This window comes from Garra rufa, chromosome 6 (genome assembly GCF_049309525.1).
Source record: "Garra rufa chromosome 6, GarRuf1.0, whole genome shotgun sequence".
NCBI classification, from domain to species: domain Eukaryota; kingdom Metazoa; phylum Chordata; class Actinopteri; order Cypriniformes; family Cyprinidae; genus Garra; species Garra rufa.
In genome coordinates, this window is record NC_133366.1 from 3,386,418 (window position 1) to 3,530,596 (window position 144,179).

At 41.4% G+C, this 144,179-nt stretch overlaps 3 protein-coding genes across 4 annotated transcripts in view; all 3 read left to right on the forward strand.

The window, feature by feature from the left end:
* LOC141336086 (uncharacterized) overlaps positions 1 to 12,631 on the forward strand; it is a 123,521-nt gene extending 110,890 nt beyond the window's left edge. Inside the window, exon 11 of the mRNA XM_073841590.1 lies at positions 12,063 to 12,631. Within this exon, the coding sequence (XP_073697691.1) occupies positions 12,063 to 12,631 (569 nt within the window). The remainder of the gene's footprint in view (positions 1 to 12,062) is intronic.
* Positions 12,632 to 48,099: 35,468 nt separating this feature from the next.
* On the forward strand, positions 48,100 to 99,218 carry LOC141336102 (protein NLRC3-like). Of its 2 annotated transcripts, XM_073841613.1 has the most exons (9): positions 48,100 to 48,163; positions 49,802 to 49,851; positions 55,051 to 56,873; positions 78,492 to 78,665; positions 78,771 to 78,944; positions 83,428 to 83,601; positions 83,692 to 83,865; positions 83,947 to 83,993; positions 98,680 to 99,218. In XM_073841613.1, the coding sequence occupies exons 1-9, from the start codon at positions 48,115 to 48,117 to the stop codon at positions 99,216 to 99,218; spliced, it is 3,204 nt and encodes a 1,067-aa protein (XP_073697714.1). In that variant the 5' UTR covers positions 48,100 to 48,114. The 2 variants fall into 2 exon arrangements, with proteins under 2 accessions (XP_073697714.1, XP_073697715.1); XM_073841614.1 differs by lacking the exon at positions 49,802 to 49,851 and having other exon boundaries at positions 48,100 to 48,182; positions 55,044 to 56,873.
* A 26,488-nt stretch (positions 99,219 to 125,706) lies between these two features.
* LOC141336134 (protein NLRC3-like) lies at positions 125,707 to 129,424 on the forward strand. Its single transcript, XM_073841661.1, has 2 exons — positions 125,707 to 125,780; positions 127,558 to 129,424. Exons 1-2 carry the CDS (start codon positions 125,713 to 125,715, stop codon positions 129,422 to 129,424), a joined length of 1,935 nt encoding a protein of 644 aa, XP_073697762.1. The 5' UTR covers positions 125,707 to 125,712.
* Positions 129,425 to 144,179: the final 14,755 nt, after the last annotated feature.

Here is a 144,179-nt window from a genome sequence, read left to right on the forward strand (position 1 = left end):
GATGAGTGTTTATCCTCCCCTCTTTGTGATGACGATCAAAATGCAAAGTTTAGCGAGTTGTCTTTACAAGAGAAACAGTTGTGTATTGATGCGGAAAAACTTTGTGCTGAACGTGATGTTTGTGCTTTAAAAGAGAAAGAGTTGGAGAATGACTTTGAAATAAAGAAATTACAACAGCAATTAGAATTCCGTAAAATTGAGTTACAATTTGAAAAGGAAAGAGAGGAGAGAGAGTTTCAGCTGCGGAAACTTGAGCTAGAGCTTAAGGTAAAAACTGATCAAACTCCTGTTCAGGTGTCGTCTGTCGAATCTGTGCTCACTGCGCCTGTGTTTGATGTTTATAGAAACATTAGACTTGTTCCTCCGTTTTTGGAGAAGGAGTAGAGAAGTATTTCCAACATTTTGAACGTGTTGCAGAGTCTTTGAAATGGCCAAAAGAATTTTGGACTTTATTATTACAATGCGTGTTGGTAGGGAGAGCACAGGAGGTGTATTCTGCGTTGACGACTGAGCAAAGTGCCGACTATGAGATCGTGAAATCTGCTATTTTGCATGCTTATGAATTGGCACCTGAGGCATATCGCCAAAAGTTTAGGACTCATATTAAGTCTGAGAAGTGCACTTATCTTGAGTTTGCTAGAGAGAAAGAAAATATGTTTGATCGTTGGTGTTCCTCTTTAAAAATTACCACCAAGGAACAGCTTAGAGAGCTCATTCTTTTAGAGGAGTTTAAAAGTTGTGTTCCAAATGCTGTTGCTATGTATCTTAATGAACATAAGGTGACTAAATTGTCTGATGCTGCTCTAATGGCAGATGAATTTGTTCTTACTCATCAAGCAACAGTTCATTCGAATGAATTGAGCAGGTCAAAGTTAAGTGTTTCAGGTAAAAATAAAAAGATGGTTGCACGTCAGAATACTGTGTCAACATCTGCTGATAATGCTTCATTCACACGTATTAAAGGAGAAATGGTTTGCTTCTATTGTAAGAAACCAGGACATAAAATTTCAGACTGTGTTGTTCTTAAAAAGAAAGACAAAGCTGTTAAACCTGTTGGTTTAATTTCTACATCAAGAGTGAATTTAAGTCCTGACAAGCAGATTGGGCAGAACAACATCATTGAGATGGAGAATGTTAAAAATTGTGTTGACTTTGAGCCATTTCTCACTGATGGGACTGTTTCTTTGCCTGACTGTGATGAAACCGTGCCTGTTCGTATTCTTAGAGATACTGGGGCGGGGCAGTCATTTTTGTTGGAGGGACTTTTGCCTTTGTCTGAACATACTGCCACTGGATCTCATGTGCTGGTTAGAGGTCTTGAAATGGGCTACATGGAAGTTCCTTTACACCACATTCACCTTAATTCCAAACTTGTGTCAGGTGACGTGGTAGTAGGAATTCGTGCTGTGCTTCCAATTCCCGGTGTCACTTTTATACTTGGCAATGACTTAGCTGGAGTTAATGTCTGGGAGAAGCCGGATGGTGGAGTTCCACCTATAGTTGCTCCCATTGTAGAGGAATTGATTAGATCTTATGATTGTCCTAACTTATTTCCAGCTTGTGCAATAACTCGAGCGATGGCCAAGAGAAGGGGGTCAGATGAAATGGATGTACTAAGCGATACTTTCATTTCATCTGTGAATTTTCAGTCAGAATGTGATACTGTGTGCCCTGTAGCAGAAGATGAGATCTCTGTGAATGACCAGATTGACAAATCTGCTTCCTTATCTGAAAGTCCATTTGTTTGTGATGACTATGTTAACACTTGTTCTTTGTCTCCACTTTATAGTGTGACTCGAGCTGAATTGATCAAAGCACAGCATGCCGACAAAGCTCTTCAAGAATTGTACTCTTTAGCTGCAGATGGAGGAGGAAACAAAACTTTGTCTTCCTTCTACTATCTTCAAGATGGATTGCTTTGTAGACAGCAACTTATGAGTTCTGACTCTTCATTTGGTCCTAGGATGCAAATTGTAGTTCCTGTAGTGTTTCGTCAGGCTGTTTTACATCTAGCACACCAGGGCCTTGCTGGTCATATGGGGGTACGTAAGACGTATGATAGAATTCTAAGGAAATTTTATTGGCCTAGAATTAAGAAAGATGTGATTAACTATGTACGATCTTGCCACGTTTGTCAAATGACAGGAAAACCGAATCAAAAGGTTCCACTGGCTCCTTTACAACCTATTGCTGTAGTTACCACTCCGTTTGAACACTTGATTGTCGATTGTGTTGGTCCTTTACCACGATCTAAGACTGGGCATGCTTTCTTGCTTACTGTAATGTCTCAGTCTACACGATACCCTGCAGCTTATCCGCTGAGATCAATTACCTCCAAATCCATTTTAAAGGCTTTAACGAGTTTTATGGCTGTTTTTGGCATTCCCAAGACCATTCAGTCTGATCAGGGCTCAAATTTCATGTCCCGACAATTCTCAAAAGTCATGCAGCAACTCAAGGTTAAACACAACGTCTCAAGTGCTTATCATCCTCAAAGCCAAGGTGGATTGGAGAGATTCCATCAAACTCTTAAGTCACTTTTGAGGTTGTATTGTGTTGAACTTGACTGTGACTGGGAGGATGGACTTCCTTGGATGCTGTTAGCTATTCGTGAGGTTGTGCAGGAGAGCACAGGTTTCAGTCCTAATGAATTGGTATTCGGACACACTGTTAGAGGCCCTATTGCTGTCTTGGCGGATGAATGGAAAACATCTGATCCACCTGAGAATGTCTTAGACTACGTGAGTAGTTTTCGTTACCGACTCTATGAAGCCAGAGCTATTACTCTACGAAAATTGGGTAAGTCTCAGGAAAAGATGCAGAGGCTGTTTGATCGCAAAGTTCAGTCCAGAAGTTTCCAGGTAGGCGATCAAGTGCTTGCTTTATTACCTGTTTTAAGTAGTCCATTCCAGGCTAGGTTTACTGGACCTTATACAATAGCGAAGTGTTATCCTAATAACAACTACCTTTTAAACACACCTGATCGCCGAAAGAAAGTACAGGTTTGTCATGTTAATTTATTGAAGTCTTACATAACTCCTGTACTGTCTTTGCCTGTTAACGTTGTGACTAGTGACATGGTAGATCCAAGTGTTTCAGAAACATCTGTGGAGATGGCTGATGTTCTGGACAAGAATGGTCCATCTCGTGGTATAGTGGAAGGGCGTCTTAATAACTCTGAGTTTCTTGCTAATTTAGCTTCTCATTTGTCTCATTTGGGTGAGCTTGAGATGGCTGATATAATTAATTTGGTAAGTTCATTCCCCTCTCTCTTTTCTGATGTTCCTACCCGAACTCATGTCATAGAACATGACATTGATGTTGGTATGGCTCAACCTGTAAAACAACATCCATATCGAGTAAATCCAATAAAACGGAAGTTGCTTCAGAAAGAGGTGGATTATTTACTTACTCATAATTTAGCAGAACCAAGTTTCAGTCCTTGGAGCTCTCCTTGCATTTTAGTGAGTAAACCTGACAATTCTTATCGATTTTGTACGGATTACAGGAAGCTTAACTCTCTTACAAAACCTGATTATTTTCCTCTACCCAGAATTGATGACTGTGTAGATCGAGTGGGTTCTGCACAGTTTGTCAGCAAATTTGATCTCCTGAAAGGCTATTGGCAAGTGCCTTTAACATCTCGTGCTAAAGAACTATCCGCTTTTATTACACCTGATAGTTTTCTTCAGTATACCGTTATGCCTTTCGGAGTTAGAAACGCTCCCGCTACATTTCAGCGATTAGTGAATCGAGTGTTGTCTGGGTTAACCGGATGTGAAGCTTACCTGGATGATATTGTTTTATACAATTCATCTTGGTCTGAACATCTTGCACAAATTGGCGAACTTTTCAAGCGGTTAGTGAAGGCAAACTTAACTGTAAATCTTGCCAAGTGCGAGTTTGGCAAGGCTACAGTGACGTATTTAGGGAAGGTGGTTGGCGGAGGGTGCGTAAAACCCATCGACGCAAAAGTTGAAGCAATCTGTAAATTTTCCATTCCCACTACTCGACGCGAGTTACGACGCTTCCTTGGGATGGTGGGCTACTATAGAGCTTTCTGTCAAAACTTTGCAGACGTAGTTGCCCCTCTAACTGATTTATTGAGTCCAAAGAGGCCTTTTGAGTGGTCACAGCAGTGTCAATGTGCTTTTGATAATGCTAAATCGCTTTTAGCCAATGCTCCTGTGTTAACTGCACCAAATTTTGAGAGACCTTTCTTACTTGCAGTTGATGCTAGCGCTTATGGCGCTGGCGCTGTTCTTCTACAAGAAGACGTTAAGGGAATTGAACATCCGGTCAGTTACTTTTCAAAAAAATTTAATTGTCACCAGAAAGCATACTCTACAATCGAAAAAGAGGCTTTAGCCCTGGTTTTAGCTATCCAACATTTTGAAGTTTATCTGAGTTCAGTCTGTGGTCCTATCGTTGTTTATACAGACCACAATCCTTTGACTTTTTTGGAGCGAATGCGTGGTAAGAATCAACGAATCATGAGGTGGAGCCTTATTTTACAGCCCTTCCACCTACAAATTAAACACATTCGTGGCAAAGACAACTTAGTCGCTGATGCTCTTTCACGGCTGTAAGACATCCCAGAAGAGTTGGGAATATCATCTTTACCCACTCTCCTTTTGTTTTCTAGTTTTTCTTTTTTTTCCTTTCTCTTTTCCCTAGTTTTTTTTTTACTCTCCCTCTTATCTCTCTAGCTTTCTCTTTTCTGATATCCTAGGGCCCAGGAGTCCGAGAGTGAAGTGGCATGCGATTTATGGAGATGAGTATTAATGTTGTTGTAAATTGTTATTATATTTAAATGGTGGTTTTGTTAGTGTATGTTTTTGTTTTGTCGGTTCTTTAGGTAACCTCCTTTTGGAGTGGGAGGTGTGACGACTCTGAGTTTTCTTGAGAACCTAATGGGCGGAGTGTGGCAGTTCCCGATTGGCCCTTTCCTACGTTAATTGTTAATTGAAAGCATATATAAGAGTGTGTGCGTTAAGTGGAGGGGGCGCTCTGTGGGAGAGAGTGGCCGGTTTTTGTTAATTCTCTAACATTTGTTTTCTTTCTCTTGCATTTCTTATAACATGTAGTTTTGTTGTGTGTATCTAATTATTTTCGTTACTATCCCTAGACGTGTTTATTATTATTATTCACTGTTGTATTAGTTATAATCAATAAATCTATATTGATTATATTTTGTTGTTGCATCCCTCTTTTATGTTGCGACTTCAAACGAGCGGGTCGTAACAGGCTCATTCTGAGTTAATAAGTTGAGTGTTACCGTTTTGAAATCCATTCAGCCGTTCTCCTGTTCTGGCGATATCACTTTTAGCATAGCTTAGCATATATCATTGAATCCTATGTGACCAATAGCATTGTGTTCAAAAATGACAAACGAGTTTCGGTATTGAGATTCGGTATCTTATCGGCCTAGAAAATCACAGTTTTACATTTTCCGCCGGTCTTAGTACACGATATAACTACAGAAGAGTCAAGTTTTAAATAGTACAAATATCAAAACTCGTTGGTGATTTTTGAACACGATGCTATTGGTCTCATAGGATTCAATGATCTATGCTAAGCTATGCTAAAAGTGAAATCGCCAGAACAGGAGAACGGCTGAATGGATTTTTTAAAATGGTAAAACTCAACTTATTAACTCGGGGGGAGATGGAGAATGAGCCTATTTCCAAAAAAAGTGGAGTGTTCCTTTAAACACATGTTGGCCTTCTGAAAAGTGTGTTAATGTACTATATTATGTCCTCAGTACTTGGTTGGGCCTCCTTTTGCACTAATTCCAGCATCAAGGCGGCGTGGCATGGAGGCGATCAGCCTTGGACACAGTTGAGGTGTTATGGTAGCCCAAGTTCAGCTCGTCTGCATTTCTGGGTCTCTGTTCCTTCATCTTCCTTTTAACAATACCCCATAGATTTCAGGCCAGTTTTCCGGCCAATCAAGTACAGTTATTCCATGGCTGGTAGTTTAGGCTTTGTGGGCAGGTGCCAAATCCTGCTGGAAAATAAAATCATCATCTCCAAAAAGCTTGTCGGCAGCAGGAACATGAAGTGCTCTAACATTCCTGGTAGACAGCTGCGTTGACTGTGGACTTGATAAAAGACAATGGACCCGCACCAGCAGATGACCCAAACCATCACTGACTTTGTAAAATACACACTGGACTTTAAGCAGCTTGACGTTTGCGCCTCTTCGGTCTTCCTCCAGACTCTGGGACCTTGATTTCCAAATGAAATGCAAAATTTGTTTCCATCTGAAAGCAGGACTTGGGACCACTGGGCAACACACCAGTACTTTTTCTCCTTAGCCCAGCACAGACGCTTCTGATGTTGTTTTTGGTTCAGGAGTGGCTTGACGCATGTAATTCTCCAGCTGTAGCTGCTGTCATGCAGACATCTGTATGTGGTGGTCCTTGATGCACTGACACCAGCCTCAGTCCACTCCTTATGAAGCTCCCCAGATTTCTTGCTTGACAATCATCTCAAGGCTACGGTCATCCCTGTCACTTGTGCACCTTTTCCGGCCACCTTTTTCCCTTCCTCTTAACACTCTGTTAGTATACTTCAATACTGCACTCTGTGAGCATCCAGCTTCTTTTGCAATTGCCTTTTGAGACTTTTCCTCCTTATGGAGGCTGTCAGTGATGGTCTTCTGCACAACCATCAAGACAGCAGTCTTCCTCATGATTCTGCGTTGATTATCTGACTAAATTGGGGCACAGGGAGCCTACAATGTTGAACTTTGTCATGATATTCTAATTTTGTGAAATACTGAATTTGTTTTTGTTTTTTATCTTTAATCCAAAACCATTAAAACTGAAACAAATAAAGGCTTGAAATATTTCACTTTGTGTGTAGTTAACTAATATAACATAAGTTTCACTTTTTTAAACAAATTATTGAAATAAATGGACTTTCCCTCGATATTCACATTTTTTGGCACATACATACAGGTTACTGTTCACACAGATGTCTCAGTAGTTGTTGGGGTCCAGTTTGTTCTTGTAAATGAAGGGAAAGGGAATTATGAAGGGAAAACAAAATCCAAACTCACATGGCCCTGTGTGAAAAAGTGTTTGCACCTAAACCTAATAACTGGTTGGTTCACCCTTAGCAGCAACAACTGCAATCAAGCGTTTGTGATAACTTGCAGTGAGTCTGTTACAGCCCTGTGCAGGAATGTTGGCTCACTCATCTTGGCAGAATTGTTGTAATTCTGCCACATTAAAGGGTTTTCCAGCTTTAACCGCCTTTTTAAGGTCATGCCACAGCATCTCAATAGGATTCAGCTCAGGACTTTGACTAGGACACTCCAAAGTCTTCATTTTGATTTTCTTCAGCCATTCAGAGGTGGATTTGCTGGTGTGTTTTTCCTGAAACACAAACCCAGGTTGGCTTCAGCTTGAGGTCACCAACAGATGGCCGGACATTGTCCTTCAGGATTTTTTGGTAGACAGCAGAATTCATGGTTTCATTTATCACAGCAAGTCTTCCAGGTCCAGAAGCAGCAGAACAGCCCCAGACCATCATCACACTACCACCAACATATTTTACTGTTGGCAGGTCTGGACTGGGACCAAAAAACGGCCCTGGCATTTTTGGCCATAGCGGCCCACCATGATTATTTAAATTATGATTATTTCTCCTGCAGCTTCTCTGCACCTCCCTTGCTCTTTTCTGGTTTATCCATTGTTATAGACGGACCCATCTCAAACTCCGGTCGAACTCTAAATAGCAGATTTTGTCAAGGGGAGATGAGGGCTGACCAGGAGGGACACAGGACGTGGCCTGAGATTTTATTGGACTAGCTGAATGTCCTTTAAGACAGTCAACCAATGGGCTGCGATTCATGTCTCATATACTCTACCGTTGCGGTAATAAATAAATTGGCCTAATAAACTTAAAAAAAATATTAATTATGACTGACAGCCCCAGCCCAAAAATGTGCGTCGGCCCGGCGGGCATTGCCCGGTATGCCCTATGGTCAGTCCAGGCATGACTGTTGGTGTGATGTTCTTTTTCTGCAATCCTGTGTTACATTTATGCCAGTTGTAATGGGACACACACCTTCCAAATAGTTTAACTTTTGTCTCATCAGTCCACAGAGTATTTTCCCAGAAGTCTTGGGGATCATCAAGATGTGTTCTTTTTGCTCAGCAGCGGTTTTGGTCTTGAACTCTGCCATCCAGGCCATTTTAGCCCAGTCTCTTTCTTATGGTGGAATCATGAACACTGACCTTAACTGAGTCAAGAGAGGCCTGCGGTTCTTTAGATGTTGTTGTGGGGTCTTTTGTGATCTCTTATATGAGTCGCTGGGCTCTTGGGGTAATTTGGGTCGGCCGGCCGCTCCTGGGAAGGTTTACCACTGATACATGTTTTCTCCATTTGTGGATAATGGCTCTCACTGTGGTTCGCTGGAGTCCCAAAGCTTTAGAAATGGCTTTATAACCTTGTCCAGACTGATAGATCTCAGTTACTTTTTCTCATTTGTTCCTGAATTTATTTGGATCTCAACATGATGTGTAGCTTTTGTGGATCTTTCGGTCTACTTCACTTTGTCAGGCAGGTCCTATTTAAGTGATTCTTGATTGCGAACAGGAGTGGCAGTAGTAGAGAAACTGAACTCAGGTGTGATAAACCACAGTTTTGATTTTGTTTTCCCTTCATAAGAAAGAAAACTTAATTCAAAAACTGCATGTTGTGTTTACTTGTGTTATCTTTGATTATTTGTTTGATTATCTGAAACATTAAAGTGATAAACATGCAAAAAAAAAAAAATCAGGAAGGGGGCCAACACTTTTTCACACTGTTTTCCACTGTATGTGGTTATACACACACACACACACACACACACACACACACACACACACACACACACACACACACACACACACACACACACACACACACACACACGTTGGGTTTACATGTTTTATGGGGACATTCCATAGGCGTAATGGTTTTTATACTGTACAAACCGTACTTTCTATCGCCCTACACCTACCCTACACATAGCCCTCACAGGAGATTGTGCTCACTTTTACTTCATCAAAAAAAACTCATTGTGCATGATTTATAAGCCTGTTTCCTCATGGGGACCTGAGAAATGTCCCCACAAGGTCAAAATCTACTGGTTTTCCTATCCTTGTGGGGACATTTGGTCCCCATAACATGATGAATACCAGGTACACACACACACACACACACACACACACACGTGTATCATTCCTGGTTTTTTTTATATATTCACCAAACTTAGGTGTGATTTCTTTCAAGTCTGTCTATGTGTTTTGAGTGTGTGCTTATTTATCTTTTTTTCTTGCAAAAAAATGAGTATATACAGTAAACATAAATTTTTTGTAACTACATGCACTGGACACTGGGTTCTCCATTTTTTTTATGTAGTGTCTAATGAATGATCTGTAGTGCGTATAGTATTGACTAATGTGTGTATGATTTGAAAGCTTTGTTAGATTTTGAGAACAGGGGAAAGGGATTTGATGCGATTGTTTGATTTTGCCAGAAGAGTCAGGGGTTCTGTCAATTTAGTTTGAACATTTGGATTTGTGTTTCAGGTTTTGAGAAAATGAGTGATGGTTTAAAAAAATGTTTTTTAGCAATTCAGAAAAACTGTAAAATCCAGTTTATTCCTGTGATCTCAAAGTTGAAGTTTATTTTTTTAATTTATCAGTCATATGATCTTTCAGAAATCATTCTAATATTCTGATTTGCTGCTCAAAAACATTTATTATTATTATTATTATTATTATTATTATTATTATTATTATTATGTTGAAAACTGCTAAGTAGAATTTTTCAGGTTTCTTTGATAAAAAGACAGTTCAGAAGAACAGCATTTATCTGAAATAGAAATCTTGTGTAAAATGTCTTTATCATCACTTTTGATCGATTTAAATCATCTTTGCTATATATATATATATAATTTCTTTCCCTGTTTCAGATAAATGCTGATATTTATATATTTCAGTTCATCAAAGAAAACTGAAAAAGTTTTAAATATTTATAATAATAATAAATGTTTCTTGAACGGTATATTAGAATGATTTCTGAAGGATCATGTGACACTGAAGACTGGAGTAATGATGCTGTACATTTAGATTATTTTATATAATACAGTATAATACATTTTAAAATATATTAGACTAGAAAGCAGTATCAGTTTTTTCAACTGCTTACACACATTTTTAAAACTTTGCCTCTTTTTTTCAAAACTACACACAAATCCAAAAATTGCACACACAAAATGAAAAGTGCCTCACATCTCTTGCAAAATGAAGCACAGCATTCAAAATATCACAAACATTTGTTTTACGTTGCAAACACCTTTGCCATAATATGATATTTTTGGATATATCATATACACACAGTTATTCAAAACCTAAAACTTTTTTTTTTTTCATGAGTTCCTATGTACATTTCTCTACAAGATTAAAAGTAATTGGCAGAGAGATGTTGAAAAATCAAGAAAATTGATATAAATAAAAAAAAAGCAAATGTTGATAAATCAAAATAGTAGGGATGGGACAAAAAATCGATTCACCTAACTATCGCGATTTTTTTTATTTACGATTTTAAAATCGATTTTTTTACACCAGAATCGATATTAATTCATATTAAATACATTGCTTTATTTGAACACTTACTTATAAACGTGGACGAAAGTTAGGTCTTTTATTTCAGCAGAGGGCGATGTGTTGTATCGGTTACATGATGTCACATCTCTTACCAGCAAACACAGCAAGAGATATACAGCCTGCACCATCACTAGGGGTGCAACGGATCGAAGATGATCCGTGATCCGTACATACCAGCCCCCACGGTTCGGCACACATGTGATTCGCGGATTAACTGTTACATTTATAACCATCATAGAGTAAAGGTTTATAATTTGCACGTTTTCTTTTATTTAGCTTCTGATTGGTCGTTTTTAACCATTGCATCAAAAGAGAAGACGCGCGCTGTTTTTTTTTTTGTTGTTGTTGTTGTTGTTTTACCGCTGCCTCACATACCAGAAGCGAGCACGCGCACAGAGAGAGAGAGAGAGGCGCGATTCACACAGATTGAGCCCTTAACTTCTATTTGAACGGAAACGTACATACAAAGTAATGTCTAAATACCCGTTTTGGTATTCTGGTAAACACAGTCGGTCATGTCTTCAGTGAACTGAAACAGCTGAGAAAGAGACGAAGAGACGCGTGCCAGTATCAGTATTAGGTGCGTGCATTTGGCCTTAAAGAGACAGCATCCTATAAAAACCTGCAGTGAGAAGCACTAGTTATTTTACAATTAAATATTCAGTTTGTTATAAACTGAAATAAAACAAGAAAAATGCTAAAATGTTTTTTTTATTGTGTATATATTGTGTACTATTCACATTTTTCCACATGGTCTAGAGAGAAAGAAACAAAATCGCAACACATTACAAAATCGAATCGCAATACTTGTAGAATCGGAATTCTTAAAAAATCGCAAGACATATAGTATCAGCACCCAAGTATCGGAATCGTATCGAATCGGGAGGTAGGTGTATCGTCCCATCCCTACAAAATAGCAAGATTAAACTATTTTCTTTTTACTGTAAGCATTTGTGGTTGTGAATACAGTATTACACAGTACCAAAGAAAATTAATACACAGATTTTTATTGTTTAAGTTTTTATGTCTCTTTTGCTCCCAAAATTGCTGAAATTCTGAATAAACGACTCTGATTGGCCGTTGTGTTCACACTCTCAACAAACACGTCTTTGATTGGCTCCAATGATCAACGCTGCAGAAACACACTGTAAATAGAAAGTGTTGATGTTGTTCACAGTCACACAAACACACACAAGATCATCTGAAAACCAAAGCGAGCCGCTGCTGCAGAAACCTGCTATCGTTATGCTTTAACATTTAAACCAGCTTTCTCTATATTACTGAACACATCTGTGAATAGTGAGGACATTCTGGACAAATCTACTCAAAGCTGTAAACACACACAGACATCTTCACTGTTGTGCTGTTCTTGATGTTTCTCTCTTCTTGTGTTCAGATGCCTGTGATCTCACTCTGGATCCAAACACAGCAAACACTCGACTCGTTCTGTCTGATGGGAACAGGAAGATCACATGTGTGAAAGATTGTCAGCCGTATCCTGATCATCCAGACAGATTTGATGATGTTCAGCAGGTTCTGTGTGTTGAGAGTCTGACTGGACGCTGTTACTGGGAGACTGAATGGAGCGGAGATGATGCTATTATGTCAGTGTCATATAAAGGAATCAGCAGGAAAGGAGGAGAGAGTGAAGACTTTGTGGAAGGAGGGAAAGACTGTCGGTTTGGATCCAATGACAAATCCTGGAGTCTGTTCTGCTCTGATCGTAATCTCACTGTCCGTCACAATGATAACAGCACTTATTTACCTGCAGATCGTTCATCCTCTAAGAGAGTAGGAGTGTATGTGGACGTGTCGGCCGGCGTTCTGTCCTTCTACAGTGTCTCTGACACACACACACTCACACACATACACACATTATACACCACATTCACTGAACCACTATATGCTGGATTTGAGGTTTTTTCTGATGGTTCCTCAGTGTCTCTGTGTGATATTAAACAATAGAGAGACTGTATGTAATTCCTCTTTCTGATGTTCACATTCACACAAAGCCATCATATCTCACATTGTTGTGTTTGTATTCATTAATTTATAATAAATTTTTTATTGTCAGCTAGAAGTTATAAATCAAGGTTAAACACACAAATTGTTCCAAATCTTTAACAAAGAGATACATTTTAAAGTTTATATTGTAAACTGATCATCAGAATTAATAAAAGTACATTTGTGACTCATTTAATGATGAAATTATTCATGAATCTCCGATATGAACTGATGACAGTGTGAATAATCATGAATGTGATTGAGATCAGAATGAAACAGAGGCTGAATTGATTCAGAATGAATGGCTGCGTTCGAAACCGCATACTCAATGAGTAGGTACTTAATTTCAAAAAGTACTTACTTAACGAGCGCTAAAAGAGTACATACTCTACAGCCAAATCTCGTTGAGTATGAATGTGATCTGCACGTCTTCCGCCATGTGGACGTTATCATGTGACCAACGACGTTATAACAAGTGCAACGAAATTTGTTCTTTTTGTGGTCATGTTGAAGAAACAGCTGTTCTTTTATTGTGACTGTAGTATAACAGATACGCTTTGGGTTCATTTAGGTTTTTGTATTTTTTCATTCTTAAAGAAATAATTTTTGTCAGGAAAACCCAAATTCTTTATTTATTGAATAAGTTATTTCTTTTGTTTTGTATTCAAAATTGTTTATCCACACGCAAAGCTAGCTTAAATTCTTGTTGAATTTCTCTTTTCATCCCTGAGGCTTATCAATAACAAAAACAAATCCAATTTTTGATAAACGATGATGTGAATATTTTGATTACTCAGAGATATTTAATCATATTTCCCCGTGTATATAATTGCATACTATGATGTAAGCAAGCCTAATAGTTATGTTTTTAGTTTTTCTCATTATGATTGCTCATTGTTAAAGATAAATACCATCTTACCCTGAGCCTGTAATTTTAGGTTAGGTAGTATTAGTAATAAAATGAAAATAAGCACAACAGGTGCTCAAACACCTCATAGCATCAGTAACACAACAACCCTACCTAGTACATCTTCCTCCGTGTTTGCAATATCTGCACAAAGGAGACGTGGATCAGCTGCTTGAAGATCTTGTGTTTGGAGGTGTTTTTTGAGGATTTTACACTCAAAAAATGTAAGTATTACTACTTAGAAATTAAGATTACTTCAGAATGCACTGATCAATAATAATGATAAATGCTGACCTATAATTAATTATATTTTTTAGTAAAACAAGCATGTTTTTTTTTAATCAAGTAATTAATTAATGCATATGTTAATGAAACTTATATTTTATTTACTGATAACAACATGGATATATGAGTAAAATAATAAAGTAACCATGAACATAAATAAAGACACATGGAACAAAGCTTTATTCAGACATATTGGTATTTTAGTCTTTCTTTAGATGCTCTCGCTGGCTCTTTGGTCTCTGAGGATGAAGAGACCACAGCAACATCTGGTCCAGATGAGACAAAGGGCAGGTGGAGTGATGGAGCGTCTCATCGATGACACTTGACCATTTCCAGGATGCTGCAGTGGATTTCTCTTTTCTCGATGCACACACCAGTCTGCAGACATTTCAGATCATACAAAGATGCACAAATATAATACCAAAGTTGTCATTTTAACAGCACAATTTCATTAGATCTCTGTATTAGAAGTAACAAAATTACCTAACTTTATATTAAGTTTCAGATTTTACTTTTTTCCCCTCAAATGCTGCTGTCACCTTTCCTTTCAGGTCCTGCTCCACTGCAAAATATCTGCAACAAAGGCACAGAAATCTAGAATCAGAAAAGTGCTTAAAGTTTTTTTTATTATTAATAAACTGCAACTTAAGGTTTAAATAGATGTCTGTAGTGTACTCACTCAAAGCCTTTGATGGCAGCACTGCTTCATCAATCACTCTTCACCAGACAAGCATACTTGTCTCATCTGTCCCTGTAACATCCAGACAAGATTCAGTTCCCTCTGATTCGTGTGCTCAATACTACATTTATGAGCTAGCTGTTGTGTTCATTGGCTTTTTATCCAATACAAATGCTCCTGAATTTATCAACAGTACTATTAGACAAATGAAATAGATAACTCATGTTTACTTGTTTACTAACTATATGTTTATTTACATTACATTAATCTAAAGCAGTGTTGACAACAGTGAACTCTACATAAACTCACATAACGTCCATCACTCGTTTAGATGTCTGTTTGGTGTTGTCATTTAATTCTCTCAGAACATGTTCCTGACAGTTGTTAAACATTTAGTAATCATCTTTAAGATGTACTGTATATGGTCGCTATACGTATTAAAACGTGTTTTACAGCGAAATCACAAATATACTTTAACGTTACACGTATTGACACATTATGCAAATCAGCAGTTTACGATACAGTAGCTCAACAAATACGATTCTCAGACAGAGAACTGTATTTTGGTTTGTAATACTCACATTTGTAAACACTCTCGTTGCAGTTCCCAATCACGTTCGATGATGACGTTTTGGCCTCCTGTGGCCTCCTGGGATTGAAAAGTGTGCATCACCCTGGTGAAAAAAACAGCTAAAACCAGCCTAGGCTGGTTGGCTGGTTTTAGCTGGTCAACCAGCCTGGTTTTAGCTGGTCATAGCTGGAAGGCAGGCTGGTTTTAGAGGGGTTTTGGCCAATTTTCCAGCCTGGCCATGCTGGTCAGGCTGGTCTTAGCTGGTCAGGCTGGGAAACCACCAGCTAAAACCAGCCTGACCAGCCTGGCCAGGCTGGGAGACCAGCCTGAACCAGCTACTTCAAGCTTAAACCAGCTAAGACCAGCCAACCAGCCTAGGCTGGTATTAGCTGGATTTTTCAGCAGGGCAGATGAACACTTCAGAATCTGGGCTGAAGCAGTAGGACATCCGGGGATTTCTCGCCTACTCTTTCATGAATACTGAGGTTTTGAACGTACTTCTTTCTTCACGTACTCTTTTTTCCTACTATATAGTAGGTAAGTAGGCATATTCGAACGCACTTTAAGTAGACGTTCGTCCGAATCTCGCGAGAATTAGTGCACTCGCCTACTAATTCTCGCCTACTCTTTTATGAATACTGAACATTCAAACATACTTTTTTGCTCGCCTACTGCTTTTTGCCTACTATATAGTATGGAAGTATGCGGTTTCGAACGCAGCCAATCTGTCTTCTGATCGTCTGCTTTAGTTTTGTGTCTGCTCTGATTTAACACTCAGTTCTCTAAATGAATTGTGTCCAAACACTCACAGTATCACTAGTCTAGTCTTCTGACATCTTATAGGAGACTCTTAGGCCCAATCCCAATTCTATTTTCTACCCCTTCCCCTTGTCCCTTGAAACAAAGTGTAAAGGGGAAGGGCTAAAATATTTCCCCTAAGGAATGGGACACCACTACAACACTGTTATACGTCATCATATGTTGTCGCTAGTTCCTAATGTTACGTCAGAGGACATGCGCAGATGTTTATCACTCATTCCAAGATGTCAAAATGTTGTCATGTTTCAAAAAGTACGCACCGTTCATTCACATGTGGCCGTAAGCAAAACAAACAACGCATTATCACATGCGCCGCAAACTGCTAATCAGTGTAGTGGTGCCTGGAGAAGTATATATGCTTCATTTGTGAATATCGTTTTCAACTTTCTATTTGAACGCGTTCGTTTTCTGGATCCTTGGACTAAAATGTTTACAGGGGTTCACTGGTTTAAGAAATTTCTGATCGTAAAAATCTGCTTCTTTTTATTTGTAAGGTATCGTTTTTATTATTATGTACTGATTTAAATTACTGGTGCGGTAGATATAGCGGGCGCAGGTGCAGATTAGGCGCAATCATCAAATACATTTCAAAGCAAGCCGGCTCCACGGTCCTGACTGCATCATCACTGCCTTTATTGGGTGTTTTTAGCGAATATTTACATTTATTCACATGACTGGATGTGGTGGACTGCCATGATTTTGGCGAATGCAGGACACTACTGAATAATGCGCATCAGAGGGGATTTAAAAAGTGGAAGTGTGTATACACCGTATACGTTACCTGCGTACACCATCCACTACACCACCGTTGCAAATTGCCGTGCCACTGGTCTTTTATGTTTCTAACATGCAGTCAAGTGTATATCACATAAAAATATATTTTGTAATATCAGTGCTATCTGCTTGCAAACTTTAGCGATTTTTTTGCAAACGTTTATTTACAAAACAACACCATAAACACAAACACAAGATTGAAGGTAATATACATAAAAAGAAACGTCGTCAAAATCCTTATTAAAGGCAAAAATTACTTATATTTACGAGTCTGCTTGCTCGAGTGAGCAGCCATGTTGGAAATTTCTCTTAGCCCTTCGTTTGAAGTGAGGTCCTGAAAAATCTTCGTTTGGAGGGCTATCTGGCCCTTCCCCTTACCCCTACCCCTACCCCTCCAACCAAAAGAGAAATGAGACACCCCTACCCCTTCACATGAACGCGCCAAACGGAGGGGTAGGGCTAAGTGTAGGGGTAAGGGGTAGAATTGGGATTGAGCCTAAGTCTTCAATGTTAGGGCTTGTTTGGCTGTAATTACTGAGTTATAACAGCCAGACAATCCAAGAGCAAAAGTCATCAGGTGGCATTGACAGTGCTTGACATGATCATCATATAGTGACTTGAGTATTTGACATAAGATTTCCTTACGGACTACAAGAAACTGTGAACAAAAGAGCAATCAGTTTTGGCATAATCAGACAGATGATGAAAAAAAGTTTATTTTAATTTAGACACACAGACATGAAGAATCAGCGTGAGAATCACAACAACGGTGACCATCAAAAAGCGTGTTGTAGCCAATCAGAACTCATCCATGACTCCCATCATGCATTGCGGCATGAATAAATGATGAGAGTTCAGAGTTGATCTGGGGTACGTTTCCCGTACAACGACATAACTCGCTGGTTAACCTCCATAGTACGATGTGATGTTTCATTAACAAATTTCAGGAGGAGCTCGCGCAGATAATTAACACGGCCAATTCATCATCAGCAATCACTCCCTATCCAATCACTCTCCCTATCCAATTACTACAGTTCCTTTAAATATCCAAGCAGTCCTACCTTCAGCTATCTCTGATTCCAGCATGGCACTCCCAATCGCCGCAACATGTCCGAGATTCACTCGTCCTCTGAGGACTATTCCTCAGATACAGACAAACCTGCAGCTCATCCAGTTTACATCCAGGTCGCCGCTCAGGCCACCAGAGCTCCGCAGGATCCACCAATCTAGCCCGCGGCTGCATCACGGGGCCGCAGGCCCTCACGCACCGCCGCTGCTCGCACTCCGAGCAGTGTTGTTTTCGTCAACGATGACGAAATCATTTCGTTGACGCCACTTTTTCATGACGATAACGAAACGATGACGGGATAAAAATGGCTCGTTGATGACTAAAACATGACGAGACGTGCGTGAGTTTTCGTTGATGAGACGGGTGGTCCGTCAGACGTTTAAAATGCATGACATTTCTGCTTATTGTGCATGCCAATCAAAACCTTAAACGTACCTGCCGCTATGGCAAGCCGTTTTAGCATTCCATCCCTGTTTGTCTTTTATGTTTTAAAACATTCCTTATTGCAATTATTGGTGAAAATAGTCGATCCGGAAGCTCACATTGTGTTGAACTAGATCTGCTATTTTCAGAACTTACAAGTGACACTACCCAATAGCAAAACTTACCGACCTACATTAATTTGTTAGAAAACTTTTTTCCCCTTTTTAGACTAAAACCTTTTGGCTTTCGTCGACTAAAATTGGACTAAAACTAATAAGCATTTTGGTCCATAAGACTAAATCTAAGATGGTTGTCAAAAAACAACACTGCTCCGAGACGCCAGCTTACGCCGTCTCCACCATCTTCCAGACGTCGGGCATCTTCCCCAGCGTCTTCTTACGCTTCAGCCTTCTCCTGCGCCCCAGCCAAGGGAAAACGGACCATAGCCGAGCTCTGCAAGGGCCTCAGGCAGAGCGCGCTCGGGTCGCAGAGCCCCCTACTCCACGTCAGGACGCAGCAGAAGGCCGTCACCGAGCTTGGGCCACGCCCCGGACACCGCAGTCTCCAGCCACGCCCATCCCGCTCGATCCTCGAAGCGGGAGCTCGCTGCTCATGCTGTCAGAGAGCCGGCCATCGCCTCCACAAGCCGCCGCAGCAGCACAAGCTCGCCCACTCCAGCGGCCGATTCCCGTCCGCAACCCTTGCCTCTCCCTTCTCTCCCCTTCTCATGGCCCGCAGCACCGCCTTCCGCTCATAGCACGAGCATTTCCCCCGCTCATGCCACAAGCACCGGCGCTCCCCATTCCCCCTCTCTTCCCTTCTGTTTCCTCCGCCCCAGGAGATGTCCCCAGCGCAAGCATGCCTCTATCCTCGCAGGCTCAGACGCACGCCATTCCCCCTCTCTTTTCCCCCTTCTTTTCCGTCCCAGGAGACGGCCGCAGCTCAGGTTTACCGCCACTACCGGTCCCGGTAGCCACTTTCCCTCCTCCTCAGGCCCGTCCTCCCTTCTCATTGACCTCAGCCACACCCCTTCCAGCCCCGCCAAACGCTTTAGCACAGGAACCTCCCCCAGTTTCCAACTCCATCAGGACCCAGATACTAGCTGGTCTCACACATGGATTCCACCCTGGCGTCCTAAGCCTCCCCTCCCAAAACCTCATCTACCCAAATCTCCACTCCGCTCTCCCCGAACCCGAAATAGTGGACGGCCTAATCAGAAAGAAATAGACTCAAATTTCATGATAGGCCCCTTTTCTGTCCCTCCCTTTAGCATCTATCGAGTCAGCCCCATTGGCGTCGCCACCAAAAATTCTCAAGCAAAAAACGCCTCATTATTGATCTTTCATCTCCGCATAATTCCCCATTCCCTAGCATTAACAGCCTCATTCCATTCAAAGAGTTTTCTCTTCACTACCACGACATCGACCAAGCCACTACCTTGATTAAAAAGGCAGGTCGAGGCGCTTGGTTGGCCAAAGTCGACATTACTTCCGCTTTCAAAGTTATGCCCATCCACCCAGATTTCTGGCACTTATTTGGCATTCGCTGGAAAAACGAATTCTATTTCGCCGTACGCCTCACATTCGGTTGCAAAAGCAGTCCAAAAAATCTTCGACACGCTGTCGGAGGCAATTTGCTGGATCCTCTCCAACAATTACAATTTACCCTATCTGATCCATCTTTTAGACGATTTCCTAATCATCTCACCCCCAGATTCCGTCCCAGCCGCACACCTCTTGACAACCCAAAAGCTTTTCTCAGAGCTCGGGATTCCCCTCGCTCAAGACAAAACCGAGGGTCCTAGCACTTCCATCGAATTTTTTGGGCATCAATTTAGATTCCCAAAAAATTCCTGGCTTCCCTGCCCAAAGAAAAGATTGACAGAACAATTCTAGTAGCTTCCACTCTGCTAACAAATTCTAGCTGTACAAAACGCGAGCTGCTATCCATTCTGGGTCATCTAAATTTCGCGATGCGCATCATCCCACAAGGCCGGCCCTTCATCTCCCATCTCCTCTCCCTCTCCTCCTCCGCCCACGCCCTCGAGGAACGCATTTCCATAACTGATTCTTGCCGCAACGAGCTCAGCTTATGGATTTCCTTCCTTAAACAGTGGAACGGCTTATCGTTCTTTTACAGCAATTTGGTTTCTTCCCCAATCGATATCGAATTATATACCGACGCCGCCCCTTCCGTCGGCTTTGGAGGTTTTCTCCGGGGCCACTGGTTCGCTTCTACCTGGCCCCCTGAGTTGGCAGATTTGCCTCAGCAGCTATCATCCTCAGCAATGTTTGAGCTCTACCCGTTAGTGGCCGCAGCTTTCCTATGGGGCAAAGAGTGGTCCGCCACCAGCATCGTCGTCCACTGCGACAACGAAGCTACCGTGCACTGCATTAACAAAGGCCGTTCCCACTCCCCCGCACTCATGCCTTTGCTCAGACGTTTGATTTGGATTTCAGCTTGTGACCAATTTATCATAACTGCAAAACACATCCCCGGGTCAAAGAACCAAATCGCTGACTCTCTCTCTCGTTTTGCTTTTCAGAAATTCAGATTGCTGGCTCCAGAAGCGGACCCGCTCCCAACCCCAGTCCCTCCTTATTCAGAACTGATATTCCCATAAACCACCCCCTAAGGCCTCTTCTCGAAGCATCCATCGACTCCATTCTCCAAGCAGTCTCCCCCAGGACTCTCCAATCCTACCTTACAGCGTGGAAATGCTTTAAAACTTTCCACGCTGCCTATAGCTTACCTTTCCCCGATTTTTCCCTGCTCACTGTCACCTCATTTATCTCCCATCTCAACTCCAATAAAAACCTCAAAGCCAGTTCCATTAAAGGATACCTAAGCGGAGTCCAATTTTTCCACAAACTGGTATTCGGCTCACCTTCACCCCATATTTCCAATTCCCAGACATCCCTCCTCATCAAAGGCATACAAAAAAACCCAGCCCAGCCGCCCAGACCCTAGACAACCCATCACCCTTAAGATTCTGACCAAATGCATATCCACGCTCCGTAAAGGTTACCATTCTATCCATACCGCCCGCACATTAGACGCAATGTTTATTCTGGCCTTTTTCGGTTTCCTGAGATGCTCTGAGCTCGCCATTACATCTGGCTTCAACCCAGCCATCCACCCCACCATCTCCGATCTAGCAGTTCTAGACGGTGAAACCATCTCTTACTTCATTAAACAAAGTAAGACAGACCAAACTAAGAAAGGCCATTTCATTTATATTTTCAACCTTCAATCACCCCTCCAACCCTTCCAAACCCTCCTAGCCTTCCTTCAGCTCAGGAAATCCCAATCCAGACTCCCCTCCGACCCTCTCTTTACAGACGACTCCAACCGCCCCGCCACACGCTTTTGGTTCCAAAAGCACCTTAAATCCATCTTGCTCCTCTCCGGCACTCCAGCGGACAATTTCTCCAGCCATTCATTCCGCATAGGCGCAGCAACCACAGCCGCTCAAAAAAGGCCTCTCCCAACAGCAGATCCAAGCGCTCGGCCGGTGGACATCGGAAGCTTTCAAAAGCTATATCCGATCAGACCGCGCTTTCATCAAAGAAACCCACCAAACCCTAATCGGCCAACCCGTTCTACCGCCAGCCCACCCCCGTCCACGCCATCTCTAGCCGCTTCAACCACCCCCTCTGCGTCCCTTTTCCTTGGGACATCCTGCCTTCGTTAAAACCCCAGCTTATTCCCCTACGCGCAGCAACGCGCGCCCCCGCTGGAGCCCCCCTTATGCACAGCAGTGCTTGCCCCGCTTTTCCCGTCACGCTCAACATCGCATGGCTCCTGTTCAAGCCCCCGCTTTTCCCCTATACGCGCAGCAATGCACGCCCCCGCTGGAGCCCCCCTTACGCACAGCAGTGCTCGACCCGCTTTTCCCGTCACGCTCAACATCGCATGGCTCCTGTTCAAGCCCCCGCTTATCCCCCTATACGAGCAGCAATGCACGCCCCTGCTGGAGCCCCCCTTACGCACAGCAGTGCTCGCCCCGCTTTTCCCGTCACATGCAACATCGCATGGCTCCTGTTCAAGCCCCCGCTTATCCCCTATACGCTGGAGCCTCCCTTACGCACAGCAGTGCTCGCCCCGCTTTTCCCATCACGCTCAACATCGCATGGCTCCTGTTCAAGCCCCCGCTTATCCCCTATACGCTGGAGCCTCCCTTACGCACAGCAGTGCTCGCCCCGCTTTTCCCATCACGCTCAACATCGCATGGCTCCTGTTCAAGCCCCCGCTTATCCCCTATACACGCAGCAATGCGCGCCCCCGCTGGAGCCCCCCTTACGCACAGCAGTGCTCGCCCCGCTTTTCCCGTCACGCTCAACATCGCATGGCTCCTGTTCAAGCCCCCGCTTATCCCCTATACGCGCAGCAATGCGCGCCCCCGCTGGAGCCCCTCTTACGCACGGCAGTGCTCGCCCCGCTCTTCCTCTCATGCTCAACATCGCTAGGCTCCTGTTCAAGCCCCCGCTTATCCCCTACACGCGCAGCAATGCAAAGCCCCGCCGCAGCCCCCCGCTTATTCCCCTCATGCATAGCAGTGCTCGCCCCGCTTTTTCTCTCACGCCCTGCAACGCATGGCTCTTGTTGAAGCCCCCGCTTATTTTCTATACACGCAGCAATGCAAAGCCCCGCTACAGCCACCGCTTTTTTTTCCCATGCAACAGCAATGCCCGCTCCCTCAAGAGCACCATTCATAATTTCCATCCGCCTCAAGTTTCACTCCCGCAAAACGCTTTCTTCTCTAGCAATGCCCGCAGAAGCTCCTCCCACACTTTGTCTACTTCCAAACGTCCAGCATCCCTTCAGCCAAGTTAAGCTTTTTGGGGGGTCATCTGGCTGCTGTTCTGCAGTTATTTTGCACTTTGGGGGAGCGCTATTGGGTTCGGGCCAAATGCCGAGCTCGGACCCCTCTCCCTGGGCAGGGGGAGTGCCCCGGGCTCGGGAATGACTACCGAGCTCGGAGCCCTCTCCCGGACAGCATGCCAAACACGCTTAACTTTTACGCTGTTTATTACATGCAAAAGCGAACTAGTGAAGCATCGTTGTGGAAACGAACTAGCAAGTCACAAGTGTTTCCCGAACACGGTCGCATCTCCGTCGTTTGAACCACATTAGTTCAACAACTTAGGGCCGTTGTTAATGACGTCACCGAGTAATAACTTCTGCTATTTAACTGATTAGGGTCTCTCAAAAATGCAGCTGTATTGAACATGGCACCTATGACTAATTTACTATTTTCGTTCCCTGTCATTTCGCTTTATTTGATGTTTGATTCATTGCGCGTTCTCTCTTACGTCATACTCCGGGGTTCCCTCAGGCATTTGTGCACATGCGCACTATTCATAAACAACGCTTAAAAATGACGCACAACAATACATAGAGTAAAACGCGTTTATTTTTAGATAAAATTGAGGATATAGATTGTACTGCGTGTTAGCTTGCAAACTGTGACCAAGAACATAATTTATTAAGCCCAGATGTGTTACTAAGAAGCAACGATGCTTCTAACCACAGGTCGAGAGCTGTAGTTCCAACCAAGTAAGTTTGTGATGATGTTTGCGAATGTTCGTTTGAACTATGGTGTTGGGAAACACCCAATCGTTGAACTATGATGATAACGACGGAACTTGCGACCATAGTTGGCTAACGATGCTTTTGGGGAACGCACCCCTGTTTATCTGAATATGCTGTTTGTCACCATTGTTGAGATTCATGGGCTGGTTCTTGATGTCAATGTGTGCCGACAAGGAATACTTTTATTTATTTTTTTAACAGGTTGTAAAAAAAATCTTTCCAAAATGTATAAGAAGCACTGGATCTTCTGTGGATTGTCAAGGCTATTACAACAAACAAAAAAGTGATTCACAACAAACAATGAACATTTTAAAACATAATCATCACCTGATGACATGAGCTAATGTCTGGCTGTTTTAACTCAAATACAGCAGCCAAAAAAAAATCAAATATTAAAGATTTAAGGGTCAAGAGCCCAACTAATGCAAACACTGACCACTATAATGGTTGCTTAAAACTTTTGGTTTTCTCCTTTGGTGATCTGGGGATTTTGCTGTGTGGGTTTAATCAGGGTTGGAGCTAAACTCTGTAGCGCATTGGACCTCCAGGGTAAGATTTGAGGAACCCTGGTGTACAGTATTAGTTTCATACATTAAAAACCCACAAACATACCTTTTCTGTCTGAAGGATGGTTGTTCCTGAGGCGATTCCTGAGGTGATTCAAAATGGCCGCGAAGGTAGCGCTTGGCTCGTCGAGTAGGGGGAGTGGCTTACTCTCTTAACTGTCACTTGATTGGATAAAATCAGTAACCCAGTGTTGGGTTACACAAAAACAACCCAACACTGAGCAAAACAACCCAACTAAATGACCCAACAGGCTTAACCCAGCAGTTGGGTTAAAAAAACAACCCAACATTTTTTAGAGTGTAATGATGGTGAATGAGATCATCTCTGACTATTTTGGTTGCACTTTGCACTTTTGTGTGAATTGAGTACTGGAATTGACACTAAGAACTGTTGTAAGTATCAGTTAATTAAAAAATAAAATACAAATAAATATCTTTTTAAATTAGAAAATTAAAATGTTATCCCAACAATAAAAAATTATTAGTGTTACATATTGGAAGAAGATAGAACCAAATCATCAGTGTGTAGAATATTTTATTTTGAAAAACGAGTACATTTAAATTAAACTACGAATGTACTTTTTCTGTAATTATTTGACCAAAACACAACCAGACTCTTTAAAAATCAACTAATCAATTAAAAACCTATCGACAGCTAACTAACGACAGGCATTTTATCACTAAACTTAAGTAAGTTGTCGTTAATTATAATATTTAATCCTTGTGAGGAGAAGTAAAGACAGATTACCTTTACCTTCTTGACAAATTACTTTTAAAATTTACATTGAGTTAATGAAAAAAAAAATAATGTCATAATATTGAGGTGTAGTTTACAGTGATCTGTTTCCTGGTCTTTGGGTCCCTTAAATCTGCTGAACTCAAACAAAATGGTTCATTTTGTGTTAATTGTAGGGGAAGAAAATGGGTAAATTATATCAAAAGAGGGAAACAATCTTGCTGTCAAACTTACATAGAGGAGAATAAACAGTGAAACTGGCAAAAAGCGAAAGAATTACGGCCCTTGTGTGGCCCAAATCTGGACTACAGAGATGAGCCACACATGAGCCATAACTGGCCCAAATCTCAGCCAAATAGTAACTTATAACCAGCCCTGAACTGGGCCAGGACATGTTTAAATATTGCTACCCAATCTCAGCCTTCAGTCAACCACATAGAGACCATCTCATCTTCATCAAGGTACAGGTTATAATGTTTAATGTAGCTAACGTTATACGGGCACTTAGTTTATATTTTTAAAACCCTCAAACAGACATAATGAAGACTAATAGCACTGATTTAAAATAATAACAAAACATATTAGAAGGCTTGGATAATTTTCCAGGGCACACCTGACTGAGCTTTAGGGTACCCCATGTCTGATGTTTTCTCCATGAAGGTCAGGGTTGTCTAGGGTTCAAATATAGATGCTGTCTCTAGACCGTCTGCACTCACAGCAGCTCCACTCTTTGTATTTATTATTTTCTTGCAGACCCACAGCAGAGAGCAACCTGAAACTCTGTGTTTCAAAATGTTGCTGCTTCATTTACACGACCTTCCTCATATAGTATCAGCCCAAATATGGTCTCATTTGAAAGCTTAGAGTCTCCTCTTTACGAGGAATACCATAACTTCTAGTTTTATGATTCATGAAGTAGTAAAATTATGCTTAGAATTTATGTTGATCCACACACAAATTTCCGCCTAACGATTGTGAAGAATTCTTACAAAGAATGTGTTTTTCTTATATTTTTCTCAAAACAGACAAGTCATATATCACAAGAAAGCTCTCATTCTCAAGAATCTGACCATATAAATCATTTTATTGTGTGACAAACACAGATCGAATAATCTTCAATTGAATCGCGATGTCAGAATATAATAAAAAGTGTTTCAAAATTGTTTCAAAATGTTGCTGCTTCATTTACATGACCTTCTTCATATAGTATCAGCCCATAAATGATCTCATTTGAAAGTTTAGAGTCTCCTCTTTACTAGGAATACCATAACTTCTAGTTTTATGATTCATAAAGTAGTAACATTATGCTTAGAATTTATGTTGTTCCAAACACAAATTTCCGCCTAACGATTATGAAGAATTGTTACAAAGAATGTGTATTTCTTATATTTTTCTCAAAACAGACAAGTCATATATCACAAGAAAGCTCTCTTTCTCGAGATTCTGACCATATAAATCATTTTATTGTGTGACAAACAGAGATCAAATAATCTTCAATCGAATCGCGATGTCAGAATATTACCTCAAGAGTAAAATGACATATTCTATAACTTTCCTCCATATTCTACTGCTCCAGTTAGCCGCAAATAGCCACAAACTAAACAAAAAGCCATTTTATCTTTTAGATTAGGATCTCTTCTTTCAAACGAGACCATTCTCACGTTTCTGCGTTGCTTCATTGCTGAGAAATCCGTTGTTTTGCCAGACGCGCTTTTTCCTCCACTTGCGCTTTTATGTGTGTGCGCTCTGAGCCGCTCAAGCAGCTGCGTGTGTGTCTGCGGCCGCACTCAGAGCGTCTCAGTAGATCAGATTACACTCTCCGGCCGCCCGCTGTGCTGAACACAGCTGTGAACGATGACACAGACGCATATCCAGCGCGTAGAAGAAGAAGACAAGAAGTGTCATGGAGAGGTTCCGGGTTACACAAGATGCTTCGACGGTTCGGGGAATTGTGGGATATGTAGTTTTTGGACTCTTTGAGTGTAGATATAACGTCTCAGAGGAATATAGCGGTCGCCATTATCCAAAATAGACGCTAAATGAATAAATAACGGGCCGTTTCCACAGAGAGCAGAGGATCCGCGGCTCATAAGCGCGTCTATAAGTATTACAGCGCTTCTATTCAGGTTTGTTTTATCAGGGCTGCCAACTTTTGAGTTCAGCTTGGAGTGAGAATTCCCACAGCAGTGTCTTTAGGGGGGTCCGGGGGCATGCTCCCCCGTAAGAATTTTTTTTTACATTTTACAGTTAAATTCATCTATCTGGTGCACTTTGAAAGTTCACAATTCAGAGCTCCAATACAGTTTCAGTGTAAAAACTAAACAAAGAAAAAAGCTGGTGAATTGACTTGATCTTGAGGTTTAAAGGGGACTTAATCCTCTTATTAGTTGTGATATAGTGTCTCAGTCTAAATTAGAATAAAAAATAATTTGAAAAAAGAATAATGAAAATAATAATAATAATTTTATAGTATTATTCCAACAATTCTGTAAAGTAAATAAAAATGAGTATTTCACCAGTATGTTATTTTCTCTTATTCTACAGTAGGGGAATTACAATACTTTTGTTGTAATTTCTACACTTACAAGCAGGGCCTAAAACTTTTTGCCATATCTGCCATTTTATTCATGATACAAACAAAATTTTTTGGTGATTTGAGAGAATTTACCAGCCATAAATATATATATATATATTTTTTTTTTTTTCTGGCAATGAAACTGTTTTTGCAGTTAAAAAAAATAATAATAATAATAAATTGAAAATTAGAACTAAACACTGCATTTTAATCATGATACAAAAAAGGTGCTACACACATGTTCGCATGAGCAGTTTTTTATTAAAATTTGGTCTGACTTCAGCATTGTGAAATTATTTGTTATTTTTTAATATATTTATAAAACGTCATACTGTGTTTTTTTATCATAAAATGATGTAAAATAACTGTTGCAGTGCTGCAAAACTATTTACTTTTCTTGTTGTGGTAAAAAGTTATGTAAAATTATTCCTAGATTTAGTCATTATAAATAATTGCAACTGCATTTAAAAAAATATACGAAAATTCAAATATTTTTCTGTAGTCTGCTGTTCTGAGAAATTATATTTTGCTCATATTCGAAAATTAATCCTTCATTCATGAGGGATTTATCACTCCCGAAATTCTGCTTCTTGTACCGGGTATACAGCTGTTAGCAGGATGAAAAACAACTTTTATTCAAATTCTAAAAGGATTATACGTAGCCTTGGAGTGCAATAGCCCTTTATTGATAATCACTAAAACGTGTCGCTTCAGTTAATCGCAAAAGTCCTTTTATTATCAATGAACCGCTTATTTACAGTGAGAGTCCACAAGTGCATTCTGGCGTTTAGAGGTGAGTGAATTCAGAACGCAATGGCCAATCACAGGCGTTCTAGATCAACATAAATGTCCGTGATTGGCTACATTGCTCAGCGCTACGAAAACACGTTGTCTTTTTGGCGATTTCCAGAGCACAAACACAAATACGCACTGGAGCTTTTATTATTACAGTTTTAACTGAGGGTGCTTTTGACTGCGTGAGAAAATGGATGTGTGGCGTGAGAGCGTGTGAAAACTGTCAATTGCGTGAGTCTCACGCTGAATGCGTGAGAGTTGGCAGCCCTGGTTTTATTCCTATAATTACTTTGAACCGTAAAGGACACCAAAACAATCTGCTAAGCTATGTATTGAGTGTATATTGAATGTTGACAATAAAGTACAGTAGGTGTTTCAGTAAATACACAGGCAAACATAAAAATGAAACATTATTCAGTCAATAATCATGAAAAGTGCTATGGTACATAGTAAAATAGTATTCTAAGGGGTAATATGCTTTATAAAACCTGTTTTTGCTAAGAAACAGAAGTATACTTTTAGGGGGAAAAAAGTGGGGAAATGGGGGTAAAAGGGGCAATGTGACTCCCTTTGGTTATAATTCAATAACTTTCAATTAGAAACTGTTATATGAAAAAATCTTTTTTCTGGTATATCCTGAGACCTAGTGGAATCAAACAAAACAATTTGCAAAGAACTGAGACACCTAAATCCTGAGTTATAGACTTTAAAAAAAAAACTTTTGAAAAAAAAAATCAAAAAGCGCCTATGTTTTTTTTGTTTTTATTGTAATATTTGAAATCTATATAATGTTATTTATAAAGAATTACACTGATATTATGTAGTTTAAAAGGTTTTCTATACAATGAAACCATTTTTTTTTAATTTCCTCCATTGTATGTGTATAGGGGAACCATTTGAATTTAGGTAGGCCAAATGCAGGCGGAAATCCCCCAAATAGCCGCAGAGCTTAAGGGGTTAAATAATTTGTCTAGTTTTAAGGTCTGTAAGAGGACAAACTTAGATTACAAGAGAAATTGTTAATATTTTACTTTTTATTTTTAACCTGCAATGAACAAATGTGCATCTCAAAATACAGCTGTTATTTAAAAATAGAATAACTTTGGTTTTTATATTAAGTAGAGCATGGTTCATAAATTGTGGATAAATTTTTTTTTTAATGTGTGATGAGAACCTTGGTGGAAATGACAGCGTGTGGTGGTAATGACAAGAAATGAATGTAAATGTAGGGAAGCTTCGTCCCAGTGCTGGAACATGACTGTTTCTGGATTGAAACATTTGCAGATCTCAGTGCTGCGTTCGACACTGTCGATCACAACATTCTGCTAGATAGACTGGAAAACTGGGTCGGGCTTTCTGGGATGGTTCTAAATTGGTTTAGGTCATACTTAGAAGGGAGAGGCTATTATGTGAGTATAGGAGAACATAAGTCTAAGTGGACGTCCATGACATGCGGAGTCCCACAAGGCTCAATTCTAGCGCCGCTGCTGTTTAGCCTGTATATGCTCCCACTAAGTCAAATAATGAGAAAGAACCAAATATCATATCACAGCTATGCAGATGATACCCAGATTTACCTAGCCTTATCGCCAAATGACTACAGCCCCATTGACTCTCTCTGCCAATGCATTGATGAAATTAACAGTTGGATGTGCCAAAACTTTTTACAGTTAAACAAGGAGAAAACGGAAGTCATTGCATTTGGAAACAAAGATGAAGTTCATAAGGTAAATGCGTACCTTGACGCTAGGGGTCAAAAAACAAAAAATCAAGTCAAGAATCTGGGTGTGATTCTGGAGTCAGACCTCAGTTTCAGTAGTCATGTTAAAGCAGTAACTAAATCAGCATACTATCATCTCAAAAACATTGCAAGAATTAGATGTTTTGTTTCCCGTCAAGATTTGGAGAAACTTGTTCATGCCTTTATCACCAGCAGGGTAGACTATTGTAATGGTCTCCTCACCGGCCTTCCCAAGAAGACCATTAGACAGCTGCAGCTCATACAGAACGCTGCTGCCAGGATTCTGACTAGAACCAAAAAATCAGAGCATATTACACCAGTCCTCAGATCCTTACACTGGCTTCCAGTTATGTTTAGGATAGATTTTAAAGTACTTTTACTAGTTTATAAAGCACTCAATGGCCTAGGACCTACATACATTGCAAATATGCTCACAGTATACAAACCTAACAGACAACTCCGATCACTAGGATCGAGTCAGTTAGTAATATCAAGGGTTCACACAAAACAAGGGGAATCGGCTTTTAGCTATTATGCCGCCCGCAGTTGGAATCAGCTTCCAGAAGAGATCAGATGTGCTAATACATTAGACACATTTAAACGCAGACTTAAAACTCACCTGTTTAGTTGTGCATTTATTGAATGAGCACTGTGCTACGTCCGAACAGATTGCATTATTTTATGTATAATCATTTTACTGTGCTAATTAATTTTAAAATCAATTTTTTTAAATCATCTGAAATGTTCTTAAATTCTGTTTTTATTGTTGTTAGTGTGATTATTATTTTAAATTTTTATGATTTGTTTGCTGTTGTGATTTTAACTCCTTTTTATGTACAGCACTTTGAATGTGCTATATAAATAAACTTGCCTTGCCTTGCCTTGCCTTGCCTTGCCTTGCCTTGCAGTCATGCAAATCTATTCTCACAACCCATATAAATTGTACTTTGTAACCATGAATGTCATTTCCAGCACAGAGGACAGTGTGGTGGAAATTACATTTCTGTAGTTTTTGTGAAAAAATGGAAGATAGCTTCACCGATTGGCTTTGAATTATTACTTAGCATTTTGTGTATGTAAAATACTCTTATTTTACTTAAAATTTTTAGCTTTTTAATAACACCCTTGATGGTTCAGTATGTGGTGGAAATGACGTAGAATAAAAATATATTCACTGATCAAGCAATATTTACTTTGATTTTTCTTCATTTGTTGTTGATAATTTAAATTCCCTCCATGTCCAACATGTGCTCTGATGTCACATTTCCATTGAAACCACCTAAAAAATCTTTCAATCTTTTCAAAACTTTTTAAAGATACATTCCAGTGTTGTGCTGGAAATGACAGCAATATTGTGCAACAGCTATATTTTGTATAAAAAGTAATATTGATAGAGGTCTCACATTTAATACTATAATGTATTTTAATTATTTTACTAGTGCTTAATTCAAGGACATTAATAGTTACCAGATAAGTCATATTTTTAAACTGTATTTTCATTGAAGTTTAAAAGTCTGGGTGTGCGACAAGGAGAAAACACTGATTTTGACACCTATAAGAAGGTTGAAAAGTATGAAAAATCATAATAGAAAGGTAGTTTTTTTTAGACTGGTTTTATTGTTAGCTTGACAAAGAAAGAGGAATTTGTCCAAAATTGTATGTATTTTTAAAAATATGACCAAAGTACTTAAAAGTGCCCATAGTCTAAGAATCACCCATATATATAAAAGAATATGCGAGAAACAAATACAATTAACTAGTATTATTCTTTATGACATTCATATGCAAGTTCAATGGGCAGAGTAATACAGTGTTTTCTTAAAACAAGGAGTGAACTATTAAGAAAAGACGACAGCAAATGCGAACTTGATCTTTATGCAGCAGTATATTCAATGCAACGTGATTTTAACAACTTTATTTTTGTTTTATTCTTAACCCTGTGGAAGGGTCGTGCAGAGACCTTTAAAGGGGCAGGTGCTCAAAGTATAAAAAGGGCATCTGAAAGAAAGCATTAAAGAGCCCCTCGGGTCCATCACCTCATTGTAGGCATCCAGTTACTTATGTAACAAGTAACAATGTCATTAATAAGACAAATTATGCATTATGTGAAGTTTTAATTGCGTTTCAGGACTCAAACAACAGAATCAGTCATATTTTTTTCACTATAAAAGGGGCTCCATAAATAGGGCTGTGCTCAAAACATCAGTGCAGCAATACTGTACTGTATATAGTGACACAGTCCTTGCTGATATGTGACCATGGACCACAAAACCAGTCATAAGTGTATTTTTTTTCAAAATTGAGTAAATAAGCTTTTCATTGATGTATGGTTTGTTATAGGACAATGTTTGTCTGAGATACAACTATTTGAAAACCTGGAAGCTGAGGGTGCAAAACAATCTAAATATTGAGAAAATCGCCTTAAAAGTTGTCCAAATGAAGTTCTCAGCAATACATATTACTAGTTTATGGTATATTTATGGTAGGAAATTAAAAAAAAAAATCTTCATGGAACATGATCTTTACTTAATATCCTAATGATTTTTGGCATAAAAGAAAAATATATAATTTTGACCCATACAATGTATTTTTGGCTATTGCTACAAATATTCCTGTGCTACTTAAGACTGGTTTTGTGGACCAGGGTCACATATATGTATTATTACAGTGGCCTCTAGCAGCCAATGCTGTGAAGCAGTTTTGAGAAAGAAACGGAACATAAAAGACCATTTTAATGTTTAAAAGATAAAAAATATTTTCCTTGGACCTATTCATTTTGATTAGAAATTGTTGTGTATTAAATTGTCAGACCTAAAGAGTTTCTTCTCTCTGTTTAACACAATAATAAAGAACAGCTGTTATATTAAACTCTGAGTGGTCACTATTGAAACTATATGTGGCCCCTGATGTATTGTATTGTTAGATTGTAGACAACAGGCTTTACTGCAGAGTATAGAAATAAAACAAACATATTAAGGAAGGAATTATATTTCACTATTTTAAATATCAATTTGTGACCCTTTTTAAGAGCCGCAGAAGTAAAATGAACAGTATGAGTAGGATTTGACAATGTACGGTAGAATATTAAGGCATAAAATGGCATGATTTACAATTCACATAAAGCTTCACACAAAACATAACAAAATATCTTATACAATGGAATTTCAGCCTTTATACCATTAAAAGGGATAAATCGAGTATATCATTTATTATATTTATTTAAAAGATATATGTATACTGTCTTATTTGTTTAGATTTTTAGAAGGCACATTAACTTCTTTCACATTTACAACTCTGTTTGCTGCATAACAACGTAGGTCGATAATTGCAATAATTTGACCATAAAGAGCTGAAAAAATGTGGAAAAGAAAAAGTCATTCTCTGTCACAAGGGGGCGCTTTAGGAGCGCTGAAATATTAAGGTTTCCCTAGTAACGGCTGTATACAAATCAGCATTAACGCTGTTTTATCAGGCAATAAATGAAAATGACAACGACATGTTGACAGTCGGTTCTCTTCGGATACATTCATATAAAGACATCAGTGCCGCGTTTTGACTTTGAAACCTACAGCGTGCATATTTATTCAATGACATCATTGCCTTTTGAAGTTTAATCCAGCCCTATCGCGATTCTCGTCTTTCCGTCCCCAACTGTACGACCTCCTAAATTATAATTAAGTATTTTCTTATACTATTTAACATATTTAAAACTTTTTATGGCCTTAAATTTGATACAACTAAATTGAGCAGTTTTTAAGGACCTGCAGGTGCCCTCTCCTTTACGATAGTCCGTCGGGCAGCCGGTGAAACATTCTGGTAGCCCGACTGGAAAACACAATAGCCCCGGGACACTGGGCTAGCGATTTTGCGAGCCCTGCATTACATAAAAAAAAATAAATAAAAATAAATAAAGATAAAAAAGAGCAGACCTTTGACAGAAGGGCACTTTGGGCATCTGAGCAAAAGGGGCGGGTGCTCGAGCACCCCCCCCCCCCCCCTTCTGCACGTGCCAGCCCTGTGGTCAGTCTAGACATTTTACGGTTTGCATTAAATTTAAACATGAATTTTCTCCTCATTACATGTCGACAACGCTTCCATGTAGGCTCCTTGGTCCTTGTCTTGTGGAACTTCGCTGCACTGTGTGTGAGGCGCGTGCACGCGAGGGGGTAAGGTTTTCACGGGGGTCGGATTTCGGTACAGCTGTTCTGGTTTAGACTCTATTTCAGGAAAGAAAAAACATTTCTTGCCCGAGAAGACGCCATTATGGAGATATGTTAAACTTCAAATGTCAAACTTTAAGGTGAGTTATTTTCTTGTGATGGCACGAATATTATCGGATGTCTTTTGATTCGTGTAACTTTAGATCATTTGTTCAGTTGGTTTATATAACAACACAATTAACACTTAACACATCTTACTCTGATCCTTAAGTAACCCACTGTTGAACAGTTTCAGTGTCTCTTCAGTTGAAGTATATTTTCATATGAGTGACACATTAATCAGTAATACATCTGTAGGCCATAAACTCATCACTAAACTAAACCTGATCGTCAGATGTTCACATTTACAAATCCACTCCTGGCCTACTTAATATTGTCTTACTGAAATGTGGGTTGATAAAAATCTCGATTGTTTTAATTTGTAATGAATATGTAAATGAATAATCTATATAGTTTGTGACAGCATGAAGCAGAGCAAATGACACTCTTTTCTATTTTACATTCTTTACTGTGTTACATACTTTCAGGTTTGTGTTCTGATGTCATGATTATTATCAATAATGGTCCGTGTACGTTTTATTCATTTCATTTTCAATTTAAAATGAAATAAGCAGAAATAAGAAAACGGGTCCGTGTAACAGTTTGCAGTTCTTTGTTCAATTTGCACCATCAAAATTAACCAGATAAAAATTGTCTTCAAACTTTCATTTTTTCGTTTTTTTTTTTCCCAAATACCTCACAAACAGATATTTGTCTCTATGTTTAATTTTCTGTTCTACAAGTTTAGGTTGTAGCATCCGAATAAGATTTTTGAACACGTAAAACATGAGTCATTATTCTGATTTTGCGCTCGCGGTTGGTCCATAGCCTACCATTACGGCCGGGGGAGGAGACTGGGTGGCTGGATTAGCCTATATAGCCAGAGTGCTGCCGCTTTATGTATTGGAATGAGGTTCATTGATTTGACCTGACCATGCAATAATTTAATGGATACTTCAGAACTAGTGGTGTAGTGCAGGGTATACATAGGTATACGCCGTATACCCACTTTATCAGTGGCCTTTCCATATATCCACTTCTAAATCACTCTGATGCGCATGATTCAGTAGTGTCCTGCATTAGCCAAAAATCATGACAGTGTACCGCATGAATAGCTAATTCATGATTGCGCCTAATGCGCCCGCTCCGACCACTCCTCCACCCAGATTCTGCGTGTTCATAGTACGCGAGAGCATGTCAGGGACAGAGCCATAGAGAGATCTCTATACGGCTCTGGGGTGCGTTTCCCAAAAGCATCGTTAGCCAACTATGGTCGCAAGTTCCGTCGTTACCAACGTAGTTCAACGATTGTGTGTTTCCCAACACCATAGTTCAAACGAACACTCGCAAACAGCGTCGCAAACTTACGTGGTTGGAACTACAGCTCTCGACCTGTGGTTAGAAGCATCGTTTCTTGTTAGTAAGACATGTGGGCTTAATAAATTATGTTCTTGGTCACAATTTGCAAGCTAACACGCAGTACAATCTATATCCTCAATTTTATTTAAATATAAATGCATTTTTAATCTATGTATTTTTGTGCGTCCTCTATAAGCGTTGTTTATGAGTAGTGCGCATGTGCACAAATGCCTGAGGAGTATGACGTAAGAGAGAACACGCGATGAATCAAACATCAAATAAAGCGAAATGACAGGGAACAAAAATAGTAAATTAGTCATTAGGTGCCATGTTCAATATAGCTGCATTTTTGAGATCCCTAATCAGTTAAATAGCAGAAGTTATTACTCGGTGACGTCATTAACAACGGCCCTAAGCTGTAGAACGTCTCGGGTTACGTATGTAACCCTGGTTCCCTGAGGGAACGAGACACTGCGTCAACAACGCTTTGGGGAATGCCATTGGCGAACCCGCCTCTGAATCAGTCTGTAGCCAATAGAACGACGGGAGTGACGTCACCGGCGCGGTGACGTCAGCGACCAGGAAGTATATAAGCACGTGTGTTTCAAACCGGCTTCAGCTTCCAGGAATGAAGCGATGCACGGCAGGAATGCGGGAATTATGGTCAGAGACGCAGTGTCTCGTTCCCTCAGGGAACCAGGGTTACATACGTAACCCAAGACGTTCCCTTCCGGGAACTCAACACTGCGTCAACAACGCTTTGGGGAACGATATACCAACTACCCATAATTCCAAGTTCCTGCCCAGTGGTGTTTGTCTGGGAAAGGAAAAGGAAAGCGTTGCTTCTGGTGGATCAGGCCAGGAAGAGCTCTCTGCCTGGGGTTACCAGGACGAGAGAGAATATCCCTCTGTCTGGGGGACCAGCCCAGAGCGAGAGGGCAGTGCCAGAAGATACTTACCTGTGGGGCACTGATGGTTCTCCGCCTGGGAAACTACCAGGACGCGAGAAGTATTACACCTCTGTCCGGAATAATGCCAGAGCAAGAGGGAGATGGTATATACCTCGGCCCTCGGGCTCACGAGGAAGGAAGAGCTCCGCCTGGGAAACTGCCAGGATGCGAGCGGAATCACATCTCTGCCTGGGACGCACCCAGCGAAGAGGAAGAATGTTGTGTACCTCGGCCCTCAGGCACACGAGGAAATAGTCCAAACTCCGTCTGGGGAACAGCCAGCACGAGAGGGACTGGATTGGCTCCGCCTGGAAAACTGCCAGGACGCGAGTGGGATTACATCTCTGCCTGGGAAACTCCCAGCGAAGAGGGATCTGATCCGCCTCGGCCCTCGGGCACACAAGGAAAAGAGTCCACCTCTGTCTGGGGACCAGTCAGACGTAGAGGGACAAGAGGTGTCTGGGGGTACCAGAACACCAGGTTGCTTCGCCTGGGAAACTGCCAGGACGCAAGCGGGATTACATCTCTGCCTGGGACGTACCCAGCGAAGAGGGATAAACCTCGGCCCTCGGGCTCACGAGATTTTGGTCATACGCCCCAGTCTGGTCACCAGCCAGAGAGGGGGTTCTCCTCGGCCCTCGAGCGCACGAGGAGAAAGGTGGTCCTTTGTCGGGGCGTACCCGGATCAAGAGGGACTCAAGTAGTGCCTGGAAACTTCTGGCCAGGACACTGGGATGGCTCCGCCTGGAAACTGCCAGGACGCGAGTGGAATTACATCTCTGCCTGGGACGCACCCAGCGAAGAGGGATATGTAAAGCACCTTGGCCCTCGGGCTCACGAGGTGGAGGCCTCTGTCTGGTGACCAGCCAGACCGAGAGGAAGGAGTCGTCCTCGGCCCTTGGGCACACGAGGAGACAATAGTCCTTTGTCGGGGCGCACCCGGACAAGAGGGACACAAATAGTGCCTGGAAGCTCTGGCCAGGACACTGAAATGGGCTCCGCCTGGAAAACTGCCAGGACGCGAGCGAAATTACATCTCTGCCTGGGGAGCACCCAGCGGAGAGGGAACTTCTACCTCGGCCCTCAGGCTCACGAGGTATATCTTCTGTCAGCTTAGGACAGAGGCGCCTGGAGTGGCTCGTAGGTCTAGCTCGTAGAACCTAACGAAGGTCAAAGGTGTAGACCAACCCGCCGCACTGCAGATGTCCTGAATAGGGACACCTGCCATCAGAGCTTTCGAGGCTGCCATGCCTCGGGTAGAGTGAGCCTTGACGCCCATCGGTGATAGGAGGCCAGAGGACTCATAGGCAGTAGTTATGGCATCTACGATCCATCTACTGATAGTCGGTTTTGTTGCAGGGAGCCCCCTCTTAGGGGGACCGTAGCAGACCAACAGTTGCTCTGACTTCCGCCACAGGGCAGCTCTGTGGACGTATAGTTATACTTCCGATGGTCGCTCTCCACGAATGGAGGAGGGTAAAAGGCCTGCAGGGTGACTGGCTGTGGTACTGCTGTCGGTACCTTCGGGACGTACCCGGGTCTAGGGTAGAGGAATGCTTTGGCCAACCCAGGCGCAAAGTCAATATATGAAGGGGCCACTGAAAGGGCCTGAAGGTCTCCTACTCTCCTCAGAGAAGTAAGAGCCAACAGCAGCGCCGTCTTAATGGTAAGGAAGCGATCTGAAATCTCCTCTAAGGGCTCGAAAGGAGGCCTACAGAGGGCTTCAAGTACCACAGCGAGATCCCACGTGGGGATTTTAGGGTTCACCCGAGGCCTCAACCTGAGTGCACCGCGAAGGAACCGTATGACCAGGGGGTTCTTACCCACTGACAGGCCACCAAGAGGGGCGTGGAAGGCCGATAAAGCCGCCACGTACACCCTCAGGGTGGAGTGGGCTAACCCGGTGGAGAAGCGAGACTGCAGGAACTCCAGCACTGTACCAACCCGGGCAGTGAACTGGGTCAGCGTGTCGCTCTCTACACCATGAAGTGAAAAGTTTCCACTTTAGGCCATAAAGTTTCCTTGTAGAGGGAGCTCTAGAGTGAAGGATGGTCTCAGCAACCTCGGTTGAGAGACCCTCACTTATGAGATGCGCCCCCTCAGGGGCCACACCCATAGTTTCCACTTCTCTGGGTGGGGGTGGCAGATTGCGCCCCCAGCCTGAGAAAGGAGATCCCTCCTGATCGGAATCTCCCACGGAGAGCCGTCTAGGAGGGCTATGATGTCCGAGAACCATACTCGGGTCGGCCAGTATGGGGCTACTAACAGTAGACTGACTCCGTACCGGCGTACTCTTTCTAGAACTCCCGGGAGCAGAGTGAACGGGGGAAAGGCGTACAGACGGAGCCTCGGCCACGTCTGTACCATGGCGTCCAGCCCAAGTGGAGCTGGAGGCACTAGAGAGTACCAGAGGGGACACTGTGATGTCTCTTGAGTCGCAAAGAGGTCCACCTGAGCCTGGCCAAACACTCTCCATATCTGCTTCACCACCTGTGGGTGAAGCATCCATTCCCCGGGCCTTGCTTGCCCCTGCCTCGACAGGACGTCTGCCCCCACGTTGAGATACCCAGGAATGTGAACTGCACTCAGTGAGAGGAGTTTCCCCTGGGACCACAGGAGGATATGGGACGCCAGCTTGAATAAGGGGCGTGACCGCACACCTCCCTGGTGGTTGATATAATAAACCACTGCTGTGTTGTCGGTGCGGACCAACACATGGCGGTTTCTCAGGTCTGGGAGGAAATGCCTCAGAGCCTTGAAAACCGCCAGCATCTCCAGGCAATTTATGTGCCACGAGAGGTGCTGACTGGTCCACAGGCCGGAGGCCGAGCGGCCACTCATGACCGCTCCCCACCCGGAGAGGGAGGCATCTGTCGCTAGCGTGACGCGGCGACACGGAGCTCCCAGAACCGGGCCCTGAGACAGAAACCAAGGTTTCTTCCACATGTTCAAGGCACGAAGGCATCGCCGCGTGACCTTGATCTTGCGGAAAGGATTTCCCCTCGGGGAATCCCCTAAAATCAGCCGGTCGTCTATGTAGTTGAGTATACGGATGCCCTGGAGTCGCAGAGGAGCCAGAGCAGCATCCATACACTTTGTAAAAGTTCGGGGTGAGAGTGCTAGGCCGAAAGGAAGAACTCTGTATTGGTAAGCTTTGCCCCTGAAAGCGAACCTGAGAAACTTCCTGTGCTGAGGAAGGATGGAGACGTGAAAGTACGCATCTTTGAGATCTATCATGACAAACCAGTCCTCGGACCTGATTTGAGACACGACCTGCTTGACAGTTAACATACTGAATTTCAGTTTTCTGACTGAGCGGTTCAGTTGTCTGAGCTCTAAGATGGGCCGCAGCCCTCCATCCTTCTTGGGAACAATGAAGTACCGGCTGTAGAACCCGGATTCTCTGTGCTGAGGAGGGACCACCTCGATGGTCTCCTTCCTCAGAAGAGAATCTACTTCTTGTTCCATTACCAGAACCTGCTCGGGGCCTACCACAGTAGGAAACACCCCGTTGAAAGGCGGCGCCGGAGCGCCGAACTGGATTTGATACCCTCTTTCTACAGTACGCAGGACCCATGGAGACACATTCGGCAGTAGTTTCCACGCTGCCAGAAAGTGTACTAAGGGAACCAGCCTCTCGAGGCTGGTTTCTGGTAAACTTTGAGGAATTAATTCGGTGGCCTGTAACAGCTGACTGGCAGGTGACACCTGAATTAACTGCTCTGAGGACCCCCGTGGGGGTGACAAACTTACTGGGTCCGCTACATTGCCGGGCGGGACCACCAGCAGAGGTTTGCGGGAGACTGTCGCGCCCTGAAGCACTGGCAGGGTTAGCTGACTGGTCTCCTGAGGGCCCCGAGGAGAAATGGGCACCATATAATGTGGTGAACCCCGTTTTTTCCCGAGAGGGGCTGCCCTCAAGGGCCCTGAGCCACAGCAGTCAGGGCCGTTTAGCCGAGGACCTCTTTGACTGAAGCACGACCCTCAGGTCGGGCCTAGCCTTAGAAGCCCCCGACTTGGAGCGCTGCTTACCCCGCCCCCTTGATCTGTCAGGAGGGGTGCGGGTAGCAGCGCTCACTTTTTGCGCCTCGCGGCGTGAGGAGCTGGTACGCAGCTGGGGCTGCTCCCGTCCAGCAGCCCCAGAGGAAAAGACACGGCGAGGGAGGTATTGCTGAAAAGCTGCCGCTTGTCTGCGGGCCTCCTGGTACCTGCTGACGACCGCATCAACCGAGTCGCCAAACAGACCAGGAGGCTGAATTGGGGCGTCCAGCAGGAGGGCCCTGTCCTTCTCTTTCATGTCAGACAGGGACAACCACAAGTGCCTCTCCGCGACCACAAGGGCTGCCATAGACCGCCCAATGGCACGGGCGGTCTCCTTAGTGGCGCGGAGAGCAAGATCTGCTGTACGCCTCATTTCAGATACATTCACCTCCCTGCCTTCGTCTAAGTCCTTTAGCAGGTCGGCTTGGTGTAACACTGCAACACTGACATAGTGTGCAGACATGACCCAGCCTGACCTGCTGCCGCGTACCCCTTGCCCAACAAGCTAGAAGTTAGTTTAAGTGGCTTGGGTGGGCAAGGTCGGAGCCTTCAGAGATGATGCCGCTGCAGGAGACAGATAGCTCGCAAGCGTCTGTTCAACTGCCGGCATCATCTTGTACCCGTGCTCCTCGACCCCTCCCACGTTACCGTAGTAACCGGAGGAGGGGGTGAAAACACGGGCCGAGAATGGTTTTTCCCATGATCTCGACAGCTCACTGTGGAGATCAGGGAAAAATGGAAGGCTCCGCCCTGGAGGTGGCTTGCGTGTCCGCAGAAAGCGCTCATCTAATTTGCTTTCTCGCGGCTCATGTGGTTGCTCGGCGGGCCAGCTGATGTTAAGTCTGGCCACCGCACGAGTTACCACCTCCAGGAGCTCCTCAAACTGGGGGGATTTCACAGGCGGTTGTGCTTGGAGATCGACACTCTCTACATCAACCTCCTCGGAGGAAGATAAGAGGAGTGCCGATGCCTCCTCCCGGGGGGAAGAAACCGCAGTGCGGGCTTCCGCATCCAAGAGGAGGTCAACCGATCCGCTAGGTGAGGAGGGAGATAGGGGATCACCCGTCTCCATTCCCTCTAGCAGATCGAGCCGCGAACCCCACGAGTGCAGCTGCCGCTCCGCCTCGGCGGAAGCGGGGCCAGACCCGCGAGGAACGCTGGTGAAGGCTCCCTCCTCGAAGAGAGCCCTCCGGGAACGAAGCACCCGCAGTGGAAGACGCTCACACTGCGGACAGCCAGCCCCCTCAAGGGCTGACTGAGCATGCTCCGCTCCCAAGCAGAACACACACATCCTGTGTGTGTCCCCACCAACGATGAATCGCTGGCAGGGAGGAACACACATTCTGTGTGACTGCTGAACCGCCTTTACAAAGTCAAACTTTCTACCCCTTTTGGCTGACATTGCTCAAATAAAAGCTGTGCAAACTGGCACAAAAAACAGCAATGAGAGACCAGACAAACAGACCAACATAGAGCGCTTCGCTGAATGACAAAAGCTGAAGCCGGTTTGAAACGCACGTGCTTATATACTTCCTGGTCGCTGACATCACCGTGCCGGTGACGTCACTCCCGTCGTTCTATTGGCTACAGACTGATTCAGAGGCGGGTTCACCAATGGCATTCCCCAAAGCGTTGTTGACGCAGTGTTGAGTTCCCTGAAGGGAACTAATGTGGTTCAAACGATGGAGATGCGACCTTGTTCGGGAAACAGTCGTGACTAGCTAGTTCATTTCCACTACGATGCATCGTACTATGGAGGTTAACCAGCGAGTTACATCGTTGTACGGGAAACGCACCCCTGGTCAGGGGAGGCGGGTAAAATAATAATTATTATCCATTACTAATTTGGATCAGTATATTGCAACGAAAACATTACCTTAACAATAAAAAGAAGCATTTTTTTACTATTGGAAATTTCTTAAACCAGCTAGTGAATAATTTATACCGAGGGATAAATTATGCGTAAAGCCTACTACCCACTGGTCAGAACTCAGTAACACTAGGCGCGTTTTCATTAAGCGTATTTTCAACCTATATATCTAAATATCTAAATATTTTAATTAAAATGACTTTTAACCAGGGGCGTAGATTTAGGGTGGACGGAGGGGATGTGTCCCCACCAATATCCTCCGACCACTGACATGTCCCCACCAATAATTTAATCCACTTAAAAAAAAATAAAAAATAATAAAAATCGCGCTGTCAACATCAGTTATGCATGGGTTGATCCAAAATGAGCGGGTGCCCATGGTTACGAGTCATCCAAAAATATTTTTATTAATGATATTCGGATGGTTTGAATAAATATGCCAAATTAAACCTTTGTAATTTATATAGTACTAGACAATTTTCTATGAAATACATAGACCTACACTTTATGGGCTGAATAATATTTACCTTTTGAATGTTGCGCGTTATTAACTGTTGAAAAAATGCTGACGCGGGACAAAATGCCTGATTTCCCAACACGTTGAACTGAGCAATGCCATTGTACCATTTTAATAGACTACTTTTAAACGCATATAGCTCAGTAATGTCAGCTTTATGTATTTTCTGAGAGGGGGTGGGATTTTTGTTGGGAAAGTCGCACACTTTGATTAGACTGGATAAACACATGCAGCATCTTAATTGTTAATAAAATGGTATTCCTAATAAATGTCTCGAATATTTTGATTATGTCCAATGCTTCTCTTTCTTTTTGGAATTATTAGACAGTCTGTTTAATTTCCTTAATTATAACATTTCTAGCACTATTTTTAAACGTTTATTCAAGCAATAATATATAAATTATCTCATGTATATGCTTGTTTAAAACCAGGAATTAAAAACGAATTCCAAGTAAAAACAATATTTTTTCTTTACATTTCCAGAGAGTGAAACGAACAAAATTAAACGTTACTTAATAAATTCAAGCCACTATAATTTCCTTATTCATTTGATACAACTATTGTACAATTAATATATATAAAATAATATTATTTTGTCATATTCGTAATTCCTGAATTTATATATGAAAACCTCGTTTTGAAGTGCATTCGTTATGTTTGTATAAGAAAATTCGTTAACCTAGCCTAAGTTGATTTAATATTCTTGATAATTTTTAGAAGAAGTTAAAAGTATTTAGGGATAGCCTATATATAGGCTAATCTTTTTCTTAACTTGTATTACACTGTAGATCGAAATAAAATAATTCTTGATCATATTTAACATCGGAGAATCACTGACATAATTTAGAGTACTTTGAAAACGAAACTATTCAAATTAGTGCTGTCAAACGATTAATCGCGATTAATCACATCCAAAATAAAAGTTGTTGTTTCCATAATATATGTGTGTGTACTGTGTATTTAATATGTATATATAAATACACACATATGCATGGATGTATTTAAGAAAAATATGTTATGTTTATATATTAAATATATTTATATATAATATTAATTATTGAATAAAAATTTATTTCAAAATAAATATGGAAAATATTCTCAAAATATATACTGTATGTGTGTGTATTTATATATACATACTAAATATACACAGTACACACACATATATTACATAAACAATAACTTTTATTTTGGATGCGATTAATCGTTTGACAGCACTAATTTAAATCTGTATAAAGGAAAGACAAAATAAATCACAAGAAGAACAATCTGTATTTTTCTTGTAATCAAGAACATTTATTTTGACAAAAATACCAAATTAATGCCGAATGATGTTTGACAGTGAACGCATCTCCACCGTATATAGTCGCATATAATCGCTGGTGTCAGTCGCAGATATTAAACATGCGGGTCAGGAAGCGGGTCGGGTACAATAGACAATCCACTTCGCACAAATAGTTTTTAAAATGCTTTCACTGACCAGAAGATTAGTGGCCAGAAGATTTTGCCAATAGCTCATTTACTGTGTGAACGGTACACAAATAATTTTTAGAAAACAAATGTAGTTTACCAAAGAGTTTTTTTTTTCATACTCCAAAGGTAGTATATTCCTACTTACATCACTGATCTACTACAGTTGAGATTTTGTCAATATCTCAGTAAATTACCAGTGGGTTTTTTATGTTCCAAATGTTGTAGTATGTCTATAGTGACTAGACAGACTTAGTATAGGTGGTATTTTGCCAATAGCTCCCTTACTGTATGTACAGTGTTCAAATATTATCATAAAAACCGTCTACACTCCCAAAATATTTTTTTTCATGTTCTAGGTTGTAGTATGTTCCTAGTGGCAAGATTAACTTACTACATGTGAGATTTTGCCAATATCTTCCTTCATATATACAGTCTTCTTTCATGTTGCAAAGGTTGTAATATTTTACAGTTACAAGACTGACTTATGAAAGGTGAAATTTTGCTGAAACCTCCATTACTGTAGGTACAGTGAATAAAAATACATTTAGAAAAAAATAGTTGTTGTATGTATGTTCCAAGACACGACTGACATACTACAGGTGAGATTATGCCAATACCTCCCTTCATATGTTTGAAGTACACAATTACCTTTGGAACATGATAAAACCTTTTTGGTAAATTACAGTAATTATTTATTGAAAATATTTGTATACTGTACATACAGTAGGGGAGATATTGACAAAGTCTCACCTGTAGCCCAAGCCATTCTGGCTGCTAGTAACTTATTACAACCTTTGGAACGTAAAAAAACTTTTGGTAAATTACTGTACTTAAAAAAAAAAAAAGATTGTCTATTGTATAAACAGTAAAGGAGATTTGGACAAAATTTCACTATTAGTAAATAAGTCTTGTAACCAGGAATGCACTACAACATTTGGAACATTAAAAACCTTCTGGTGCATTACAGTATTTTTTAAAATGAAAATGTGTATACTGTGCGCATACAGTAAAGGAGATATTGGCAAAATCTCACCTGTAGTAAGTCAGTCTGGAGTCAGACACCTACAGTCTTTATGAACAGCCTTCTATGTACTTACAGTAGATTTTATGAACATATTGTGTAGTGTACATATATGAAGGAAGGTATTGGCAAAATCGCACCTGTAGTAAATCATCATAAGTATTACAAGCTTTATGGTTTAACAATGGGTTTTTTCAATGTTAAAAGCCATTTTAATTCAAATGCATTGGACGTTTTAATCCAATCGGTGGATTTGTCAGATGGTCCCTTACACATCAAGCGCTGCGATAGCGCATCAAAGCTTTCTCCAGTTTAAGTTTGCTGTTGCAATACAACAGTTATAAAATATTTTGTCATGTCTATAGTTGTTAAAACTAATCGTGATAGTGATATCTTTGAACAGTGTCAAATGAAAGCAATACGGCGAATATCGAAACTAAAACTAACTTTACCACACTATCATACAGACAATCTGTGGATGTTAACACAGTCACAGTTACTGGGTTCTGACTAGACAATAAATAATACTATACATCACAAAGCAGCAGCGCTCTGGCTGTAGGCTAATCCAGCCACCCCGTCTCCTCCCCCGGCGGTAATGGTACGGACCAACCGCGAGCACAAAACACAAAAAATGGAAAATCAGAATAATGAGTCATGTTTTATGTTTTTAAAAAAATCTTATACAGATGCCACAACCTAAAATTGTAGAACAGAAAATTAAACAGAGAGACAATTATCAGTTTTTGAAGTATTTGAAAAAAACGAAAAAATGAAAGTTTGAAGCCAATTTTTATCTGTTTAATTTTGATGGTGCAAATTTAACAAAGAACTGCAAACCGTTACACGGACCAAAACAGCTCCTTTATTCGTTTTTTAATTTGTTCAGAAAAAAAAAAAAGTGATTTTGGCTCGATTTTTCGTTATATCTGTTGAACAAGTCTCATGCATGATGAACATACACATATTTATTTGTTTACTATGGAAATATGTAAAAGCACAAGCTGCTGAAGTCTGTACTCACCTTCATCTCTTTTCTGTTCTCCATCAGAGTTTGACCAGTAAAGCAATAGGCATCATGTTTGTCTGACCATCACACACTGTTGACCCAAATCAGAATCAGAGGTAAATATTCATCATTATTTTCCTCTGCACAACACTCTCCTGTGCATGTTTAGTGAACATAAAGGATGTATTGTTAGTTATTATTTGTTTTCTTTGTTTACAGGTTTGACATGTCATAATGTCTGTATTATATACTACACTGTTGGTCTCTAGTTAATTATGGGTAATAAAGGGAGCAGTGTGAGAACAGCATCTCAAAGACACAAAGAGTCTCTGAAGAGTGACAGATCAATTCCTCATCCTCCTAAACTCAGTGATGAAGCAGTGACCTCTGACCCCAGGTGAGACACTACCTACTATTAGACAACAGAGTGATTCATAATGAATTTAACAGCAGGAAGAACTGAAGGAAGACATATTTGTGTTTTCTCATATATATTCCAGCAGGGGGAGGCAGAGATTTTCATTTCCTGAACCCAGCTGTGTGTCTATGAAGAGTGATGGATCATTGACTAAACCCCCTCCTAATTTCAGTGCTGATCCAGTGACCTCTGACCCTGAGTGAGACACTACCTACTATTAGACAAAAGAGTGACTCATAATGAAGTTAACAGCAGGCAGAACTGAAATGATTAGTTCACTTCCAGAATAAACCTTTACAGATAATTTAATCATCACCTTGTCATCCAAGATGTTCTTTCTTCAGTTGCAAAGAAATTAAGGTTTTTGAGGAAAACATTCCAGGATTGTTCTCCATGTAGTGGACGTCAGTGGTGGCAGTTTCAGTGCAGCTTCAAAGGGCTCCACACAATTCCAGATGATGAATAGGGGTCTTATCTAGCAAAACAATCAGTAATTTTCCTAAAAAATAAAAAATGTAAAACCTTTTCAACCACAAACGTTCGTCTTGCACCAGCCCGACTTCATGCATGATGTAATCACGTCAGAAAGGTCACGTGTGCCGTAGGTGGAAGTACTGACCCAGTGTTTAAAAAACAGATGTGCAATGACAGTCAAACACCCTTAACAATAAGACCCTGCTTCCTAGGCTGGGATCATTTAGAGTCCTTTGAAACTGTGTTGAAATGGAAATTTGGACCTTTAAACGGCTGAGCACCATTATAATGGAGAAAAATCCTGGAATGTTTTCCTCAAAAACCTAAAACCAAAAACTTAATTTCTTTACGATCGAAGAAAGAAAAACATGAACGTCTTGGATGACATGGAGGTGAGTAATATATCAGGAATTTATTCTGGAAGTGAACTAATTCTTAAAAGAGTTATTTTTGTGTTTTTCAGTACCTCCAGCAGGGGGACTCAGAGATCTTCATCTCCTCAATCCAGCTGCGTGTCAATGAAGAGTGATGGATCAATGGCTCAACCTCTTAATTTCAGTAACAAACCAGTGACCTCTGACCCTGAGTGAGTGTAAATGTGGTGGTGATTTAACAAGTCTAGTGAAACCAGGAGACAATTAGTGTGAGAGTGTGTATTTTTCAATTTCCACAACACTGAAAACACGGGGTCATGAAATACGTGTGTAAATGAAAGTTAGTGCCGTACCAAACAGCCAATCACACGGAACATGGAGAGCATCAGCAAAGAGCAATTCACTTTTCTGCTGAAGATTAACAGATGTCGTTATTATAAATGTAATGAATTGAAATATGTTTACAAGGCAAGAATAAACACAGAAAATATATGACTAGGAATCAACCAAATTTAATTTTATATATATAGTTTTACACAGAGCTCAAAAGGAAAACATAAGTTAAGTCATTATAAAAGGTGGTTATATTAAAGCTCATCTATATGTTTATTTATTTAATTTAATTTAAATAAGAAGCTTAACATGAATTGCCATTTTATACAATAATTATACCATCACTCAAAAGTTTTGGATCAGTAACTTTTAATGTTTTTGTAAAGAAGTCTTTTATGCTCATCAAGGCTGCATTTATTTGATCAAAAATACAGAAAAAAAACAGTAATATTGCAAAATGTTATTACAACGTAAAATAATGGTTTTTATTTTAATTAAATTAAATTTAAAATAAAATGTATTCCTGTGATGCAAAGCTGAATTTTCAGCATCATTACTCCAATCTTCACATGATCCTTCAGAAATCATTTTTGGAACCTGTAATTCTTTTTTTTTTTTCAGGATTCTTTAATCAGTAAAAGGTTAAAAAGAAAAGAATTTATTTAAAATGGAAATGTTTTCTACCAATATACACTACAGTTCAAAGGTGTTTTTAAAAGAAATGTAATACTACTTTTTCACCAAGGATGTGTTAAATTAATAAAAAGTTATAGTATAGATTTAAATTGTTATAGAAAAGATTTATATTTTGAATAAATGCTGTTCTTTTTAACTTATTTTTCAAAGAAACATGAAAAAAAGTATAGCAGGTTCCAAAATAACATTGATAATTCTAATAATAAATCAGTATATTAGAATGATTTCTGAAGGATCGTGTGACACTGAAGATTGGAGTAACAGCTGATGAAAATTCAGATTTGCATGACAGAAATAAATTATATTTTAAAGTATATTAAAAAAAACAACTACTATATTTTATGTTGTAATAACATTAGTTTTTTTTCCCAGTATTTTTGATCAAATAAATGCAGCCTTGATGAGTATAAGAAACATCTTTAAAAAAACATTACAAGTTGTAATGCCACGCCAGCAGAGGGAGCCCTCACCCATGCACTGACTGTTCTCGCTCCCTCTGCTGCTTCATGGGTAACTTCCTGTTTGGTGGCCATTTAAAGGCTGGGACACACCAAGCCGATGATCGCCTGGCCTCGTCGGGAGCTGTTGGTGGGCGTCGGTGAAGCGCGTCGGTTCGGTGTGTTCCGCACGTCGGCTCTCATCGGTCTCGCGTTGGGCTTGTTGGGGCTGTCTGGGAAAGAGAGCGCTCTGATTGGCTGTTCAGACATCGAATCAGAGTGCGTGGAGGACTTGAACGTGAAGTGACGTAACAAGCAAAGGAAAGAGTCAAGAGGGAACCGGCTCATTGTCATCAATTCGCACAATTCGAAACCAACTATGGCTGTGTGGAACGAAGCTATGGAAGGCGAGCTGATCAATTGTATCCAAGACAGGCCAGCGCTGTACGATATAACGGAAAACGCTATGCAAACCGTGCTGCGGTTCTACCGGGTTCTCTTCTTGGAATGAAAATACAGACTACTGCCATCTGCAGGTACGCAATGGTATATCTCCTCACGCATGCGCAGAAAGCACCTTCTAGTTTGTAGTCGGGTTTCGTCAGTTCGGTGTGTTCGAGCTCAGTTTAATTGCCCAGACGCCCGCAGATGCAGCTGACTAGAGGCGACAAGACGGTCGGCTTTCGTCGGCACTAGTTGGTTGGCGTCGGGTTGGTGTGTCCCAGCCTTAAGGAGGCCTACACCAAACAGGCCCTGCGAAGTAATGTTTTGCTGTGGTCGAATCTACTAAGTGTTATCCTGTTTCATTGCCTTGTTCTTGCCACGGTTTTGTTTCCTAGTCATAGTTTTGTTTCATAGTCATAGTTTTTCCCTGTTTCATTGTTTTGTTTTATTTGCTACTTTGGACTGCTCATTTGGATTTTGACCCATTGCCTGTAATTTGGATTACACATTGTCTTGTCCACGTTATATCTGTTTACTGGAGTTTGACCCTGCCTGTTTGACAACGATCTGTTTAATAAAGCCAGTAATTGGATCTCACACGCTTCCTACGAGTCATCGTGTTACAGAATACTTCGCCGACCAAAGATCCAGCGGCTTTTGGACATAGATCATAATGGACCCGGTATCACGCCTCCTCAGCCTAAACCTTTTGCAAACTGTGTCATCTGGTGAATTTTAATGATGTGGCGCTTAAGGACATTTTTTTTGTCATGGATTGAGCCCATTCAGTCCTGATTACCTGGAGGTAAAATTCACTGGTCTCTGGAACATTATATTGATTATGCCCTCCACTTAAGTGGCTCGCCTTTTACTGTTAGGATTGCGGATGAGGGACCCCGCAATCCTGCAGTAACCTCCATACCACAACCTGCTCAGGTCATGTCTGCTACACCTGAGTCCTCTCATGCCAAGCCTACCAAGCCAGAGACTGCTCACATCTTGTTTGCTGCTCCAAGGTCTGCTCACGCCAAGCCTGCCACGCCAGAGTCTGCACCCAAGATGGCTGCTGCCACGCCAGAGTCTGCACCCAAGATGGCTGCTGCCACGCCAGAGCCATTCCACATCAATTCTGCTGCTTCAGGACCTGCCAAGTCAGCATCTGCTAACTTTCCATTCACCAAGTCTGCATTTGCTAACATCATACTTAACAATCCCAGTCTAATATCCCGTGTGAGAGATACACCGCTGATGTCTGCACGTGCAGCTAGTCTCCCTAAAAACACATCAGCCAAGCCAGCGCCCGTTCACGTCAACCAAACCATAGCCTACGCACATCTTGTCTCCTGATCCTGAGTCTGCACCTATTTCAGCCGCTCTTCCAACATCAAATCAAGTCACAGCTATCCCAGTCAAGCCAGATCAAGTCACAGCTGTTTCAGTCAAACCAAATCAAGACACCATAGCACTCCCTGATACCAGAAAAGACACAGCTTTGCATCCTGAGCCAAGCACTGATACAGCTGTTGTTCCTGCCAAATCAAGTCACGTCACAGCTTCTGTTCCTGCAAAGTTAAGTCACATTAAAGCTGCTGTTCCTGCAATGTCATGTCACCTCACAGCAGCTATTCCTGCAAAATCAAGTTTTGTCACGGCTGCTGTTCCTGCAGAGTCAAGTCAGGTCGCAGCCGCGATCCCTGAACCAAGTCAAGTCGCAGCTGTTTCTTCAGAGACAAGTCAAGTCACAACAGCACTTCACAAGTCACATCAAGACACTACAGCACCTCCCAAATCACATCAAGCCGCAGCAGTTCCAGCAAAGCCAAGTCAAGTTGCAGCTGTTCCTTCAAGGCCAAGTCAAACCACGGCTGTTTTCCCCAAAGCCAAGTCAAGTCACAACAGTTCCCTCAAAGCCAATTCAAGCCACAGCTGCTTGTCCAACATTAAGTCAAGTCACAGCCATCCCTTCAAAGCCAAGTCAAGTCACAACCTTTCCTCCGATATCAAGTCAAATGATGCCTGATCCTCTGGTGTCAATTCAAGTCAGGGCTACACTTTCTGTGCCAAGGCAAGATACAGCTGTTCTCCATGAGTCAAGCCAGGTCACAGTTGTTCCCCACGAGTCAAGCCAAGTCGCAGCTGTTGTCCCTGAGCCAAGCCAAGTCACAGTTGATCTTCATGAGCCAAGCCAAGTTACAGCAGATCTTCATGAGCCAAGCCAAGTTACAGCAGATATTCACGAGCCAAGTCACGTCTCGCCCGAGCGTCCAGAGCCAAGTAACGTCTCGCCCGAGCGTCCCGAGCCAAGTCACGTCTCGCCCGAGCGTCCAGAGCCAAGTAACGTCTCGCCCGAGCGTCCCGAGCCAAGTCACGTCTCGCCTGAGCGTCCAGAGCCAAGTCACGTCTCGCCCGAGCGTCCAGAGCCAAGTCACGTCTCGCCCGAGCGTCCAGAGCCAAGTCACGTCTCGCCCGAGCGTCCAGTGCCAAGTCACGTCTCGTCTGACCTGCCAAAGCCACACCATGTCTCGTTTGACCTACCAAAGCCATGCCATGTCTCATCTGATCTGCCAGAGGTCTTGATTGCCAGTGTGATGGACCCTCCTCTCATGTCAGTGCGGGCAGCAGGCCAACAGAGCCGACGCTCCCAAGCAAAGCAAGCCACGCAGCGCCCACGCTCCCAAGCCATATGTCCACAGCATCCACACCCTCAAGACCGGCAAGCATCCCTCTATCTTCTGTGCTGCCTGTAATGGCTGTTGCCATTTTGAGCGTGTGGGCCACACACTGCGCTCCAGAAGCCTCGTCTGTCCACGAGTCTGTACCAGAGGTCTCTATTGTCCAAGATTTTGCGCCAATACCTCCTGAGGTGTCAGCATGCTCTGTAGAACCTTCTGCCATGTCTATGCCAATGCCCCCGGAGGTGGTGGCTCCGGCTGCAGAACCACCTATGGGGGCGGCATCTAATCATGGGCACCCTGCTCTGCCTGCACCGCCAAGGATCCCTGCTCTGTCTGCACCGCCAAGGCTCCCTGCTCTGCCTGCTCCGCCATGGCTTCCTGCTCTGCCCGCACCGCCAAGGCTTCCTGCTCTGCCTGCACCGCCTAGGCTTCCCGCTTTGCCGGCCCCGCCATGGCTTCCACTGTTCCACAGTCTACCATTGTTTTATGGCTCAGGACCTCCACGGTTTCACTGTCTGCTATTGCTCCACGGCCCTGGACCTCCATTGCTTCATTTTCTGCCACTGCTCTATGGCCCAGGTCCTCCAGTGCTCCACTGTCTGCCTCTGCTCCAAGGTCCAGGTCCTGACTCTGAACCTGTTCCCGTACATGGACCTGGCCCACCGTCCAACCCCCTGCTCTACCACCCTCCTGAACTTTTTGATTTTGTGTTTTTTTTTGAGCGCCAGGAGTCGCTCCTAGAGGGGGGGATTCTGTAACGCCACGCCAGCAGAGGGAGCCCTCACCCATGCACTGACTGTTCTCGCTCCCTCTGCTGCTTCATGGGTAACTTCCTGTTTGGTGGCCATTTAAGGAGGCCTACACCAAACAGGCCCTGCGAAGTATTGTTTTGCTGTGGCAGACTCTACTAAGCCTTATCCTGTTTCATTGCCTTGTTCTTGCCGCGGTTTTGTTTCCTAGTCATAGTTTTGTTTCATGGTCATAGTTTTGTTTTCTAGTCATAGTTTTTCCCTGTTTCATTGTTTTGTTTTATTTGCTATTTTGGACTGCTCATTTGGATTTTGACCCATTGCCTGTATTTTGGATTACGCCTTGTCTTGCCCACGTTATATCTGTTTACTGGAGTTTGACCCTGCCTGTTTGACAACGATCTGTTTAATAAAGCCAGCAATTGGATCTCACACGTTTCCTACGAGTCAGCGTGTTACACAAGTCTTACTGATCCCAAACTTTTGAGTGGCAGTGTAAATGAATACATTGTATGAATTATAAACAATTACAATTAATGTAAAATATAAAAAAGTAGCTGCAAATGTTGTGCAATTTTATCTCTAAAATGTATCTAATAAAATTTAATAATTCTAATTTGACTGTAAACTGCTTTAATTTAAAGCTAGAGAAACAGGGGAGTGGCTTCAGGGCATCAGATATGTCATTTTACTCACAGCTGATTGGTCCAGTTTGGGTTTGCAATCTCTAACCCAGAATAAAACCTGCTCCAGAGCAGAGTAGCGGTAGCGGTGTAGCATAAGTTATTATGGAGACCAAACCCGCTGAAAACCAATCCACTTTCTTGCCTGAAAACTTGGAGTTTGCTCAAACTAAACACACACTCTCCTGGGTAAAAATCCAAAACCAGCTTTGTGCTACAGGCTATAAGTCTTTAAATAAATGTAGAATTATCAAACAATCAACTCCATCTGAAGAAACAAGTGTATTCTATGACAAAGATTGTATCAATTACACAATATGTGTTTTATAACAATGTTAAAAAAGTTTAATATTTCTAATTGAGAATGAGTATAAAATTTATTGCGAGTACAGTGCACTTCCAGAGAGAGCTTGTCCTCACATGCTTCTGATTGGCAGTGATATTTTATTATTCTGTCATGTTATGTTGCTGTGTCATGTCTGGTGTGGACAGATGAATTGCTTGTCTCTGGAATCTCATTACATCTAGTTAGGACACAGTGTTAGAGAGCATTTATGTTATTATGAGAAGTATAGAGATTTTTGGTTCATTGTGAAACTGTCGGTACAGATAAGTCAAATAAATGAATGGGAAACACTGGATATAAGAAAATTAAAAAGGTAACTGGATAAAAGAAAATCTTGTTGAGAAGGGCATCTCTAGCAGAGTTGTGTTTAAACGTCTCAGTGGGTTTGTGCATCACTTCTATCAGTTTTGCTGCTCGCTAGGGGAATTAAAAGGCACTCCTTTCCTCTTCTGTGTATTTTATTATCTGTGAAGCTGCTTTGGAACAATGTGCATTACAAAAAGTATCACATTTACCAAAACTGAATTTGAAATACAATAAGAAATATAAGAATAGCATATATTGATGTATTATGTTATTTACATTTAAATGTTATTTGTACATTTAAATACTAATATATTGTCTTTTTGTTGTTGTGTCAGCAAAAAAGTCTCCCACTTACAGCTTAGACCGTCTCCCCTCTGTCTGATCAATACATTTACTCCTTTTAGAGTGTACCAAAATAGAAATCCTCGACGAATGAATGATGAACTACAGAGAGTCAAAGACCAGCACAAAACCAGCATGAAGAACAAGTATGGGAGATTATTTGAGGGACTCCAGGAGAATGAAACCCTCCTGAACAGCATCTACACACAGCTCTACATCATAGAGGGAGAAAGTGAAGGAGTGAATGAAGAACATGAGGTTTTACAGATGGAGAAAACAGCCAGAACACAACACTCACAAGACACTCCAATCGAATGCAATGACATCTTTAAAGCCTCAGCTGAACCAGGATGTGAGGAGAAAGACCAAATCAAGACTGTTCTCACTAAAGGCATCGCTGGAATCGGAAAAACCGTCTCTGTGCAGAAGTTCATTCTGGACTGGGCTGAGGGAAAAGCCAATCAGGATGTAGATTTTATGTTTATGCTTACATTTCGAGAGCTGAACTTGATCCGAGGTCATCAGTACAGTCTTCACAGACTTCTGCTGGACTTTCATCCTGAACTTCAAGATCTGGACTCAAATATTTATGAGGAGTGTAAAGTTGTGTTCATCTTTGATGGTCTGGATGAAAGCAGAATCACACTGATGTTTTCAGATGATCAGAAAGTTTGTGATGTGACTGAGACTTCATCAGTGGGTGTGTTGATGTCAAACCTCATGAAAGGAGAACTGCTTCCCTCTGCTCTCATCTGGATCACCTCCAGACCAGCAGCAGCCAATCAGATCCCCTCCAAATACATCAACCGTCTGACAGAAATTCAGGGATTCAATGAGACTCAGAAGGAGGAATATTTCAGGAAGAGAATCAGTGACCAGCATCAAGCCAGCAGAATCATCTCACACATCAGAAGAGTAAGAAGCCTCCACATCATGTGCCACATCCCCGTCTTCTGCTGGATCTCATCCACTGTGCTTCAGAAGATCCTGGAAGAAGATCTGAGTGCAGAAATCCCTCAAACTCTGACTGAAATGTACATCCACTTCCTGTTGATTCAGATCAACATGAGGAACCAGAAGTATGAAGAGAGAGATAAGAGAGAGAAACTCCTGCAGTCCAACAGAGAAGTGATTGTGAAACTTGCTGAAGTGGCTTTCAATCAGCTGATGAAGGGCAATGTGATGTTCTATAAGGAGGACCTGATTGAAAGCGGCATAGACATCACTGATGCCTCAGTGTATTCTGGGATTTGCACTGAGATCTTTAAGGAGGAATCTGTGATTCATCAGAGGAAAGTCTACAGCTTCATTCATCTGAGCGTTCAAGAGTTTTTGGCTGCTTTCTATGTGTTTTACTGCTATTTAACGAAGAACACAGAGCCACTGGATACATTTGGATTTTACAGATGTAATAATGACTCTCTGGTTGATCTACTAATATCAGCAGTAGATAAAGCCCTGGAGAATAAGAATGGACAGCTGGATCTGTTTCTGCGGTTCCTGCTGGGCATTTTACTGGAGTCCAATCAGAGACTCTTACAGGATCTACTGACACACACAGAGAACAGCTCAGAGACCATCAGAGAAACCACACAGTACATTAAAGAGAAGATCAAAGATCCAGATGATGATCTCTCCTCTGGTCAATCCATCAATCTGTTCCTCTGTCTGCTGGAAGTGAAAGATCAGACTCTGTCCAGAGAGATTAAGGAGTTTGTGAAATCAGACAAACACTTACAGAAGAAACAGTCTCCTGCTCACTGCTCAACAATCGCCTACATAATTCAGATATCAGAGGAGCCGCAGGATGAGCTGGACACCATGAAATACAACACATCAACTGAGGGCAGAAGAAGACTGATACCAGCTGTGATCAACTGTACAAAAGCTCGGTGAGTGTTGAATCATTAACTAAAGTATCACATTTAAAGGGATAGTTCACCCAAAAATGAAAATGTGATGTTTATCTGCTTATCCCCAGGGCATCCAAGATGTAGGTGACTTTGTTTCCTCAGCAGAACATAACGAAGATTTTTAATTAGGGATGCACCGGTTGACCGGCCATAAATCGAAACCGATTTTTTTTAATATCATTTTTTAACTTTGATACACAGCCACATCCATCTGTCATGAGCACAAGCTCATCATCCGGCTCGTTACACGTGTAGCACACTGGCGTAGTATACGCAAACGCCGGAAGCGATCTGTCGCATGTATACGACACTCATTGTTTACAGTGCACAGAGATTGTGGGTATAGCAGCTGTTCAAAATGGTAATTACTTGTGCTTATCCTGATTGTTCAAACCCATTTAAAGCTCCCCTTCCGCCGATTGCGTATACTACGCCAGTGCGCTACACGTGTAACGAGCCGGATGATGAGCTTGTGCTCATGACAGATGGATGTGGCTGTGTATCAAAGTTAAAAAATGATATAAATACTGTTCAGTTTCTCACAAAAAACTATTGTTTCGTGTCTTAGGACATTAATGTATCGTCACGAGCCGCAGGGTGTAATTTGGATTTGTCTGTGCAAGTTTTTGTTTACTTTAAAGGTTTGGTGCCCATCCACTGCTATTATATGACTGCCAGACTGCACCAATTTTCATTAAAAATCTTCGTTTGTGTTCTTCTGAAGAAACAAAGTCACCTACATCTTGGATGCCCTGGGGGTAAGCAGATAAACATCACATTTTCATTTTTGGGTGAACTATCCCTTTAATAATGAATCTGACACCTTTAAAACAAATGTTCCTAAATGAGAGATTTTCTCCTAAATAACAGGCCAGAATGTTAAATGAGTAACAACATGCCTTTTTAATACATTAGATAGTTGAGCAAAATGTCTGTTAGCACTGCAGTAAATACACTTTTCTTGTCTCATGTGAAACTCATTCATTAAAATCAGCAGCAGGTGAAGCGAAGAGACAGACACTATTCATCAGTAAAGCTGGAATTCAGATATTTTAACTTGTGAATGAAGATAAAATAGTGACATTACTGGTTTAGAAACTGATGCATTTCAGCAGGTCACGCTTTACAGAACAGCCCTGGTCATGACATGACAAAAAATAAAATGTCCATCAGCAAAGAAAATGTTGATCTTTTTTTTTTTCATTAAATCGTTCCTTTGAATGAGTTAAAACATGAAACTACTACATTTATGTATTAAGAAAAAAGTAAATGGTCACAATTTACAGGAGCATGCATTAATTGATGCCCAAACAATGCTCAAACATCTGCCCTTTTGTCCTCTAACTAGATATATGTCTTTTCTGAAAGACATTTCTTTGTTTTATTTCTTTTTTTATTTAAATTTGGCCCGTGGCATTCATTCTTAAGTGCATGCAGCACAATTGCATTTTATTCTGTGGGTCTGCCCTCTTCAACCTCACCAATTAACACAATCACACTTTACACAATTTAGTGAAATATTAATTAATTTAAGTTAAATACAGTATTTTTCTTGGAGAGTCTGACTAAAACAGTCAGATATATTCCATTGGGAAGTCAAAGCTGACTGCTTCTCATGAGAACATGATACGTTGATATGTTCGGCAGATAACTTGTGAAAAGTTCCACTTAGTGGTCAAAGACTGCAAATGCATTTTGCAGATACAGTGGCGATAGCAACCACGGCAGTAAAAAGCTCATTCACATGAATACTGTCAGTATTTTGTTGTTTATGAAGGTTAATTTTCAAGCCTCATTTTGAGCATCTTTTAGAAACGCTCGGTTTATGATAAATGTCCGCTGTATTTATCATAAACCGAGTTCCCCTGTTTCCAGTTTGCCTTGCTGCAGAGTGGTCTGTGTTTGTAGCTCCCTTGAGCTTCGTTTTTCTGTTGGATTCTCTTATTTTTAATTCTGCTGTTTTAAATTGATAGATATAGCTTAACTTAATTTCTGATCTTATCCATCAAACTAATCTGACTAATTTGATAGTTCGCCTTATTCTATAATCGCGAGTGCAGCGTGTTAGCGTTCCATTACCCGGTTAACTTGCCGCTCGCACTCCATTCACGCATTTAACTTGTTTACTATTTTTAGCATTGCGTTAGCCGGTTAGCTTGCCATCTTCGTTCCATTCACGTTTTTTCTCCCCTGTTTAATATCGTTAGTACTCCTTTAGCCGGTTCCGTTCTGTTTTTTCTCCCCCTGATCTGTTCTTCAGGAATTCAAACAACAACAGTGGTAAGTTGGAATCATTCTACAATCACGGTGAGTAATGGCTTCTTCTCCTACTATTGTTGTCTGCACCGCTTGCCACATGTATAGCTTATCTATCTCTGTCAGCAGTGAGCCTTATACATGTGATAAATGCAGGAATATAGTCAGGCTGACAGAGAAGATTTCAGAACTAGAGTCACGCATCCAAACTTTAATAGAGGATAGTAAGAATGTGAGGGCCTTAGATACGGTTTTGGATGTGACTAGCTCAGAAAGCCCTGTACATTGTTCGGTTCCGGTAACAACGCCCGTGCAGCAGGGCAACTGGGTGACTGTGAGGCGGCATAGTCGCGGGTCAAAACACTGCTCTTCTGTTCTGATCAGAACATCAAACAGGTTCTCCCCACTCAGTGAAGCACCCACTGAGAAACCTGATGAAAGTGCTCTAGTAATTGGCGACTCTATTGTACGGAACGTGAAAATAGAGACTCCAGCCACCGTAGTCCAATGTTTACCGGGAGCCAGAGCGCTTGACATCTTGGCAAATTTAAAAGTGCTGGCTAATGCTAAACGTAAATTCAGTAAGATTGTTATTCACGTCGGCACTAATGATGTTCTATCTAGAAATATGGCACATAGTCTTAGAGTTTGCACTTGACTAACCGGGGCCCAGGTCAGGAAGCATACAGACTGGCTAAACTAACCGTCTGCTAGCCGCCTCACGTCACAGAAATCAGTCAATCCTCAGCAAATAGAGACCCTTTCACCTAGATATCACACTATAGAGACTGTGTCTGTTCCCCGAGCTAGAAAATACAAAAAACACCTGAATCAAATCAAGACTAACAATTTAATTGATGTTCAACAAATAAAAAATATATACAATACAGAGAAACAATTGATAAAGCTTGGCTTATTGAATATCAGGTCCCTTTCTACGGAAGCACTTTTTGTAAATGATATGATCACTGATCATAACCTAGATGTGCTCTGTTTGACAGAAACCTGGCTAAAACCAGACGATTACATTATTTTAAACGAGTCCACCCCCCAAGATTACTGTTATAAACATGAACCGCGTCTAAAAGGTAAAAGGGGAGGTGTTTCTACTATTTATAGCAATATTCTTAATGTCTCTCAGAGAACGGGCTTCAAATATAACTCGTTTGAAGTAATGGTGCTTCATATAGCATTATCCAGAGAAACAAGTGCTAATGATAAATCCGCCGTGACGTTTGTACTGGCTACTGTATACAGGCCACCAGGGCACCATACAGACTTTATTAAAGAATTTGCTGATTTTCTATCCGAGTTGGTGTTGTCCGCAGATAAAGTCTTAATAGTGGGTGATTTTAACATCCATGTTGATAATGAAAAAGATGCACTAGGAACAGCATTTATAGATATTTTGAACTCTATTGGGGTTACACAACACGTGTCAGGTCCTACTCATTGCCGAAATCATACTCTATATTTAATACTGTCACATGGAATTGATGTTAATGGTGTTTAAATTCTGCAGCAAAGCGATGATATCTCAGATCATTATCTTGTCTCTTGTATACTCCAGATAGCTAAAACTGTAAATTCAACTCCTTGCTACAAGTACGGTAGAACCATCACTTCTACTACAAAAGACTGCTTTGTAAGTAATCTTCCTGACTTATCTGAATTCCTCAGCATATCCAATAGCTCAGAAAAACTTGATGATGTAATAGAAACTATGGCCTCTCTCTTTTCTAGCACTTTAGATACAGTTGCTCCAGTGCGCTTAAAAAAGATAAAGAAAAACAGTGTAACACCGTGGTATAACGATCACACTCACGCCCTAAAGAGAAAAGCACGAAAAATGGAACGCAGCCGGAGGAAAACAAAACTAGAGGTTTTTCGTACTGCTTGGCGTGAATGTAACTTATCTTATAGAAAAGCATTAAAAACTGCCAGATCGGATTACTTTTCATCTCTCTTAGAAGAAAACAAACATAACCCTAGGTATTTGTTCAATACTGTGGTTAAATTAACTAAAAATATAGCAGCAACAGGTGCAGACATTTCCCAACAGCACAGCAGTAATGACTTTATGAAGTACTTTACCTCCAAGATAGACACTATTGGAGATAAAATTGTAACCATACAGCCGCCCACTGCAGTATCACATCAGATAATGCACCGTAGATCTCCTGAGGAACAATTCCACTCATTCTCTATTATAGGAGAGGAAGAATTGTTTAAACTTTTAAATCATCTAAACCTTCAACATGTATGTTAAACCCTATTCCATCTAATCTACTAAAGGAGGTACTTCCAGAAGTCATAGATCCTCTTATAAATATTATAAATTCGTCATTATCATTAGGATATGTCCCCAAAACCTTCAAACTGGCTGTTATTAAGCCACTCATTAAAAAACCACAACTTGACCCCAATGAATTAATTAACTACAGACCAATTTCGAATCTCCCTTTTCTGTCAAAGATACTAGAAAAGGTAGTATCCTCACAATTATGCTCCTCCTTAGAGAAAAATGGTATCTGTGAGGATTTCCAGTCAGGTTTTAGACCATATCTTAGTACTGAGACTGCTCTTATTAGAGTTACAAATTAGAGGTCCACCGATGTATCGGTTCTGCTGATTAATCGGCACCGATAGTTGATTGGCGGAACTATCGGTTAGCGGCAAAAATCCATGCCGATAGTTAGTTTTTCCGGGTTGCGTTTTTACTGAAGCGGCTCACACTCCGCTCCGCTGTCATAGAGTTTGAGAGGTTAAGTCCGACACCACTGCTTAATGTCAGGATTGTTACTATATATTTGCATTGGTTTATATCAAGCTGGTCATATTGTTAGCCAGCAAAGTTGTAGATTTAAAGACGTGACGTGCGAAAGCAAACTGTGTTCATTCAGCCGACAGAAATCCTGCTGTGTCACAGCGCCTCATAGTTTTACATCACTTCATATCTGTCCCAAATCTTTGTTAATGTTCATAAAGACTTGACCCTGGGCTGGAAGATTAAGTATTGTGCATGTAAGCGAAACGTTTGTATTTCTGTAGCTCTAATAATGTCTGTATGCTTCATATAGAGCTATAATTTATGTTTTAGCCTTTTCTTCAGGCTGGGTAGTTACGCAGTTTATTTCACAATGCCAGTTTTCCTTGTTCTTATTTGATTTTAATAACTGACCAACAAAAATATGTATTTAAAATTAAGATAAAAATTATACAAAACAAAATTCGTTTAAGAAGGGATTTTCCACAAATAAAAACGTATGAAGTGGTCAAAAATTGTGTCTGACCCTCTCCAATTCTCCCGGCGCATTGCCGTCCAATTCATACCACGTCCTTTATGACATTTACAAATGACACAAACTTCTTTCATAATAAACAGATTGAACTGAAACAAAACACAAACAAATAATATTTAAACATAAATGTAAAACAGAAAATAAATTTTCTTAAATGGCTACAACAATATAGATCGCACTTTCTCTTTCCATTTGATCTGTTGTTTAATCTTTGCCGGTTTTTTGATCATTCTTGAAGTAAACATTTGCCCGTTTGGTGATTAAATAAACCGTTTTAGACTTCCACTTGAACTACACGCGATGAGTCCGGTGTGTGTGTGATACCTGCGAGTTGTCCGCGCAACACAGCGCTGCACTTTTGCCCGGTTTCATTAAGGGTGGGTGAAAAATCGATTCTCGGATGCATCGCAATCCTCTCTTCAATGAGCTTGTGTTTTTCCCGCATATGGCACGTGTGCGCGCTAGAGATGCGGTGGGCTTCATTGCACAGAATTTGCACTGTGAGACACGCACGCATTGTTTGACAGTGTGAGCTTCCACCCGCAGTGTTTTACTTTAGATATGCCTTAATTTCTGCCGTTTGGAATGCAGTACTATTAGATGCACACAAAACTCACGCACAGACAGACTTTCACTTGCTCTTTGTGTTTGTTCATCCTGAAAAGCTTGATTGCGGATGCGGTTAAATGCACTTGCATTTTCGAATACTTTTATACGAAGCTGATGTACAGTAAACACAGTCAGTTATGTTTTCAGAGCAGGACAAAACATCTGATATATCGAAATAGATCTGTGCATTTGTTGAAGCCTGTTAAAGCAGAGACTGTCTTTGTCACTGTCTATTGTTTTAAAAAGTAGCCTGCTTATATAAAATAAAGCAAAAATTCTGCACGAAATAAATTTGATATAAAATCTAATTAAATTGAATCTTAATTTTAAGATGGCAGTACTGACTTACAAAGATTCCAAATATAAACAAAAAGCATAGAAACTGCAATTTTACATATTGTTAAAATGTAAAGATTCCCACCACTTGAGGAATGAGCCCATTTGTAACATCAACTAAGACTGATGAAAGCTGTAAAATAAAGTGTTTTTCCTTGTTATAGTGTGTTAATTTCAACATTTACTCATATATTGTTTTCATTAATTAACTATGAAATAACTTTAATGATCAATATATAATTAACATTTTTATTAATGTACAAAGTATGGTTTAGTACTTTAAAAAAAATAGTACAGCACTATTTTAGTTGCCTTTCAGTATCCATATTCAAAAACTATCGGTTAATTAATCGGTATCGGCCAGTGTGGTCCAACCTAGCTATCGGTATCGGTAAAAACCAATATCGGTAGACCTCTATTACAAATGACCTGCTCTTGTCAACCGATCGTGGTTGCTTCTCTCTATTAGTGCTACTGGATCTTAGTGCTGCGTTTGATACTATTGACCACAGCATTCTTTTAAATAGACTTGAATATTATGTAGGCATTAATGGTAGTGCACTGGCATGGTTCAAATCATACTTATCTGACCGTCATCAATTTGTGGCAATAAGTGAAGAGGTATCATTTAAATCGCAAGTGCAGTATGGAGTACCTCAAGGCTCAGTATTAGGGCCATTACTTTTTATGCTTTACATGTTACCCTTGGGAGATATCATCAGGAAACATGGTGTTAGCTTTCAATGTTACGCTGATGATACTCGGCTCTATATTTCTTCGCAGCCCGGCGAAACATATCAATTCGAAAAACTAACAGAATGCATAGCTGATATTAAAAACTGGATGGCGAATATTTCTTACTGTTAAATTCTGAAAAAACAGAGGTGTTAATTATTGGAACTAAAACCTCCAAGTAATAACCTAAAACACAGTCTAATACTAGATGGCTGCTCTGTAAATTCGTTGTCATCAGTTAGGAACCTAGGCGTCCTATTCGATAGCAATCTCTCCTTTGAAAGCCACATTTCTAGCATTTGCAAAACTGCATTTTTCCATCTTAAAAATATATCGAAATTACGACCTATGCTGTCAATATCAAATGCTGAAACATTAATTCATGCGTTCATGACCTCAAGGGTAGATTATTGTAATACTTTATTGGGTGGTTGTTCTGCACGATTAATAAACAAACTCCAGCTGGTTGGATTAAAATGCAGCAGCTAGAGTTCTTACTGGAGCCAGAAAGTATGACCATATTAGCCCGATTCTGTCAGCACTGCATTGGCTCCCTATAAAACGTTGTATAGATTTTAAAATCTTGCTAATTACTTATAAAGCCCTCAGTGGTTTAGCTCCTCAGTACTTGAGCGAGCTCCTATCACATTATAGTCCCTCACGTCCGCTGCGTTCCCAAAACTCTGGCAATTTGATAATACCTAGAATATCAAAATCAACTGCGGGCGGCAGATCATTTTCTTATCTAGCGCCTAAACTCTGGAACAATCTACCTAACACTGTTCGGGAGGCAGACACACTGTCAGTTTAAATCTAGATTAAAGACACATCTCTTTAACCTGGTTTACATATAAAAACATTAACACATTCCTATAATTCAAATCCGTTAAAGGATTGTTAGGCTGCATTAATTAGGTCAACCGGAAGCAAAAACACCTCCCATAACACCTGATGCACTCGTTGCATCGTAAACAGAATGGCATCTACGCTAATATTAGTCTGTTTCATTCTTATTCTGAGGTCACCGTAGCCACCAGACCCAGCCTGTATCCGGATCAGATGGTCACTGCAGTCCCCCGGATCCAGTCCGTACCCAGCTTAGATCATGGATCACCACCTAGAGATGACTTCAACAGCCGTGGATGTCAACCAGATGAGCTCCAGAGACGGATCATCAATAAAGACCTCGCCAACCTAGACGGCCATCGGTGATACACCACGGGATCCTGACGAGTTCTCTACAATCGGACATTGGTACAAACTGCTGGTTTCGTCTGACCAGACGAGAACTGGTCTCCCGACTGAGCTTGGTTTCTCCCAAGGTTTTTTTCTCCATTTCTGTCACCTGTGGAGTTTTGGTTCCTTTTCGCCTCTGGCTTGCTTAGTTGGGGACACTTTCCAGCGATATCGTATACTATTTGAACTGAACTGGATGATGATATTACTGAATTCATTGATGAACTGCCTTTAACTGAAAATTGATTATTTACAATAATGCGTAACTTACACACTATGGTGCTGTTTAAATACTGTGCAGTTGCTTTGACACAATCTGTATTGTTAAAAGCGCTATATAAATAAAGGTGACTTGACTTGTATTGAACGGCTGATGTCAATCTCTCTCCTCATCACCTCTTTGCTCATTGCTGCTGTTCTGCTTCAGAAGTGATCAGGAGGAAATAGAAAACAGTCATTTTAGCAACTTGATTCTATCAAATACTCTTTTTGCAGTGACAAGCAACTTGAGATTTGAAACCATTTTTATAGTACAATGATGTCATATATACCTGGTGTCACGGGTGAAGAATCACACTACAAGGACAGCTGAGTGAACAGCCTCGGAGGGTGGATTTTATTAAACAAATACTTTAAAACGTGAACGTGAAGCGTGGTGTGAGGCTGGTGCGGTGTGTCTGTGTTGTGCTCTTCAAACGTAGAAAGTGGGTGGCCAGGGGTGCTCCAGTGAGGGAGACCAGTCACTTGCTGCTTTCTAAAACAAAGAGAACACAAGTTAGAGCCGTTTCGTTCCAGCTTGAGACGACCGTATGTTTGGCTGAAAAGCGTTTGATTGGGAAGCAGCGGTGGCCAATCTGCGGTGATGAGGAGGGGCAGGTGTAGATTGTCTGTTGCCAGTGATGAGTCCGGAGACACTTGTCCCCTCCCCAAAGCGTCGTTCTGGTCCTAGGAACGAAGGGAGATTGTAGGGGTGAAATTAGGGGTGGGTGGGGAATGACCCCTGACAGACCTGCATAAGCTGTCCAAATCCGATAGAGTCCATCTGCGTTGACGTTGGTGGCCCCGGCAAGGTGGCGGACTTCAAAGTGGAAGTCCTAGAGCGCGAGGAACCAGCGAGTCACCCTGGCCTTGGTGTCCTTACCCCGGGCCATCCACTGTAAAGGAGAGTGGTCGGTCACCAGGGTGAACTTGCTGCCCAGGAGGTAATAGCGCAGCTCCAGGCCTGCCCACTTGATGGCCAGGGCTTCCATTTTGACGGTGGCTTAGTTTCTCTACGGCGGGGGACAGCTTCCTGCTGAAGTAAATGATCGGATGCTCGTCACCTTCCTGGACTTGTGACAGGACCGCTCCCAATCCCGTGTCGGAGGCATCCGTCTGCAGCAGGAAGGGGCAGCTGAAATCCGGGGCTCGGAGCACAGGTGAGGATGTGAGAGCGGTCTTGAGGTCGGCAAAGGCTTCCTCTGCGGTTGTTGTCCACTGTATCCTCTCCGGCTGCCCCTTCCTGGTCAGGTCTGTCAGGGGGGCGGCTAAGGAGGAGAAGTTAGTGATAAAAGTTTGGGAGCGATGAGAATGGCCTCGACCTTCTTCTCCTGGCGGCGGATTAGGCCCCGGCTGACTTGGAAACCCAGGTACTCGGCTTCTGACATCGCTAAGTGGCACTTGCGGGGGTTGGCGGTCAGTCCAGTCCGCCGGAGTTCCGAGAGCACCCTCCGTAGACGATCCAGATGGTCCTCCCATGCCTCTGAATGCACCACCACATCGTCCAGGTAGGCAGCCGCGTAGGCTTGGTGCGGCCGCAGCAGGATGTCCATCATTCGCTGGAACGTCGCGGGGGCGCCATGCAGGCCGAAGAGGAGAGTCCAGGAACTGCCAGTGTCCGCTGGGGGTGGAGAAGGCGGTCTTCTATTTGGCAGCCGGAGTGAGAGGCACTTGCCAGTAACCTTTGGTTAGATCTAGAGTGGAGATGTACCGGGCTCTCCCCAAGCAATCCAGGAGCTCGTCCACCCGAGGCATGGGGTAGCCGTCGAACTGCCGAGACCTCATTCAGGCGGCGGAAGTCGTTGCAGAAGCGGAGGGTGCCGCCCGGCTTTGGGACCATCACGATGGGGCTGGACCACGGGCTGCGTGATGGTTCGATTACCCGTAACTTCAGCATTTCTTGTACTTCCTCCTCAATGGCCTGCCGACGAGCTTCCTGGACTCGATAGGGCCATTGCCTAACAATCACTCCAGGGGGTGTCCTGATGTCATGCTGGATGACGTTGGTCTGCCCAGGTCGGGAGGAGAACACATCCTGGAACTGACCGACCAGGTGCTGTAGCTCGGCTTTCTGGGCAGCCGACAGATGGGGGTTAGCGTCGACAACCACGGGAATCGGTGAGACTGAGTGCAGTGATCTGGTCCCTGGTCCCAATCCACTTCTTCAGTAAACTGACGTGGTACAACTGTTCGCTCTGTCTTCTCCCTGGTTGTCGGAGGCGATAAGTAACTGGACCAATTTTTTACGTCACCGTGTATGATCCCTTCCAGGAGGCGAGAAACTTGCATTTCGACGTGGGGACCAGGACCATGACGGTCTCCCGGTTGGAACTCCCGTGGCTGGGCTGCCCTGTTGTGCTTGCTGCGCCTTGCTGAGGTGTTCCCGGACTAATGGCATGATCCGGTCGATCCATTCCCTCATTTGTTTCACATGCTCCACAACGGTGTACACATCCTCAATAGCCCATCCCTTGCGAGTGCCGGTGGTCTCAAACATTTGAAGAAAAGCCTCCACGTCATCGTGCGCCGTCATCTTCGGTAACAGGTGGGTGGCTTGCACTCGGGGGTCAGGTAGTGGAATTTGCTGGGCAGCGAGGACGTGGATAGTGGCGAGTTCCTCTTCAGTTTTGCCCTGCCGGGTGGCGAGATGTTTGTTGCTGGCGGACACTCACCTCTGTGAGGCGTTGAAGCAGGTCCCGCATCTCCATTTGGAGAAGAGCGTGCACCGTTTTCCGCTGCAACAGATAAGAACAGAAAAAAAAATTATTTAGTGGGGTGTTGCGCAATCACTTGCGGGTGATTCTTCATGCAATTGCCCGCATTCACAATTTTCTCAATGCAGTGATTACAAACCCTAACAGCGCATATGTGTCGATCTTTAAAAGTTAAAATACTATAGCATTTTATTTTATACAAATAATATAAAGAAGCTCACATCATGCAAAAGTGTGACATAAAATGATAGCCTACATATTTACACTAAAGACAATAGTTAGCACAAAATACTACTTATTTACAGATACTTATAACAGGACAGCTTCCCAGGTAACCAGCTTCCATACAACTTTTGATGTTGAATATGGCTTGACGATTGTAGGTCAGCACTGAGTCTACATGATACCAGTGCAACACCACAAAAAGTACAAACAGTACAGATACCAAACGAACAGGATACGACAGACTGGAACACACAAGAAAGACGGCATGCCGAGTACACAGGCGCCATCCAAGTGTTGATGAATAAAATAATGCTTGAAGCTAGAATAAGAGTTTTTGCTCTGTTCTGTATTTTGATTTATTCTTTTTTTATTTGATGATATACATAAAACAAAATATTTTAGGTGCCATGAAATTCTTGTTAAAATCATAAAAAATGCTGGCAATGGCTGCTTTTTTTTTAAAAATGCTCTTGATTTTGAAACTAATCGAAAACCTGTGAATTGAATCGATTTGCTGTCTGCCCAAACATTTTAGTCTTTTGACTGAAACTATTGCGTGCCACTATAAAAAAATGTAGGAGCAACAGTGCAACTGACCCGATCAGCATATTTGTGTTTGCAAAGGTTTCTACGTGTTTTTACAGCATTGAGTAATGTTCCACAGACAAATCTCATGAATCCTTTCATAAACAAAGTGTAGAGAGGATATAAATAAGAGATTGATTGTGCAGTGTAAAGCAGGGGTTCTTACAGGGGAGAAACTTTACCAAGAACCCCTTCATAATTCTAACAGTGATTAAGCATATGCTTACTACATTTTTACTCTTATATGCCATTGGAACTTCCATTTTTAAGTTTCCTGGCTTCCAATGTAATGGGTTAATTCAATTTTAGTCACCTTAAAACCTGTCTAATAAATTGAATTTATAAAACTAATTTTATTTATTCTACAACAATATATCCATATGGAATGTTTTTTTTAAAAACAGTGTAGTTTTTCTGTATTAATAATTTTTTACACAAACATAATTAAATAATTAAATTGTTTCCGCTGAAAAAAATCTGAAAAAGTCCTGTAACGCACTTCAGCTTCCACTCTCCACACAAATGATTGGATATGGGTCTAACAGCACACATGTATATAGGTTAAGCGTTTAATCTAACATTGTGATATGCTTGAGCTGTTTTAGATCTAGAATTTTTATTTTAGGTCGTGATGATTTAAGAAGGCTCAATTGATCAAACATATGCTATGATCAACTCACTGTCTGCCGCTTGATTGTTATTTAAAAAAAAAAAAAAAAGAAAACTTGCATTTAACAAACAATATTTCAAATGTTTTTGTAAATTAACTTAAAGGAGTAGTTCATTTTCCAAAGACAATGTACAGATAATGTACTCACCCTCTTGTCTTCCAAGATGTTCATGTCTTTCTTTCTTTCTCAATAAAATTGTTTATTGAGGAAAACATTTCAGGATTTCTCTCCATATAGTGGACTTAAGTGGTGCCCCCTAAGTTTGAACTTCCAAAATGCAGTTTAAATGCAGCTTCAAAAGGCTCTAAACGATTGGTTATTTTCTAAAAATTTTTTTGCAATTTATATAATTTGTAACCTCACAAACGCTCATCTTGTCTAGCTCTGTGTGTACTCTGTGTAGAGATTAACAAGTATATAAATTGTAAATGTTTTTAGAAAATAACGGATCGTTTCGCTAGATAAGACCCTTCTTCCTCAGCTGTGATCGTTTAGAGTCCTTTGAAGCTGAATTTTGGAAGTTCAAACTTGGGGCACCATAGAAGTCCACTATATGGAAAGATACCTGAAATGTTTTCATTTCATCATGTCATCATTTCTTTACGACTGAATTAAGACATGAACATCTTGGATGACAAGGGGTACATTATCTGTACATTTTTGTTCTGAAAGTGAACTACTCCTTTAATAAAATAATGAAATAAAATATAATCACTTTGCCATTTCACACAAAACTGAACTATTTTACAGGTGAAATAGTAAGTTCTTTTGGGAGAGGGGGAAAAAAGACAGACTCGGGTCGGACTTGGATCGAGTATTCCGATAAGCTGTCATTCAAGGGCCAGGCTAGGGCCTGAGTGTCTGGTGGTACGTAACACATAGTAAGGGATCCGCAGACCCCAGTTTGAGAAACTCTGGTGTAGAGAGCTTTGTTGATTATGGGCTAATGGAACTTTGCAATGAAATAAGATGAGTGACAGCTTTTAATAAATTTTTTTTAAAGATTTATTTTTGCCATTTTTCCCTTTTATTGATAGGACAGTAGTAAGACAGGAAATGAGGTGGAAAAGAGAAGGGGGACGGGATCAGAAAAAGGTCCGCGAACTGGGACACAAACACAGGACGCCCAAAGTGCAATAGTGCTGACAGCTTTGAATGATTTTTAAGGGAGTTTGTAAATGACAGATTGATTTAATGCAACAGTTAAACAAGAAGTTATTATTAAGTGACTTCCATTGTCTGACTGTAACACTATTGTCTGATTTTGCTCTAATTTGTCGTCACAAATAGTTTGAAACTAGTCACAGCTGAGCCGCTGCACATCTCCATTCAAAAACAGCGTTGTTTCGTTTATGAATGAATGAGCGTTTTTAAACGAATCAATGATTCAGTTTCCCATTCATAAAGACAATCACTTGTTCCCTTCCGGAGGGAACTCTACTCTGCGTCCTTGTGGACACTATGGGAACTGCCTCCAGCGTGACCGGCTCTGAAGCTCTTATAGAACAACGACAATGAACTTTGACATTGGCCGGCGCCAGCCTATGACATCATCACAAGGCGCCTACCAGTATAAAGTTGCGCTTGTGAATACATCAACCATCTTTTTGTCCTTCAAACTGGCCTTGTTCTAAGCGTGAGTAGAATTACGATTCCTAGAGTAAACAGTTCAGGAAGTGTGCGGATTCCGTGTCAGAGAAATCTGACACCAGATGACGTGCACAATCTGTTTTGTTATGTGTTTGGGTGAAGAGCACGCGCGCTCTGTACTTGAGAGTGCAGAGCGCGTTCATTGTGAGAGTTTCTCTCTAAGGAAACTCTGCCCTCGTTGTCCCTTTTCCCGAGGGAATTGGGACATTTATCTGCCCAGCGCGGCTCGGGTCCCGTGGCAGCCGAGGCTGCACGGAGAACGAGCCCGCAACGGTTACAGATGAAGCGCGGTCACGAGTTGAGAGATGTGTAATCTCTCGCGCTCGTCAGCCGCGGACGAGGGCGAGCTGCGGCCGAAGGATGTGTTGTTCTAAGAAACTGACATCCTTTTGATATTGCAGCAAGTGCTCTACTGGTTTTAAGCCAGACAAGTAGGATGTGGCTGTTATGAGCTCTCACAGCCTGCCTGCCCCGCGTATGATGAGCTGCTGTCTGTTATGAACCGCGCTGTGGTCTGCTTTGATCTGCGTTCAAAGTACGTGCAGGGGGAGGTTGCGCATAGCAGTTTATGCTGGCAATTTCTCCCTGGCCATAACAGACCAGTCCCCATGTGCATCCCATTCCTTCCTGATCTATATAATAAGATCGGGAAGGCATGGGATAAACTATAGCCAGCCCGCACTCATCTATACCAGCATGTTAATTCTGCTGGTGCAGAGTGAGTGCGTGAGTATGGCAGGCCATCGGTGCCATAAAAAAAAAAAAAAAAAGCTGAGGGCATACGCGGCAGCAGTTCAGCCTGGTGCCGCCTGCACACAGTGGCAGTGTTGCAGGCGTACCAGGCTGATCTGCTGGAGGATGAAGACCCGTGGATCCTTTGGGTCTGTTATTCCTCACCGGTCTTCATCCCCACCCAAACGCACGGGGAGCCTGGCCCCTCTGGGCCTGTGGGCCGGAGGCAGGGCCAGGCGGTTTGTGTGGCCACTCGAGACCCCCCCTCCTGGGAGGGGTAGGTCTCAGAGGAGACGTGATGCGCGGTTTAGGAGAAGGGGATCGTAAGGAAACGATCCTCTCCCTTCCCCTTCACTATCGTTCGGCCGCCTGCCCTTTTTCCCCCATAACTCTCTGGGGCCGGGCCGATGTTAGATTGATAAACTCAATCTGTTGGCCCGGTACATGAACTGAAACATACAAAGAAAATGCATATATGTATATGTAGGTATAATGTTTGTCTACCAGCTCCGCTTGGGTGAGACTTTAGTATTTGAGCTCCACACTGAGCTCCGATGGTCCCTGAGTGTCGAGTGTAGCCAGGTCTTCCCTCGTTTCTGAGGTAGTGTACTGAGACCTCCACTCGTAGTAACTCCTGTTGGGGTTTAGCGTTGTCAGGCTTCCTCTCCTTCCTGGAGAGTCATCCTTTGAAGCCTCCGCTATTGTGAGCTCGGCTTAGAAATCATTATACATGCCTATACATGTTTATAATGTTATTGGGTACGGTAGACTCCCCATTCCGCAGTAAGAGTCGTGCAGAGACTCCGCTCTTTACCTGAGTGTAATCTGGGATGTTGGGTTGAGATCTCCACCCTCTTTCAATGAAGCAAACATCCCGGGTCTGAGTGCTCTAGGCTGCCGCTCATTCGAGCTAGTGCACTGAAGCCTTCGCTCCCCAGGGCTTGGCTACTAAAATAAATTAAAGGTAGGGAAGTTTAGAAAAAAACCCTGTAATAAAAAGCAGCTCTAGTAGCTTGTAGGCTCCTTCCTGAGCCTCGCTACTTACACTAAACTTGTGCTGATATAGGGGCTGAGTGTAGCCAGGTCTCCCCTCACTCTAGTGAGTTACACTCTACAGAGTCTTACGTGTAGACTTCTTCTGTGAGCTCATGTACCGTGGAGCGTGGAGTATAGCAGGTCTCCCCTCACTGTAAGGGTATTATTGAGACCTTCACTCCCCAGAGCCAGTGGATTGAACTTGGCAGGCTTCCTCTCATGTAGAGAGTTCTCTATGAAGCCTCCGTTCTCCAGAAGCTCCGCTTCTAGTACATTTAAGCGTGAGTGTAGCTAGGTCTCCCCTCATCCGAGGGTTATTGTTTGAGACCTCCACTCCTAAGAGTTAGTGGATTGAGCGTTGTCAGGCTTCCTCATCTCGAGAAGGTTTGTATCAAGCCTCCGCTCTCCAGAGACTCCGCTTCCAGTACTTCAGGCGTGAGTGTAGTCAGGTCTCCACTCGATAGAGGATCATTTTGGTAGACCTCCACTCTTTAGAGCTTTCCCAGGTGGATCGAGCGTCGCTAGGCTCCCTCGCTTGTAGGTCTCTGTTGAAGCCTCCGCTCTCCAGATAGGCCATTTGTGAGTAATCTGCTACCAAGGGAATCCTTCGAATCCCCCTTTTTCGAGTTGGTCTAAAAAACCTTTAAGTTTCCAACTCCATTTTTGTAGCAAGGTGTATCAGGTCTCCTCTCTGTGAGAGTTGTCTTAAGACCTTCACCCTTAAAATTCACTTTCCAGGCCCATCCTCACAGTGACAACAGCTGGCCCCTTTGTGCCTCGCTGACTATTTTTGGGGGAGTGCTAACTACCACTCACCAAAACCTAGTGTTGCAGGCTTCTCTCCTTGAGAGACTCAATCTCGGAGCCTCCACTTATATAGCTCTGCTTTCAGCATCTGAGCTGTCCTGTGAGTCCTGTCATTTATCTGAGCGTTGAGTGTAGTCAGGTCTCCCCTCAAGCAGGGTCAGTATTGAGACCTCCACTCTAAGAGTTTCCAAAGGATTGAGCGTCGTAGGCTTTCTCTCGCTCTAGAGAGTCGTTCAGCTAAGCCTCCCCTCTCCTAGACTCCGCTCCCAGGCCATGCTACCGCCTAGAGATTGAAATTAGGTGCAAAATCCCTCGCTATGCTCTGGGCACCTCCTCAAACCCACAATAGTGGTGAGTACTCATGCAAGTCTTTGAGCACTCCTTAAAATCCAAATGAGTGGTAAGTGCACTACTTAGGCACTTTCTGAAATCCATATTTATGGTAAAGGTCCCCCCTGTGTGTCGGGTCCTTTTCTGAAATCCTATACGGTGTGGGCTACGCAGGGAAATCCTTCGTTCCCATCCTCGAGTTGGTTCTTTAACTCCCTGAGGCCGGCTGTATCGCCGGCGATACGAGCTCATTTTTTTTTAGATCAGCGCAAAAGACACTAAAAATGCTCTGTCGGTTTTAGTCATACAAATTAGAGATATACATCATTGGAAACTGTAGAGTGTGTACTTTTATTTGTGCACACTCACAAGAACAGCAGAAAGTTGTGCTTTTTTATTTAGAATAAAGAAAACAAACAGGGTGATTTCTGTTTTCTCCGTCTCCGCGAACTGCTTTTAGAAATGCGTCACTTAAATCATTTAAACTCGGTGAATACTCAGCACACAAACAGAAAAGTGATATCTACTGAAAGCTTGAGATTTATGCTTTTAAACAAAGTAAGTTTGATCAAAAACAAATAATCTGTGATAAATTAATCTATATGAAACCAAGGAGATGTCTAGTCTATCCAGTTCCAACTAATTATCTCTAATGTGACCACGCCCACTAGCGAAAATCCTTTAGATATGCAAATTAGCCATGTGCCACAAGCGCGGCAAGGACCGGAGTATCTGTACTCAAGGAAACTCCCACATCACCGAAACAAAGCAACATGACTTCAAGTTCATCTTGGTTACAGTTTGTTTCTGAATGAAGATATGCTGTGAGGAATAAGACTTATATTTACCACGATCACAAGAAGGACGCGATGCAACGCAAACCCAGCAGGAGGAGACATTTACATGAGTAAGTCTTACTTTCATTTTCCTACTAGCTTTCGCTGTTATTTACTGTGACAAAACATGTACACATTTTACTAGTTAGACTTATTCCAAACTAAAATTCCTGACTTTATCAAATGAAACATTATGAAGTACGTTTGATTGCATTGCATCTCTCACGATGCCAGGATATTTATAATGTTCTAGAAAAACTATGTGATTATGACTGTGAGATGCATTTATGACGATATGTTTATGACTGTAGAATCATACTTATTTATTTATTTATTTTATTGTATAACAGTAGGGTGTAAAAGTAATATGTGTGCTTACACTGAATGTATGTTTACATCACGTTTATTAGTAATATAGTGCTAAACGATAATTATTAGTTTCTCAGATATTACATGTCCTTTTTTACATTAGTACAAATGCTAGAATCTATGACTATATACTATATACCAGTTATTCCCCTGTAAAGGGAAGTGTGTCCAAACCTTTGCCTGGTAGTGTATGTGTGTGTATTTATTTATTATAGATGCTCCTAATATGAATAGGCTCACAGATGTTTTGCTTTTGTTGTTTTTAGTGCTCAGAAACCTGCTCAACAGATGAAGCTTGCTGTCCTTTCCTTGAGTCTCTTCAAACGGTTTTCCTCTGAGAGCGCTGTACAAACTTCAGATGATACAGATAAAAATACAGTACAAATACAGATATTTAAAGTGCACACACTTTAATATCAGGTAAGATTTACTTGTTTTATTTGTTGAACTGAATTCAGAAAAAGTTTTCAGAAATGCCACAAAGTCTGTGCACATCTGTGTGGTTAGATGAGGGAGCTCAATATTGTGTCTTTGACCTTCATTATGTATGTTTTGATTATACTGTGTTGTAAATAAAATACAAATAATCTAAAAAACGATTTTTTTGAATCTTCTCACATTGTTTCTTCTTCTGCTAGTCAAGTCAGTCATTGATGGGGCCATTAGGGAGGGCTCTTTTGTCTCTCAGGTGTGAATTGCTAAATATTCATGGGCCATTGCCACACCTATGAATAATCCCTTTCGATCACAAAACATGTTTTAGAAAATTTACATCAATATTTTGTTTTTTCTGAACGAGTGAACGAGATGATTTTCACATCATTTGGTTGATAAAATTCTAGCCTACGACATCCAATTATCAAAAGTCTTGTAAAGAAATGTCCTATATGTGCTTCATGTCCTTATTTCAGTGACTTCAAAACTTTAGTTTTTCACTAACCACGCATAAACGTAGTTTTCTCAAAAACACAACCATGTACATTAATGTTGCTTACATATTATTGTAGCCCAATATGTGCTGATTACAATGTAATCAGACTTTAGCCATTAAAATGTTTTTAAGATACTGAAAAAACAACAAATGTCAGGGCATGTCAAACTTCTTCAGGGCCTCAAAACACCCTCAGGCCCCAGAGGGTTAAAAAACCCTTCTGTTTTTCCAACTCCCCACCCAGGTAGCACTGCTAGCAGGATCGAGTGTAGTAGGCTCCCGCTTGCCTCCACTCTCCAGAGACTCCACTCAGGTAGTTTCGTTGGCTAGGCTTTTGAGCCTCACTGATTACCTCCAGTGTTGAGTGTAGCTAGGTCATGAGACCTCCACTCTTAGAGTCGTCCTCTGCTAAAGCACAGAGTGTCGCCAGGCTCCCTCTCATTCGAGAGTTGACTAAAAGCCTCCACTCGCTAGACTCCACTCAGGGAGTTCCGTCGGATAGGCTATTCAGCCTCATGGGACACCTCCAGTGTTGAGTGTAGCTAGGTCATGAGACCTCCACTCTTAGAGTCGTCCTCTGCTAAGCACAGAGTGTCGCCAGGCTTCCTCTCATTTGAGAGTTTGGCTAAGCCTCCGCTCTCCATAGTCTCCACTTAGGTGGTTCTATTGCTTAGGTTCTTGGAGCCTCATGAATCACCTCCAGTGTTGAGTGTAGTTAGGTCTCCGACCTCCACTCCCAGAGTTCCCCCGCAAGCACAGAGTGTTGCCAGGCTTCCTCTCGTTTAGAGAGTCTTTCTGGAGCCTCCGCTCTTCAGAACCCCCGCTTAGTATGAAGGCTTAGTGATAAGCTTCACTACTTTCTGTAGCGGTGAGTGTAGTTAGGCCTACTCTCGCTTAGAAGAATCAGGCCTCCACTCCTTGGAGTTCCGTGCTTGGGTAGCCGAGCTAGCCATGACGTCGGCCCAAGCGATTCTCGCTGGTAGTGGGGAGTGATGTTCCTTCTTGACTCCTCAATCAGTCAGTTGTTCACTTACTCCTCAGCATGGCGGCGTTGGTATAGACATAGTGTCCACCAGGACGCAGCGTAGAGTTCCCTCCGGAAGGGAACGTCTAGGTTACGTATGTAACCCCGGTTCCCTGAGGACAGGGAACGAGACGCTGCGTCTCGTAGCCATGCCTCGGGCCCCACTTACGTCTTCATCAGACAAAAAGATGGTTGATGTATTCACAAGCGCCCTTTTATACTGGTAGGCGCCTTGTGATTTTGTCATAGGCTGGCGCCGGCCAATGTCAAAGTTCATTGTCGTTGTTCTATAAGAGCTTCAGAGCCGGTCACGCTGGAGGCAGTTCCCATAGTGTCCACCAGGACGCAGCGTCTCGTTCCCTGTCCTCAGGGAACCGGGGTTACATACGTAACCTAGACGTTTTATTCCTGAATAAATCAGCCATTCGAATGAATCAAATGAATGATATGATTCTGGAAATAAATCAGTGACAGTTTAGATTCACTTTTAAATATCTTTTTTAGTTATTTAAATCATTTAATATTTCTATATTCAAAATGTTATGTTTAAAACATTAATCTCAACATGAATTTTTGAACTTGATTGCTCTCATGCCGCCTCTGAGCCTCATTAAACATGAGAATACACCTACAAGACACTTCTTCTGTTCTTCTGTGCCACCTCTGTAGTACAAATTAATTTTGTTAATACTGATTTCATTTGATTGGTAACTTATTCTTGTTCTACTTGTTCTTTTCTGTTGTTTTGTCATTGTACTATTAAAAAATCCTGTAAGTTTCAGAACTCAAAACTTTCTAATTATCTAAACCTTGAAACCAAGATTAAAGCTTGCCTCAGCAGAAGATGATCAACTCCTGCTTTAATATCACTGCCTCTTTATCAGTGGAGAAACACAGTAGCAGAAAACTGGCAACCCTCTTTACATGTCTTTATTATTATTATTTATCTCTTCCAGATTTTCTTGCTGTAATCTCTCAGATCAACATTGTGAAATTGTGTCTTCAGCTCTTCAATCCTCATACTCTGTCCTGAGATGGCTGGATCTGAGTTACAATCACCTGCAGGATTCAGGAGTAAAGATTATTTCTGATGGACTGAAGAGCCCAAACTGTCAGCTGCAGATACTGAGGTACTGAAGAACATAGAAGAGATCATTTACAGTCAGCTGGTCATAATGTTGATGTGTGTCTGTAGATGATCTGAATGTTGATGTGTGTGTTCTGATCTTTTTCAGTCTTGCTGGCTGTAATCTCACTGCTCCACATTGTGAAATTGTGGCATTAACTCTTCAGTCCTCAAACTGTGTCCTGGGATGGCTGGATCTGAGTAACAATGAACTAAAGGAATCTGGTGTAAAGTGTATTTCTGACGGACTGAAGAGTCTAAACTGTCAGCTGCAGATACTGAGGTATTTAAGAACATAGAAGAGATAATGTGGAATCTGTCTATATAAAAAGTATATGGCGCCATCAGTATAAAGTGAATGGAAAGATTTGTGAGACAGACGTGGAGATTTCGTATTTCTGATTTATACCTGCTGCGGCGAGGCGTCTGCCCGCCCCCCTAATTTTCATCACCACCCCGTCCCGTATTCGCCGCCCTTCTCCAGGCTCCCGACGGGAGTGGGTGTGTAGGGGAGAGGAGGGGCGTGTAATCGGCTCGGGCTGGCGGCGTGTGATGGGGACACCTGATGTAAATGAAGCCTCATCACCGCCGCTGTTTAAATCCCGAGCGCGCCTCTCCTCGGGAGACCGGTCTCTTTCCCCCGTGCATGCACGCTGGTGTCCTCGCGGGTCCAGGAGGGGGTGAAGAGGGAATCCCGCGCCACAAGAGTTTGGAGAGCCGCCGGACCCGCGGTCCGGTTGAGGCCGCCAGAAGCCGCCGCCCCAGCGCCGGACAGCTCGAGAGGGATGAGCCTGCCGGAGATGCCGCCGCCCTAGCACCCCGGCGCTAGTATGGAAAGCGCCCGCGGCCGCCGGACTCCGCCCCTCTCCTGGACCCTTCCCCTCTGAACACTACCGTTCCGTCACGCTGCCCCAGCACCCGAGGACACCAGACTCCCCTTTTATTTTGGACACTGTTTTACTTTATGGACTCACTTTCCCTTATTTTCTGTTTAATAAAAGCCTCTCCGAGGCCTGACGCCACACCCACTGTGTCTGTCGTTTGCCCCTCCCGCCACACTGCCCAGGTAATTTGGTTGTGTTCTGGTGGTGTTTGTTTATATAGCTCACAGTGGAAAGTCAATGAGAGTGGTGACTGCTGTGGCAGATTCTGTTCATATTCTACAGCAGCAGCATCCAGACATCCCAGTACTTGTTGCAAGAGATAGGAACCAGTTTAAACTGGATATAACAAAATATGTAAAGGGGCAATCAAAGAAAGGGGCAAAATCAAAGAGTAACTTGCTGGATAAATGTTTTGTAAATGTGGACGGAGCATATGTGTCCAGGATAAGGCCACCGGGTGCAAACTCGGATCATAATATGATACATCTTGAACCAGTTAATAAATCTAAGCTGAAAAGCAGTAAACCAGAGTAAAAAAGCATTAACAGACTACATAGGTTTCTGTGTGCAGTCAGTGGTACCAACTAAGGAGATTACAATCTATCCGAATGATAAGATGTACTTTACTAAAGATGTTAGGCATGTGATCAATCTGAAGAAAAATGCTTTTAAGTAGAAGGATACAAAATAATTAAATCGTCTAGAAAAGGAGATCAAGGGGAAAATACAAGAGGCGAAGATGGAACACAAGGTAAAATTGGAAAAGACTTTTAAGAGCAAAATAGTTATGGGATACAATGAAAGGGATGACTGGATTGTCAACAACACAGAAACCTATAGTGGTAGATGATGAGATGGAGTTTGCAAATCAACTACTTACATTTTTCTCTAGGTTTGATAAAGGGAATATTTCAGGTCAGAGTATTAATATTCTTAATTCAGTCATACCTGAGTGATCAGATAATTGATTTTACATTTGAACAAGTAAGGAGTACTTTTGAAAGGTTAAATCAGCAGGAAGGCTACAGAAAGGCTAGACGCATTTTTAAACATTCTGCAAATGAGCTTGTGCCTGTGAGCTCGGGCTGCATGATTATGACAAAAATCATAATGGACGATTATTCCCTTGAAATTGCAATTGCGATTATTAATTATGATTATCACAATTTTCACTAATTGATGTTTTAAAAAGATTTATACCATTATTTGAAGCAACTGCATGCCATAATTGTATATAGAAATTAAAAAAGCTGAAAACACAAATGTCAACAATACATTGGTGTCTTTAAATAAAAAAAGTACAAATATGCAATATGCATAGGGATATGCTGGTATCAATTTTCATGTTGTATTTAATTGATAATGCTTTTATCACGGTATACGGTATTATCATGGTATTTAAATTTATTTGCAAATAAAAAAAAGCTTCGAGTAACGTATATTTTTACGATACAGTTGATGGGAAAACCTCGGTGCTTCGAAAAGCTTAATTTTCCCATCACTACTAAAAAGTGCAAATAAAATGTGTGTGTCGTTTCTCCAAAAAATTTCTCCAAAAGATGAACCCCGGCTGGCTGGCCATCGGTCCCTTATTCTGTGTCAGACTTAACTTTCTTTGAAGTTGTCTTCAAGATAATGCAGCGAGTGGGGCTTGAGGAAGTAATGCCACCTGTGTCGATATTGCATTATACATTTAATTATAGTTATCGTCACATGACCAGCATTTACGTTTCGTCTCATCTCATTTTCTTCATGTGATAAAGGTTCGTTCACGAAAGCAACACTACCTAAGATTAATGAATGTTTAGAAAATTTTTTAGTCGCAGTTTATGTTATGTGTATAGCCTATTAAGTCTAAATTTTTCAGTATTTAGTGCTGTGATGAACACCATAGTAAATACACTACACTTTTCAGAAACAGAAAGCTGTTTTGTTTACAGGGTTTCCAGGGTAACGGCTGCATTATGTTTAGTGCCATCTGCTTTCAGAGAATGAAAGTGCTCTTTCATCCAGAGCATCTCTCATGTGCTCTGCCATGTGCTTCTCATCCGTGCTTGTTTACATCAGAGGACACACCTGTCTTTTAGGCAGCATACAGCGCTGTTGTGCATTGTAATTTTAAAATGCATTCATAATTATGACTAATTTGTTATAAATAATTATTCTCAGTATTTTGATGTGCCCATGATAAAAATATGGATTCGCCTCTCACAACTTGACATGCTAAAACTTGACACGCCTCTTATGTATGCAGAATAATGAACGTTTTTTTTTTCTATTGTCTTTTATCAAGTCCACAGTCAACGCAGCTGTCCACCAGGACATTTTAGAGCACTTCATGCTTCCTGCTGCCGACAAGCTTTTTGGAGATGATGGTTTTATTTTCCAGCAGGATTTGGCATCTGCCCACAAAACCAAAACTACCAGTACCTGGTTTAATAGCCATGGAATAACTGTACTTGATTGGCCGGCAAACTGGTCTGACTTAAACCCCATTGAAAATCTATGGGGTATTGAATCCAAAAGTATGTAAGATGCTGCTGGGGTGTGAAGGCTCTTTGGTCACGGGAATCTTTACATATCTTCAAAAAACTCATCAAACCAAGGCACTCAAAAATCTTCTTAGAAAGAATAAAAAATCGATGGGATATTGTCAAAAGGAAGATGAGGGAACAGAGACCCTGAAATGCAGACGAGCTGAAGGCCAATATCAAAGCAACTTGGGCTACCATAACGCCTCAACTGTGTCAAAGGCTGATCGCCGCCTTGATGCTGGAATTAGTGCAAAAGGAGGCCCAACAAAGTACTGAGGACATAATACAGTACATTAACACACTTTTCAGAAGGCCAACATGTGTTTAAGATCCTTTTTTATTGGTCACATGAAATATTCTAATTTTGTGAAATACTGGATTAGTTTTGTTTTTTGTCTTTAATCCATAATCATCAAAATTGAAACAAATCAAGGCTTGAAATATTTCACTTTGTGTGTAGTGAACTAATATAACATACAAGTTTCACTATTTGAGAGAAATTATTAAAATAAATGGACTTTCCCTTGATATTCAAATTTTTTGGCACATACCTGTATATGAACTGAACTCCAATATGGACTGATGACAACAATCAGACATGCAGCGGTAATATTATCACAATATGACGGGGTAAAGAAAGATACATTAACTTACATTGGTGTAAATTTTTACTAGTGTAGCCCAGTACAGCATGTTACAGCACAGTAGCATTATACTGCAAACAGGAACAAGTATATGGGCGTCATATATAGGCCTATATACATTATATATATTTTCAGCCATTTTCTGTTCCGGCCAAAAAACAAAAATGCATCTCAAAACTTGACTGGCTAGATTGCTATCTATTTCTTCTAAAATTGTTGGTCATGTGCTTGAGCCAAGTTAGGGTTAGATCTGTATTAAAAAAACATGTTGGTCTTGTCAGGAAAAGTTATGTCTGACCCTTCTCACATTTTATATGAGGCATATCACTTTTTGCGTTCAAGCAGAGGCTTAGAGTTGCAGATAGTTTAAATCCTTTGAAAAAAATGTAAAATTTATGAATCAGAATTAGAGGTCTTGTATGCCTCTGGGCTCCGGAAAGTAGAAAGGATTATACTAATGTACTGTAGCCATATATTTATATTGTTGTTGTTGTTTTTATTATTGTGTCTATTGTACTGTTTGGTTATTCATTGGTGTGGAAGTGTATTGATGTGAGACAGTACACACTGTTAGATTGAAGAACATTTTTGGAAGAAATTCCAACAATAAAGTGTAATTGAATGTACAGTTAGTCGGTCATAATGTTGATGTGTGTCTGTAGATGATCTGAATGTTGATGTGTGTGTGTTCTGCTCTTTTTCAGTCTTGCTGGCTGTAATCTCACTGCTCAGCGTTGTGAGAGTTTGTCTTCAGCTCTTCAATCCTCAAACTCTGTCCTGAGATGGCTGGATCTGAGTAACAATAACCTGCAGGATTCTGGAGTAAAGATTATTTCTGATGGACTGAAGAGCCCAGACTGTCAGCTGCAGATACTGGAGTACTGAAGAACATAGAATAGATTTTTGACAGTCAGCTGGTCATAATGTTGATGTGTGTCTGTAGATGATCTGACTGTGTGTGTCTGTAGGTTGTCAGGCTGTATGGTGACAGAGGAAGGCTGTGGTTATTTGTCTTCAGCTCTGAGTTCAAACCCCTCACACCTGAGAGAGCTGGATCTGAGCTACAATAACCCAGGAGAATCAGGAGTCCAGCTGCTCAAACACAAACTGGAGGATCCAAAATATAAACTGCAGAAACTCAAGTATGTCCAACACTGATTCTGACATACTAAATGTGTGTGTGTGATGCTGATCTACATTAATGTATGTTTGTGTGTTTATAGTGTGGCTCATGGAGGAGAGATCAGGATGACAGCAGGAATACGAAAATGTAGGTCTACAAACACAGACGCACACACTCTCTTGTTACAATGTATTGCCAAAGCATAGTAAGGCGCTGTCGGCGTATCAGCGTGTGCTGATTGAAATGGCAGCGTCTGATAGTGTCACACTTGATAAGCTAACGAGGCGGCATGGGATTAAAGTTGTGCCGAAGAATGTAGTTTAGCTGTTGCACAGATTGTTGGCCACAGAAGTGTTCTGTCGGCATCAAGAATGAACAGCGCAATTGTCCTGTTCTTAGATGACGCGAACAAAGTTAATGAGATCGTTTCGATTGGAATTGTCATAATGCTTATACAGCGGTAATGCCTTTGATACAGCCCACGAAAAAAATCATATTGTCAAATGTTCCACCATTCATTAAAGATGAATTGATTGAAAGAGAGCTGGCAAGGCACGGGAAGGTTGTATCGCAGATTAAAAAGATTGCCTTAAACACGGTGTTACTTTTAGAAGACAAGTGTATATGATTCTAAATAATGGGCAGGAGTTGAATCTTGCACTGAAGTTTAGGATTGACGACTTTGACTATGTTATCTATGTAACATCAGAAACAATGAAATGATTCAAATGTAACCGTGAAGGGCATCTTGTTCATGCTTGTCCAGAGAACAAAGAGCACAAAACAATTAATAATTCTGATGGAGAGGGACACAAAGAAAGTGTGAGTGAAAACCAACAAGAGAGAGATAGTGATTTAAACGAGAATAAAAGACGGGAAGACAGTAAAAAAGTGAACAAGGAGCTAATAAGTGAACAAGAAGAAATTATGAGTAAGGATGATGAGAAAAAACTAGGACTGCTTTAATTTTTAATTTTTCTTTTGTTAATTTTTAGTTTTTGTCATGCTCAGCCTCCTTTCTTTCCACTCATTTATGAATGATTTAAGGCTGGGCAGTTTAAACATAAATGGTGCAAGGTATTACAGAAAAAGAGCAATTCTGTTCGAATTGATAAAGCAAAAGAATATTGATGTCATGTTTGTTCAAGAGACTCATACTGATGTACTGTACAAAATGAAAGTGCATGGAAGATGGAATGGGAAGGAGAGGTGATTATGAGTCATAAGATTAATATTAGTGGAGGTGTAGCCATTCTACTAAGGAAAAATGTTGAAGTGGAAAATGTAGTTGAGGGACAGTTGTTGAAAATTCGAGCAAAGTTTGAAAATTTTATTGTTGTATTTATAAATGTGTATGCACCAGTTTTAGGAGGTGAAAGGGTATTGTTTCTAAATAAAGTTAAAGATGTAGTAGAGAATTGCAAACCTGATGAGTATCTATTTATTGGGGGTGATTTTAACTGTACAGAAAATGATGATAGAAATTATAAAGAACCTCATAAAGAATCACAACGTTTATTGCGGCAAATCACAAAAGAATATGACTTGTATGATATTTGGAGAGTGTTGAAAAAACACAGAGGCAGTATACATGGACACAAGTGAGAGAATATCATGTAATAATGGCTAGATTAGACAGATGGTATTGTTTTAAACATCATTTTAATACTATTAAGTGTTGTGTAATTTCACATGTAACCTTTTCGGATCATTATTTGGTCAGCTGTAATGTTTTTATTAATGATGTTGAGCCAAGAAGTGCTTATTGGCACTTGAATACTGGTCTTTTGCAAGATAATTCTTTGTGTGAGGTGTTTAAATTTTATTTTTATTTTTTTGGAAAAATTTTAAAAATGGTAAGTCATCATTTGATTCTCTGCAGCAATAGTGGGATAATGGAAAAATACAGATACAGCAACTGTGCCGTATGTATACTCTCAATGCTTCTAGAAACATTTCCCGATCTTTGGAAGATCTAGAGAGAGAAATATTGGAAATACAAAATTCCTTGGAATCGGTAATAAACCAAGAACATATTAAGGTTCTTAGAGAAAAACAAGAAAGTATTATATGATCTGTTGGGTATTAAGGCACAGGGTGCTCTGGTACGATCAAGGTTTCAAAGTGCAGTACAAATGGATGGTCTGTCACGTTTCCGAAATGATGATGTCTGGGTCCAAATGCAGGGAAGGTGTTTTTAATGAACATAAACAAATAAACAAACAAAAACAAAGGCCAACATGGCAAACACGACGGGAACTAGGCAGAGCAGGATAAACACAGAACTGAAGACAGGATACCGGGTACAGGAAACAATGCAGACTCACAAGAGTGGTGGGAGAGTGGAGATTATAAAGTCTGTGGTGATAGTGAACAGCTGTGGAGGAAACGAGTATAATAATCAAATACAGGTGTACGCAATTCAGGGGAGTGAGGTGCGTGAGGAAGGAAGACAGCGACATCGTGTGGAGGAGGGAAAGGCTGCAGCCCAGAGTCATGACAGTACCCCCTCTCTAAGGAACGGATACCAGACGTTCCATAATGTCTGGTGGGTGGTGGAACGGGGGATTGGCGAAAACAGGGGGAGGGATGGTGGGCCAGGCCCGTGCAACGGAGGAACTTGAGCGGACACCGCCGCCAGAGGAACGTGAGTGGACATCGCCGCTCGAGGAACATCAGCGGGCATCGCCGCCAGAGGAAAGTCAGCGAGCACCGCCGCCAGAGGAACGTGAGCTGGCATCTCCGCCAGAGGAACCTCAGCGGGCACCGCCGCCAGAGGAACGTGAGCTGGCACCGCTGCCAGAGGAACGTGAGCTGGCATCTCCGCCAGAGGAACGTCAGCGGGCACCGCCGCCAGAGGAACGTGAGCTGGCATCTCCGCCAGAGGAACGTCAGCGGGCACCGCCGCCAGAGGAACATGAGCTGGCATCTCCGCCAGAGGAACGTCAGCGGGCACCGCCGCCAGAGGAACGTGAGCTGGCATCACCGCCAGAGGAACATCAGCGGGCACCGCCGCCAGAGGAACGTGAGCTGGCATCTCCGCCAGAGGAACGTCAGCGGGCATCGCCACCAGAGGAACGTCAGCGGGCATCACCGCCAGAGGAACGTGAGCTGGCCTCGCCGCCAGAGGAACATCAGCGGGCACCGCCGCCAGAGGAACGTGAGCTGGCATCTCCGCCAGAGGAACGTCAGCGGGCACCGCCGCCAGAGGAACGTGAGCTGGCATCACCGCCAGAGGAACGTCAGCGGGCATCACCGCCAGAGAAACGTCCGTGGGCACCGCCGTCAGGAGAACGTCAGCGGGCACCGCCGCCAAAGAAACGTCCGCGGGCGCCGCCACCGTCAGAGGAACGTGAGCGCACCCCTGCGCGGCTGCCTTCCCCCGAAAGAGCGCCTCCATCGCTGCCGCGTGGCGGACGCGCTCCTGTGCTGCCGCCGCCAAGTGAACGTCCATCGATGCCAGAGAAGTGTAAACGGTCGCCATCCATTCGGGCACAGAGTGAGCGGTCGCCGCCGCCTCGGGAACAGAGTGAGCAGTCGCCGCCGCTTCGGGAACAGAGTGAGCGGTCGCCGCCGCGTTAGGCACAGAGTAAGCGGCCGCCGCCGCGTTAGGCACAGAGTAAGCGGCCGCCGCCGCCGAGCGAGCGTCCACCGCCGCCAGACAGGCGTAAATGAACTCAAAGCGAGCGGCCGATGCCGCCTCAAAGGACATCTCCCCCGCTGGACCCACTGTTGGAGTCTGCATTCTGTCACGTTTCCGAAATGATGATGTCTGGGTCCAAATGCAGGGAAGGTGTTTTTAATGAACATAAACAAATAAACAAACAAAAACAAAGGCCAACATGGCAAACACGACGGGAACTAGGCAGAGCAGGATAAACACAGAACTGAAGACAGGATACCGGGTACAGGAAACAATGCAGACTCACAAGAGTGGTGGGAGAGTGGAGATTATAAAGTCTGTGGTGATAGTGAACAGCTGTGGAGGAAACGAGTATAATAATCAAATACAGGTGTACGCAATTCAGGGGAGTGAGGTGCGTGAGGAAGGAAGACAGCGACATCGTGTGGAGGAGGGAAAGGCTGCAGCCCAGAGTCATGACATGGTCCTACCTTTCTTTAGGCTTGAAAAAAGAATGGTATAAATAGAATTATGCATTCTCTGTTATCAGAATCTGGCACAGAAATTACCGAGCCTAAGGAAATTAGGAAAAGAGCAGTGGCGTTCTATTCAGAGCTGTACAGGAGTTTAGTTTATTAAGATCCCCATTAGCTGCTGCAAAAGCAGTAGCTATTCTTCCTGGGATCTATAGACTTTAACAGAAAAAATATTCTTATAACATGAATCAATACATTATACAGACAAAATGGAGTGCACACATTCATACATAACAATACAACAACGTACTAAAAAATAAAACCAAATAAACAATAAACCAATAAAACAACAGCTCTACATTATTCATTATCACAGTTACAACTGTACTACTATAGGGTTCATAATTATCACAGTGTATTCCCTCTCTTCAATCATTCTTGACAAAGAAGCAACACATAGTCTTAATCTTTTACGAAAAGTCATTGCAGTCATTCCCAAAATCAAAAACTGTGGAAGAGAATTCCATGCCACCATTGCTATATACAGCACTGTCCTTTGCATAAAATTAGTTCGACACGGAGGTAACAAAAAACGACTCTCTATTGACTGACGAGTGGAATATTGATGCACAGCACTAAAAAAAGACAGTCTGCTGTAAAGTATTTCTGGCATTTTTGTAACAATAATTTTTCTAACAAAATTAATAACACAATAATTAATCCTGCCTTTTACACTTAGCCAAACTAGCCTGGTATTCAAATCTCTAACACTAGTCCTAAAAGGACAGCTTAAAACTACACGAGCTGTTTTATTTTGAGCAACTTGCAATTTTCTTAAATTCATTTCAGTTGTACTTGAACAAATAATTGAACAATAATCCAAATGTGATAAAACTAATGATTCTACTAATATTTTCATCACACGATTTGGAATAAATTTTCTACAATGCTTCACAACTGCCAGACTCCTGCCCATTTTCAATAATATTTGATTTATATGACTATTCCAATTTAACAAACTGTCAACAATCACACCAAGTAGCTTTACCTCAGTGACCTGTTCTATTACCATACCACCCACAGTCAGACTCAACACAGGCGGATCTTTTAACAGATACTTGGATCCTAACACCATACATTTACTTTTCCCTGCATTAATCACCATTTTATTGTCCCTAATCCAATTTTCAATTCTTTTCAGTTCAACTTGTAAAATATTATTAAGTTCAACAGGGGTTTGCGCGGATGTATAAATTGTAGAATCATCTGCATATAGAGCCACAGTGGAATTCTCTAAAACAAAAGGCAGATCATTTGTAAAAATAGAAAATAAAAGTGGCCCAAGGCAACTCCCTTGTGGCACACCACAATCAAGAGTCTGTATATCAGAATTACTCCCATTAAATGTTACAGTAAATTCCCTATTAGCAAGATAACTTCTAACCCATTCAATAGCAGATTTTTCAAAACCATAACAGATTAACTTTTCCAACAAAATTTCATGATCAAGTACATCAAAAGCTGCACTCAGATCTAACAATACTGTTCCAACAATCTTTTTATTTTCAATATCTTTTATCCGATCCCCAGTTATCTGGGCCAAAGCTGTTATTGTAGAATGTTCCTTCCTATATGCATGCTGATAAACAGAAATTAAATCATTTATACTAAAATACATACTAATTTGTTCATAAACAATTCTTTCCATAATCTTACTCAGAATGGGTAAAATACTAATAGGTCTACTATTTTTTCCCGACAGTGGTTCCCTATTATTCTTTATAAGTGGCATAATTTTGGCGACTTTCCAACTAGTAGGATAAATGCCTTTCTCTAAACTTAAATTTATTATATAACTTATAGGCATAGCAATCACATCAGCTACTAATTTTAATAATTTTGCATCAAGGTTATCAGCACCTGATGGTTTCTCATTCATTACTTTTAATAAATTCTCAACTGTAGTAGTACTTACTCTTTTAAAGTCAAATTTGCATGATTTATCTCCCATTATTTTATTACATATTGTTCTATTATTTAAATTACTTTTTTGTTTCAGATTCATACCTTGTCTTAAAGTTAAAACTTTATCCTTGAAATAAGAGCTTAAATGATTTGCGATATCACTGGGTTTAGTCAGAAAGAATCCGTCAACTTCAACAAAAGATGGCACTATTTCAGCTTTTCTCCCCATTATTGTATTCAACATACTCCAAAATTTATTACTATCAGATTTTGCCTCTTTAATCTTATTCTCATAATAGCTTCTTTTTTTTGTTCGATTTAATTTAGTAACATAATTTCTTAATTTTCTGTACATATTCCACTGGATACTGTTGCCTGATGCAATTGCTTCAGCCTTTAATTCATTTCTCAACTTTATGTGCTCCTTAAGTTCTAAATCTACCCAAGGAGCAGCAATGGTTCTTACAGTTATTCGTCTCAATGGCGCATATTTATCCATGATTGGCATTATTAAACTAATAAAAGCCTCTAAGGCTCTATCAGGATCATCCACAACTAATATCTTTGACCAATCAACATTTCTAACTTCTTCACAGTATTCATTTTCATTAAAGTGTTTGAATATCCTTTTGACAATAATTTTCTGCCCTGATTTGGGAACCTTAGTTTTCCTATTAATTGAAACTAAATTGTGATCACTAAAACCTACCGGCATAGAAACTGCTTGTTATGAGTGAGCCTCCCGTAACGTCTCTCCCGCACCATCAGAGGTAGCCTTCACCCGAGTACTAACCTGTCAATTCGGACTCCATTTCCCATGTGCCCCATGCCTTGGATTGACCCTTCACCTGTAGCTCGTTACCCACTTCCTTTATAATGGCCGTCTTCCTGTCTGTTCCTCGTGAAGTTTTGGTTTGCGACGGTGATCAACTTTTCCTTGTGTTGTTTTCCTTGTTATCGATTGGACTGTTTACTCGTGTTTGACTCTAGCCGCCAGCCCCGACCATTCTGCCTGTCTTTCGGACTTTGATTCTAGCCGCCTGCCCTGATCATTCTGCCTGACCTGGTTTTCGATTGTTGTTTACTCTTTGTTTGTATTACTTGTACGTCAATAAACGTGCTGCAAATGGATCCGCCTGCCTCTGACTCATCGTCACAGAAAACTTCACCACCACAGGATCCAGCAGCTATCATGCAGCTTTCCTCCGAGCTTTCAGCACAAGCTAACCAGCTAGCGATCCATCAACATCAACTAGTTCAGCTAACCACGCTAACGGAGCAGCTAGTAAGGACGCTACAAGGCCTCACTATCTCTCAACCCGCTGTTGAACCCAATCCTACGCCGGTAAGCCCTCTCTCTAGCTCTCCAATGCCAGTGAGTCCACGCTTAGCATTTCCAGAGAAGTTTAATGGCAGCCCAACTAAGTGTAAAGGATTTCTGTTGCAATGCTCCATCTTTGTTAACCAGCAACCCGCTCTATGTCCTACCGACTCTAGTAAGATCGCTTTTGTATGTTCGCTGCTTACCTGCAAAGCTTTGGACTGGGCTACAGCTGTATGGGGTGACGATGGGTCCATATTTCCTACGTTTGACTATTTCCTCCAGCATTTTCAGGAAGTATTCAACCACCCCGAGGGAGGAATAAGTGCCGGTGAGCAGCTATTAGCCTTGTCTCAAGGCAACCAAACCGCAGCCGAGTTTGCATTAACATTTCGTACCCTAGCCGCACAAACTACCTGGGTGGAAGATACGTTAAAGCTGCTATTTCGTCGTGGTTTAAGCATTGAACTCCAATCTGAGCTGGCATGCCGTGACGAGGGAAGGAGTCTAACGGCTTTCATTGAACTGGCCATCCAAATTGATAACTTGATACGGTCCCGACGATCTTCACACCACAACACTCCCAGCCACACGACGGGACTGCCCACTGCATCATACTCCGAACCAATGCAACTCGGATTCACCCGCCTCACTCCTGAGGAACGAGAACGCTGCATGCAACTCCAACTCTGCCTGTATTGTGGGAAACCGGGTCACTTCAGGTCCTCCTGCCCCATCCGACCCGGCTCGTCTGGCCACAAGGCGGTGAGTTCCGATGCTCTACATTTTTATTCTACCTCTTGTGTCAAGATACCAGTAGTTTTAACTCTAAAACAGAGGTCTGTAGAAGTGGAAGCACTGGTTGACTCTGGAGCTGCAGGAAATTTTCTGTCTTATGACTTTGCTGAGAAACATCAACTCACTCTAACCCCAAGCACATCTTATTTGGCAGTTGAGGCGTTAGATGGCCGGCCCGTCGGAGTGGGAAAGATCACCGCCCTCACCGAGGAGGTTACCATGCAGATCGGTTCCCAACACTCTGAAACCATCCGGTTCTACGTCATCCACTCACCCAACCACCCGCTTATCCTTGGACTTCCCTGGCTGAGAGAGCACAAACCATACATTTCCTGGAGGAAGGGTGAGATTCAACAGTGGAGTCCAAGCTGCCATGACCATTGCTTATCTTCAAAACCTACCATTTCAGTTAACACCATTACCTGTGCAGAATCCCCCAGCGATGTCTTAGGCATACCAGACGAATACCACGATCTTGCCATCGCCTTTAGTAAGCGCAAAGCTTCCCAACTTCCACCACACCGACCCAGCGATTGCGCCATTGAGCTAATCCCAGGGAGTTTACCACCTCGGGGCAGAATTTTTCCCCTATCCCAACCTGAGTCAGAGGCGATGAGGACATATATTGAGGAGGAGATTTCTAAGGGTTTCATCAGGCCATCTACTTCTCCTGCATCATCGGGCTTCTTCTTCGTTAAAAAGAAGGACGGTTCCCTCAGACCCTGCATAGACTATCGTGGCATCAACGACATCACAATTAAATTCAGGTACCCTCTTCCACTAGTCCCAGCAGCCCTAGAGCAATTACGCCAGGCCAAATATTTCACTAAATTAGATCTACGATGTGCTTACAATCTCATCCGAATCCGAGAAGGGGACGAATGGAAGACTGCTTTTTCTACCTCTACTGGCCACTACGAGTACTGCGTCATGCCCTTCGGTTTGGCCAACAGTCCATCTGTGTTTCAATCGTTTATCAATGACGTTTTCAGAGATATGCTGGACCGCTGGGTGATTGTGTACATTGACGACATCCTTATCTATTCAAGCTCCTTCCAAGATCACATTCTCCATGTCAGAGCAGTTCTTCAACGACTCATCTAGCACCAACTCTACGCTAAGGCTGAAAAGTGTGAATTCCACCAGACTTCCATTTCGTTCCTGGGCTACATTATCAGCCACGAAGGAACTGCAACGTTTTCTGGGTTTTGCTAATTTCTACCGCCGATTCATCCGCGGATATAGTATTATTGCGGCTCCCTTGACGACCATGACCAAACGTAACACCTCACACCTTACGTGGACTCCTGCAGCCATCCAGGCCTTTGCTGATCTTAAGTCACGTTTCACAACAGCTCCCATTCTTCATCACCCGGATCCATCTTCACCCTTCATCGTGGAGGTAGGCGCTTCTAGCACAGGCATAGGGGCAGTGTTATCCCAACGCCACAGTTCACCCGCCAAGATGTTCCCATGCGCCTGTTATTCTCGCAAACTCTCCCCAGCCGAACGTAATTATGATGTGGGAAATAGGGAACTACTGGCCATGAAAGCAGCAATGGAGGAGTGGCGCCACTGGCTAGAGGGCGCCCAACATCCATTCACGGTGTTAACCGACCACAAGAACCTTGAATATCTCCGTTACGCCAAACGTTTAAACCCAAGACAGGCAAGATGGGCTCTCTTCTTTACTCGTTTCAACTTTACCGTGACTTATCAACCTGGAAGTAAGAGCACCAAGGCCGACTCCCTGTACCGCATGACAGAATTTGTGTCACAACCCACCACCGAAGAAACCATCCTCCCAGAGAACCTGTTTATTGCACCCGTCCAATGGGATATCATTACCGAAATTAACCTGCCCAATACTCAACAACCACCTCCACCTGACTGTCCGCCACAACTTACCTACATTCCGGAACCACTACGTAAGCAAGTACTACACTATGTCCACTCCTCGCTCAGTTCCGAGCACCCAGGTATCACTGCTACGCTCCATCTTCTCCAAAATCAGTTCTGGTGGCCTACCATGAATCAGGACACTCAGGATTTCGTCAAGAGTTGCACTACCTGTAATACCTGCAAACCATCTCACCAACTCCCTGCTGGACTGCTCCAACCTTTGCCTATCCCACAACGTCCATGGTCCCACATCGCTATCGACTTTGTCACCGACTTACCCAACTCAGGAGGTAGTACCACCATACTCACCGTAGTAGACAGATTCTCCAAGTCATGCCGCCTCATACCTTTGCCCAAACTACCCACGGCCTTGGAAACAGCCGAGACTCTGTGTAACTTCGTGTTTCGATTCTATGGACTACCTGAGGACATAGTCTCCGACCGAGGCCCCCAATTCACCTCCCGCGTCTGGTCAGCCTTCTTCGGTCTCCTCAATGTCAACATCAGCCTTACCTCAGGATATCACCCGCAAGCCAACGGACAGACTGAGAGACTCAATCAGGAACTCACCCGCTTCCTCCGAACTTACTGCCATAACCACCAGTCCGACTGGAGCAGATACTTAATGTAGGCAGAGTACGCACAGAACTCCCTAGTAAAACCCGCCACAGGCCTAACTCCTTTCAAATGTGTGCTGGGCTTCCAGCCACCTCTATTCCCCTGGTCAGGTGAACCTTCGAACCTACCCTCGGTCAACGAGTGGATGCAACGCAGTGAGGAAACATGGAACCGTGCGCACACTCATCTACAACGAGCCGTGAGACGACAGGAGGAGCAGGCCAATCGTCACCGGCGTCCCGGTCCGGAATATACCCCAGGACAGTGGGTATGGCTATCTACGAGGGACTTACGACTGAGACTACCCTGCAAGAAGCTCAATCCTAGGTATGTGGGCCCATTCAAAATTCTTAGACAAATCACCCGTTTCATTCCGTTTAGACTTACCCACTAATTATCGCATTTCTCCTACCTTTCATGTCTCGTTGCTGAAACCCGCTGATGGTCCGGGAGAGAGGCCAGAGGGGGAGGGAGCTGAGGCCCAGATGCCCCCGCCCATTATGGTCGACAGCGAGGAAGCATACCAGGTCCGAGACCTACTCGATTCAAGACGCCGGGGCGGGGTACTTCACTACCTAATTGATTGGGAGGGGTACGGTCCGGAGGAACGGTCTTGGGTCAACGCCAGAGATGTGTTGGACCCCTAGCTCAAGGAAGCCTTCCATCGAGCCCATCCGGAGAAGCCGGCCCCTTGCCCACGAGGAAGACCCCAGCGTCAACAGTTTCCTCGCTTCAGGAGCCGCTTGCAGGGTGGGGGCTCTGTTATGAGTGAGCCTCCCGTAACGTCTCTCCCACACCATCAGAGGGAGCCTTCACCCGAGTACTAACCTGTCAGTTCGGACTCCATTTCCCATGTGCCCCATGCCTTGGATTGACCCTTCACCTGTAGCTCGTTACCCACTTCCTTTATAATGGCCGTCTTCCTGTCTGTTCCTCGCAAAGTTTTGGATTGCCACGGTGATCAACTCTGAGCGTTTTCCTTGTGTTGTTTTCCTTGTTATCGATTAAACTGTTTACTCGTGTTTGACTCTAGCCGCCAGCCCCGACCATTCTGCCTGTCTTTCGGACTTTGATTCTAGCCGCCTGCCCTGATCATTCTGCCTGACCTGGTTTTTCGATTGTTGTTTACTGTTTGTTTGTATTACTCGTACGTCAATAAACGTGCTGCAAATGGATCCGCCTGCCTCTGACTCATCGTCACACTGCTTTTGAACATAAGTCTGCGGCATTTGTAAAAATTAGATCAATACATGTAGCTATTTTTGTGCCATCAGATCTATAAGAAACTCTAGTTGATTTTTTGACAACTTGTGATAAGTTACAGATATCTGTTAATGAACTTATTTTTAATGAACAATTATTCAAATGCCAATCAATATTCAGGTCTCCTAAAAAATATATTTCATATTTTGTATCACAAACTTTGTCTAACATAGCACAAATCTGATCTAAATAAACTATAGGTACATTAGGTGGTCGATAACAAACACCAATTAGGACAGGCCGAAGATGTGGTAACTGTATTTGTAGCCACAATGCTTCTACACCCACAAAACCAAAATCCTTTCTATTTTTTACAGGTATATGATTTTGAACGTAAATTGCAACCCCACCACCATATGCATTTCTATCGTGTCTATACAGATTGTACCTATTTATTTGCAATAATGAATTGTCCATATTTGTGTCTAAATGTGTTTCTGATATTGCCAGGATATGCAACTTATTATTTGTTAGAGTTTCCGAAATATCCTGAATCTTATTCCTCAGACTACAGACATTTAAATGTGCTTTTCGTAACCCTTTATTGTTTAATCTATCTTTTACCATAACAGTTCTGTCTGATTGAACATCTGTCAATAGTAGAGCCATTCAACAACCATAAATAACAACTAACAAAATAGCAAACTGACAAATCAACATAGAAACACACAGACAACCAAACAAACAAGCAGACATACACACGCAAACACACACACACACACACACCCTCACTCATGCACACCCCACATGTCAACATTTGTAAGCAAAACCAATTGGCAGCCACGCCATCTCCAGACATAAACATAAATTATTCTCACATTACTCTGCAGTAACGGGTTCATAAACAAACTTATGATCATATGGGTATTGTGGAGAATTCCGTTCTACAGTCTCAAAATTCTTCCTGCGACCTCTTATCGAGCCTCATTCATCTCGTTTGTCCAGATCAGGCTCTATGACCGTCTTTAAATATGTCTCTGCAGCTAGATGGTTGGAAAACTTTTTCGTATCTCCTCTGAATGTTAGAATCAAGGTGGCAGGGTGAATTATGCCATGCTTAATTCCCGCACTCCATAGTTTCTTCCTCACGTCCCGAAAACTTGCCCGTATTTTAGCCATCTCCGTTGAAATATCTGGAAAGAAGCGAAGTTTCATTCCGCGAACCTCTAGTACTCTTTCTTCTTTCGCAATCCGCACAATCTCATCTCTCACCACCAGCCTCTGCATTCTTACGATCATTACCCGTTGTCCAGGTTTACTCTTTGATCCAACACGATGCGCCACCTCCACCTCTGGCTCGAGCTGGAGCTTATCACTGAACAACTCTTTTAGCAGTAGAGACATATAACGTGTAGGATTTCCCATCTCAACATCAGAAGTCAGGCCCATAACACGAACATTATATTTCCGACTGTGACTCTCCAAGCGCTCAGTTTTCTCCTTAAGTTCAACATTTTCTTTACGTAGACTTTCATTTACGCCCTCCAGTTTGGTTATACGGCTATTGAAGCAACACAATGAAGTCTCTATTTCACCAATTTTTGTAGCACAACCAAGCACCTGCTCCTTAACAGCATTAAGCTGCGGTTGTAGTCTATTGATTGCCTCATCAAGTTCCTCTCGCATTATCCTGCGAATCAAAGAGGTTAATTCTTCCGTATTAGCCTCTTTAGCTGTCATGTCTGTATCGATCACCTGCTGAGCAAGGTCTACTTCTCCGTGCTTTGTTTGTGCTTTTCTCTTCTTTGAGGGCATAGCATACGACGAACCTTAGGCTTTAACAGATTTTCATACTAGATCAAAATGTTCAAAGATATTTATCATTACCACAGTTTTTGACGAATTTGTCGGAGACTGGCGTTATCCAGCATGCCTAGCCTTCACGCATGCTCACCATGTTGGAATCGTGGAAGTGAACACGTGGAAGAGGAAAAGATAGCCAGTTGCTTTTATGAGAGTCTACCTAAGGTTCCAGAAGGAGCCAATGTGGAACTGGAAAAACCTTTCACGAAAGGTGAATTGTATGATGCCCTAAAGAGTATGGAGTGTGGGAAGGCTCCGGGGATTGATGGTATCCCTGTTGAGTTTTATAAGTCACTCTGGGCTGTATTAGGGGATGATCTGCTAGAAATGCTCAATGACAGCTTGACCAGAGGGTTAATGCCCATGAGCTGCAGAAGAGCAGTAATCACCCTTTTACCGAAGAAAGGTGACCTCAGAAATATTAAGAACTGGCGAACTGTGTCACTCCTGTGCTCTGACTTTAAGATTTTGTCTAAAGCTTTAGCAAGTAGATTAAATTGGGGCAGCCGTGGCCTAATGGTTAGAGAGTCGGATTTGTAACCCAAAGGTTGTAGGTGGGGGGAGTGAATGTACAGCACTCTCTCCACCCTCAATACCACGACTGAGGTGAGTCCCTTAAACAAGGCACTGAACCCCCAACTGCTCCCCGGGTGCTGCAGCAATGGCTGCCAACTGCCAATGCCAATGTAATTGCACGTGCTGCTGGCAATATAGGGATTGGCTGGGAATCAGCAAGAGGCCAATCGGTGCATCTCTACCAGTTAGTGAAGGTATTTGATTGTCAAATTTGACAAAATACCTGTAAAATAACAGTTTTTGTAAAAGTTTAAAAAAGGTTTGCACTTTATTTAAATGAGGATATTTTACTTAAGTTTTTTTTGTTCGGCAGCTGCTGCTACCAGTCACTTGATCATTTTTAACACAGTGAGATCTGGTGGTGATCTTATGAATTATCACCACCATTATTTTTGTAATTTTACATACATTTCCATATAATTTAAGAAAACCGAAAAATACATCTTCACTGTTGTGCTGTTCTTGATGTTTCTGTCTTCTTGTGTTTAGGGGTATGTGATCTCACTCTGGATCCAAACACAGCAAACTCTCAACTCGTTCTGTCTGATGACAACAGGAGGGTCACACGTGTGGACCATCTTCAGCGGTATCCTGATCATCCAGAGAGATTTGAATATGTTCATCAGGTTCTGTGTGCTGAGAGTCTGACTGGACGCTGTTACTGGGAGGCTGAATGGAGAGGACCTAAGGCTGATATATCAGTGTCATATAAAGGAATCAGCAGGAAAAGAGGTTTTAGTGAAGACTGTCAGTTTGGATCCAATGTCAAATCCTGGAGTCTGATCCGCACTAATAACAGATTCATTGTCTGTCATAATAATAACAGAACTGTTATGCCTGCAGATCGTTCATCCTCTAAGAGAGTGGGAGTGTATGTGGATGTGTCGGCCGGCTCTCTGTCCTTCTACAGTGTCTCTGACACACACACACTCACACACTTACACACATTCAACACCACATTCACTCAACCACTCTATGCGGGATTTACAGTGTATTATGCTTCTTCGGTGTCTCTGTGTGATATTTAACAATAGAGAGACTCTCTGTAAATCCTCTTTCTGATGTTCACAGAACACAGTCATCAAATCTCACATCTTTACATTTGTATTCATTTATTTATAATTAGTTTTTCATTGTCATCCAAAAGTTATAATCTAGATCAGACACATACTGTTCTGAATCTTTAATAGAGTAATATGTTTGCTTCCATAGTTATATTGTAGATCAGCAGAATGAAACACAGAGGTTGAATTCAATCAGAATAAAACTTTATTTTTGTGTCTGCAGTGATTTAACACTCAGTTCTCTAAATGAATTGTGTCCAAACACTCACAGTATCGCTACTGAACACAGTTGATCTGGCTGTAATTCCAGTCTTTCAGGAGCTTCAATCTGCTGCCTTGATCACAAAAAAATCTTCATCAGCATCTCTTCTTCTCAAATGATTGTCATTTCTGCTTGATTAGGTCTCCACGAGCACAACAGCTTTATATGACAGGAGCGACACAGCAGCCTCTGAGCCTCAGTTCTCACTCAGATAACATTCACTGTCTGCTTAGATTCATCTCTATGAAAATGTGCATTAATATACAGGTGCTTCTCAAAAAATTAGCATATTGTGATAAAGTTCATTATTTTCTGTAATGTACTGATAAACATTAGACTTTCATATATTTTAGATTCATTACAACACAACTGAAGTAGTTCAAGCCTTTTATTGTTTTAATATTGATGATTTTGGCATACAGCTCATGAAAACCCAAAATTCCTATCTCAAAAAATTAGCATATCATGAAAAGGTTCTCTAAACGAGCTATTAACCTAATCATCTAAATCAACTAATTAACTCTAAACACCTGCAAAAGATTCCTGAGGCTTTTAAAAACTCCCAGCCTGGTTCATTACTCAAAACCGCAATCATGGGTAAGACTGCTGACCTGACTGCTGTCCAGAAGGCCATCATTGACACCCTCAAGCAAGAGGGTAAGACACAGAAAGAAATTTCTGAACGAATAGGCTGTTCCCAGAGTGCTGTATCAAGGCACCTCAGAGGGAAGTCTGTAGGAAGGAAAAAGTGTGGCAGAAAACGCTGCACAACGAGAAGAGGTGACCGGACCCTGAGGAAGATTGTGGAGAAGGACCGATTCCAGACCTTGGGGGACCTGCGGAAGCAGTGGACTGAGTCTGGAGTAGAAACATCCCCAGGTCAAGCCACTTTTGAACCAGAAACAGCGGCAGAAGCGCCTGACCTGGGCTACAGAGAAGCAGCACTGGACTGTTGCTCAGTGGTCCAAAGTACTTTTTTCGGATGAAAGCAAATTTTGCATGTCATTCGGAAATCAAGGTGCCAGAGTCTGGAGGAAGACTGGGGAGAGGGAAATGCCAAAATGCCTGAAGTCCAGTGTCAAGTACCCACAGTCAGTGATGGTCTGGGGTGCTATGTCAGCTGCTGGTGTTGGTCCACTGTGTTTTATCAAGGGCAGGGTCAATGTAGCTAGCTATCAGGAGATTTTGGAGCACTTCATGCTTCCATCTGCTGAAAAGCTTTATGGAGATGAAGATTTCATTTTTCAGCACGACCTGGCACCTGCTCACAGTGCCAAAACCACTGGTAAATGGTTTACTGACCATGGTATTACTGTGTTTAATTGGCCTGCCAACTCTCCTGACCTGAACCCCATAGAGAATCTGTGGGATATTGTGAAGAGAAAGTTGAGAGACGCAAGACCCAACCCTCTGGATGAGCTTAAGGCCGCTATCGAAGCATCCTGGGCCTCCATAACCCTCAGCAGTGCCACAGGCTGATTGCCTCCATGCCACGCCGCATTGAAGCAGTCATTTCTGCAAAAGGATTCCTGACCAAGTATTGAGTGCATAACTGAACATAATTATTTGAAGGTTGACTTTTTTGTATTAAAAACACTTTTCTTTTATTGGTCGGATGAAATATGCTAATTTTTTGAGATAGGAATTTTGGGTTTTCATGAGCTGTATGCCAAAATCATCAATATTAAAAGAATAAAAGGCTTGAACTACTTCAGCTGTGTTGTAATGAATCTAAAATATATGAAACACTAATGTTTATCAGTACATTACTGAAAATAATGAACTTTATCACAATATGCTAATTTTTTGAGAAGGACCTGTAGTGCTTTATATACAATCAGAATCTAGTCTTTTGAGACTTTATATGAGACTCGTACTCTAAATGGTTTGAATTACAAAGAGAATCAATATTTCTGTTAAAGATTTTTTTGTGCATTTAAAATTGAATCTGTACAAAGACAAAAGTAAAGATTTCTGTTTTTAGTGCAAAAGTGCATGAGAGAGACGTGTGTGTACCTAGTATTAACTGTGTTATATTGACCAAAAGTCAGTAATACCGGTAAATGCTGACCTTGTGGGGATATTTGTTGGATATAAATCACAAAAAATAAAATGTTTTGAGAATGAAAAAATGACTGTAGTTTTGTATGAGGGGTAAAGTTAGGGTAAGAAGTTAGAAAATGAACTTTGTACAGTAGAAAAACCATTATGCCAATGCAATGAATCCATTTAAAATAAAAATGTGTGTGTGTGTGTGTGTAGTGGTGCTCAGTTGTGGCCCAAACATTTCTGGCTGGTAATGCACTCTTTTCTTAGTTATGACAGTAGTTCAAATAAACAGGGGTTTGAAAAGTTAAGATTGTCCTAATCAGTAGTTAAATAATTGCTCAAAGATATCTGGGATTATAGGGACAGATTTTGATTTTTTGAGAGGTTGAATGAAACCTCCAAAGTGGACGGATTGTTTGAGTGTTAATGATGACCACAAAAATCCAAGCTGTAAGGTAAATGGAAAGCCACAATTTTTTGTTTGCCCTGAATAACATTAAATAAGCAGAAGAAATGTGATTATGGAGAAGATGATGACCCGTCCAGACAACAGCACACTGTGAACAGAATAACTCACAATACTGCAACATGTGTCAAATAAGATTGTAAATTGACTACAATTTCAATCTATAAAAATATATAAATCTAATTTATCCCTATGACTATTTAAAAAATGCATTTGGCAAACACTAATAAATTGGTGTTTGAATCTTAGAAATCTACAATCCAAGTGAAGTGACATTTAGCCCAGTGTTTCTTTTTTCCATTTTTTAAACTAAATTTAGTTTACCTAGCATTTATACTTTGGGATGTTGCAGTCATATAACATCTTCCAAGTTATGTGAGGCAAACAATGTTCATATTGTCACTGATGATCTGCCAGACTCTCTCTCCTCCACCACCCCAGCGTTCCCTGTCATCTGAATACTACTCACCTGCCCCTGTCAGCGATCACTCACTCTATAGTATAGCACACTATTTAAATACTCAAGTACACACCTGGCCTTGAACAAGGAAAGACTCCTCTTACCTGCTCTCTGTGCTTTCCTGTGAAGATTCCTGGTTCTCCTCGTCTGTTCCTCAAGAGCTCCATCTGCTCTACTTACCTGCTGGTACAATGCTGAGGTGTGAGTTTTTTTCCATCTCTTTTGCAATGTGTTATCATGCCTAGACTGTTATATTCATCATTCTGCCATTGTACATTCTGTTTATGTCTCTCTACTCACCTGTTGACTCCTGATCTTGCCCTGTGCCCCAGTAAGGTTTTCTCTTGATTCATAATACACCTGTTCAATGTATATTTCCTGAGTCCTAACCAATGTATTTTTTTTCCCGTAAGTCTATATCTACATCAGCTGTATGTTCTGTTTCCCATCATTAAACCCTGCTGTTATAAATGTTATCTTTTACAGACGAGCAGCATTGCAGTCAGTGACTCTGATCCTTCCCTGCGGTCAAAGACTGATGATGATGATCAAAATGACTCTCCTCAACAGGTACGCTGACATTCATCACTATTCTAGATCTTTGTCCTGCTTTACTGTTGTTTAAACTTAAGAATAAATGTTTTTATTTTCTCTCTGAACTCTAGTCAACTTATTTTTTTTTTAATTTGAAATACCATAATAATGTAAAATGTTGTTTTTACTTTTGCCATTTGTTTACAGATAATGACACAGCTCCAAAATTAAAATACAATTTTGTAGAGAAAGTTCAAGTAGCAAAAAGAGCCTCAGTGTCATTTTGTATTGATTTGGGATTTTTCTTAAAGCTGAAACTAACATTTATTTTAATTATCTATTATAATACTAATATATTTTTTAGGTGATAAATCATTTGGACTACAAAATTAAATGTAAAATTTCGCATCACCTTTTATAAGCCAAAAAATTATGTAAACAGATGTATTTTTTATTTATTTATTTATTAGTTTGAATTGAGTTATTATTAGTTTATATAAGACATAAGACACTGAAATTTTAAAAGTGTCGTTATGAAACTACTCACATAGTGAATCGAAACTATAGGGCATCTTCTTTGGGTAACATGCTGGTGATTGTCCATGGTAGCATTATTATTATTACAATAGTGAGTGAGTTTTTGCTCCAGAACAAGCAAAATAATCTTCCAATGGGGTATGCAAAAAATCTTATTTAAACAGAAAACAAGATGTATGATGTAAAGTTTAGTATACTTGCAGTATAAAACTACTAAACTAGTAGTTTACTTAGACTATATTTCAAAGTGTACTAAAATGTATTTAATTAAAAAAAAATAGTTAGTATACTTGCGGTACAAACTGAAAACATAGGTGTAAACTATAGTTGTGTACTCAAAGTTTACTACTGTTATACTTAAAGTATCATTAAAAAGTATAGTATTTCTAGTTATATACTGGAAAGTAGGACAATTTAGTCCCAATGAGTATTGAAATAGTACAGTGTACTACTAGTACACTGATATTTGTATACTTACTACATAAAGTATACTTAAAAATATACTTCTACTTAACTTTACTTAAGCATACCTAATAAAACAAACTTGAAGTAAACTTCTTTTTGGTAAGGGATGTGATGTAAGCAAGATTTACATTTTTGTGTAAATGATGAAAAATTCTGTCCTAACCAGTGGGGTTAGCTCTATTGCTTTCTGTCATAACTCTACTTGTCCAAAGTGTCTTATAGCATTAAAACTCTAGTATATTGTGTATAGACCTTATATAGACCTGTGGCTGATACTAGACTGTTTAAAGTCATATTTGACCTCAAGGAATCTCTTTATACTTTACAAGGCAGTCTGGATGATCCGTTTATAGAGAAAGCAAGGGGCAAATTCATTAGATCAAGAAAAAAACAGCAAAACAACAAAATTGGAGGGGGGGGGGGTTGCTTACTTTTTATGACAGTAACAAATAAATCTCCTCTTTCTAAATTAATATTACTTTATCTAATGACCCCTCTGTTTTCAAATTTTATCAAAATCCATATACCTCTTCATTTGACCGTAACACTTCATCTGTATTTTTTCATAAGATTCATAGGATCTGTGTTTCCTAAACTTAATGACCACAACAGAAATCTTTGTGAGAAACACTTTAATATTGATGATTTTGTAACATAGCAAAAAGAATGCCAAACAAGAAATCTCCAGGGCTGGATCAATGGCTTACCCTTTGAAAGTTTTTGTGACTCCACCAAGCATCTTCTTTACAAAGCCCTTACAGAGTGTGTAAACAGTGGTGAATTGGTGGAATTAATCAAACAAGGACTCATTTGTCTCATACACAAGGATTCAAAACTTGTAGATAATTGGAGCCCGATCACCCTTTTGAAATTGGATTAAAAGTTACTGGCCTCTGAATATGCTGAAAGCTCAATCGTTGTTTAGTAGACAGAATTTCTAAAACTCAGTCTGGATTTTCAAAAGGTAGACATATCTTTAACAGTATTAGATGTGTTAATTTAGTTGATCAACTTCTGTTTATTTTAAAGCCCTTTCTGAGTTTGGTTTCGGTAGATCATTTAATAACATCATTGGTCCTCTATATTATGGTATTATTAGTTGTGTTTCCTTAGCTTCTGGCACTTTTACTAATTTTCCTCTGGGTCGTGATATTCTCCACATATTCCCCATCTCTTTTTCTTTTTCTATATGCCACTGAGCTACTAAGTTTGAACAAAAGCACTTATTAAAGGTATATATATTGGAGTAAGTGATTTAATAATTAGTCAGTTAGCTGAATATGCTTGTCTTTTTCTTAAAAATGAATCACATGTTTCAATACGTAGCTCTAGTTTGATTTGTGTAGCTCTTGTGATGATGTCCGTTTGCCCCCTTTTGTTGTGATATTTTCATTTGCAATAATAATAATAATAAAAAGGATATATCTTTCAGTTTTATTGGTGGTTTACAAAACAAATGTTTTGTTTTCCAAAAAGCATTTCTAACTCCATTCTATCTTCATATCTTGTGCAGTATAATAAAATGTGTGTTATCTCTTGTGTATTGGAGTGAATGCAAAGTCCAGTGGGGGGTTTTCCAGTCACTACACGCAGAGAAACTCTTCAGACTCAAACCACTTCAGGGTTTTCATGAATCGGACCAGGTGAGCTCTGTCCTAAGTACAGGTATCATGACTCTCCTTCAGGAACACTTCAGATCGAAAGTACAGTTTCTTGGATAAGGCAATGCCTTTTCAGAGACAGCGTCAATCTTCAAGGTGAGTTATGTTTCTGCTTCTGCTTTTGCTTCTAACATCATGATTATTTTCATATGTGTGCATAATCGAAGTTTGAGATGTGTAACTTCATATCATTTGTTGGATCATTATGTTTATATCACAGATTAGCCACCCAACACACTTAATTTTTTCATTTCATGTAAGAAATAAGCTAAATTTCTTATTTTTCTATTCATGCATACAAAATAAGTAATGAACGTGAATTTAATGGAAAAAAACTCAAAAAATACTACGGTAAAAACCTGTGAGTTCCCCTTCTATATACGGTGAAAAACTGTGTTGGGCATTGCATGTTTTTTTATGTGTGTATACCGTTTTTGGAAGTGAAAAAGAACATAAGATTTACAGTGAATAACCGTAAATTGACATTCCCAGAATTTCCTGTGTTTCATTTGATGTTTTTTGTTGAAATATTTTTTAGTTTTTTCTTGACAGTTTTGTACAATAGGGTTGTATGTTACATCTAATGTTGTTGAATTAATGTTTTTTGCATTATTTCAGTTTCATGTGTGTTACCATGATGGTGTTTAGTGTTTGTGCGAATGACACTGTGCACCTAAATATATTATTATTTAAAATCTCTTTGTGATGGGCTTTGGTTCATCATGTGATGTTGTCATCACCACCTGCTTTTGGTGGTTATCAGTGTATTACAAAAGTACAAAACAGATTTCAGTACCTCAAAAGGTTGGTAAATTACCATTATATCAGTTACTGCAATTACGGTATTTACCTGTATATTTAAGTGAAAACCATAAAACATTGCTACCGTATTTTTTACGGTAAAATTCTGGTAACCACAGCTGCCAGTTTTTTACTGTAAATTTTATGGATTATTTTTGACAGTGTGTATTATTCATGTCCACAAGAGTCAGTAACAAAGTGTACATTGAAATGCTTGTGGTGAGGTGCGGGTAATACGATACAGACTGAATATATCAATACAAAACAGCCAGAATTTATAAGTATGTATGGTCTGTGTGTGCAAAGTAAGTTCTAACTGTGAACATGAATATTGAATTCAGCCTAATGATTTGTGAAATCAGATTAAGGCAGGCCTGACAAGACCATACCCAGGGCTGGATAATGCTTTGGTTAAAATTAACTCTGACTCTAAACAAATTAAAATCTTCAGTGTCATTATTTTACAAGCATCACAGTTTTGTTCTGTAAAACAGCAGGTGAGAAAAACAGCAGCACATGAGCTTCTAAACAGAAATGTGTTTTGATGGGTAATCTGGAGTGTAGAATACTGGATAGGTTTGGATTGCGTCCTCATGATAAAACAGTCAGAACCATGCTGAAACATCCATCACTAAATGAACCAACACAAGATGGGTTCTTCATTATGTGAATGTGGACGAGATCAAGCAGCTGAAATCATTCAACTATTTATTTTTCTCCTCCTTTGTCAGATTCACTAACAAAGCAATAGGCTTTGTCATGTTTGCCTGACCATCAAACACATTGTTTGCCTAAATTAGATGAACTTCAAGGACTCGTTGAAGCATAGAGGTAATTATTTACAATTATTTTACTCAACACTATTCTCATCTATGCATTTGTTTAAATAAATATTGAATGTATTTTTTTATGTCATCTTTGTTTTGTTTCTATATAAAGGCATCATATCAGTTTATTGGGTACTATGGATAAAGAAAGCAGTGAGAGACACAACAGTGTGTTTCTGAAGAGTGATGGATCAACTGACCTCAGGGATGAACCAGTGACCTCTGACCCCAGGTGAGACAATATCCAATATTAGGGACATTGACAATTGCACATTAACCTAATTTTTTTATATTAACTTAAAATTTGGAACATAACTTATGTTGACATATGGCTTTAATTTTATAACATTTTTTCTATTTGTAACTATTTTTTGTAAATATTTATTTTATATAAAATTAAAGAAAAATAGTTCAATAAATTTTCTTTACAGTAAATTTAAACTTCTATAACTTTTTAATACTTTCATTTTTTTAATTGTTTAACTTCTGTTATAATTTGTTATAACTGTCTTCTTTAAAAAGAGACCAACCTTAGGTGTGTAATCAGTGTTTATGAATTGTAGTGAACAACGGTCGAAATGGCATTCCAAGGATCAGTTTATGGCAGGCCCCCTTCCCTATCTGCCAGGGTGGAGGGAGATGTGCCACACTGTGATTGGATCTTGGTTGAGGAACATAAACAAATGTTCAGAAACATCAGATAAGATGCAAAGACAACTACCAGACACCTCTAACAGAACAGGAAGAGAGACCTTCTGCACCTACGACCACCTAAGAGAGGACTTCTCATTGGACTACGGATTGACCCTCTCCAATCCTAAGGTTTGGGAATGACTGCCATAAAAATTCCTTCAGAACCCTGGATGCAACAGCAGTGGCCGAAACAAAGAAGGCCACAAAGATCCATCCAAATCCATTTATACATATGTTTGGAGACCTTAAATTGATGTAAACTGCAACAGATTCACTTCACCCTTTGATAAAGTACAGTGTATGTTGATGGCCATTGACTGTTAACCTAACAGTTCACAGAAGCAGGCGTATTAACATATTGTGATATTAATAAGTGATTGTTTAACAGTTTTCTATCATGTTTGGACTCTTTTTGCTCCTCATAATGTGGGTAACAATTTGAAAGAGGTTTGGTAAAGAAATGTTGCATTGGGTAAATTGTAAAAGACACTGTCTAACTTTGTACTCTACTATATGCAAATGAGTTCCACACTAGGGCGGGTAACACCATGGCCACCTCAGACACAAGTGGCCAATCACATTCCTGGAATGGAGAGGCGCTAGATTCCAATCTCCTCCTCATCAAAAAGAGATAAAGGTAGCCTCCAAAAAGACACTCCTTGTACTGCGTCTAAGACCCGTAAGGGAAGAGACATTAACAGTTACACCGTTCTGAGTCTGAGCCCCGCAAGGGAAGAGACATTAACAGATACAAGGTCCTGAGTTTCTGGCCTGACGAGGAAAGAGACTTTAAGACAGCTAAGGTTCCGCTCAGCTCTTGAGTAAACCTTTTATATTGAATTCGGCTGCCCTTCAGTTGCAAAGGACCCAGCAGGGACGGACCCCGTCTGACTCTTGCCACTCCGAAAGCAGCGCAGCCCAGTCCGCAAAGGACCTCCACATTGGCAGACACTGCCTTAACCACACGGCTCCTCAACGACGCAGCCCGGCTGCAAAGGACCCTGTGGAGAGCCATCTGACCCAGCTGCCCGGTCCACGCCCTAAGGACCCTCTTTGGCACAACAGAAGTCCAGCATCCTCCAGGTCAGCGCCTCGACGGCTACCGGAACGCAACTCTGTGCCCTCCCCACTATATGCAAACCGCATCACCAGTGGAAGACGTCTCTGCCGCCGGACTGATCACCCGACCAAGTGGAACGTAACTATAAACTTACCAAACCTCTTTCCTAAAGACCTTGGCTTAGTTTATACCTGCAGCCTATGTTTTCTAACCTGTTTAGATAACATTTACTTGTGGTCAGCATTACAAATGATAGCTATATTGTTTGTTCCAAGATAAATACGCAGTTATTTATCATTAAACCTACCAGAGCCATTAAGTGGGTTTCCCATAGACAACATTACAATAGAAATCTCTTATATTGCTATTTTCAGCTCAACAGCATTGCATTCTGCCATTCTGCGTTCATTCCATTTTGTTAGTTTCTACACCTTATTTGGTATCTTCTTTCACATTTAGTTGCCTATTATCTATTAGCAGTGTGTATTCATTTATTGGTTTATCACTAGTGTTGTATTTACTCTTGCATATCTATTGTTAATAAATTTCATTAATTTTATTACAATTGTGTTTTCATTGTGTTGATGATTCAAGGCTCTACTAGCTAGCTAAACCACCAAACTTTCAGATAAATCAGTTGACCAACTCCTTCCAGGGTGCAAGTCTCAATTTATTGACCTATTGCCAAATTAACAGTCTTTGACTGATACACTGAACCCAGCGAGGTGGGAATTGGTCATCTGATAGACTCACAAATGCACCTTGAGTGACGTGTGACCCAAAATCACAGCATCATTGGTGACGTGAGCCCCGTTTACTACATAATTGGCGTCCCTGGGTGGGCTAGCTAAGATTGAAACGAGCCAGTTGATTTATCAACACAAAAGAATTGACTTAAAGATTTCAAGAGTAATTACTTTAACAGGAAACTAGGTTCCTCAGTTTGGTCAGCTACTATTTGTAAAAGCAGGTGGTTCCTCCCAAGCCTGATTCATAGTTTCCTTACTCAGCTTTGTGGTACTATTTGTGAATAGGATTTGTTGCAGTTGAATTGTTTGCAGTAATAAGAGTTGTGGTTAAGTTTTTGGACCATTTTTACAGTGGCATAGATCTGGTAAAAGTTTCCTCACTCAGGAAACTGTACTGTTAGAAGAAGCTGTAATTTTAGATTATAGCTAATTGATTATAAAGTATAGCCAAGGGTTGCCATACCTTGTAAGTCTATCAAGTGAGTCCTGGTGAAACTTAGATGAGTGTCAGATAAGGGTAATTACCTCTGACAACTCGTAGCCAGGTGCTAAAGCTTTATCACTAGTAAGTGTCACTTATATTGTCTCAGTGATTCCAACTAATAACACTTTTGTGGCAAGCGTTAGGACAGATTAGTCGCTAAGTGTAGTAGAAGATCTGTTTTTAAAATGGCTGAATTAACCCTGCCTGAAAAGCTGGTCGTAGACCTGACCAGTGCTGTGAATCCAGGGTACATAGAAACGCTTAAGGGCTTAAGCTATGATGAAATCAGTCTCAAAACAGCACAGCTAACAGCTGAAGCTGCAGGCCAGGCCTTAAAGGGTCCCTCGCTAGCCAAACTCCTCTCTAGTCTAGCACTAAATTGGGCTACTCAGTTAACCCAAGCTATAGACAGAGTATCCCTTGCCAACGAACAGGTAAGAGACAGGGATATGAGAATCCAGGAGCTAAAGAGTGAGCTGGCTGATCTGCGCCAGGCAAACGACCATTTGAAGGTCGAAACTGTTAGGCTATCTGCAGAGAAAGAAGACTTGCAGTGTATCACTGACAGCCAAGAAGCAGAAATTAAAAGGTTAAAAGATAAAAATCTAGACCTAGAAACTGAGTGTGAGCAACTCAAAATTGACAATTCAAGTCCAGGCACCATACCTGGTGGCCAGGATGTAGCCGCTCTGCGAACAGGACTGGCTCAGGCTCAGTATGATTTGTCAGCACAGGCAGACAAACTAAGGCTATTGAGTAGGAATGAAAAACAGGTTAAAGATGAATTAACGTCAGCCTTGTCTGAAATCTCTGGTCTAAAAATGGACTTAGACAGAGAGCACAAACTTTACATTGATGCTTGTAAACAGTCTGAGTTGTTTAAACAACATCTGTACCGATCAGAACAGACCCAAATCCAACTTAGGGAGGACTTAGATAGAGCAGATGATAAGTTGCTAGAAGTCCAACACAAGCACGATAGAATGGCTACCAGAGCCAGAGAGTGGGCAGATAAAGCTGTTGTTGCAGAGCAGAGGCTAGAGGAAATAGAGAAAAGGATGGAGCAGTTAGACATAAGTAGGGACACGCCCCTTGAACCTGAACCACCTAGTGTGCGCTTCAGCTCATTTGGCTCAGCAGTAAAAGACCCCCTACTGGGTAGCCCCTCACAGCAACAGCGTTATCAGTCCAATGGTGATGCTGCAGCACCGGGTGAACTAACAGTCTCCACTCCCAGCCATTCTCATGGAATAGATGCTGACTCCCCAGCATGGGGAAAGACTAGTCGCCCCATTCCTGATTTTCCCAGCCCAGCACTATCCAAGGATAGCTGACTGCGGCAGCTTAGGGAATTAGCACGTGACATTGAAGTGTTTAATCCTGATACTCCAGGAAGCAATATAGAGTTGTACCTTAAGGATGTGAGTTATGCATTGTCTTATATCCCTGAGGCCACTATGGCAGATAAACTCCTCCTTCTGAGGAAAACAACAGTGCGAACTGTCCACGGTTTCATGGAGAGACAAAGTCCGGCCATTGCTGGTAATTTCCATGAACTGTGTAGGGCCCTGAGAGCAGAATATACAATGTACCAGAACCCGTCTACTTCCAGACTCTCTGCCTTGCAGACTAAGCAAAGTCGCTATGAGTCACCCAGAGAGTATTATGAACGCTTACGCAGAGTGTATTTTGCTGGTGCAGATTCCCCTAGAGCCGAAGAAGATGTGATGTTTAAGAGCTTATTTGTGAGTAATTTGCATCCTACCATTAGGAAATCCCTCTCACTTCTGGTAGATGTTGATCGCATGACTGCAGCAGAGTTAAGACAGCTTGCCATGCGGGCCTGGGAGAATGAGAAGTTGCACACAGACAAGAAAGACAGGGAGACAGGTGCCCATGTGTTTGAACTGCGAAATGACAGTGAGGCTCCTCTGGAGCTAGAAGGGTCAGAGCTTCCCCAAAGTGGAACTGCGCGGACCAACCGCTCCTCTCAGCCAAAATCTGGTGAGTCCACACAGGACACCCAGGGCCATAAATCCTCCGGTAATGGAGGATACAAGAGAGGCAGGCATGCACACAGAGAGGAAAGGCAGAGGAGACCCAGAGATAGATCAAAGGACAGTCACAAACAGGGCAGTCAGAAGAAAAGGGAGTCCAAAGGTACTGAAGAAAGGGACCAGGTAAATTTTAAGCAAATTCAGAAAATGATTGCTAAAGCCCTCCAAGACCTTAAGTCTGAGGAGAACACTTCCAAGAAGGAGAAAGACCCTCCTTTTAAGCAATGACTAGGCCAGGACCCCTCCCCTCCCCCACCTAAAGTGTACCTCATAGGGTGGGGGGAAGAGCCAGGGAAAGGGGAAAGTAGGGAACAGATTGTGAGGCCTAACCACTCACATGTCAGCAGACCCCACCCCAGTCTCTGTCAGTTTCTGGGTGACTTGACACAAAAGGGCAGGGCTGGAAGGATTTACATTTCTGTTTCCATTGAAGGTGCCTTAGTATGTGATGCGCTGCTAGACACTGGCTCAGAAATTTCTTTAGTGTCACCCGGACTGTTTAAAGAGCTTACCCAAGCAACTAACTCACTAGGCAAGTGGCTTAAGGTAGAGAGCTGTCAGATCAAGATAACCAGCTACACACAAGACCAGGCCCCTATCAGTCAGAGGGTTTGGGTGGAGTTAACTTTTGGTGAAATGAAAATAGTTCACCCTCTCTATGTTGTTGGTTTTAATACAGAACAGCTTCTTATCGGCCAGGATTTGTTAGATAGACTCGCACCTTTGATTGACTATCACAGCTGTCAACTATGGGCACAGGTCAGAATCCCACAGCCCATCAGAGAGACTAGCTCCAGTCAGAAGTCCTGCAAGGCTGTCGAGGTAGGAAAAACATCTCACGTTAGACAGCAGACAATGCAGGACTCCAGTTTCAATGGAGAAACACCTGATGCGAGGGACATGCAAATCTTAGCAGGCACAGCTCACGAGAACAGACTTCCCTTGCAGCTGTTAAAGAAGAAAGATGCATTTTTGTGCGCCCTGGAACCTCATAAAACTGAGGTGTACAATCCCCATGTGGTAGGGGGCATACATATCAATGATGTACCTGTCAAAGATGCTGTGGTTACACTCTGGTTAGAGAAGTCAGCAATAAGTCAGGAACTTTATATGCAGCTACAGGATAAATGTTGCATGACCCCCATGGTGGAAAAGAAACAGGAGCTGCGGCTTTCCAGTTGTCCCCTGACAACAGTTAAGAGTGTTGGAGTCTGCTCAGTCTCTCTTAAGTTTGGCCATAAACAGTTCAAGCACTACATGCTTGTGGTACCTGACCTGCCACACTCAGTATACATCGCTTCTGATGTGTTAGTGAGACTAGGAGTGCTGTTAGACACAGTCAACAATGTGTTGTGGTCCAGGGCAGATACTGGTCCTAACGTGCTATCCGGTGATCCTAACAACATGCGTTCTGGTCAGACAATCCCTCAAGCATGTCAGGTAATGAATGAGTTCGAAATGGTGGTTCCTGCCCAAACGGCAGAGGTCCCCATCAGGCTTATCATTAAAAGGGGTCAAGAACTGAATCAGACAGTACTAGCCTATTTCCAGCCCTCTGCTCAATTTTGCAAATTGGGACTCACAATCTGTGGGAACCCACAGCTTGAACTGTACAACCGCTCAACTTACATGCTGGTACAAAACCTCACAAGAGGAAGTATCCACATTCCCCCACGCACCCCTCTAGGGTATATAATTGATAGCTCCTTTCATGATTTTGAATTAACCATTCCTGTCATAGGAGAGCTTCCTGATTTGCCGATAGAGAAAGACAGCTATGAGCAAGTGTATCTCACCTACCCTACAAAAATGATTTCCATCACACCCCATCCAGCTGTGATTGAGGGGACTATGTGCAGAGTACACTTTGACAGTGAAGGCGAGATAGTGGTACATACTGTGATGGCCCAGGAGCCATCTGTACCACTGAATGATAAGCAAGATGCGGAACCTTGTACTGAACCATACCCTGGTTTTGAGGCAGAGGTGCAACAACAGTTAGCACAGGCAGATGCTCTGGACACAGAGGTCCAGCGTCAGGAATTACGGCAGGTGTTTTATGAACACCAGGAAATCTTTTCTAGGGATTCCTATGATTGCGGTGTCACAGATGTCCACACTGTCCGTATTCCCACAGATCCAAATGCCCCGCCTACCTTTGTGCGTCAGTACAGAATCCCACTTGCTGCTTTTGACTCTATTCAGGAAATTATCGATTCCCTGTTAGAGAAAAAGATCATTCGCGAATGCAACTCCACTTACAATTCTCCAATTTGGCCGGTCCTAAAGCCGAGTGGAAAGTGGCGTTTAACTGTAGATTACCGCCAGCTCAACAAACAGGTTCCCCTGTCACGTTGGCCCATGATACATCTTGACCAAGAGTTAGCCAAGGTGACAACAGCCAAATATTTCTCCACAGTGGACGTGGCAAATGGTTTTTGGACAATGAAGGTAGACCCTGCAGACCAGTACAAGCTAGCATTTTCCTTTGGAGGTAGACAATTCACTTGGAACAGGTGTCCATTTGGCTATTCAAACTCCCCCGCAGAGTTTAATATATTTCTACGCAAGGCAATGAGTGATGCAGCTACACGCAGCAATGTAATTTTTGTTGATGATATCCTCATGCGTAGTCAGACCTGGCCAGATCATTTAGCTGAGATAAGACATGTTCTCACCCAGCTCACTGAGGCAGGTGCTAAACTGTCATTAGCCAAAGGACAATGGTGCAGAACCAAGGTGGAGTATGTGGGACTGACTGTTGGTCCTGATGGTATCCAACCGCAGACTAGTAGAATTGAAGCAGTAAAGAATATCAAACCTCCCACAAACGTCTCTGAACTGCGTAGCTTCCTAGGAGTGTGCAATTACTCGCGTCAGTTCATAGAAGATTATGCAGACATAGCCAGACCATTGCATGAGCTACTTCAGAAAGACAGAGAATTTAGCTGGGGGAAAGGACAAGCACAGTCCATGAAAGAGCTGAAAGAGAGATTGTGCACTGCTCCATGCCTAGCCTACCCTGACCAAGACAAGGAGTTTTTCCTTGAGGCTGGTTTCTCTGAACACTGCCTCAGTGCAGCACTCTCCCAAAAACATGACCAAGACAAGCGGGTTGTTGCCTATGCTAGCAGAGCACTCAGCAGTGTAGAAGGTAAATTCTCAGACTGTGAGAAAGCCCTGCTCACTACAGTATGGGCAATTGAACATTTCCGTAGCTACATTGGTGGCCAGAAAGTCATTGTTGAGACATGTCATCAGCCTGTCCAGTTCCTAAACAGCCAAAGGCTTAGGGAGGGGAGAGTCTCAAACAGCCGCATTGCTACATGGATGATGGCTTTACAAGGTTATGATGTAGAGGTGAGGTATGCCCAGAACAATAAGATGGCACTAGGCCAAGGATTAGCTGCATGCCAGCATTGCAGTGATGGAGAACACACTCCAGAAGCCAACATGGTAGGCACCACACCCTCGTTAATCTCAAGCCATCATTACTATGATGAAAATGTCTGTACAGGCCTTCCTAAGGCCTACATTGATGGATGCTCTTATCACCATGAACAACACATTCAGGCGGGGGTAGGGATAGTCTGGGAGAACGACACCCCCCGTGGTGCTCAGCAGTTCTCCTTGGGCTCTAAGTCTAGTCAGTACGCAGAGATCGCTGCTGCACTCATAACCTTACAACAAGCAGTGAAGTATGGGATCCGGGATTTAGTAATTTGTTCTGATTCGAACTATGCCAGGCACAGTTTTGTCTCTCACTTTCCTCACTGGAAACAGAATGGTATGAAAAATGCTAGAGGAAAGGAAGTTAAGCATAAGGAGTTGTTCCTTGCTTGTGATGTCCTTGTCAGTCAGGATGGCATGACCATGTACTGGAAGAAAGTAAAAGGGCATTCACAAACTCCTGGCCCAGACAAAATAGGTAATGATGAAGCTGATAGACTAGCCAAAGCAGGTGCCATAGCAGGTACCCCCTGGCAGTTCCAGAATGAGTGGCTTCCAACAACAGAGCCTCCTCTTGTAAGTGTTAATGCTATCACACGCAGACAGGCCAAGAACACAGTGACAGCCCCTGCTGACACCCCTCAGGCTGTAGTGATATGCAGAGAGCTAGCAGATACCGACCTTATTGCTATGCAACAGCAAGACCCTGTGATCAGCACTGTTTACCTACTCATTTCTGACCCAGTAAAACATCCCATAACTGAACAAAAGTTGGAAGAGTCAAGTGACCTGAAAACTCTGTACCTTATCAGACACCACCTGAGGTTAGAGAAGGGTTTGCTAGTATATGCTCCTGATGAGAACAAACCGCCTCGATGGGTGGTCCCAACAGCCCACAGAGGGGTTATGCTCATGCATGCCCATGATGAACCCTGTGGAGGCCACCGGGGGGTGAAGGCGACACATGAGACCCTTTGTCAGGTAGCATACTGGCCACAGATGAAACAAGACATTGCAGCTTATATCCAAGGTTGCTTAGTTTGTTGTCAGTTTCAGCCATCAAACCCCCATCATAGAGCTCCCCTTCAGCGGGCAGGTATCACCTTTCCATGGTCTAACCTCCAGATGGATTGGATTGGCCCTGTAGTTAAGTCTTCTAGAGGTAACAAGTACCTCCTTAATGTGACGTGTGCATTCACAAAGTGGGTGGAATGTCTCCCAGCTCGAAATGACACTGCAGAGACTACAGCTGTCTTGCTGATTAATCACGTGTTCAGCAGATGGGGGCTACCTCTCTCTGTTGACTCAGATCGAGGTACTCACTTCACAGCGACAGTGATGACTGAACTGTGGAAAATGTTAGGTGTCCAGGCAAAGCTCCATATTTCGTTCAGGCCGCAGACATCTGGGAAGGTAGAGAGAGCCAATCAAAGTATTGTAGGAATGCTGAGGAAGTACGTTTCAGCCAACGGAAAGGACTGGGATGTAAAACTGCCCCTAGTGCTAATGGCAATTAGGTCCACACCTCATAACTCCACAGGTGTGACACCATTTGAAATGATGACAGGGCGACAGATGACACTCCCTCTGCATCTTCTCTACCAACCTGAAGATGTCAGTGTGGCTAGCGCATACACTGCCCACCAGTATGTGGCAGACCTGAGGGCTCACCTCAGGCAAACATTTGCATGGGCGCAAGAACACTTGGAGAAAAGTGCAGAGGGCAGGAAAGCATATTATGATCAGAAGGCTAGCTCCACAGAATTTCAAATAGGAGACAAGGTGATGTACTTCAATTTCACAAAACCAGTGGGTGTTCCTAAAAAGTTTCTCCCAAAATGGTCTGGCCCTCATGAGATTGTAGGAAAACTATCCCCAGTGGCCTACCGCATTAAGATCTCCAAAGGGAGAAGATCCCCTGAGTACAAGTGGGTCCATTTTAATCAGATTAAGTCTTATAAACCCCACATGGGAATACAAGGGGTAGCTACCACTCAGGAGTAACTCCTGCTGAAGCACATAGATCCAGGCAGTGTAGAGAAATCTATACTGTGTCAGGCACTGGAGCCAGCGCACCGGTGATTGGTTGTTGTACTTAAGCGTAGTGATATTTGGTAGTTGTACTTGAAAGTTGCGTTAAGAAGTAGTGAAGTGACACTACGTATATGTGTAATTTCAGAATGAACCTGCTCTGCATAACCACTCTGATCTGCGTACTCAATGCAGCCCAGCCCCTGGATATAGTACGATCAGGCCCTCCAACTGGCATTGTACTCCAGGATGCCCCTGGAATTTTAGTGACTGACTGCTATGTGCACACTCAGAGAGTATTTGTCCGTCTGGACCCTGCTGACGTGTATAAGAAACATGTCACCTCAGGTGGAATGGTACCCTGGCATGCAGCCCAATGGAGTAAGGATAACATAGGGCATGCGCAGTTAGACACAATCCACATGCTTAAACAGCTACAGAAAGTTACCATAACACAGGAGGAATTAAAGGGTGTTAGACGGTCAAAGCGCTCCCTAGGTACAGTGCTGACAACGGCATCCGCCTTGGGCTCACTTCTCTCAGTTTGTACTTCTACAGTTAACAGAGTTAGCATAACCACTTTAAGGAAGCATGTAGAAGGTTTAAAAGGAGAAATGCCTGAGATACAAGAGAAATTGTATGCTCAGCAAAAGCAGCTGCAGCAGATGGACAGGACATTAGAGGGTACGATCCTTGCCATAAATCAGCATACAACTCTGTTGAACTATACTATCCACAGTATAGGCAGGATAGTGGATGTCATACAATATGACTATGCCCATGTCCAAAGGGTCCAAATACTTATGCAAGACTTGCTAAGAGAAGTTAATTTTGCTATTGACAATTTAGCAGCAAACAGGATCCCTTCATACTTGGTACCGGTTGAGCTAGTGACAAATATCTTGAATCTGGCCTTGCATGGAACCACGCAAACACTGCAGGTACATTTAGCTTACAGCCTGGGAAGTGCCATACCAATTCTCGTTAACCCAGAAGCTAAGGAAATTGGTTTCCTGTTAAATCTCCCAATAATTGACACTAAGAACATATACAGGATAAAATCAGTGTTAAACTTAGGGTTCTGGTCTCAAGATGTACACATAAAAATTGAGACACCCGCACTGATAGCTTACCAAGATGAAAATCCTGACATGTATCTGGTACCTAATCTACATCTATGCACAGTTATCAAAGACATTCACTGGCTGTGCCCCAGTAAACCTTTCGTGAGAGACCCTGTTGAAAGCCTGTTGAATGTGGCATTAAAAGGTTAACTAAGGATGACGAATGCAAAGCTGTTGTGACACACAGGGAGGATGTAACTAACACGCAATTTGAGAGAGCAGGAAATAAATGGCTGGTTAACACCCCTGTGAGTGAAGCCATAGTGACACATGACCGTCATGATACCGCTACTACAATACACCTCCTTAATGAGACCATGCTAATTCAAATCCCAGTAGGAGCAATTCTCCACATTGAACATGTGGCTCTATACCATCTTGATACAGACATGCATGACATGGACTTTGAAATAGTTGATTCCTTTAAAGGACACACACTAGAAGTGGATGAGTCATTTAGGAAGCAAATCCTGTTTGAGGGACCTAAATTAGCAAAGATAAGCCTCCAGTTAGGTAGCCTACGAGCTACACCTGTAGAGTTAAAACATAAGAAGGTGCCATTCACTTGGGGATGGGATATCAGTGACAGCCTTTTGCTTATTCTAACACTATGTGGGTGGGTCACAGTGGGCCCCCTAGGGTGGATACTGTACCAGCGAATCCACAAATTGCAGGCTAATCTGGCAGGACAGAGAAGGGTGAGACCTAATGAAGCTCTGGAGCTCAAGTCTGCCATGTGCAGGCCACTACCTGAGCTTTCTCCTACTATGACTAGTAACATTGTCTAGATAAAGTAGTAGAACACTGTTTAGTCTCTATACCCACTCACTGAATAGCCCACTACAGTATTCCTTGACACTGATCACACCTTTCTTTCCTTACATGTAGATTTATTAGTAACCTGTTTGTAGTATTGAAACAGGATATCACTATTACTATACTCCCTTAAATTTAGTTATGTATACATACTATTGAATTATAGCATACTCTAAAATGCCAATGGTCGAAGGATGAGGTGAGGTGTGTTTGTCCCTGCTGTTCCCTTTCAGCACCCTGACCCGATCAACGACTTTGGATCCTCGATCAGTCCGGGTAGGGGGGAGATGTAGTGAACAACGGTCGAAATGGCATTCCAAGGATCAGTTTATGGCAGGCCCCCTTCCCTATCTGCCAGGGTGGAGGGAGATGTGCCACACTGTGATTGGATCTTGGTTGAGGAACATAAACAAATGTTCAGAAACATCAGATAAGATGCCAAGACAACTACCAGACACCTCTAACAGAACAGGAAGAGAGACCTTCTGCACCTACGACCACCTAAGAGAGGACTTCTCATTGGACTACGGATTGACCCTCTCCAATCCTAAGGTTTGGGAATGACTGCCATAAAAATTCCTTCAGAACTCTGGATGCAACAGCAGTGGCCGAAACAAAGAAGGCCACAAAGATCCATCCAAATCCATTTATACATATGTTTGGAGACCTTAAATTGATGTAAACTGCAACAGATTCACTTCACCCTTTGATAAAGTACAGTGTATGTTGATGGCCATTGACTGTTAACCTAACAGTTCACAGAAGCAGGCGTATTAACATATTGTGATATTAATAAGTGATTGTTTAACAGTTTTCTATCATGTTTGGACTCTTTTTGCTCCTCATAATGTGGGTAACAATTTGAAAGAGGTTTGGTAAAGAAATGTTGCATTGGGCAAATTGTAAAAGACACTGTCTAACTTTGTACTCTACTATATGCAAATGAGTTCCACACTAGGGCGGGTAACACCATGGCCACCTCAGACACAAGTGGCCAATCACATTCCTGGAATGGAGAGGCGCTAGATTCCAATCTCCTCCTCATCAAAAAGAGATAAAGGTAGCCTCCAAAAAGACACTCCTTGTACTGCGTCTAAGACCCGTAAGGGAAGAGACATTAACAGTTACACCGTTCTGAGTCTGAGCCCCGCAAGGGAAGAGACATTAACAGATACAAGGTCCTGAGTTTCTGGCCTGACGAGGAAAGAGACTTTAAGACAGCTAAGGTTCCGCTCAGCTCTTGAGTAAACCTTTTATATTGAATTCGGCTGCCCTTCAGTTGCAAAGGACCCAGCAGGGACGGACCCCGTCTGACTCTTGCCACTCCGAAAGCAGCGCAGCCCAGTCCGCAAAGGACCTCCACATTGGCAGACACTGCCTTAACCACACGGCTCCTCAACGACGCAGCCCGGCTGCAAAGGACCCTGTGGAGAGCCATCTGACCCAGCTGCCCGGTCCACGCCCTAAGGACCCTCTTTGGCACAACAGAAGTCCAGCATCCTCCAGGTCAGCGCCTCGACGGCTACCGGAACGCAACTCTGTGCCCTCCCCACTATATGCAAACCGCATCACCAGTGGAAGACGTCTCTGCCGCCGGACTGATCACCCGACCAAGTGGAACGTAACTATAAACTTACCAAACCTCTTTCCTAAAGACCTTGGCTTAGTTTATACCTGCAGCCTATGTTTTCTAACCTGTTTAGATAACATTTACTTGTGGTCAGCATTACAAATGATAGCTATATTGTTTGTTCCAAGATAAATACGCAGTTATTTATCATTAAACCTACCAGAGCCATTAAGTGGGTTTCCCATAGACAACATTACAATAGAAATCTCTTATATTGCTATTTTCAGCTCAACAGCATTGCATTCTGCCATTCTGCGTTCATTCCATTTTGTTAGTTTCTACACCTTATTTGGTATCTTCTTTCACATTTAGTTGCCTATTATCTATTAGCAGTGTGTATTCATTTATTGGTTTATCACTAGTGTTGTATTTACTCTTGCATATCTATTGTTAATAAATTTCATTAATTTTATTACAATTGTGTTTTCATTGTGTTGATGATTCAAGGCTCTACTAGCTAGCTAAACCACCAAACTTTCAGATAAATCAGTTGACCAACTCCTTCCAGGGTGCAAGTCTCAATTTATTGACCTATTGCCAAATTAACAGTCTTTGACTGATACACTGAACCCAGCGAGGTGGGAATTGGTCATCTGATAGACTCACAAATGCACCTTGAGTGACGTGTGACCCAAAATCACAGCATCATTGGTGACGTGAGCCCCGTTTACTACAGAATTATAATAATTTAAGTTTGGATAGTGCACTTTCTCGTGAATTTTCAAAAATGGGGATGACAGTTAAGGGGCTAAAGCACACAACATTATCATAATCAGAATTTAGACCAAGTATGTGAAACCATGGCCACATTCACACAGACTCAAATGCTCCGCTCTCAATCCAGATATAAAAGCTGCTGACAGTTAATGAAGATTTGATCGATGAACTTGCTGCTTAACTGGACTCTTGTGATGTCAGAAAGTGATAAGACTGTTCAGGTTTATGGATGTCACCATGATCTTTGATATTATTCTATCTGTGATATATTACTTTGGTCACTGTCGCTATGGTTACTTTTAACAAATATGGGCTTGACTCTCATTGCTCGTTCATACAGACAGTATTCCAGACGCTACTGTAACAGGATATTTCGAGACTCACAGCTGTAAATAAATGTGGCTGTCAATTACAAAAAAACGTGGCCTATACAAAGTCTGAGTAGGAGGTGGAAGACTTGTCCTTCGCAATACTATAGAAACCACATAAAAGCCAAATGTTTACATACACGTTAATATAAATGACTATAATATTTTCAGACTTCAAATTTGGCGCATTTATGTAAGGTCTTGCTCTGATGACACCTAGAAACACAGTGGAGCTTGTCCAATACTACAAAGAATTGAATTGTTTCTAAAAATAGAAACATTCTGACACTTGATTTAAAAATTGGCATGCAGTTTCTTTGTCCAAGTTGCCACAATAATGCATTAGGAAAAGCCATTTATCGTGTAAAACATGGCCACCATCAGCCAAGAGAAGCCAATTGGCATAAAATATGAACACTGCAAAAAATGCGTTTATTAAAAATAATCTAGTTGTCTGATTGAAATAAGATTATTTTTCTTACCCCATTGGCAGATTTTTTTGCTTGTTCTAAGCAAAAACTCCCTTAATTTTGACTTATTTTTTTTTTTGAAAACAAGACAATCATTTTTACTTGTCTAGAAAATCCTTCTTGATTTAAGAATTTTTAGATATTTTGGCTGGAAACAAGACAAAAAACCTAAGTAAGAAAAGCATTTTTGTTTTTGATTGTTGACCTGGGAGGTTTGTGTAAATCAGCCCAGTGTGGTGTGCTCACATTTTTACAGACATGCTAACTGTTTTACGTAATGCATTCTTTCACAGAAACTATAGAATCTAAGGCTATATATCTGCAACTGTTTGCAATTTAGATAGGAAACTTTCAAAGCAGAACCTTTTAAAAAAATGTATACTACTTTGCAATAACTCTACAATAGAGGTGCACAATTTGAGAATCACATTTCTTTTGCTTTAAACAAAGATTGTGTCTCTCACACAAATTTTGAAGAAAAACCATTAGACAACTTTTATGAAGTGAAAAATATGAATCTGAATTAAATAATAAAAAACATTTTTTGAATGAAGCAGTCAATGTCTTTTGTGAATGAATCTCTCCTGGCATAACAAGATAATCCATACAATACATAATCCATTTCAGGAGTTCCCAAACTTCTCCATTCCAAGACCCACCAAAATATTGAAGATTAGAAAACAGTTGACATTACTGTAAATGCAATCTTATTCAAACGTTTGATATGACAGAAATCGAGTATTCGAGGAAAATAGTCTTTTTATTTGATAGTACAATTGTACAATTTCACTACTAATATTTACATTTTAATTTATCCTTTTATAGACATTAAAGAGTATATCAAAAAAGTCCATAAAAACTTAAAACATGCTCACTCCGGTGCAGATATGAACTGTAGATTGTGCTGCATGTGTTGTTAACCTCATTGCGGTGTTCAACGCAGAAAACGCTCTCATGCTCCCAGAAGTAGACAAAGTACACAAATCAAGTACTTCAGTAAAAGTACAGATACCAGGAAAAGTATTAATATTACTCCAGTAAAAGTATTAAGTGCTTATTTTTACAAAAGTACTTGATTTTTAATGTACTTAAGTACTGATTGATGTGTTTATTTATTTAGAAATTTTATATGCTCTATTTTCCTTCTAAAAATACTGATAATTCGAGTCTGCAAACAGGTCTAAAGACATCATATAGTATATAAAAACATAAATATACAATATAAAAACAAAGGTCACATTGTGCAAAATATGTTAGCATTTTAAGAAAAAAACATCATGCAAACATATTTTACATAATTTGAAAGTGCTATAACAGCGGGATAGATGCATGGGCATTCATTTGTGTGTTTTTTAATGTTCAGCTTTTAAATGAAACCTACAGATGGTAATACACAAATATAGACATGTCTAAATATGATTAATGACCTAAACATGACTTTCATTTACAATAATAAATGCTAAAATGCAGCATTAGTAACGCCATCAGTTGTGTGTGCGCCTTAAGCCCAGAGGATCTCCCGTTCTTGGCTAATTTTGAGACAGACTTGTGAATTCAGTGAATTGGAGACTCTGTAGACTCCATCCGGGGTGTGTTTTCTCAAAAGTATCATTAGCTAACTACGGTGGTTAGTTATATTGAACCTTATTGGGAATGACAGAATTTGTGACCATACTTGCTTTTGGGAATATGCACCCCTGATCGGCTCATTTGAATCAGTTAAATTTAATTAAATTGTGTGATTCAAGAACAGCTGCAATCCACTCAACAGGCTAAAAATACTTTTTCTGTCCACCACTGCATGTTACTTCCATGTGTGTAGGGGAGAGCTGAGAACAATCGAACACTTTTTGATGCTCTCCGTATATGTAAATCCACATGGGGTTCAGAGTTTGGGTGTTTTTTTCACATATTTATTGTAAAACCAGTCTGATCTCTCTATGAAGCCAAAGTCCAGGAACTCTCACAAGAGTCAGATCCCATGCATCAAAACAATAAAACTAACTAATCTGAAGACAAGATCTCAACGAAAGAGCAAAGGGCAATGCCTTGCCCATTTATGACCCCCTCCTTGCTTATTTTTGACCCCTTGTTAATTTACGACTCTCACTCATCCCACATATGATGTATCTTGTCAATCTTTTTTTCATTTCATGTGTGGTATCATTTTAAAAGTCTCAGTGTACTGGAAGCTTTTTAGCTTTTTCTAAATCTGATTCTGTAGTCTGATTAAACACTGAGATAGAATTAAAGTGGAAATAATGCTAATAAATAAGCAAACTTTGCAGAAAAGCAAATAAAAGACCTTGAAATAATTTCTGAACATTGCACAGTGACTCTTAGTCTTTATTCACATGTTTCTTATGGTTTATCATTAAAATTCATAAGTCATTATTGTAAATTACATCGCTAATGTCATAGAATAGCATAGTTCTAAAAATAGCTGGCACATTGTAACACAGTGTTACAACATTCAGTGTTACAATAGCAGATTTGCTGTAATTAAAAAAAAGTTATTAAAGTCAGAAAAGTGTCAGTGAGAGAGTATAAATGTGTGGGATCAGATCTGAACATACTGAGAAATGCTGAAGGAAATAAATGAACGATATCAATAAAAATGGTCCACCCAAACTTACAATTAATGAAACAGGAGGCAGAACTAAATGAAAATAACCTTAATTAATTCTGTGTGTTTTCTCAGAATCTGGTGTCAACGATCTTCATCTCCAGAACCCAGCAGTGTGTCTATGAAGAGTGAAGGATCATTGCCTGAACCTCCCAATTTAAGTGATGAACCAGTGACCTCTGACCCCAGGTGAGCATAAACATGTAGTAGTGATTTAACTGATCTAGTGAAACTGGGAAAAGACAATAAATGTGAGATCCAAAAACACACAGAGAAATTAGTTTGTTTTTCTTTTTATTTCTGATGTGCCTCGTTTTAAATAAACACTAGTAACTGGGATGAAAAAATTTAAATGTACTTTTGCTATGGTTAAATAATGGCCAGCGATATCTTCAAAAGAGTTTTGCATGCAGCACATGCTGATATATCTTTGCAATTTGAAAATCATGCTAAACAATATTACAGTTTCTATTTAATGTTGGTATATTGTGCAGCCCTTGACTAAACTGTGTGTGTCATTCAAACACAAATTTATCTGCAACCAAATGACTTTTGTGTAACCCAGCTTTTCCCAAACTGTGACCCTCAAATTGGTCATGAACCACAGTTTTAAAACCCCTGATCTATTTTGATCACTACCATAGACATCTATGTTTCAACCAAAACTATAACCTTTTTTAATGTTTGTAACACAGAAATAACTATGATGTGTTGAATGAGTGTTTCCACATCGGAATCCTGGCGACCGATCTCATTCATCAACATGGGCAGTGAGAAAATACACACTGCTCAAGCTCTGCTACTGCTTGAGATGTGAAAGAGGACTAAGGGACATTGTCATTTAGGAATGATATTGCATGGGTGTTTGAATCAAGAGTGCAGCCTTTTATCAATTAATTGTGCAGCTCTACAACCAGTCAGACATTATGGAATTGGCTGGCTATGTTTGCCACCCTAATTGCTGCATGCAGATTTATTCAAAATGACTCAAGCAGGCACATGCATGATTTGTTTTTTCTATCAGCATGACACCCAACAGAAATAATAAATAAATAATAAATAATATTCACATGACTTATTCAATATTCAAGTGACTTATGCCTCATTCCTGTCAGTGTTTGCAGAGTTTATTGAGAGGGTTTCCCCACTTAAAGGTGCTCATAGATGTAAAAAGAAACACTACATTACTTTGTTAAACTGTGGCAAAAACTCTGCAGTGTATCAATGACAGAAAATAAATCTATGGGATTGGCTCTGAAGATACTGAGAAATGCTAAAGGAAATTAATGAATGAGGTCAATAAAATTATCCATCCATACTGACAAAAATGAAACTGAATTATTTCCGTTGTTTTTTTTTTTTCTTTCTTTTTCAGAATCTGATTAAAATGTAGTTGTGATTTAATTTATCTAGTGAAACTGAGATGAGGGCACAAAAACACAAAGACATGTTACTTAGTTTTCTTTACTTCTGTTGCACCTCAAATCTGGGCACAAAAGCAGTGAACTTTGATCAAGTTTGGGGGCAGCCGTGGCCTAATGGTTAAAGAGTCGGACTTTTAACCCAAAGGTTGTGGGTTCGAGTCTCAGGTCCGGCAGGGATTGTAGGTGGGCGGTGTGAATATACAGCACTTTTTCCACCGTCAATAACACGACTGAGGTGAGTCCCTTGAGCAAGGCACCGAATCCCCAACTGCTCCCCGGGCGCCTCAGCAATGGCTGCCTACTGCTCCGGGTGTGTGTTCACTACTGTGTGTGCCCACTTGGATGGGTTAAATGCAGAGAACAAATTCCTAGTATGGGTCACCATACTTGGCCTCACATCACCTCCTTTCCTTTCCTTTAAAAAAAAGTTATCAGTTATGGAAAAACAAGACTACAAATTTTATTTATTTACCTTTTACTGTTGTTGTTTTTTTTGTTTTTTTTTTAGGTTTTTAAATGTTTCTTACTGTGCTTCTCTCTAGAGTGGATAGAGATAATCAGACAGAAGATGAGAATCCTTCTGAACCAGTAGATGATGAACTACAGAGAGTCAAGGACCAGCACAAAACCAGCATGAAGAACAAATATGAGAGATTATTTGAGGGACTGAAACTCCAGAAGAACGAAACCCTCCTGAACAGGATCTACACACAGCTCTACATCATAGAGGGAGAGAGAGAAGGAGTGAATGAAGAACATGAGGTTTTACAGATGGAGAAAACAGCCAGAACACAACACTCACAAGACACTCAGATCGACTGCAATGATATCTTTACAGCCTCATCTGAACCAGGATATGAGGAGAAAGACCAAATCAAGACTGTTCTTACTAAAGGCATCGCTGGAATCGGAAAAACCGTCTCTGTGCAGAAGTTCATTCTGGACTGGGTCGAGGGAAAAGCCAATCAGGATGTAGATTTCATGTTTGTGCTTCCATTTCGAGAGCTGAACTTGATCCGAGATCATCAGTACAGTCTTCACAGACTTCTGCTGGACTTTCATCCTGAACTTCAAGATCTGGACTCAAAGATTTATGAGGAGTGTAAAGTTGTGTTCATCTTTGATGGTCTGGATGAAAGCAGAATCACACTGATGTTTTCAGATGATCAGAAAGTTTGTGATGTGACTGAGACTTCATCAGTGGGTGTGTTGATGTCAAACCTCATGAAAGGAGAACTGCTTCCCTCTGCTCTCATCTGGATCACCTCCAGACCAGCAGCAGCCAATCAGATCCCCTCCAAATACATCAACCGTCTGACAGAAATTCAGGGATTCAATGAGCCTCAGAAGGAGGAATATTTCAGGAAGAGAATCAGTGACCAGCATCAAGCCAGCAGAATCATCTCACACATCAGAAGAGCAAGAAGCCTCCACATCATGTGCCACATCCCCGTCTTCTGCTGGATCTCATCCACTGTGCTTCAGAAGATCCTGGAAGAAGATCTGAGTGCAGAAATCCCTCAAACTCTGACTGAAATGTACATCCACTTCCTGCTGATTCAGATCAACATGAGGAACCAGAAGTATGAAGAGAGAGATCCAGAGAAACTCCTGCAGTCCAACAGAGAAGTGATTGTGAAACTTGCTGAAGTGGCTTTCAATCAGCTGATGAAGGGCAATGTGATGTTCTACGAGGAGGACCTGATTGAGAGCGGCATAGACGTCACTGACGCTTCAATGTATTCTGGGATTTGCACTGAGATCTTTAAGGAGGAATCTGTGATTCATCAGAGGAAAGTCTACAGCTTCATCCATCTGAGCTTTCAGGAGTTTCTGGCTGCTTTCTATGAGCTTTACTGCTATTTAACGAAGAACACAGAGACGCTGGCATTCTTTCAGTATGGATTCATATTTAACAGATTTCAGGCATACTCTCTGTATGATCTATTAGTATCAGAAGTAGATAAAGCCCTGGAGAGTAAGAGTGGCCAGCTGGATCTGTTTCTGCGGTTTCTGCTGGGCGTCTCACTGGAGTCCAATCAGAGACTCTTACAGGATCTACTGACACACACAGAGAACAGACCAGAGAACATCAGGAGAACCACATGGTACATTAAAGAGAAGATCAAAGATGATGATTCTGGTCTCTCCGCTGGTCAATCCATCAATCTGTTCCTCTGTCTGCTGGAAGTGAAAGATCAGACTCTGTCCAGAGAGATTCAGGAGTTTGTGAAATCAGGCAAACACTCAGAGAAGAAACTCTCTGCTGGTCACTGCTCAACAATCTCCTACATGATTCAGATGTCAGAGGAGCCGCTGGATGAGCTGGACCCCATGAAATACAACACATCATATGAGGGCAGAAGAAGACTGATACCAGCTGTGATCAACTGCAGGAAAGCTCTGTGAGTGTTTAATCATTAACTAAAGTATCACATTTAATAATGAATCTGACATCTTTAAAATAAATGTTCCTAAATGAGAGATTTTCTCCTAAATAACAGGCCAGAATCTTAAATGAGTCACAACACTCTTAATACAGTAGATAGTTGATCAAAATGTGTGTTAGTGCTGCATTAAATACACTCAGTCTGATGTGAAACTCATTCATTAAATCAGCAGCAGGTGAAGCAAAGAGACAGACACTATTCATCAGTAAAGCTGGAATTCAGACATTTTCACTTGTGAATGAAGATAAAATAGTGACATACATTACTGGTAATATCTATAGCAATAATAATATAGCATTATAACATTTAATCTTTACTAATTATTCATAATGAATGTTTAATGTCCCAGCTGTTTGACTATTACAGTACCTATTATGAGAGATATAGGTTTAGTTTTCTAACACAATTACTTTGTCACAATCAGGATCAAATTAATGTCATTTTGTAATGGCATTTCAGCAGGTCACACATGTTCTTATTCATTATCTGTCCATTTATGACGCATCTATTCTGGTTTACAGAACCATAGTATGCCTTCCATATGCTCATGACATGCCAACAAATATAATATCCACGAAAATGTTGATCAGTTTTTTCATGAAATCGAATGAGTTAAAACCTCTGAATGAGTTCAAACATGAAAGCACTGTATTTATTCAGTCTGATGAATCAACTAAAAAATAATGAAGAAACAAGTAAATGGACACAAAATACAGGCACATGCAGAGATGGATGCCCAAAAAATTCTCAAACACCTGCCCTTTTGTCTTGTGACTAGATAACTGCCTTTCTAAAAGACATGTCTTTGTTATATTTAATTTATCATTTAAATTTGGCTCGTGGCATTAATTCTTAAGGTCATGCAACACAACTGCATTTAATTCTGTGGGTCTGTCCTCTATGGAAATGTTTAGTGACATCAGAGCACACGTTGGACATGGAGAGAATTAGAATTTTCATCAACAACAAATGAAGAAAAATCTAAGTAAATATTGCTTGATCAGTTAATATATTTATTCTACATCATTTCCACGCTGTTGTGTACCTTGAGCTTAGAATTCACACTTAACTTGGGAAACCTTTTGCTACAAACTTTGCTTGAGAGAATAATTTGTCTGTCCTCATAGTTGCCATAAATGCTAAATACAATGTACTTCACCTTAGTTTTCCATGTGATGCTATGTCAGAATGTAGGATCAACAAATCTTTAACAGATTCTTAAATTTGTAATGCTTCAGTAGGAAGGAAACCACAGCATTAACAACAACCTTAAAATAGACTTTGGGCATGTTTTCTTGCAGAATCATCATTCTAATAGAAGGGAAAAGTTTAATACTGTAGTGTTTTATTTTATACAAAAAATATTAAGCTCTCATCATGCAAAAGTGTGACATAAAATGATAGCCTATATATTAACACTAAAGACAATAGTTAGCACAAAATAATATATATTTAAATCTTGGCTTACATATTCCATGTCAAGCTAAAGCATAATTAAACTAATGTCTAACAACGGACAAAAAAAAACAAAAAAAAACAAAAAAACAATCTGATCAACAATAAACAGCATTTTACTGAAAACTTGATGTTAGCAGGTGAAATGTCGATCCAAGAAGTGGCAAAAGACTGTGAAGCTTTGGAGATTTGAAGCCATCTTCTGCATCTGTGATGATCCTACTGAATATAAACCAGATGTAGTATTTAATAGAAACATGATTTTCTTTGCTTTTTGCTCAAAATGTTGTATATATATATATATATATATATATATAAACCTTACCAACATCCAAGTGTTGATAAATAAAATAATGCTTATTTTAGAATTAAACTTTTTCTTTTTCTTTTTTTTTTTAAAGTAGAGGCTGTGTTCTTTATTTTGATGTATTCTTTATTTGATGTAAATATTCTAGGTGCCATGACATTTTTGTGAAAATCATCAAAAAAGCTTGCAATGGCAGCAAACCTTTTCTCAAAAATGCTGGGGGGAAAGCGTTAATTGTGAGTCCTCTTAAATCAAATCTGCATCTGAATTAAAAAAAAACACACAAAAAAACACAACACTTGAAACTAATTGAAAACCTATAAATCGTGAATTGACTCGATTTTCTGTCCACCCAAACATTCACAGTCCTAGTCTTTATGGGTTTTGCTATATACAGTATCAGGGCTCTACAGTACTTGACTGAAACTACTGCGTGCCAACAATGAAAAAAAAATGTACTGCGACTATCAACAGCAGCTCGAATGGTGTTTCATATTTTAAATTGTTTCTACTGAAAAAAATCTGAAGAAGTGATCGTCTGAAGCCTCCATGTCCATGTCCTGCACTTCAGCTTCCACTCTCCACACAAACGATTGGATATGCGTCTAACAGCACACATTTATATAGGTTAAGCGTGTACTGTAATATAACAGTGTGATATGATTGAGCTGTTTTAGATCTAGAATTTTTATTTTAGGCAAGTCGTGATGATTTAAAGGTTGTATCAGCGATTTCTAGCCTAAAACATAAAGTGTCAAATTCAGCTGACCTTTCTTCACGATCCGCTCGCTGCCTGCCCCATAAATTGTCTGTGAAAAAACCGCGTCTCTCTGGTCAGCCTAGGGTCCGAGATATGCCAAAAAAACAATCGGCGCTATCAACAATAACCACAGATAAACAAACCGTGTTCCAACCAATCAGCGTCAGGGGGTTCGTGTTGTGGACTTTCCTACTGGTGCAGGGATGTGAGGGAGGCGGAGCGAAAGTCCACAACACCAAACCCCTGACGCTGATTGGTTGGAACAATGTTTGTTTTTGCTGTGGAAAGGTTGGTAGTGCCGATTGTTTTTTTGGCATATCTCGGACCCTAGGCTGACCAGAGAGACGCGGTTTTTTCACAGACAATTTATGGGGCAGGCAGCGAGCGGATCGTGATGAAAGATAAGCTGAATTTTACACTTTATGTTTCAGGCTAGAAATCGCTGATACAACCTTTAAGAAGACTAAATTGATCAAACATATGCTATGATCAACTCACTGTCTGCCGCTGGATCGTTACTTTAAAAAAATGAAAACTTACGTTTAACAAACAAAAAAATGTTTTTTTTCTAAATTAACTTAAAGGAGTAGTTCACTTTCAGAACAAAAATGTACAGATAATGTACTCACCCTCTTGTCATCCAAGATGTTCATGTCTTTCTTTCTTCAGTCGATAAGAAATTATGTTTTTTGAGGAAAACATTTCAGGATCTCCATATAGTGGACTTCTATGGTGCCGAAAAAATCAGCCGTTCGAACAAATCAAATGTATGATATGATTCAGTAATTAAATCAGTGACAGTTTTAGTTTTAAATATTGTTTTAGTTATTTAAATCATTGAATATTTCTATATTCAATGTGCACATCACAGGCTCATACAATGCAAGGTGGTGCATAGAGCTCATTGGTCCAAGAGCAGGCCAGCTCACATGTGCGACAGGTGTCATTCTGGTTCAGCTACTCTAATAATTCATATATTCTGGTCCTGCCCTTCCATGATTTTTTTTTTTTTTTTTGGAGGTCAATTTTTGTCTCATTGTCAGCCATTACCACTGCTGATATTCCACCTTCTCCAGTTACTGGTTTATTTGGTGTTCTCCCACCTGGCCAAACTTTACCTTACTCCTTTTGCTGTGGGAACCCCTTCGCAAACATGACCAAACTCTTCAGCTTCACCCTGTTTTTTGTGATTGAGTCCCCATCTCCAACTTTCAGCTTGGTACTGGATACTAGTTTTGGTCAGCACACTGTAGACCTGTATTTTCTGTATGTAAGATTGCACTAGTGTTATTTGTTACATAGCTTACTGTTACATATTGTTTTTGTTGTCCTTTATTTATTTATGTACTTATTTTTCTTAGTTTTGTATCTTTTTGTAATTTGTTTTAAAATGTATAAATAAAACACACACATATATATACAGGTCCTTTTCAAAAAATTAGCATATTGTGATAAAGTTCATTATTTTCTGTAATGTATTGATAAACATTAGACTTTCATATATTTTAGATTCATTACACACAACTGAAGTAGTTCAAGCCTTTTATTGTTTTAATTTTGATGATTTTGGCATACAGCTCATGAAAACCCAAAATTCCTATCTCAAAAAAATAGCATATTTCATCCGACCAATAAAAGAAAAGTGTTTTTAATACAAAAAAAAGTCAACTTTCAAATAATTATGTTCAGTTATGCACTCAATACTTGGTCGGGAATCCTTTTGCAGAAATGACTGCTTCAATGCGGCGTGGCATGGAGGCAATCAGCCTGTGGCACTGCTGAGGTGTTATGGAGGCCCAGGATGCTTCGATAGCGGCCTTAAGCTCATCCAGAGTGTTGGGTCTTGCGTCTCTCAACTTTCTCTTCACAATATCCCACAGATTCTCTATGGGGTTCAGGTCAGGAGAGTTGACAGGCCAATTGAGCACAGTAATACCATGGTCAGTAAACCATTTACCAGTGGTTTTGGCACTGTGAACAGGTGCCAGGTCGTGCTGAAAAATGAAATCTTCATCTCCATAAAGCTTTTCAGCAGATGGAAGCATGAAGTGCTCCAAAATCTCCTGATAGCTAGCTGCATTGACCCTGCCCTTGATAAAACACAGTGGACCAACACCAGCAACTGACATGGCACCCCAGACCATCACTGACTGTGGGTACTTGACACTGGACTTCAGGCATTTTGGCATTTCCCTCTCCCCAGTCTTCCTCCAGACTCTGGCACCTTGATTTCCGAATGACATGCAAAATTTGCTTTCATCCGAAAAAAGTACTTTGGACCACTGAGCAACAGTCCAGTGCTGCTTCTCTGTAGCCCAGGTCAGGCGCTTCTGCCGCTGTTTCTGGTTCAAAAGTGGCTTGACCTGGTGCCTGTACACGGTGGCTCTGGATGTTTCTACTCCAGACTCAGTCCACTGCTTCCGCAGGTCCCCCGAGGTCTGGAATCGGTCCTTCTCCACAATCTTCCTCAGGGTCCGGTCACCTCTTCTCGTGTGCAGCGTTTTCTGCCACAATTTTTCCTTCCCACAGACTTCCCACTGAGGTGCCTTGATACAGCACTCTGGGAACAGCCTATTCGTTCAGAAATTTCTTTCTGTGTCTTACCCTCTTGCTTGAGGGTGTCAATGATGGCCTTCTGGACAGCAGTCAGGTCGGCAGTCTTACCCATGATTGCGGTTTTGAGTAATGAACCAGGCTGGGAGTTTTTAAAAGCCTCAGGAATCTTTTGCAGGTGTTTAGAGTTAATTAGTTGATTCAGATGATTAGGTTAATAGCTCGTTTAGAGAACCTTTTCATGATATTCTAATTTTTTTAGATCGGAATTTTGGGTTTTCATGAGCTGTATGCCAAAATCATCAATATTAAAACAATTAAAGGCTTGAACTACTTCAGTTGTGTGTAATGAATCTAAAATATACGAAAGTCTATCAAAATATATGAAATGTTTATCAGTACATTACAGAAAATAATGAACTTTATCACAATATGCTAATTTTTTGAAAAGGACCTGTGTGTGTGTATGTATATATATATATATATATATATATATATATATATATATTCAAAATGTTATTTAAAACATTAATCTCAACATGAATTTATGAATTTAATTGTGCCACCTCTGTAGTATAATTGAATTTTGTTAATACTGATTTCATTTGATTGGTAACTTCTTCTTCTTTTCTGTTGTTTTGTCATTGTACTATTAAAAATCCTGTAAGTTTCAAAAATTTCTAATTATCTAAACCTTGAAACCAAGATTAAAGCTTGCCGCAGATGAGGGTGAAATTGAATCTGAGGTGGCACAGTCAGATCAGAGGGGTACCGATATTTCAGTCGAAATCTCATTCGGTTTAGTTTTTCATGTTTAAAATCATATTCTGGGGATGAAGGGGTCTGTCTCTGCAGGGGGGCTTCAGGGTGTCATAGGAAAAACCCTTCTCACATTTTGTATGAGGCATAATACTTTTTGTCTTCAAGCAGAGGCTTAGAGTTGCAGATTATGTAAATGCTTTGTTTATTAGTCTGTAACATTTATAAATGAGAATTAGGGGTCTTGTAGGCCTCTGGGCTCCGGAAAGTAGAAAGGACTATACTAATGCACTGTAGCCATGTATTTGTATTGCTGTTGTTGTTTTATTAAGTTGAGTCTATTGTACTGTTTGGTTATTCATTGGTGTGGAAGTGTATTGATGTGAAACACTACACACTGTGAGATGAAGAACATTTTTGGAAGAAATTCCAACAATAAAGTGTAATTGAATGTACAGTTAGTCAGTCATAATGTTGATGTGTGTCTGTAGATGATCTGAATGTTGATGTGTGTGTTCTGCTCTCTTTCAGGTTTGCTGGCTGTAATCTCTCTGATCAGTGTTGTGAGCGTTTGTCTTCAGCTCTTCAATCCTCAAACTGTGTCCTTAGATGGCTGGATCTGAGTAACAATGACCTGCAGGACTCTGGTGTAAAGATTATTTCTGATGGACTGAAGAGCCCAGACTGTCAGCTGCAGATACTGAGGTACTGAAGAACATACAAGAGATAATTGAAAGTCAGCTGGTCATAATTTTGATGTGTGTCTGTAGTAGGGGTGGCAAGGTACATGGAAAAAAACCGAACCGTTCTGTTCGCTCGTCTCGGTTCGATGCGTGTGTGCGTCACACGGTTCAACGCATGCACAATGTAGCCTCATGCACGTTTTTGCGTGAAATAAGAGATGTGTGGACATACAGACTGTAAAAGTGGAGTGCTGCAGTTTACATCACGTGTAGAAATGGCAAGTGGAAGAGATAAGAAAGGCTGCCCAGGGGCCGTTCACATGTAGCGTCTTTTGCATGCTCAAGTTAGTTATTTTAGATGTAGACGTGCGGTATGCGCGCTCACAATGGAAGCGAGGCGCTCGTTTTTTCCAGGCGCATCTATGCCGCAAGCGCACCGCAGGTCATATGACATGAACCAACCAATCACTTGTTTAAAAGACAGAGCTTAAAGAGTTCCTCTCTTTTTCTTTTAAAAGATACTATTTTTGTAAGAGCAACACTGAAGTTAATTCTTAAGTTCAATATTTAAGTGCAAAAAAGGCACATAAATTCCTGTAGAGATAGCAATACACATTCTCCTGTTATCGCCAAATAAATGAAAAGCATGTCATCAATGTCTTCTCTCTTGCTGTATCAAAATCTCTCCTAGATTTCCTCAGAGATGGTCCCAATAATGTGCTTAAAGTCAAGTCTAATTCAGTTTATGCATGATTACATGATATAACTTTTTTAATACTGTATCCTAAATTGTGGATAATTAAGCTGTATATCATATGCTGAAGTACATTTTTGGAGTTGTTAAAGATTAAAAGAAAAATAACAACAAGAACCGCGCAGAACCGAAAACCGTGACCCTAAAACCGTGATACAAACCGAACCGGTTTTGTGAACCGTGCCAACCCTAGTCTGTAGATGATCTGACTGTGTGTGTCTGTAGATGATTTTTCTGTGTGTGTCTGTAGGTTGTCAGGCTGTATGGTGACAGAGGAAGGCTGTGGTTATTTGTCTTCAGCTCTGAGTTCAAACCCCTCACACCTGAGAGAGCTGGATCTGAGCTACAATCACCCAGGAGAATCAGGAGTACAGCTGCTCAAACACAGACTGAAGGATCCAAACCATAAACTGCAGATACTCAAGTATGTCAAACACTGATTCTGACATACTAAATGTGTGTGAATGATGCAGATCTACATTAATGTGTGTTTGTGTGTTTATAGTGTGGATCATGGAGGAGAGATCATGATGACAGCAGGACTACGAAAGTGTAGGTCTGCAAACACACACACACACACACACACACACACACACACACACACACACGCACTCTCTCTCTCTCTCTCTCTCTCTCTCTCTCTCTCTCTCTCTCACTCACTCACTCACTCACTCACTCACTCACTCAATTCAATTCAAACAGCTTTATGGGCATGACAAAAGCACATTTTGCATTGCCAAAGCATACATAAGAATAGAGAACATATACAACAGATGGTAATGTGGAACAATCAAGTTAATTGAAATAACATTTGAAGAAGTAAAATTGAAGGACGGACATTAGAACAAAGAAAATGAATAGTAAAAACTGTGTAACTCTTTGTTCTGTCTCTGTCATTCCATGCACAAGAACATGGTCTATTACAGTAGCTCTAATTTAATCTGAAAAGACAGATTTTGGTTTTGCTCTTACTCCCCTTTCAGCTTCTGGTATTTGCACTCTTCTGTAACTCTCAAAACGACGGATGCAGCCGTGCCATCTGTCCACTTTGAACTGGCTTTGATTTTGTATATTTAAATAGTTAGAAACAAGTGTGAAGAATTTTGAATTATTGTGTGTAAATGACAACAGCCGTGTTGCGGTTGTGCTTCACTTTTGCTTTCTTGTGTTGATGAGGACACAAGAGGAAGATGAAAGTAGATGAAGAGGCCTCAAGGCAAGATGAATGTGGAGTTGCTGGTGTCTTTGGTGTCTGAACACAAAGAGCTTTTTGACAAACGCGACAGCGACTACAAAAATCTCGATAAAAGGGAATTGTTTTGGAGAGGAATTGCAGATCTGCTGCTTGAAAAATTCAACATTCTGTTTACCAGTTAACAAAAAAGAGCGTGAATGGTTTTGACAAGCACATAAATACTGGCTCTCTTCTTCTTCTGTGTGACAAGCAAGTGTCAGAAGCGTAATGTTGTGCAGAGATACCTTGTGTACTGACGTATTTCTGTTTTTTATTAAGCGCCATGCGAGTGAATTCGCCAGTGAAAATCGATTGGGTATCCTGATGGAAAAACATCTCGAAAAATGCTGCCGATATGCGCACAATTTTCAAAACTAACAATTTGCAACTAATGCAAACAGTGACCACTATAATGGTTGCTTATAAATTGTGATTTCATCCTTTGGTGATTCTGCTTGTTAACATCAAGTGTCTTCACTAATGATCAATCATCACTTAATTAATCACTAATTATCTCATTAAAGGATTAGTTCACTTTCAGAACAACAGTTCACAGATAATTTACTCACCCCATTGACATCTTTTTTTCTTCCGTCGTCAAGAAATATTTTTTTTTTAAATAAACATTATCGGAAATTAAAGACTTAAATGGTGCTCTGAAATTTGCACCTTCAAAATGCAGTTTAAATGCGGCTTCAAAGGGCTGTAAACAATTCCGTCAGACGAAAAAGGGTCTTGTCTACCGAAACGATCAGTCATTTTCTTAGAAAAATATTTTTATATACCTTTTAAGCACTGAAGCACTTGTCTAGTACTAGGGCTGTGATGCGCGTTCTCAACGCTACATACTACGTAATCACGTCGAAACGACATATGCGGAACTACAGACCCAGTGTTTACAAAGCGAACTTGCAAAGACAAACACTCTTTACCAACTAGGTACAACGCAAAGTACAACAATTTCAGATGATTCTGTTGCTGGAGGAGAACATGAGATGGAGTTTTTTGCCATTCCCTACCTTTTTGAGCCAGAATATAGAAGCAATGAACTCAGAGAGAAAATACGGCAGCGGCGATTACACAAGCCTCGGGCAAAACGCGTTCAAACGAGACGTGATGGTGCAAGTGTGGAAAATGCCAGCCATTGCCAACAGAGCAGGAATCTCGCTGCTGTCCTTTGACCTTTTGACGTGATTATGTAGCATCGCGAATGCGCATCACAGCCCTAGTGCTAGACAAGTTTCAGTGCTTAAAAGGTATATATATATATAAAAAACAATTCTGAGAAAATGACCGATCGTTTCGGTAGACATAACCCTTCTTCGTCGGATCATTTACAGCCCTTTGAAGCCGCATTTAAACAAAATTTTGGAGGTTCAAATTTAAAAGCACCATTTAAGTCCATTATATGGAGAAATTTCCAGAAATGTTTATCTCTTCCGAGTCGATTCTATTTGATTCATTAGAATTTTGGGACTTTCGTTCCGCCCCTTTTAGCCTTGACCAATCCACACACACAGCTCGCAATCCTCACGCAGCTGAGCTGAAGAAAAGCAGCGACCCAGATGGCACTAAAGCCCCAGTCACATGAGCGCATTTCATTGTGTATGCGTTTATGAAGATTTCATGGTGTTTTCTTTATTTCTTTTTGATATAATATGACTTTATAATTGTCAGACGAATCTGAAATTTGTCTTGCGTAACGGTATGTTGATACGGAGCCCCTTACGTCACCTGTAGAAGAAAAATAATTAATCCGTGGGGACGGTTTTGCAATTCGTTCCCTCAGTTTATAAACCGTTCTCACGAATTCTTAACCTGTTCCCTCAGTTTAACAATTCGTGCCCACGGATTAACAAACCGTGCCCACGAATTTCCAATCCGTGCGCTCAGATTTTGAATCCGTACCCACAAATTCAAAATCCCTGCGCACGCTTTCGCAATCCGTTCCCACAGTTTGTAAACTGCTCTCACGGATTTGTGGCCCCACCCCCAAATTCAACCAGGACACCTGTTTATATGCTGGATGCTTTGTTTTGCATTTAATATATTTTATTTCTCAGTAGGCTATATGAGACTATGCAACACTGACAAAACAGAGTTTTTAGCTTTATTTTATATTAATCACCAACAGATTAGCTGCCAAAACACCGTGTGTTTTATCCTATTGGTTATTAATGTAAAATAAACGCTAAAAAGAAGCCTGTTTTGTAAGTGCGGTCATGGTACTAAAATAAAATAATAAGTGAAGAGCGCTGTTCAAACGGCTTTGTTTTATTTATTAATATTTTTCGTAATATAAAATTGCCTGAATAATAATAATAAAAGTATTGGAGAGGAGAAGGTAAAAAGCAATACAAAACAAATAATGTACAGGTTATTTTGTCATTCCTTTGATCTCAAACTAAATGCAATGTAACAATAGGCCTTATTTAATAGTGCAGCATGTATCTAACTCTGGGTGAAAAGCTTATCACAAATCACCAAAATGAGTTATGTTAAGAATGACATTTCCAAAACTGTAAAAGGTAAACAGTTCACGGTCTTAAGTGCACTCATTTATTTAGTCTACAAATTAAAATAATAATTATAATAATTACTATTATCAGTATTATTTACGGTGAGCATTGTCACAAAGCACCTTCTCCCAAAAACAGCGCATACTGTTTCAGCTATTAAAATAGTTCTGTTTTGTATGTCATGGCTAAGTGACTATATTTCGTTTCATTTTTTTATTAAGTTCATTTAGAAAAAAGGTTTGGAGCTGTCACAGTTCTGTCAGTTCATGTCTTTGGTTTATCCCATTTGTTTTCCCCCCGTTGATCTGTGTCATTTTGGTTTAGCCCCATCATCTGTGTAATCACCGTCACCTGTGTTTGATAATTAGTCTGTCTTTATAAGTCTGTTTGTTTCTTGAGTTCTCTGTCGGTCTTTGCTTATGTTATCTGTGATTTCGTGTGTGGAAGTATTCTGTGTTCTTGCCAGTTCCTGTTTGTATCTCTGAAGACTTTATTAAATGTATATATAGTTAATTGTTCATCTCGTTTCGTCTCGTTTCGTCCAGCACGGTAAAACCATAACAGAAAGACCGACCGAAACAGTTTTTTCCGGCACCTTCCCCTACGTTTATTTTTTCGTGTTGTTAGCCTCAGTGTTTTGTTTTTTGGTTTTGATTTTTCTTCATGGACCCCACAGTTCTCCTGATCCTCCTGAGGCAGGGGGAACGCTCTCTTGAGGACCACACACGTGAGTTTCTCTTCCTGGCGAACCAGTCACACTTCCCGGATAGCAGCCTATGCGTCCACTACCGCCTAGGACTGAACTCTGCCACCAAGGCGCTGCTATCCGGGGAGGGTCCTCAAGAGAGCCTGCCGGATTTCATCGAGTGGGTGCTGGCGTCCTGCCGATCATCCTGGACTGTTGACATCGTCAAGGAGGACGTCAGCCCCACTCCAGACCCAGAACCCAGCCAACCATCACCCCGACACGCGGAGTTACAGCCCGAGCCCACCGCTGATGGAGAGCCAGAGCCGAGAGCAACAGAGCCAGAGCCTGACCCATCTGACCAGGTGCGAGAGCCGGCATCAACATCCGTGACGGTGGATTGCCACGTGGAGCAAGAGAGGGCGATAGAGAGCCCTGCCCACTGCACCACTGCTGAGGGTGAGCTTGGACCATATTCTGGGGATTTAATAGACTTTTTCTCGGATCTCATCGAAGATAACTCTGGTAACTTAATTGACTTTGATATGGAAATATCCGTCTGTCCTGTCTGCCCGGAATTCCCACCCACCCACCCTCTGTCATCTGATGCCATGTTCGTCTGGCCGCCGCTGTTCCCTGACAGCCCCTCAGCTCACCCTCAGCCCACCACCTGTGCAGTGGGCTCGCCGCGGGACTGCCAGCTACCATCGGCGTCTCGGCTGGAGGATCCCTCAGCTCCGCCTCCAGCCTCCGAGTCCTGGACTCCGCCTCGGCCCTTCGACCCCGCGGTTCCACCACGGCTCTCGACGCCCTCCTCTACACCGTCGCCCGTCGATCCACCAGCTCCACCGGGCTCCATCGTCTTTTCGGCTCCGCCCTGGTCAGTCGTCACCCCATCGTCACCTCAGGACTCTGCTCCTCCGGCTGTGCCTCGTCGCGCCGTCCCACCGGCTCCTTGGGACTCCTCCTTCCTGCGGGCACAGCCTCCATCCTCTGTCGCTCCGGCTCCACCGCGGATCTCCGGGACTCCGCCTCCGTCTCGGGCGCCAGAGCCTGTTCCACCTTGGCCCTCCGGATCCTCGGCGTCACCCCGGATCATCGGCTCTCCGTCTTCGCCTCGGGCTCCTTCTCCATCTGCTCCGCCTCTGTCGGTCGGCCCCATGGAGTCGGCATGCCTTCATCCACCATGGTTCCTCCCTCCGTCGGCTCCACAGTGGGCCGTCATCATGGCTGCGGTCTGGGTCAGTTCCTCCTGCCTTACGCCCCACCCATGTCCTCCCTGGCTCCTCCCTCCGTCGTCGCCCCTCTGGACTGTACTGTCTTTCACCTGGACTTTTGTTTTGGTCCCCCTCCTGGGGTGGCGTCCTCCGCCGAAGCCACCATGGACATTTTCCTTTTTTCGCCCCTCTTTTCTGTTTTGTTTTTCTTTTTCTACGGCGCGAGGACGCGCCTATTCGGAGGGGGGCGTAATGTCACAGTTCTGTCAGTTCATGCCTTTGGTTTATCCCATTTGTTTTCCCCCCGTTGATCTGTGTCATTTTGGTTTAGCCCCATCATCTGTGTAATCACCGTCACCTGTGTTTGATAATTAGTCTGTCTTTATAAGTCTGTTTGTTTCTTGAGTTCTCTGTCGGTCTTTGCTTATGTTATCTGTGATTTCGTGTGTGGAAGTATTCTGTGTTCTTGCCAGTTCCTGTTTGTATCTCTGAAGACTTTATTAAATGTATATATTGTTAATTGTTCATCTCGTTTCGTCTTGCTTCGTCCAGCACGTAAAACCGTAACAGGAGCATTTTTTGTTCTTTAAAAATAAGTTTGTTTTTTTTGTTTGTTTTTTGTTTTTTAAGTAACGATCAGGCGGCCAGCGGCAGACAGTGAGTTGATCGTGTTTGATAAATTTTGCCTTCTCAGATAATCACGACTTGGCTAAAATAAATATAGATATAGTCTCAAAAAAGTTAAAGTATAAAACAATGTAATTTCATCGTTAAAATAATATAAATGTGCACATAACATATAGGCACATATGCAATTGTTGGTGCAGAGAGTGGAAAGTAAGCTGTTAAAGTAATACATCATTTGGAACTGTAATAGGTCTATACTTTTATTTATGTGCATCACAATAACATCAGAACAGAAAAATAATACATAATACCCTTTTTATCTCCACAGGAGCAAATACATACCTCACAGACAATTACATGTAGGCCTATATCTAGAATGCTTTAAATTATTACTTAATGAAATAATAAAACAATTAATTAATTAATTAATTGGCAATAGGATAAAATGCAGGCGGTAAATATATACACATTTATAGGAAATTAACATTGTTTCATGCTTGGCTTATAAATTTTATTGTCAGCAAGTCGTGATGATTTGAGAAGGCAAAACTGATCAAACACAGGCTATAATGAACTCATTCTCTGCCGCTGGCCGCCTTGTCGTTACTTTAAAAAACAAAAACTTATATTGAACGAACAAAAAAATGCTCCAAACATTTTTCTAAATTAACTTATTAAAAAAACGAAACGAAATACAGTCACTTTGTCATTTCATGCAAAACTGAACTATTTTAATATCTGAGAAACAGTAGTAGGCTATAAGCTTTTTACTCATAATACTTAAAATAGTAATTATTATTATTTTAATTTATAGGCTAAATAAGTGCCCAAATGTGTTTGTGTACTATTCATTCTTAACATGTAGAATTTGGGCGATTTTATGATAAGCTTTTCACCCACAGTTAGATGCTTATTCACTGTTAAAGGTTGTATCAGCGATTTCTAGCCTGAAACATAAAGTGTCAAATTCAGCTGAGCTTTCTTCACGATCCGCTCGCTGCCTGCCCCATAAATTGTCTGTGAAAAAACGCGTCTCTCTGGTCAGCCTAGGGTCCGAGATATGCCAAAAAAACAATCGGCACTACCAACCTTTCCACAGATAAACAAACAGTGTTCCAACCAATCAGCGTCAGGGGTTTGGTGTTGTGGACTTTCGCTCCA

Excerpts from the sequence above, each read along its gene's own strand:
- LOC141336102 (XM_073841613.1), top strand. The coding sequence starts at position 48,115 with ATGAAGAGTGATGGATCAATGGCTCAACCTCTTAATTTCAGTAACAAA. Across the intron at positions 49,852-55,050 it reads AAGCTATGGAAGGCGAGCTG|CAAAATAGAAATCCTCGACG; the intron begins ATCAATTGTATC and ends TTTAGAGTGTAC. Across the intron at positions 83,994-98,679 it reads GACAGCAGGAATACGAAAAT|GGGTATGTGATCTCACTCTG; the intron begins GTAGGTCTACAA and ends TCTTGTGTTTAG.
- LOC141336134 (XM_073841661.1), top strand. The coding sequence starts at position 125,713 with ATGAAGAGTGAAGGATCATTGCCTGAACCTCCCAATTTAAGTGATGAA. Across the intron at positions 125,781-127,557 it reads CCAGTGACCTCTGACCCCAG|AGTGGATAGAGATAATCAGA; the intron begins GTGAGCATAAAC and ends GCTTCTCTCTAG.